At 35.7% G+C, this 140,698-nt stretch overlaps 2 protein-coding genes and 1 long non-coding RNA gene across 5 annotated transcripts; 1 reads left to right on the forward strand and 2 right to left on the reverse strand.

Moving 5' to 3' along the window:
- Positions 1-3,873: 3,873 nt before the first annotated feature.
- Positions 3,874-4,663, reverse strand: LOC141480751 (uncharacterized). The gene is made up of 2 exons (XR_012464535.1): positions 4,571-4,663; positions 3,874-4,269 (listed from the first exon to the last, which is right to left on the reverse strand). It is a non-coding gene; the product is annotated as an uncharacterized lncRNA (long non-coding RNA).
- A 10,944-nt stretch (positions 4,664-15,607) lies between these two features.
- On the forward strand, positions 15,608-96,803 carry vg (transcription factor vestigial). 3 transcript variants are annotated; one of them, XM_023168319.2, is made up of 5 exons: positions 15,608-16,039; positions 44,972-45,239; positions 59,775-59,942; positions 75,331-75,645; positions 96,547-96,803. In XM_023168319.2, the coding sequence occupies exons 1-5, from the start codon at positions 15,887-15,889 to the stop codon at positions 96,594-96,596; spliced, it is 954 nt and encodes a 317-aa protein (XP_023024087.1). In that variant the 5' UTR covers positions 15,608-15,886; the 3' UTR covers positions 96,597-96,803. The 3 variants fall into 3 exon arrangements, with proteins under 3 accessions (XP_023024087.1, XP_074027012.1, XP_023024157.2); XM_074170911.1 differs by lacking the exon at positions 15,608-16,039 and adding an exon at positions 22,032-22,174; XM_023168389.2 differs by lacking the exon at positions 15,608-16,039 and adding an exon at positions 31,614-31,900.
- Positions 96,804-133,509: 36,706 nt separating this feature from the next.
- On the reverse strand, positions 133,510-134,615 carry LOC141480672 (uncharacterized). Its single transcript, XM_074170912.1, has 2 exons — positions 134,422-134,615; positions 133,510-134,359 (listed from the first exon to the last, which is right to left on the reverse strand). Exons 1-2 carry the CDS (start codon positions 134,571-134,573, stop codon positions 134,065-134,067), a joined length of 447 nt encoding a protein of 148 aa, XP_074027013.1. The 5' UTR covers positions 134,574-134,615; the 3' UTR covers positions 133,510-134,064.
- Positions 134,616-140,698: the final 6,083 nt, after the last annotated feature.

Genomic DNA, 140,698 nt, shown 5'->3' on the forward strand with positions numbered 1-140,698 from the left:
TTTTAATTGAGATCTGAACAGTGCTGTCAACTATTGATTGCCTGCTTATGGTGGAAGCTGGAGAGAGAGACAAAAATCGATTTCCCATTCAGCAGTCGATCTCGACTTTGACTTCGCAACAGACATCAGAAAAAATCTTCATAAGAAGATCATGGTTCTTTATGAACGCCGTTTTTACTTAAATCTAAATTTTCGCATAGTTGCCGTTCTCAGAGCTGCTTATTAATTTTTCTGTATTTCGTATTGTTGTCCATAAAAAACGTTTTCACTCGTCACGGGACGAGAAAAGCTTATGAATATAGAAATACACAATCATATATAAGTCAGTGCCTGTAAATAACTTTTTGAAAAACTGTAATAAAAATTGCGATTTCGAGACAAATCTGACAGATTTACTTTTTGAAAGAGAAAAAATATAGAGAGTATTACAAAATCTAAAATAAAAGCAATTTGTCTCATCGCACAAGCCTCAGAGGTGACTTTCCTTACCAATAGTCCAGGGCAGTGGTATTCACAATGAACACAAAAATAGTTCTATTTGTTATTGACATTTCGGTTCGGCATCCGAAGATAAACATACGCGGAATTTATATTTTCGTTGAGTATGAATAGCAGTGTCAAAATATTTGGCGTTCGCTCATCATATAGAAATGTTATATGGCTGAAGCATGATAGGTTACATTTGCCGGAGATATGCTGCTTGCTGAACTATTTTTGGAAAATGAGGGTCACTTCAGTGTCGAAGAAATGTATGAATCGTCACGCTCAAGGCCGCCTGAAAAACATTGTTGTCAATTATTTATTGTCCGTATGAATTACGTTATTGGAAAATTTTATTGTGATACGTTCTTTCTTTGACATGTATCTACATGTAAACGCAAATTTCCGCAGGCTGTATGATTTTGTGATAATTTATTGCGTTACAAATCTGAATTTTAATGATAACAACTTCCAAAAATTTCGTAGACTTGTTCCATCAGTTCTAGAAACCTGAACAAAGTTACATACTAGTAAAATGGGGAGCCATTTGTAGATACCAATCGTCTGCTCTCTGAAAATTCAGAACAACAATAATCGACAGATATGTGTTTTTGTTATAATTTGAAATACCGTCAAGTCATATAGGTTTATGAGAAGTCACAAAAGTTATTTCAAAATATTCGTCTTGAAATTAACATTATAAATGTTACCTAATCGGTGAAGAACGAAAAAATTTTTCGACTCTCCTCTCCATCAAAGGAGTAAAATCTACTTTCAATTTCATTGTTGGAGTGAAAAATAAGAAAATATACTGTATTATAGGTACTCATTCCTTTATGATATGGTTGAGGAGGATTTCTTAACCCTCCAGTGGTTTCAAGAAACATGAGTGGTGACGTCGGTCTGAGTGAAAAAATTTTTTCTATCAAACTACCCTCATTTGAGTTGATTCTGATCGAAACAAACATCATTGGGAATCAAATTTTATTTAAAAATATAAATTCAAATATTATCTTGCTCATGAACTGAATACATTTTAATGAATTCTAAAAATATAAATAATTTTGTAACAAAACCCTCAAATCCTGAGAAAAAATTCCCGTGTTTATATATCAATCATAATTCAATGATTGTTGACAATATTTCTCTCGAAACAATCTTCACAAATCATTGTACAGTGCTCCAGGCACAGAAACCGCTTACAGCTTTTACAAGAATATCGGGTTTTTCTGTTCTTTTTAGAAGTGCAGGTTGCACATCGACCTTTATCTCTCCTTTCTAAACCTGAAGGTTCAGAATCAAGATTACAAATTTCAAGAATTCTACTGCGCATTGAACGTGGTATGTATTCTGAATAAGCTCGTGATTTCGGATGGTTGCTTATCAGGGCAAAAGACAAATTTTCAAGGAAGTGCCGGCGCAACGTTTATTTGCGTGAAAAATCATTTCCGCATTGATAGCAGACACATTCAACAAGCTATAGAAGACAACCATTTGCAATCTTCTTGAGTTGCGGGCACAATTATAATTCGAACACAATTGATCTACAGTATTAACACCACCTTTGGTAGAATTATAATCAATGATGATCTGTGGCTCTCCTGTTGCTTCATCAATTGAATCATCGTCATACATAGTGGAGATGAGAAGAACATTTTTATTTTTTCTTGGAATATGTGATACTAGGGTGCAGTTATCTCTGTATCCAAACATGCTAGTACCAATCGGTCGATTTCCGTCGACAAACTCTCGCGGGACCATACGCTTGTTTTTACGAATAGTACCCACAGTGGTGATCTTGTACTGAAGAAGAAGTTCAGAAAATTCGAGGCTGGTGAAGAAGTTGTCCGTTGTCAAATTCCTACCTTTGCCTAGGATAGGCTCACAAAATCTATCTACAATTGCAAGGGCACTGTTATAAGCTGAAAATGGTCCCTTTGGTTGAGTTCCAACGTACACTTCCATGTTTAATGTGTAAAACATTCTTGCATCGCACAGCGCATATATTTTGATGCCATATTTATTGGGCTTGCTCGGGATGTACTGTCGAAATTGACAACGGCCTCTGAAACCCTCTAGTTTTTCATTAATTGTTACGGTATGAGATGAACTGAAACTCTTTTTGAAATTGTCCACAATGATTTGAAATAGCTCCCTGATAGGAGCCAATTTATCCGCAAGTTTTCTTTCCTCACAAGTATGTATATCGTCAAACCTCAGATATCTCAAAAGAGTTCGAAACCTCTGGCAAGACATGGTTAACCTAAATATTTCAGGAACTGTGCCATTGGTCTTGAATAAGTCTTCAGCGTTCAAGTAATTACATTTTTTGACTCCACTCAATGATAAAATGTCCAATAAAGCTTGAATCTCCACATTTGTTGATCGAGTATATGTTGCTCGAGCATAATTAGTTGCAATACTGGCTAAATATTCATTTGTGTTTTCGACTATTATGCCTAATACTCTCTGATCAAAGAAATGGCCGAAAAAAAATCTCTGAGGCATTTTTGATTTCACACACTGGTCCAATAGGACCAGGCAACTGAGTTACAATATTTTTTTTACTCGTTTCCGCCCACAATGTTTTCTCCAGACAGTTCCATCCTTTCCAGTAAAAACTAAACATTCTGCATCTGATTCTAACTCAGCATCGGTGAAATCCAACTCCTGTTCCGTATCTGTGCTTTCTCCCCGTTGTTCAAAGCAATCCTCGCTAATTTCAACATCAATCTCCTCATCGTCGTCATAAGCAAGATCCTCTTCATCGGTCACACATGTTTCCATGAGATGAAGAAGTCTTCGTTGTTCTGCTTCAAAACTCATATTCGTATATAGATAATTTTTGTTACAAACATTATTTTATTTATACCCACATAGCAATAGATATTCCAGGTATATTTCATGAATATATATTTAAGGATATTGTATTATGCTATGAATATGCCATGGATATATATTTATATCTTCTGGAGAATATTCCCTGGAAGTGCTCCTGGCGAACCTTTGATATATTTTAAGAATATTCCTTGGGAATATTCTTGGAATATCTTATAATATTCTTAGAATATGTAAGGTATATTCTATTAAGAATATTCCAGGAATAAAACCCGAGGAATATTCATAAAATATTCAGGATATTCTTAGTTTATTGTAGGAATATACAATAGGTAATCACCATAGAATATTCTTTAAATACATTTCATGAATATTCTAGGAATATTTCGAATATTCCAAGAATGTGACGAGTAAACGCTATTAGGCATGTATATATTGCATTTTGATGCAAGATTCACACAAGTAATAAAACACATAATATTCATAAACAAATATATTTTAAAAACAATATACACTGGAATATTTGACGTTTCAACCAATATTAAAAATAAAAAATCTAATTCAAAATATTTATTCACTGAATAAAATATTCCTGAATACTGTCATATTACAAATATTAGAAATGTATTCAAATTAGGATGTTCCTACTCTCAAACAAATGTATACTAAAAAATATACTGAAATAACAACTCTGTGAATTCATCAGCACTAATTAAAAAATAATAAATATATCATTTCATTGAAAAAGAAAAAATGAATTACATCAAGAAATAGGTTAGGTTAGGTTTCTCACTTAAAAAAATAAACCCACAAATGAAGTATTTAAAATGAGTGGTATGATACGTTCTTCAATGAATTTCACTTACTTAAAGTTATCCAAACTTTGCTCACCAGAATAGTTTTCCTTATATTTGTCCAACAATGCATCAGCCAGTGTTTCAATAGTAATACCTGGAACAAAATGTACATTAACGTTCATTATCACTATTTGAAAGTGGCACAATAAAACTGGAATAAAAATCAAATAGATATTTTTCGCATAGGTTACTCATGAACATTTACAACATTTTATGACTTGGAGAGCAACTTGCATTGTCTTGTTGAAAAGTACTCATTACGTTTTCAGTTCCTTGGCGCACCTGCCTGTACCAGGTACCACTCTGTTTCCTTTTGGGCAAATTGATACTATCTTGAAAACGAGTGATAAAAATTTTGAAAACAAATGATACAAAAGAATGTGTCATTCACTTACTTTTCTCTATTGAAGATACACAACTGAAATCACTCTAGTTCAAACATGTACTTAGTCAAACCAACAAATCCCACACACCAACTCTCCTCGAACCCAAAATGAGGTATAGTAGGTTAATCACCATGAATTTACTATCGATACTATTGCATTTCACTTACTTTTCTTGAAGACTGAATATATTCAACTCTCCTGTTTGAAGATCCAAAATCAAACTATTCGCTGTACTGTAAATTGGACAACCCCAAATTATAAATGGTACACTGAACGTGACAGAATTATACTTTGATAAAAGCACCAACACACCATGCATTACACACGCGAACCTGCCACGTCAACCGCCATGTTGAATCAAATGTCGAATTTAATGCAAAGGTACCAAGCATTAAGGGACAGCCGCTTTCACAGAGCTTATTCGACTGTCGCGCGCTACACTTCAATTGACCAATGAGAAACGTTTACTCCAATTCTTCACTTCCCCATTTCTCTGTTTCCAGGATTTTTCGCTTTGTAATTAAATAATTTCAAATACAAAAAGACAAATAGGATGAGAATTACCCAATTTATTGATGCAATTGGTTCATTTATTGGCCCATTCAAATTTTTTTGTCGTTTCCAACAGTTGCTGTTGGAGCAATTCATCCAGAATCTTTGCGTTGAGTTCAAAAACTGGTTAACACTATCAGGGTTATATACATTAGGTTATGCATTCGATTAAGATCTTCAAATATTTTTGTTTATAATAATATTGAATTATTTGAATACGTTATTATAAGATAATTCAAAATTCCATTGTATAGAATATTCCAAAATATACCGTGGGGATATATTCTAAGAATATACCATATGGTATATTCGATCGACAATATTCTTAGAATATTCAAGGGAGAATAATCCATTTATAGACATTCTATGCACATTCTTTCGGGAATAATCCTGCCATATTCATTCAAGCATGTTCTATGAATATTCTAAAGGCATGTATATATTCCAAGAATATTCTATGAATATTTGGAATATATACGTTCATGAATATCTGGTGCTCTGTGGGTATACGAACATATACCTTTGATTGGATACGCTCTACTTCACACAAAATGAATTAAATTGAAAAATGTATGTACAGCTGATTTGTACCTTCATAGGTGACGTCGGTTTGACAGTCCGAAAACAATTACAACTGGCTTCTTACTACTGCTAACGCGTTCTGGTTTACAGTGCGTGAAGCGACTCGAAAAAGGTTAGGCTAGAAGGAAGCAGTAGGGGTAACATCGTGCGATGGCGCCAAAATTAAAAAACGCATTACTGGGTGGTCTGAGAGACCGCAGGTCACCACTGCAGGGTTAATGAAAAAGAAAAATTTGGCAGTTTAAAAAATTTCATTGCAGAAACGAATAAATTTGTTGAAAATCGGTTGAAAACTGTTTTTCCGTTAACCAGCTGTCCCCCCTACGAACGACAACTCTCAATAGTCGTGACTTGTACGAGCTAATGACTAACGAGGTCTTACCTTTTCAAGTATGATTCCTAACACGGAGAATTATTTATTACTAGAAAAAACTGGTTCGAAAACAAAAAAATCCTCTGAATATATGATGGAATTGTCCGATACTTGATGAATATCCATAACTAACGATAGGTTAGGTCCAAAGTGAGGTCCACCGCAACTCGCAAGGGTTTATTGTGGCTCACACCTATTCACACTCAACCAAATAAACTCAGCTTCTTAGCGATGCCGATTAGTTTGTATGGTGAATGGTATTTCAGGTCATAAATGGTAGGAGTACGGCTCTGCCGAACTCTAAAAACCTGATTCGGTCTCAAGCGGGGCAGGCACAAAGTATATGTTCTGCTGTTTCATCGTTAATGAGGTAGTTGGATAGTCAAGGTTCAAGATTCCCACCTTAATACTCGCGACAACCTTCCCATATGAGGGCTTTTGCACGTCAGATACACCTGACGATGCCTTGGATTCAATCGTGTAGGGCTTTTTCGCCTCTGGTTTTGGTTAATCATCACTTGAGCGCAAAGGTTTGCTAACCTGCTCATGGGGGGTTTGTTCCTCCACCTGAAACAGATTCTGCGTACGCCGCTCAAGAATTTGACGCAAGGCGGTTTCATAAGGTACCCCGCTCTTGAGGAGACGACTCAGTCGTTTCCTGGCTGCACCACCAAACTTTTTTTCGAGTTCAGTTATTGGATCAGGAGTTGAAGAGCTGAGAAGCTTTCGCTCCTGATCTAAATTTACAAAGAGGTCAGTTGGAGTCGTAAGCTCGACATCCGTCTCCTCTGTAGACTCAGCGTCAGAAAGAATTTTTAAGTTTACTCTGTCCATAAAAGTCCCACGAGTAGCTAGGGAAAGAAGGTCAATCACGACAGAGCCCCGCATTACCGTGATAAGGCGATGCTACGACGAGAGAGCCTCCACAAGTGATTCTGTCATTCCCGTATCCAGCGGGGCCACGTGGAAGCAGGCATCCGATGGCCGTTTTGCTCAACCCCCATATCCCAATCCAATGCACTTGCCAAAACAGCAGGCACAGTGGTTCAGCCAGTGTCCAGCCAAGGACAGCCAAACCGCCATAACTGACGTATTCAAAAAACACTTTATTGTGAGATTTTCACTAAACAGTTTTACAAAACGCAACACGTGTTTCGCTGAATTTCACTAGTTCGGACTTCCATTGTCTACTATAAAATGATTTGAAATCCCTGAAACAACTGAAAAAAAAAAAGAATTGATGGAAAAAAAAGGATTTCAAATCATTTTATAGTCGACAATGGAAGTGCGAACTAGTGAAATTCATCATGAAACATTGTCAATCACCTTCAAACAAACGTGTTTCTCCATACAATGGCTTCTTTGGGCGTATCTGAGTAAAAACACAACCGAAGAAGCGAATTCTCTTTTAGGGTTGTATCAATACATTGATAGTTGTGACAGGAAGGACTGAAACCTCAGGAAGTAGTCTACTTCATATCCTGAAGATGTCAACTTGGTTGATGAAATGTACGTCAAAAAGAGTGTTGCAGTTCTGGTGTTTGGGAACGGTGCTTGTTTTGGATTTTGTGGTAAGTCTCTGAATCTTTCAATTAATTCCAGGTTTTCTATCCTCAAATGAAAAATCCTGGAAATTCTTTCAATTACTTTCATCTCATCCATGATATAAAATGTGTTTATGTCATGGTTTCCATTGACTTATTTTGAACAGCCAAAAAAATGTGAAACTCAGTATATTAACTACTAGTCTATAGGTATGACTAACTGACGAAATCATCTTTGTTTTCCATTTACTAAAAATAACCATTTCTTTCCTGGGAGTCAGGAATGTAGTGACTTCAGTGACATTTATTTTTACTTTTTTTCGTTTGTTTACTACCTCATAAATCCGAATAGTTCTTTACAATCTCAACGATTTATTTGAGAGGGGAATGGCAAATAAAATGAAAAGTTGGCACGGATTTTTAAACTGCGATTAGCCGTGGTAGAATTACATAATGCCCCTTGATGGTTTTTCACCTTTCTTTCATCTTTAGAATTTGCGAAAATAAACTGTGAGTATTTCTGTAATAAGCGATATGAAATTGAACATATATTTACGTCCCAGAACTTATGCAGATTATTATATGAACGGTAGTGAGGTTTTTTCATGTCCAACCAATAATGTTTATGCTAGTTTAGAGTAGAAGTGATTTTGACAATATAGTTTCTGATTTGACTTCCCCCACTAGTTCATTTTAAAGATTTCCTCTATTGAGACGAAATGAAAAGTTGCAAGTGAACGAAGACTTGAAGTCTATAAAAAACGGTGATCGTCATTCCGGTATCGGAATATGCTTAATGTTACTTATTTTCTTTCAAAAATGAAATGGGTACCCAATTTGAAGAATATTGGCCAAAAAAAGTCAACGTATATCTCATGTTTCAGAAAATAGCATCAAAGAGACGGTTCAGCGAAACGGGGCATGACGTCAGGTGATATATGAACCGGTTACGAATCGCCATTAGTTACAGACGTTTCTGTGTAAGCGGTGTGAAAATTCAATAATTTTTTAATAGTTTGTATTGTTGTAAATCATGCCCTAAAGTAAATAACGCCGTCCGCCACTGGTAGCCATAAATCTTGACGTGACCAAGACAACACCTAACTCTTTCTGCGCTCGCGGACTTTCTAGACGTGGCGAGAATAATGCTACCGGTTTCGATGGAGTTCCGGCGAATTTTCTACCTCCTTCGATTGCCAAATATAAACACGCCTATCGATATAGTCAAGTTGAAGTGACAGTGCGGTTCACAGCGATTTAATAATGCGATATACATTTGAATACAGTTGATATACAGTTGAAGTTTTAGTTGAAGTGTTTTTTTTGAATTAACAGTGAAATTAAGTTGAATTTGAATGAAAGTTGGAGTTGAATGAATGAAAGGGAGTAATTTTTTTCGTTGTAGGTATATCACATAATGATAATAATAAAATAAATGCATCCTAATGATGAATAGAATGGACAAAACTTCACCTAAACATACCGTTACACTAAAATAGATATATCGCTTCACTTTCATTTCTCATTGCTCTGAAACAATTAAATTTGGATAATTGAACTTCAGACAATATTTTCATATATATATTCCATGATCATGAATGAAACTAACATATTTTCATTCAAAGCTGAAACAATGAATCTGTTCTGTTTTAAAAAACGAATGCCCTCCAAACGATTTCCTGGAGTCTTTGAAGTCCACTAGATACTCGTTAGGACAACAAGAGGATTGTTCCGAATTTTTGGGGTCTTGTTGAATACTCTTCTTGAGCAAAACAATAGCAAAATCAATACTCTGACCGCTCTGGATTGAATGATTCCGTACAGTCCATCTCGTCTTGTGTTTGTAAATATTTTGCTGGAAAAATCCTCACTTGTTTACTTTACAGTAAATGTTCAAGAGGTAGTGAAAACTTATGTGAATTTCTGGAACTTCATCTAGCGTTTCCTAATATGAATATGACTAATAACCAGTCCGTGCAAAGTTTATTGTTAAATCATCTGATGAATTTTCAACAGGTGATGATCAACTGTATTGCCAAACATGCGGCAAACTAACTGACTGTTATAAGGAAACAAGTATAGCTGAGGCACCAGTCAATCTAATAATAATCAGATGTTAATGCTAATATTGCATCTTGGGTAGATTCTTAATCCAAACTGATGATCAGATATTAAATTGTATCTTGAGATGTATGATGTTAGTCCTTTTTTGAGTAATTTCTCGAAAACTTTAGTTAGATGTGTTATCAGCGATATGGGGCGATAATTTGTCACAATATCTGTATTCCCCTTTTTAAACAAAGAAGTACCAATCGATTTTTTGAATGCTGTTGGCTAGTAGCCTTTGTCCACACACAAATTTAACAAATATGCTAATGGCTCCACAATATGCTGAGATATTGATTTTAATATATCAGCATTAATACCATCAATACCTGTGGACTTTTTCGATTTTAAGTGTGCAATCACTTTTTTTATTTCACTTGTATCGGTTGGTAAGAGGACGAATGAATTTGAGACCGTTTTTTTATGTGGGTAATTGAGATTTCTCTGTATTTTTTCAGCCATTTTCTTCCCTATGTTTGAATATTTTGATGTTTAGTGCACTTAGTGCATGTTATTCATTAGTTTCAAACAGATTTCACAAACTGTCATTCTAATAGAACGAGAAATGAGGAAATAGAATTTCCTACATTTATTCAGCAAAAAAAGAATAATTTTGGTAATGTATCCATCTTCCGAGTAATATACCTACAGATAAAATACAATTTAGTATATTCAATTTTCGGCTAAAGACATCTGTAATAAAACTAGTGCAAAAGCAGTTAAAGCTACCAACCGCCAGACTTCGCTACATGCCTGTCTGTAAAACTCGACCGAATGATGTTGCTTGACTATGACTACTTATCGGCAGATGGTGAGGTTTTCAATTACCAATACAAGTGTTATATTTCACTTTTGTAGAGTAAGATCCGAACGTAAATTAATTCTTGGAACTAATTATTGTATTTCTCGGTTGTGATTGTGAACTAATCCCAATTGTTATGTTAATGACCACTAGTTATGATTTTAATGTGAAAAAGTAAACAAAGTACTTTTGTCACTATTCATGAAACTCATTTCACATTTTTCAATTTCCATACTTTCAGAGGCGTCTAAGAGATTGCTAATTTCAAGCATTTCGTCTTCATTCTACGACCTTTTTCCAAGACATGTTGTGCGACTTGTTGCCTATAAAACTGAATAGCCTGAATGCACCAGTGAATAACCGATTCTGAATCTGTTAGAATCTATTTTTCCTTCAACCAGTTGTCATCCCCTACGAACAACAACCCTCAAAAGTCGAAACTTGTGCCAGCTGAGAATTAACGAGGTCGCCTTTCAATGTGTAATCCATAAAATCCCACTTACTTTAAACCATCTTTGCGAACTCTTATCCTGCTCTTTACAAATGGTATCTGAAATAATGCACTGTGTCTCTGTATTTAGGGAGTAAAGTAATGTGTGTGATGAAATGTGAACAATTAGCTTTCATAATGTGCTAGGAAATACACCTAGTTTAATTAATTTTTTTAAGGTAATATGATTTGATTCCCGTGTAAAAAATATGAAACTGTTAATTCTAGTTTAATTAATTTTTTTAAGGTAATATGATTTGATTCCCGTGTAAAAAATATGAAACTGTTAATTCTATCTTGAATGATCATTTACAGAATCGAAACAAAATTTCACAATTTATTATTAAAATTCACATATTGAGTGTAGTAAATGAGCATAAATTGTTCTTATTTCAAAATCATATTGAAATGTGTAAAAGCTCTAAACTAACTTCTTAGCTCTTAGCTGGAATTGGCCGATACATCATGAAAATCCATATTTACATATTCAGAAAACACTTTATTGCGAGATTTTCACTAAACAATTTTACAAAAACACAACACGTGTTTCGCCATACAATGGCTTCTTGGAGCGTGTCTTTACTAACTATATTCTACATATTCCGTGCTTAATATACCTAATTTTACAATTTGAAGTACCTACATTTTAAGTACCTGATTTTCACCTAAGTTTGTAATGAATTAAATTACCTGAGCTCATGTCCCAGTTTCCACATTTGAAAAAATATTTAGTAACGAGGTTTTTCAATTTTAACGTTTTAATACCCCTCTCTTGTGTTGTGGCTAGTGGTTAGAGTTTTTGTTCAGGTACCTTCCAATCCGGTTTGGTCTAGGTCGTCTAGCCCGCTCGAATTCTCCTACGCTGTACCCATTAACTTCGAAGGAATTTATTTGTAGGTGATTGAGTTCCTCAGGAAGACTCTCAGATTCACAGATACGTTCAGGTACCCCCCAATGCGGTTTGGCCTGGGTCTGGGTCGTATGGCCCGGTCGAATTATCCTTTGTTGTACCCATTAACTTTGAAGGCATTTATTTATAGGTGATTGAGTTCCTCAGGAAGACTCTCAGGTTCACACATACGTTCAGGTACCTCCCAATCCGGTTTGTGCTGGGTCTGGGTCGTATGGCTCGCTCGAATTCTCTTTCGCTGTACCCATTAACATTGAAGGCATTTATTTTAGATGATTGAGTTCCTCAGGAAGACTGTCAGGTTCACAAATACGTCTTGCTCTCTCAACCAACGTTTCAATACCCCTCTCTTTTGTTGTAGCTGCTGGTTAGAGTTTTTGTTCAGGTACCTCCCAATTCGGTCTGGTCTAGATCTGGGTCGTATGGCCAGCTCGAATTCTCCTTCGCTGTACCCATTATATTTGAAGGCATTTATTTGTAGGTGATTAAGTTCTTCAGAAAGACTCTCAGATTCACAGATACGTCTTGCTCTCTCAATCAACGTTTTGATATCCCTCTCTTTCGTTGTGGCTGGTGGTTAGAGGTTTTTGTTCAGGTACTTCCCAATACAGTCTGGTCTGGTTCGTATGGCCAGCTCGAATTCACCTTCGCTATACCCATTATCCACGAATGCATTTATTTGAAGATGATTGAGTCCCTCAAAAAAGACTCTCAGGTTCACAGATACTTCTTGCTCTCTCAACCAACGTTTTCATACCCCTATCTTTTGTTGTGGCTGGTGGTTAGAGTTTTTGTTCAGGTACCTCCCAATCCAGACTGGTCTGAATCTGGGTCGTATGACCAGCTCGAATTCACCTTTGCTGTACCCAATAACTTCGAATGCATATATTTGTAGATGATTGGGTTCCTCAAAAAAGACTCTCAGGTTCACAGATACGTCTTGCTCTCTCAACCAACGTTTTCATACCCCTCTCTTTTTCTGTGGCTGATGGTTAGAGTTTTTGTTCAGGTACCTCCCAATCCAGTCTGGTCTGGGTCGTATGGCCAGCTCGAATTCACCTTCGCTGTACCCATTAACTTTGAATGCATTTATTTGTAGATGATTGAGTTTCTCAGAAAGACTCTCAGCTTCTCAGATACGTTTTGATACCCCTGTCTGTCTTTGTTGGTTTCCTGTACACTCTGTGAACTAATGGACCATTTTCACGTCTGTTCACAAGAACATCCAACATCCCTTGGGATTTTCGTTCCATTGTGAATTGGATTTTTGGGGCGAGTGAATTTAGATGTAATAAAAAATCGTTTAGTGTCTCTATGTTTCTTACCACTTCTATTTGTAACTAAAGTTATTGCAGTTCCATCCTCTACAGACATTTTCAAACTTATTCATTAAACTAAAACTGATTGATAACATTAGCCCTTATATAGCACCCCTGTAGGTGATAATAGAGGTGCTTGGCTTAATTGAGTACTTGAATTTTGTTCACATGTGATAAGGTGGATATGCTGATTTGAAAACCGGTGAATAAACTAAATCGATGTATGCTTATGAATTTCCAAGGATTACAATTAATTGTGTTTGCAACCTTTCCTTGCGTAGTGCAAAATTTCCGTATCGTTTAGATTCGTTTAGTTTACTCACTTGTTTTCAAATTAGTGTATCCACATTGTCACAAGTAAACAAAATTCAGTGGTGGGCTAATGCAATCAATCATTTTTAGTTTAATGTATACGTTTGAAAATGTCCTTATAGGACGAAACTGCAGTAACGTTAGTTACAAATAAAAGTTCGAATTCTATTTTCTTCATAATGAGTTCCTACCACATAGTAACGGCTACATCCATCAATTTAGTATTTGAAATTTGTCCAACTAGATGATAAGGTATTTCAACAATTATTTATTTATTCATTCCCAACTTTACGAACTTTGTGGGGGAATACTTCTTAGAAATCGAGTAAAAAATATTTTTTTTAGAGAATTGCAGAATTCGAATTATGTAGATATAAAGAACAACTAGGTATATGGGTAATAACTGAAATTTTTCAATTATTCATGAATTTAAATGAACAATAAAGTCGAAGTAGTTTGATAATAAAGCGAATCGGAGAGAAAAACAGCAAGTTATATTTGATTTTTCATAATTCTGAAAACGAAGAAAGATTTTAGCGGTAAAATAACGGTAAAATAAGTATCTACACAATTTATTAGATCTTTTCTTACAGAAAAAATCATTGAATAAAAGTTACTGAGGAATCATAATTTTTTTGTGGAAATTTGCGTAGTAACTTATCGGGGTGAAATGAAGAGTTTTTTTCTTCAAGGACAAAGCACTACAGGAAAATCCATAAGGCACAAGAGAGGTTCCTGTGCGAAAGTGGCGATTCACGTTAGATTTGAATTGCTGAAAATTAAATCTGTTTGGAAAAACGTTCTCAGGAAGTTTATTCTACATAAACGCAGTTCTCCAGATGAAAGAGTTCTTGAACAGTGAACTTCGAGGTGTACCTCAAAACGATGAGCAGCCACAATGAGCAGCCACCAATGTCAGACATTGGTCTGATTGGAGACGCTTCAGGATATGCTTAGAGGCGGAGTTTCAAATATGGGAACAACAATACTCCAAAGAAGGTTTGATCTGAGTTTCATAAAGTATCAAAAGTTGCTGAAGTGTCTACAGTTTTCTAGTTCGGAACAGTGTTCCAAGCTTTTGAGAAGCAGCCTTTGCAACTCCAGCGACATGATTGTGACAAGACATACCCATTGGTGTCCATTCTAACCCCCAACAAACTGTCTGTCTGCCTTGACATCTTTCTGGAGAAAACCGATGCCTGGGTTTTCGTGGCATTGAATTGAAACTGGTTACTTTCACTCCATTTTGAAATTACTTCTAGATCCTCATTAAGATATGCAATCTGCTGCTGCCGGTGAAGATGTGCATCCGCAGTCGATGTCCTGGTATCGAAATGGAATGACAAGTGTGCTGTCGTCAGCAAAGCAAGTTTGCCCCTTTTTGGGTACATATGTGAAATGTTTTTCATGATAATTTTTATTATCTCCAGATTGTGGAAGATGGAAATCGCCAGAAAAGTCAATACAAAATAATACATACTTTTCCAAACTATACCAAAATAGGAATCTATTCTATGTTCTTATTGAAAAATAGGTAAAAGTCTGATTCTGAAAGAACACTTGAGGGTAGGAACTCTTTCTCAGATTGATTCAACATGAATGTCTCATAGGTATGAAAATTAGTAATTCATCCACTAATATTTATATCCCTTTATATTCCTCAAATAACCCTATTTGATTTTTATCTATCTCAATGATTTTTATTCGATCTACACAATATGAGTTATTCACCGAACGAAAACAAACGACACTAACTGAAAGTGTGTTCAAAATAATGAAGAGCCGAAGTGGAAATCGCTCAACTAAAATGATTCGTATGGCTTCCATACCCCCCTGGTTACTATTATTTGATATGAAACCAGCTTACGCGGTCAACATACCAAGCTAAATGCTGCTAAAACATTGGCCTGAACAGCTTTCAGCTGAAAGCGCATTGGCTCCTTTTCATGGAATGTTATAATCACTCAAAAGGGGCGTGACATATCCCAGCATTGGGGGGGATAAAGAGAGGCGGAGCCTAGCCATCGCAGGGGTGAGGAATTTTTGCTCCTGACGGCAAGTTAGTATGATACCGGTTTGAATGTTGGAGAGTGTGCTGTGATTATATTACTGTGACGTAATGTAGCGACAAATGTTTGGAATAGATACATTTTTCAACACTTCCAGGTCTACGTTTAGAATGTGTTGAACGATTCGGTGTTTCCGCAACACAATTTCCATGTGACAATGATTTTTGATCGGTTCGTCTAGTGTCTGTCTGTGATCTTACCGTCGGATAATATTCCTCTAGTGGATTGGAGTCTGTAGTGCGTGAAGACTGTTTAGCGATGTGTTTATGTATATAATGAGTTGTTCTGAAGTTATGTACCAAGCATATTATCCGTATTTATATCAAAGGGCTGGAGCAGCGCCTCCAGTATCAGCTCATCCAGTACCTAGAACTGGACCCTTCACATCCCCTTTCGGCGCTGCTCATCAGTATGACAGGGTAAGCTATCCACTGTTCGAACTCATAAGCGGTAGTTCAATCAAAACACCATACCGATTGTGAAAATGAAAAGTAACATACGATAATCCGCTAAAAAGAAAAGAATGACCATTCGTTCATAGTTAGTTTATGCTGTTAGACTTAAGTGTATAGATTTGCACATACCACATCCTTCAAGTGGATGGGACAAAGTTGAAAAATTGGGCAGCTACTAAAAGTTTGAATTCCACTGCAATGGAATGTAAAAAAATTAGGAAAATGTCCCAAAATACACAATTCATATGAAAGTAGTTGTTTCGGGAGGATTTTTTCTTCCAGTTTGTAACTGAAACCAACTTCTATGCATGATTCAAACACATCTTTGTAAAGAGTTTATTTTGAACTTAGTTGTTTTCTTCCTTCCTTTGGAAGTTTCCCATAATTCATTATATGAAGATGGAGAAGTAAAAGCAAACATTTTTGGTAATTACGAAGTTTTCAGATATTTTACAAGTTTCTGATAATATTAAAAATTCATATAATTATTTCATTATGGAATCTCGAACACTCGATGAACTGCCTCTCGTTACAATAATCAGCAAAAGCAAATACTTCAAGGTGATTTATATGAAAATATTGATGCTTTTACAGTCTAAACAAGCAGATCTACAATCAAAATTTCGTATATCTATATAGATACACTTAGACATGAATAAAATCAAAGTAAAAGAGCTAGCTCATTTACTACCAATTCAAAAACCCATATCAACACTCTGTTCTATGAATCTACTAGTTTCTATAGGACATTCGATAGAAATAGTTTGGGTTGTCCATAGATTAGTTGCCTCCGCGTATAACGGGCTGTCTTCTTCACTTTGTTGTTCAAGATCACACTTAGTTCAGGGCCAAAATATGGAGCTTATGATCCGTGTCTGTATAGCAAATTCATCAACTTTTCCGTCAGCTGTCATTCCTCAGAATCTAGCCACCTGTCAGATAAGAAGCAATCTATTTCAATCAAAAAATTTTTCTGTTTTTCACGGTAGTCCTAGGCTAGTTCGACGTTCGATGACACTTTTGGGATTATCAGTGGGTTTAGTTTACCCTGCTTATCTGCAAAAATATTGATTTCAATTTTTATTTAGACTGTGAAGACGAAAATTTCCAAAAAAGTACCTACCAGAATTCTTCAAAAAAATGTCTTTTTTCGTTAACCAGCTGCCGGCCACCTTCGCACGATATGCCTCAAAAGGGTTGTGTGAGCTAAGGATTCACGAGGTCAACGTGCGATTCTTAGCTTCTAGAACATGTTTGGATTCTGAAAACAAAAGTAAATATGTATTTACAAAAAATTAAACAGAATTCATTTAGGTAGGTACACGTTTATTATTAGTTGGAGAATATGAATTGAACGATATCTTACATATATGAATTTTGAGGTGATATTTTAATTAAAATTCTATATTTGTTCAATCAGAATAAAATGGAAGAGAAGTCACGTTTTCAAGATCTCGTTTCTCAAGTAATGGAATTAAAATTACAAGCTGAACCACGTTTCGCATATTTATACATCTATGTTAATTTTTACGAACCAAGTGAATGTATGGAAGCAATAAAATATATATTTTGTTTACTATACTAGACCGCATTCCGCCATCTTGGATGACGTCCATTACTCAAAAAAATCTTAGACATTTGTAATTTTTTTTATAAATATCACATCAAGTATTTGATAAATATAGTAATATATTTGCTATACTTTGAAAATGCCGTTGATAATTCCGTTCTGACAAGATGAAGGATTGTGTTTGAACTGATAAGTGCAAAACCAAACCATGTATGCTATTTCGGGCACTACATATTATTGTAGTAATTAATATCTGGTAGATATAAAAAACAGATTGTTGAACTGGGATAAACAAAACAAATAACTCATGGACACACATAATAGGAATCTTCACGTTTCATGATTTAGTATTTACAATAGTAGAACATATGTCTATAGAGAGCAATTTTCCGTGTCATCCTGTAACTTTCTGTTTCGGCTACATCAGACTCGACATCAGATGTTTAGGTACCTATATACCAGACAAAAACCATTCGTTAATTAATAGAACATTTGATTATCACTCAAAGTCGGAGATACCTTGCATCTGATAACTTGCATCGGGTAGGAGTTAAGTCTGGAGAATGGTCTGGTCAAATGCCGAAATTTATGGAGAAATGTCATTATCCGCAATAAGTAGTTTCAGTATTGTAGCTGAAAAATTTCTCAATTCACCAATATGAACCTTTGATTTCATCATCAATACTTTTTAATATTATCACGCGGACTTCAAATATTTCGTTATCAAAAAGATAGTGAAAAACAATTTTTCCTGAACAAGACATTTTGCAAATTTCTCCTCTCTATTTTCTCACAGAATTCGCTTGTATCAGGATTAGATTCGTTTAGTTCGTAGACTAGTTTGGAATTTCTAGGACGGTACCATTTGAATACTTTTTTCAGATAACGCAGTACTGATTTTTTACTGATGAGGTTTCCATGGATTTTTTCCGTTGGTTTGTAAGGATTTTTTTACTTCCAAGTAAGATTTCTATTTATGTTTTGATCTGGTAAAAAGAGTCCTACCTCTGCTTTGATAATATATTTGATGTATCTATCCAGCGTCATGAAATTTGTCTTCTAGCTATTCAAGGTGCTTACATCATTATAATTCAAATTGCTATTATGTAGTTGCTGTATGGTAATAGTTTTAGAAAAAAATCTCACGATAAAATATTATTTGAATTTCATGGATTTTCATCAAGTCGATCAATATCATCAAATAACTGAAAGTCACGTATATTTGCTTGTTTCAATAACTTGATAAATATATGGGTAGTACAGTCGGGCCGACGAAGGAATAGACATGCGTCATCAATAAAATTAGCGATAAAACACATCTTTTTCCTCTTCAAGTGGAAAAGGACGACAAAATTGTTAACGTTTGAGTTTTTTCAGCGACATCTCTTGTTTAAATTATATGATAATTTACACTTAGTACGTCGAAGAGGGATATCTATACAAACATTTTCCACGAAAATTTCTTAGATTTTGAAACTGATTGGCATTGTTCACATAGCCTTTATGAAAAAGTTTATATGCGGTTTCAATTCTTGTATACCTATTATACACATAGTAATTTGGTTTCACAGGTATACTTAGGTCATTTCTATAAAAGTGATGAAGTAATGATTGATGGAATTGGCCCGAAATTGTAATATGGGGTTTTCATTATTATATATTAAATTCCAAAAATAAAAATATTCTTAATAAAAGAATTCCTTGTTCAGAGCAGCAGTTTCGTTTATATCAGTTTGTCGACTTGTCGAGTGACTGATGCTTAAATTGATGACACATGTATATTTTTTCATTGACCCAACTGTAAAATATATTGTATTTCATCAGTTCGGACTTCCATTGTCTAATATAATATAAATTGATTTGAAATGTCTGGAAAAAATAGAAAAAAAAACTGAAATTACAATTACATACAAGCAACAACCAAAAAATAAAAAATTGAAATATTAATAAAAGCTGGAAATTAAAAAATTAAATAAAAAATATTATTAACAAAAAATGAAAAATAAAAAGATTCCAAACCAAGTTACGTCACGACGTTTTGGTGTTATCGGCTAGATTGAGATACAGCTAATTGTTGTTCACTCTCAACGAATTGTTTCACAAAGATATTATGGACGGCGACTATAGTTCTTCATAAAATTCTTTTTAACGTCAATATTTACATTTTGGAAATGAAAATTTAAAAAAGTAACGTCCCCTTCTCATTGCTATATTACCGCTATCATTAATTCATAATCACAAAAATTTGTATATTGCACAAAATTCAGTTCAAAATACGGTATATAGGTTAGTTAGGTATTTCGTTAGTGCTATATTTCCTGTTTTCTAGACTGTGTTTTCCAGATCCATCATAATTGCCCATCATTTGGCATGTTCATATTATGACAGATAATATAATTAGTACAAAAGTCAAATTACATTGAAGGACTTTTCAGTTCTCTCCTCCTAGGTTTGGACACATTAGGTCCGTCGGAAGTTTTCATTCAAATGAATAAAAAAACCTGATGGGGAGGGACGCTTTTGCTCAGAGGAATAATTGCATTCAGCGACAATAATGGAAATTAAAAAGAATTATAATGAACAGCAAGAAAATAGAGGCTAGTTGGCTTGATAAGATTACCTAAACTAGTGAAATTTTTCAATAAACAAAGAGTGAAATTCGACTTTTTTCAAGGTAATTGTTTTATGATGTTCTATCGCATTGAACAATCAATGAATTTCAAAAATTGGTTGTTTTCCTGAAACTATTTTCTTTCAAATAGTTTTCTCACTATTTCTCTAGCTTTATTTTCCAATGAATTCATTCCAAAATCCGTATTTATTTTGTGAAGTGTATTCAAAAATATTTGCTTGACTATTACCAATTTTCAATCTGTTCTGGTAACTGTAGCGGTACTGATCATGAGAGAAGAAGCATTAGCTTCGAATGGGGTCTTTGTCTCTTGTTAAGCTAGATGAATCATTTTAGATTCCTGTATTTACTTTTAGGCCATGATTTTATGCTAATTTTGTACTTTTTTCCAGAATTTTTTGCTCTTCAATGATCGGAGTGGGTTCTGCTAGCTCCACCATCAAACTGTTAGAAACAATTTGATTTTCGAGTTGAACTCCTTCACTTTTTGAAAATTTCGAACTTGCAATAATTTTAGACTCATTTGGGAAAATTTTGGAACAATGGTTTGCCCCTTGTTGGAATTCAAAACTTGGGTGCCTATATCTCAAGTACTCATGGTAGTTCGAGAATTTTGAACAGTTTTGAGCTAATTTAAGTACCTACTCGTGACGTATATTGTAAAAGAGGAACACATTTTTTGGCAATTTCCTTGAAGTAGCTATGGGATAAATCTCAACCTACTTACAATTTATTGCAAAAGTTGAAAATTTCCAGAAAATGAAGGATTTCGATTTGGATCTGTCATCTTGATGTGAAGCTAGTTAGCAGAACCTAGAGATTGGAAAATAAACAAGAAAAATCGGTGATAGGAAGGAATAAGAGCCTAACATGAACCTAAAATTATACGAAGTCTGATTCACCAAATGTATTTTTTGGGTTTGGGTTCTACAAGCTTAACGGTGAGAACCCACGATATGAAATAATAAAGTACAAAATTAGCCTGAAAATAATCATATAGAAGAGAATAAAATGTGTTCTTCGTTTGGGTTCTACTAGCTTACAGTTTGGCTAGCATAGATTATGAAATTAGCCTAAAATTATGACCAGAAAATTAATATGAAAATCTGAAATGGTTCTGCTAGTTTACCTTGCGTAGGTATTTGAAAAATTAAATTTATATAATTAAATCAGCATCTCCAGAAGATTTGTAACAAAACATTATCAAGGAGAGCCGACGAATTACTCCAGAAATACTCCGGAAAGGGCGGAAACGTTTCGAAAAGAGTGCATTATTGTCTATAGTCATCAGTTTCAACAATTGAGCAGCAATGAAGCACTCTAATGTAATTTTTTTATAAAATTTCATTGAATTTTGAAATCCAAAGATTGCATAAAAAAGATTTCGAGAGCATTGAAACGGCATCTCACTATATAGTGAGATATCATTCAAAAATTCTGGTATAATTGTCACCCTTGCTTGGGGATGAAAGCGACTGCAAAAGCGCGTGTATGAAGGGAGAGAATAAATATAATAAATAATGAAGAAGCGATAATATAATAATGATAATATAACAATTGGTCAATGTATAATCTAAACAAAGCGATAAAAGTATGCATACGAGAATTCTAATACAAAAACAAACACCTGTGTAGATTGATTCATTGTTCTTATCTTCAGCAAACCTATATCAATATATATAACAGTTGAGAACCGCGTCATCACTTGGCAGTGACAAAATACTGGTCAAGTTAGGAATACATCAGTGAAACGCTCTGTTATTATAATTTTTTTTTCACCGAGTATTGTGCTCTGGTGCATTCAACAGATTTGTAATCAATTGTATCTTCAAAGCAGAAGAGAAAAGTGATATCTCCAATTACCAAAAAAATCTAGAAGACAATGAAAATAAAAGTGGTGAGTATTTTGGACAGTTATTTTATGTTAGGGTTTGAAAATATCGTCGAATAATCATATATCATATATCATCTATAGAATCGTCGAGGGAACCATCACGTATAATTGTTGACTAAAAATTATCATATTTTTTTAGTTCTTTACAAAACTCGAATTCATGTACTTTAGGAAACGTACAGAAATAAATTGTTCAATGTATTTTTGTTAGATTTGTGCTCATTCTCACCGTTTCTTTAAAACCTCAGAGATGGGACATAAGAAAGATATCTGATTTATACATCTGCAGGCCCACATTTACATTCTCAGAAATACAAATACACTTGGGGCAACGAAAGATTACACGTACGTTATCATTGTTACATATTTTCATACAGCATATTTCTCTTCTATTGTAAAAACGAAGACATAAACTATTATCAAGTCTGTTTCATCAGAGCCAGCTCTTGTTTGAATGGTAGTTTGCACTCGGAAAGAGATAGCCATACAAACGGGAGTTGTTGGCAATTTCTTCGATTTCCAGACCACTTGTTTGAAAATGGAATATAACAGAAAAATTAATAATGTCGTTATGCATTTCAGCAAATTGCCACAAAATCATACTTTGTGGTTAGTTTCTGATGAATTTCAAAAAAAGTAATTTTCCATGAATGTGTTAGGTGTTCAGAGCAGTAGCCCATGTCTTTTACTTTTCATTACTCTGTCGACATTTAAATGTTAGAAACACCAATTGATGACGTACCTGTTATCTTCTGATGCACCAACCGTAATATTAATCTTTTGCCTTGAGAAAACACGGGAAGAAGTGATTTTTAGAAGAATATTGACAAGCTGGTTTTGCAAAACGTCGAAATAAGTTGAAAAGAGAAATTCTTTGGGTATCGCTTCAATATTATTTTTTCCTCCATTTCATTTCTCTTATTTTTCTTTCTTATTGAATATCAGGCAATGTTTTGCTGGAATAAAAGTACCTGATCACGAGGTCGAATTATTCAATGAGATGAATATGAATATTAAACCCACAATGTCTTTTGGAGTACGTTCGTTGAAAATGCGAAATTTCAATATGTCCAGAGATTGTACACTTTGATGGCTGGAGGTAATGGCGTCGAAGCTATTTTCTGGGTTTATTGGCGTGACCTACTGGTTTTTATGCCGACGTTTCGTCTACGACTGCGGCAAACATTATTGAAGACATTAATTACAAAGATATCATCAAAATATCATTTCTGCTGTGAAATTAATATATATTGAAAACATTTTCCCACACCAGAACACAAATGCTGTCTCTTGACGCGCAACGTCCAATCTTTACGACTGTTTATTAGTACAACCAAGAAGGAAATAGTTCCTTTGGTTTCCTACTCCAGTGTGAATCATATTTTTGGATTGAGGGTATGATAGAAACTCGTTTAGTTTCTCCTCACCGTGCTTCATCATAAACAGTTCATCAACGTAATGTTGCCAACAATACGGTTTCTGAATCCCACTGGAAATACGTCGATGATGAACAATTAGCGAACAGATCAGTTATGTCTGCTGGAAATATTTCACCATTTGGCCTCATAGTGTTGTTGACCAAAACCATCGTGTATAAGGAGACCACGTTGAAGCTCAGTAGGACGTCTCCTGGATCTAACCTCATATTTTTAATCTGTTCAATGAAATATACCGAGTCCTTAATAAATGCCTGTTTTTCCCCTCGGAAGGATCGTTAAGTGTCTGGCCAGCTCATAAGTTGGAGAACCTATCTCATTTACTATAGGTCTTGGTGACACATTCCTTCTCTTTATGAATTTTTGATAGGCCATATATAGGCCATAGGTGGTAATTAAACATGCGGCAAAAATTTAAGGGGCTATTCCTTGGACTATTCTAAGGATGTGTGGAAAGGCTTCGCGTTATCTTCAAGATGGTAGTGTACTCTTTGTCCTTTCATTACTGAGACTTGTCAGCCTCTCTCTTTCCGTCCAGGTTGTGTTGATCTTGGTTGGTTTTGCGCGCTTTAAAGAATCCTCAATGTTTCGATACGGATTACTTCAGTTATGTCGTTGGTCTAAGTACGTGTCTTTGGTTCGACAGAAACACAGAAATAATTTTAATCGCAAGAAAGAGTGAATTAAAATAAATACAATCTGGTTACCTGTTCCAAATTGCACACAAATCAGGTCCTTCAATACAAACAATAGAAATGAAGTCACACTCATCACTGATGGTATAAAACCGGATAAACAAACTAATAATGTAGTGTCTTTGTGATAATAACTAGAGCACTTCGTTTGTTGCTTCAAATTCTTCGATCGGTCGGTAGCCGGTCGGTTCGACGTGGGTGCTTTGTTCGCTCACTCAAATCGATCGCCGTGTTGGTCGGTGCTTCAAGCCCCAGGATAAATGATCGATTTTCACTTGCTATCGTCCAACCCGTGTTAGGAATCACTTTCTGTAGACTGAATAGCCCAATAATATGTTTGTTTGAAGGTGATTGACAATGTTTCTGAATTTCATTAGTTCGGACTTCCACTGTCTAATATTATATAAAATTATTTAAAATCCCTGAATTTTGTTACAATGAGTGTTATTCCTGTACAAACCGACAAAGAACTGAGTCTATATCTAAAATGAGGAGCTATCTATTCACCTCTCTATTTAACTCTTGCATCTAACATTGTTATCATGCATACCTACCATTCATGTAAAAAACAATTTTTCTATATTTTTCTGATATGAACGATACCTACATTAATCTAATTTTGAACCATACTGTATACTGAACTGCTCTCTCCAAAAATGAAACAAGTGCTCAGATTACCTATCATTGGAGTCATAATAATACTAATCAACAATAAAAATAAATAATGTTTAATGATCGTGTATCTGTGCATGATAGCGACGAAGAACAACAATATTTAGAAATGTTAATTGACCATTGAAATTACATTTTTATTATTGTTGAAGCTATTATAACGTCCGAATCTAATTCTGATTGTGATATCTATCGGAATTGGTAATACTCAATTTATCGTTCTAACAACAATATACAATATATAATTTTTTGACATTCGAGCTTTATCAAGTGCCGCAATAAATAATAATAATGATAATAGCTGCCACAAGGTGGCGGAAAGAGAGTCTAGTGATCAGCCTTCTGTAGATGAATATCCAACACTACAGAAACAACAGAACAATAGAGAATTCAACACCTCGAAAATTCTGCTACTAACCATTTGGTAGCCGATTGGTTAACGTGAGTTGTTCGTTCTACTCATTCAATCAACCGCCTTCTGAAACGGTGATTCTAGCCCAACGATCGATTTTCACTGCGTTTCGTCCAATCTGTACCTCGTTAATCCTCAGCTCGTACAAGTTTTGGCTTCTGAGGCAAAAAAGATGTCACTGGTTGAAACTCTTCTGTTGAAACTCTACTGTACTCTTTATTTTCATTACTCAGTCAAAGGATTTTATACAAGAAAATGTTCTAAGTAAAAGCTCTAGCACTGCTGAATTTCAGAGGCTTGAGCTTTCGAATTTTCTCTTCGAATTCAAATTGAACTAAAGCAATAATAGTTTTAATGAACGCGTTCGACATTGGTTTGCGAAATTTCGATTCGGAGATTTTTGCCTCGAAGATGAGGCCCGAAGTGGTTGACCTACAGTTATCTAGGACGAGGATTTGAGGAACCTGATGGAGACTGAGCTATCACAAACGGTGCGTGGGATGGCGGAAGAAATGGTCGTCAGCTCCCTTGTGATTTTTGATCATTTAAAACGTATTGGAAAGGTCAAAAAGCTCTGAAAGTAGGTGCCTCACGATTTGAACGATTGACACGTTTCGAGGTCTATTCCTCTTTGCTTCAGCGCAACCAAAACGATACTTTTTGGATCGGATCGCCACGTGGTATGAAAAGTGGATCCTCTTCGACAACAGGCGACTTTCAGGACAGTGGTTGAACAGCGATGCGAAAACCCACAAAAAAAAAACATGGATACCGAATGGTGGTCAGCGCCTGGTGTGATTCATTATAACTTTCTGCAACCGGTGCTGTGATGTCACCGAAAATTGCATCAGCAATGGTCAACAGAAGAGGTCCGATCCTGGTCCACGACAACGCCCGTCCGCATGCTTCACAAGTCACCGTCCGAAAATCAAACGAATTAAGACCTCTCCCCAACCGACTACCATATTTTCAAGCACTTCGATGAATATCTCACCGGAAGAACGTTTGCCAATCTGGACCAGGCAAAAACGGCCTGTCTGGCTATAATTGACAGTTCAATTATAGATCATGTTTTTCGTGAAGCTTAGTTACAAGCTGAAGCGGAGAGCGGAGAGATTGGAAAAAACCAACCTCATACGTAAGTCAATAAAATATTCTCGGGCAGTCAAGCGGCGTTGGAAGCTCTTGGCACCTATCGAGCAACGTCTTGATTGGTAGCAAATTGCCAAATTGCCAAATTGCTCTCCTCGATAGAAAGACTTAACAGATTGTCTCTGGTCTGAATTTCTAGCCATACTGGCTAGAAATGATGTGGAATATTCACGACTGTTCCAGAATGTTCTATTGAAAATTCGTCAACATTCCACAATGTTTCAGTTTGTTCTGAAATATTTTGAAATGTATTCGAATTCACGTAAAAATACGAACCGTCTTCGTGGGTATGAGATCGAGGGTTACACAACATCACCCCATGTGACTCTCTTGATCGTTTCACAATTATCGATTATGATTCAGGATGTTTCTGAATATTTCACATAGTTTTCGAACATTTCAGGATATTCTACGATGTTCTGGAATATTATGGAATGCTCTAGAGTTGCCTCGAATGTTCTAGAGTTGTCTCGAATGTTCTGGGCTGCTGTAGAAAACTTTAGGAGGCAAAAATTCTACTCCTTAGATCTTTAAAAGCACGACCTTCATGTTGAAACATGAACCCTCTGCAGCATTCAAGAATATTCCTGGATGTTCTGGAATGTTGTGAGATTATTTCGAATACTTTCGAATGTTTCGGATTGTTCTAGTTTGTAAGTATCGGCCAATCCAATCATCACACAACATACAGAAGCGTTAGGTCACTCCGGTTTGACTGTCCAAAAGAAAATCTTCCCACAATAGAAATAGATACAAGATGCACAGACAAGCGTTTTTCCCAGAGGATTCACTCGAAAGGACAAATGTGGGAAAATCGCAGTAGGCGCTTTTGCTGACCCGGCCGCCGAAGAAATTCTTGTGATAATATGCAGGGCATTCGGGACCTGTCGAATGGTTTATGCGAGGATAATCGCGATCGGCGATTGTTTTTCAATACGCGCCGGTCCAGCTGTGCGTCTTGATGAATAGACTGGGAACAAAAACAAGTCACTTGCTGAAATTAGAAGTCCGGGAAGAGAGTTTTGTCCGGCGCCGCGGAATGCTTTGACAAGGCCGACTCTATCGTGCCACTTTGACGACAGTCAATTCAACTCGCCGACCGTCAGACTGAAATCAAAGATTTTTATATGGACAGGGACGGACCGAGCACTCATGGCGACATGTGAAAGAGTTCAATCGAAGTCTTATTCTAGACCAACGGTCAGCAACAGGCGAACCGCGTTCCATTTGCGGACCGCGAAAAGTCGAACATCGAACCGCCAAATATTGTAATGTGTTATATACCAAGTGCATGAAACATGCGCGAGCGAGTATCAAAATCGGGGGTGCGGGCGTGTGGGCGGGGAAACAGATTGTCAGTCGTAGCGTAAACCGCGGAGCAACCATTCATTTGTTTTGTGATTTTTCGCGTTTTCATAATATTTCCGAACCTATGCTAATAAGGATTCTAAAAAGCGGACACTGAAAATAGGAGGTTTCTGGCAGAATGGACTGAACAATATTGTTTTACGCTCCCTAAGAGGCCTCAAGCAGTTCCAGTGCGCCTCATCTAAAATATAAAAATGGATGTTTGTTGGTTGATAAACTTCTACATCGCTCAACCGATCGTGATGAAACTTGACATGTATAAGTAATTTTTCATAGGGAAGGTTTTTAGGCTATCAATTTTTCTGTAACTCGCCACTAGATGGCGCTGTAGAACAATTTTTTTTGAAAGCACTGTTCTATAACACTGCGCACGCCTAAGTTCGTTGATTCTCATTCTGTCAAAACATTGGAACACCAGCGATTCCGCAACATAGTAGTAGTAAGCAATAAAACTATCGCTATTGTTAAGAGTGGAAATTTGAAGTGACACTACGAAACAACTCATCAACAATTTCACAGGCTCGTAAAGAAAAACTTCATGCATATCTCAGTTAGAAGTAGTCACGGTCCTTTTAAAAGAAAAAAAGATGTCGCTGCATTTCAAAGTATTCCATTATCACCGTGAACTAATACACGAAAAACGAAAATTTTTGCTGCTGATATTAAAAACACTCTTCTTGAACTTCTGTAAAAGGCACCTTTCTACGCCATAGCACTTAATGAATCATGTGACATTGTTGATGATGAACAACTGTCTATTTTCGTAAGATTTCTTGATATTGAGTGTCAGATTTTTAGGGAAGAGTTGCTAGCAATATTGCCCTTGAAAGGTTTCACTCGAGATGAAGATTTGTTCAAGGTCGTTAATTGATTTATTAAATATTACTGGAGTTTTTTCCCCAACACCGAATCGTTATTTTTAACACCTCGACCCATGTTTCGATCACCAAGTGATCGAAACACGTGTCAGTGCATAATTCACCAGGTAGTCCTTTGTGGAAAACTTAGTGCTACACTTAAAGAAGTTATGAACAGCTTGGTCAAATTGATCAATTTTATGAAATCTCATTCTCCTCTTCAGCAACGACATTTCACGACAAAATGTTAGTTGGTTAAGTAGAGGTCAAGTTATTGAAAATTTCTGGCTGATAAAAGAAGAAGTAACCCCCTTCTTGCAAAACTTAGATACGGAGAGAGCCAGAAAGCACAAACAAGCGTAATATGCTGCTCGTGGCTTTTTAAAAAGATATTTTGAAATATTCAAATGCGCTCAACACAGAATCACAAAGAAATGTAAAATTAATATGTGATCTGATACAAAACGTGTCTGCTTTTTGTCGCAAACTTGATATCTTTGAAAAAGACAAGATAAGAATTTATTCATATTCCGACAATTCTTCAATATAAAAAGAACTCGTAAGAAGATATTGCAGTGTTTGTAAAATTTCTGGGCGATCTTAGGAACGAATTTGCTACAAGATTTCAAGACTTTGCAGAGATGTAGCAGCAGAATGGACAGATGTGGCTGCCAAAGGCATCACTTCAAATAGCGATAATTGATTTGCAAGATGTGCCTGCAAATATATAAAATGGTATCCACTGAAAAATTTTGGACCAAACATGTTCCAGAAAAGTACTAAAATTGCAAGAAACTAGCTTTAAATTTGGCCACTATGTTTGGCTCGACATATATATGTGAAACATCTTTCTTTTGAAAAACGAATATCGTTCGAGATTAACGGACGCCCACCTAGAAGACACAATTCGAATTTTCTGTTCCTATCGAGAACCAAACTATAAAAAACTGGCTCAAGACCGTCGGTGTAATTTCTCACATTAATTTTAGGTCTTGGGTTTTATAATTCAGAATTTGATTTGAAACCAAAATAATACATAGGTAGCACTTAATTTTTATCAGTTGTTTTTTTCTGGACCCCATCAAAATTTTCCGATAGTTATCGGACCCCACCTAAAACTAATTGCCGACCCCTGTTCTAGACCGACCGGCTGGTCGATTCGAATATAAAGTTGGGTCTTTTTGACCCAGTATAAATCGCTAACTTTTTTCGTAGAGGTTTGTAAGTTTTGCTGTATCAACCAGAACGTTTTCCAGAGACATACTTACATAGGGAGAACGGAATAACCGATTTGAGACAACTATATTGTATTCAGAAAACACTTTAGTGAGATTTCCACTTAAAATTTACAAAACCAGAATACGTGTTTCACTACTCATACAATATCTTCTTCAGGCGTGCTCAACACGCTGAGTACTGAACATGCCTTAAGAAGCTATTGTCTAGTAAAACATGTGTTGTGGTTTTTGAATCTGTTAAGTAAAAATCTCTCAATAAAGTGTTATTTATTTTCGTAATAATTGATTTTCATCAAGTATGTTTTCACGAACTATATTGTAGGAGAAAAATTAAATACAAACGAAACTTTACGATTCGTACTAATATTATAAAACTAAAAGATTAATTTGTTTGTTATAGATAAACCCAAAAACTACTTGAACAATTTTCAAAAAGTATCTCACCTTTAGGCAGCTACATTATCAGCGAGTAACATGAGTTGTATTTTGTTTTCTAAAAAATCTGGTTGTGAATAGACATTTCTTCTGCCTCTTCGATTAAAAAATCCATTGTCTAACATTTAATTATCGAGAATATTTACCAACAGAAATTATATTTACGAATTAAAATACAGGGTGGCCATACGAAAAACAATAATGGTCGTTATCAGGAAATGCGTCTACAATTCAAAAAAATACAGAAACTCATTGATTTTTGCTTTCAGGGGTACTTACTTCCAGTATCCGAACAAATCTGAAATATCTTTTTCACAACTAATATATTGTGTAAATTTGAAATATGAATATTGTACTCTGAAGATGATTTCAAAGCATTTAAAACGACATATTGATTTCTAATAAAAGAAGGCAACATTTTCAGAAAAACTATTTTTTTTTGGAAAAAATTTCCGTCTTTATATAAAAATGTGGGAAATATACAAAGAAAGGAGGAAAGCGATTTTAATAAATCCAAAATCAGTTTCTCATTCAAACACTTGTTATGGAATGGAAAGGGATTTCATTCATAGAAACTCTACACAACTTAACATGGAAAGGTATTAAGATAAAGTTTCACTTTCAGACCAAAAACACTTGTCTGCAACTCCTTATCAGTGCCTTTTTGAATAGATAAATCAATCGTAGGCATAAGAATTTCCCTTAAATAAAAAATCTAATATTTTTTAGTACAAACGGAATAGAAAAAAGTAATTTTTTGGTTAATTTAATGTGCTTGTGTTTGAAAGTAGTTGTTATGGCAAAACTTTTTCTTGAAGCTTGTATCGTAAAGACATTCCTGTGTATGAAGAGTTTATTAAAGTTGATTACTTTCTTCCATTCGTTGGACATTCCCCACAATTTTTGTATGAAAACTGACAAGTAGAAAGACATATAACTGTTCATATCGAATAAATAATAAAATATTTTGGGGTGATTCTCGCTTTTCTCTCGTAAAATAGTCAACAAAATTTTTCTTTCCGGTTTTCAATATTGTCGTAGTTGCAGATAAGGAACTTGTTTCAGTTTGGCCACCCTGTATAATGGATTTTCTGAATACCATATAAATATTGTCAAAAGTAGTGAATGCCGTATTTTATGAACTGAAAAACGATTGAAAACAATTCTGTTTTTTGTTTTTATGGTCCGATTAGTTGACGGGAAACGTTTTTTAATAACTTTGTTCTTCGAAGACTTGTATCCATGATGATAATTATACAATTTTTATGTTGATAATTTTATTTAAGAGACGTTTCGCTAAACGGTAGCTTCATCAGTTGGACTGTTAACGGGTCAGTGCATTCATAATTTAAAGACTTGGTCATAAGAACTATAAAAAATATCAGTGCTACATGTTAATATTGGGTGTTTCTGATGTTTGGACTGAATCAACTTTCTTCTCACAAATCACAACAGAATTTAATGGTGAGCTGGACCAGTAACTAGTTTACTTTTTTTCATAGGATTCAATGCCAATCTTGCCAAAATATCAGCCAATTACGATTTGTTACTACTGAAATACTTAATTTTGAAATAGGTAATTTAAATAGGTTCCCGACTTCAATATGACAACAAAAGTAATCAATTCAACAGTGACAGCTTATATGTCAAGCAACATTTGATGGTTTGTATTGATGAAACATACCAAAATGAGATGTGTAAGAAATATAAATATAAAATATTTTATATTTGTTGAATTATTGTAAAGTTTGAAACCACTCAATACAGGGGCGTATTGAGGCTTTCAGATCGGAGGGGGTGATGTAACAAGTTTATAACTTTTTTCAATTAACGTGGACATCACTTCTTAAAATAGTGCCACGTCAATTATTTTTAATCTTTGTCAAGATTTATTTTTTATCGCTGTATAGAGAGTATAGCCACAGAAGCTGCCACTTTGATCACATTTTAAGGTAATTTCTTCACAATAAATTTTTGACAATCGAAACAAAAGTAGGAAAAAAGGAAAAATTACCATTCTTCTCCTCCAAAAAACATGAATGTTTCGAAACATAAATTAAATGAGGAGTATACATGTGAAAAATGGAAGAACTGTGTTCAAAAATACTTGAAATATTGACAGTGGCATACAGTGATTCTACCGTGAGTCAGAAAAACGTTTACAAGTGGTACAACCGACAAAAATGTTGAGAAGGTGAAAAAAATTGTTATGAAGAATCGTCCAATCACTAAAAGAGAAGTTGCTGAGGATGTTGGCATGAAGGTGGGTTCTTGCTATGGGATTTTTTCATAGCAAGGTTCGTTTCAAAATTGCTAAATTTGACCAAAAAAACCGTCGCATTGTTAAGGAATTGCAGAATAACGACAACGGCGATCTATATTTGCTCAAGAGGGTCACAACTGGTGACCAGTCATGGATATTTGGTTATGACATCGAAACCAGTCCAATCATCCTAATAGAACAGCCCAGAAAAGCGAAGACCAAAAAAGCACGCCAAGCACGGTCAAATATCAAGGTTTTGCTCACTGTTTTCTTCGATTACCGTGGCGTAGTGCATAAGAAGTTCTTGCCACATTGTCGTACGGTCAATCATGCTTCATCCATCATATTCACCAGATTTGGTGCGACTTTTTTCTGTTCCCAAGTTCGGAGAGACTCATGAAGGGACGGCGTTTTGCGACGATTGAAAAGTTGAAACCAAATCGCTGAGAGAGCTTAAGGACATACCAAAAAGTGTATGGAAATGCTTCGATGATTGAAGAAAACGCTCTATTCACGTACCAAAATACGTTTTCGTCAGTATTATAATATTTGTGCAGTACCGCTTTGAAACGAACGTGTTTTTTTCTCGTGCCAAAAACCATATGTGATGAAAAACAGGAGCAACGTATCAATCTCAAATCAAATTTCTCGTTAAATTGAGAAAACTCCGACTGAGTACTATAAATTGTTGCAAGAGGCCTATGGGGACAATTCTCTATCACGTGCGCGTGTTTTTGAGTGGTGTAAGAACTTCAGTGAGGGTGAGGGCCGAGAGAGCAAGGATGTCCAAATCAAAATTCAAGGCTACTTTTTTTTCGACATTAACGGTATCGCGATGACTGAATGGGTTCCAGAGGGTCAGACTGTCAACCAGACTTACTATTTGTCAGTTTTGACAACACTGCGAGAACGAGTTCGTAAGAAACGGCTCGAGTTGTGGAAGAACAATTCATGGATTTAGCACCAGGACAAAATACCTGCCCATAACGCGCTATCTGTGAAGCAGTATTTGGCCGATAAACGCACTCCAGTGCTCGAACACGCGCCGTACTCTCCAGATTTGGCACCGTGCGACTCCCTTTGGAAGGGACCCGATTTGAGTCGATGGAATCGGTAAAGCAAAAAACGGCAGAGATCCTAAAGGCCCTAAACAAAGAAGACTTCCAGCACTGCTTCGATCAATGGAAAAGACGTATGAAAAGGTGTGTGGTGAGGGAAGGCGAATATATTGATGGGGAGCATTTGAATGTACAACAATTTTTATAATAAAACCCCTTTTCGTATCCAGTCTCATTATTTAATAGCCGGAACTCGTGTATTGTATAAGAAACTGTGTTTAAGTTTATTCAGCATTAATATTTCTAGAAGATTTCTGTGTATGTTCCTGTAAGTAACTTAATAGTTGGTTCTGCTTCATCACTTTATTTTTTAGTGAACGAAAAAAGTACTACAGTGTCGAATGGACTGAAGAAACATGAATCTATTTCAATAAATTCTTTTATTTACAAAGATATCAAAGATATCATATCGATCTTAGATACCTATTCGTTTTCGTGTAGAATTTTTATATATTCACACTGAGATAATTTTTATATGTAGAGCTTCAGAAACTTGATAGATGATGTTGAGGATAATGACTCAGACCGTTCATGAAATTTTCAAATTATTTCTCACTTAGAAATTACGAGTAATTTGCTATAGAAATAGTTGTGCGTATTTCGACAGTGACAAACGCATCAATTTTTACAAATTCTTCACTTTCTTTAGCAAATTTTCAAATGAAACAAAATGTAGTTCCAATTTTGATGTGAATGTATATATTCAATTTCCCACCAATCAAGAACGGGCCAATGTCCAAAGCGGCAATTTCAAAGAATTATCAGTTAGAAGGAAAAATGGAAAATGGGAACGTTCTCAAAATAAATAATCAATCCCGTTCTCTGGTTGGACACGGTTCTAGGAATCATCGGCTCGCTCTCAGCAATATTAAGTATAAAATAAATTAAAGCAGGTGTAACAGTTGAACTGTCGTTTATTGGTGTAGTGCTTGACTTGTGGTTCATCGAAGAGGAAAACAAGTTTCTACGACGAGAACGACCAAGAAAGTACCAACATTAATTCAAACACAGGACCGTAACATAAAAATAGAATAGTTGAAACAACAATTACCGTTATTTGATTTAATAGAAAAATAATTCCGATGCCTTTTTTCAATGATGAAGATATCTCAACTGTTTCAGCTATTGTTTATTTTCCATTCCACCAGAGTATTCGGTGCGTCATAGTTTCGAGAAAATTATGAACAATGCAAATCAAATCAAATCAAAATGTACTTTATTGTCGAAGATGAAATCTGACAAAAGGTTACTATTCTAAGAAATATAAGATATCATAGTCAAAGTGTTATTATTTTAAAGAATATAAGTTATACAATTTAAAAGTAGTATTTGAAATTTGAACATTTGGTGATTTCAGAATTTTAGGGTGAAAAAGTAGTCATAAAGTAATAATATATATGCTACATAATGAAATAAATAATAATAATGATAATGAATATTCTCATGCAACAGATAAATGTAAGTATAAGAATATAAAAACTATAAAGCATAAAAATATAAAAGTGAGTGCATAGAAAATAAAAGTAAGTATCAACTTCGTTAACATTCTCAACTATACAGTTCAGAGCTAAATATAAATATTCAACAAAAAGTTGAAAAGTCACATAGTTTAAATACCAGTAGGTACTGAAACACAATAATGAAAATTAATTGTTTATATAATTTAAATTTCTGTCTGAATTGAATTCGTCTAAAGAATAAAAGGCCTTTGAAATCAGAAGCATGATTTATATATACAGGGTGTTTCAAGTCATGACTTGAATCAAATACCTGTTGTGTATGTTATCTGATTCAAGTAGTTAAATTGAATCGACTAGAATTGGTAGGTTTTTCAATTCAATTTAAGGGTAATCCTTATAATAAAAATTGGATAAAAATGTTTATTGGTGAAGTCGGAAAGTACATTTCCGAAAAAGTGTTGACATATTCGAAATCTATGGAAGTACAAGTTATATAAGTGTGATGAAATATTGAAAATTATTCAAAATTCTACAAATAACCGGTCCAAAATATTAGGAAGAGTTAGTTGAAACAGGGAAAAAAGCAAAGTGTATCAGCAACGAGAAAAAAATAAGAAAGGTAATTTGTAACGCAAGCTTATTATTTTGACCCCAGTTGAAAATGAATTGATAAATGGGTTAGAAATGAGTAGTATAATACTAATAAATGATTTTATTGCAGCATCAAAAACAATATGTAAATATAAACTGAGTGTACATATGTCGCAAAAGGCAGCATTCGCTTCCTTTAGTACAAGAAAGAAGTATTAATTATGATTACGTCCGGTATATAAATAAAAACCAATTAATACAGTTTACCGTATAATTTTCACTATAAAGTGAAAACCGCGACACGTGTTTTGCTATACAATAACTTCCTCAAGCGTAAACGGGCATATAAATATTATAGTAAGAGTGAACTTTTAGTACATAATTCACTACGAAAAAGCTACTGTGTTAGCAAAAAATGTCGTGATATTTTACAAAAATAAAGTTTGCGGAAAACAAATCGTAAGGTATAGTTTATGAAAAAAAGGGAGATTGATAAAGTGAGGTATGTTGTTTGGGTAAAATCTCAAATGTGTACAAACATCTGAAAATGAAATAGAATAATCAAGATAAGTGACGAGAAATGCAAAAAAAGTAAAAAATAATAAAAAGCGGAGCATTTTGGAATCATCAGCATAATTTCAAGTGATCAAAACTGACACGTTACAGATTAATAATCTCGAATGTTCATCACTCGAAGTCGGTTGTGGATATTAACATTCGAAACGTCGTAGCTTTGCATTTCTAACATTTATTACATTTTCGGATGTACAAATATTGTGAAACAATTTACTGATTCGTTTTCTTTTTAGGTCACAATAATTTGTTTCCTTCGCAGATTAGCGTTTTTTTATCTTGGAATTTTTCACTCATTTTTTTTCAATTAACACCTGAAACTATTTTTGTTCTGTTATTTTCGGTATTTTCAATTTTTCCCAATATTCCATTTATTTATTGTTTTAAATAATTCTTCCACAGACTTTGAATAATTTATTCTTTTCATCACCTTATCAGACCTGTGAGACTCACCAAGAAACGTTGTCAACCACATTCAATCAATCAACCAATCATTTATTCAATCCTGTGAAAGTTACAACGTTATAGGATAGGTCAATTTGGAAAAAAAAATTACAAATAAAACACGAGTGTTGAGAGTATCAACACTAAACATGGAGAGTATACATATAGACATATAACTAGAATTAAACTGAATACGACAATCTGTAAGTCAAATGGCATGAAATTTAAACTGAATCAATCAAAACATAGTTATTATGAATGTGTTTTTGACTCATGAAATGAATATAATATCATAAATGCAAGTTTCGAAAATAAAAAATTAATTAATTTAAGAATAGGCAGAGTTGAACTTACTTCAAATTCAATAAGGTATTAATTTGTATTAATTTTTACGATTGCAACAATAATTTACAATAAAATTTGCACATATAGGCAGTGGGCATACTTAGATTAGGTTAGGTCCAAAGTGAGTAGGTCTATTCGACCCTTAACCGCAAACCGCAAGGGTTTATTGTGGTATACTTAAAGACTGGCTATAAATCAAATCATATGAATGGACAATAACGTTCAGGCCAGTCTCAACTCCCTACACTGACTATAAATCAAAATAATGCCGATGATTTTCGATAATTGAAAATCGAATTCCTTCAGAGTATCATTTCTCGAACTAGGCTGAAGCAGACAACAAACAACAGGTTTCTCATCGCTCTATCTGCCTGTGAACGAGATAACCAACCTCATATCTGAAATTTGCCCAACCTACAGTGTGGGGAGTTGAGACGAATTGTTGTTTTAGATGATTTGATTTATAGCCAGTCTTCCAGTATGCCCACTGACTATATGTGAAAAGTTTTTTTTGCTTATACGAGGAATTGGGCAAATTTCGGATGTGCGGTTGGTTACCTCGTTCACAAGCAAATGGGGCGTTGACAAACGTGTTGTTTATCGTCCGCTTGAGCCTAGTTCGAGGAATGATACTCTGAAGGAATTCGATTTTCAATTATCTCAAATCATCGATTTTATGCTGATGATAGACACTACCTTGCACTGACGAGTGGTCAAACAGCCCGAAATCGGTCTGCAAGTGTGTTCCAATAAATGAGAATTTATTGCGGCAGTTGTATGGCCAACAGCATCAGGAATAACTTGAGTGAAGAATCCTGCACTGACACCTGTCGGATATAATCCAACGCCCTTCGTGGTGTTATCCAGGGGAGTAGTTGTTCAAACAGTGTACGGAGTTGAGAGTGGTCTAAACGAATCATTCCTTTAGATGATTTGAATAAAATTTTGGGTTTTGATATCCTTCGTTATCTTATTAGAATTAGTTCAGATACTGATATTTTTATCAATTTCCTATCTATCTTCAAAACAAAAAAACTAACACATTATAACACATTAGTGCGTTCGTAAATCTATTATGGAATTAGATTTATTGCAATTTTCAAAATTACCTAGGAGCTGAAGATTCTTTTTTAGACTTTGGAAGAAATTGAAAGGGACATATTTTTGGGAAAGAAAGGTTTTCGCTTTCCACTTCTCCATCTTTATACAAATAAAGGTGTGAATCTTCCAAAGAAAGAAAGAAAGCAATTCATTCCGAATTGAACTTTGTGCAAAGATGTGTTCTTCATGCAAAAAAATAACTTTGAAATTGAAAAATTATTTTTATGTTTTTGATGGCTTTCAACAGGATTATCAGCATATAATGATCAGATGAATAAGATTTGCCTGAGTAAAGTCCAAATTGTGTCCCGATATCACGTCAGAAATGCCCATTGTGATGTCAAGAGATGTGATTGATTATGAAACCTTTCAAACAAAGGAAATGCTTGTTAACAAGACTTTTAGGTATATACGAAACAAATAAGAAGGTGCAACATTCATGCATTTCTACGGATAATGTTGAGTGTTTGAAAATTAACCCGAATTAAATATTGAAATTGTAAACTCGACGAGGTGCAAAAATTGAAACCTGATTGAAAAAATTAAAGGACTCTTAGCGATGGAATAGGTACATCTTCTAAAAAAGGAATTATTTTTGTAAGAGACACTATATTACTAAGAAATAGCATCTATCAAATCTTATTTAATATATGGAATAAATGTGGAACACTTTGAAACAAGAGAAGGTAGTCAACTATTATTGAGTGATGCCTTTCTCAAAGATAATACTTGGATATCTTATGTGAAAATCCTCAGATGTTCGACACATCTGAGGATTTACTCTTGTACATATATTTTTAGTTGTTTTCTTTCATTAATAACGTAACATGGAAGAGTAAAGAATTAGAAGTGGAGGCATAAACTAAATTTGAGCATTATAAAAGAATGAATCAATCGCAGAATTTTCTATAGAAGTGTATCATTGTAAATTCTTATTGCAAAGCGCTTTCGACTCTCGTCATCATCAGTGCTCACCTGGAAGTAAGTACTCTAATCAAAAATAAAGTTTTGTGAAAATTGAAATTTCAATTTTGAGGTTATGAAATTTGGAAAATTGTTGATGAGTACTTACTCGTCAGGCAACAGGAAGTATCGAAGGATGAAGACATTGTACTGGTGTAAAATTTGATTTGTATAAAACTAATTAACCTAATAACCACGAAATACATGTTGGAGATTGAGACCATATTGGCTTCCCTACAAGAATTTTAAAATTCATAGTGGATCACCCCTCAAGTTGGTATTCATACATCACATATCGACCTAGCCCTATAGCCTCAATCTCCATTATACAAATCTAATTTAACAAATGTTTATATTATGTTTTTGGGAAAGAAAGTTTTTGGATTTCTACTACTCCGTCTTGATACAAAAAAATGTGGGAATCTTCCAAAGAAAGGAGGGAAGTAATTAATTTTAAAATAAGTAACTCCATACATGGATGTGTAGATCATGCAAAGAAGTAACTTTCAGACACAAGCTGGAAAAAGCCCTCCTGAAACAGCTACTTTCGTATAAACATTGAATTACACGAACGAAAAAATTCTTTCGAAACAAATACTTTTATGTGATTATTGAATTATACAGAAGACACTTTTCTCTACTCAGTTTGTATTCCAAACATTCGTTAACACCTTCAATTTATATATTGTCTTCATACTTCGATACTTCCTGTTGTCTGACGAGTAAGTACTCATCAACAATTTTCCAAATTTCATAGCCTCAAAATTAAAAATCAAATTTTCACAAAACATTCTTTCCAATTAGAGTATTTACTTCCAGGTGACCACTGATGATAACGAAAGTCGAAAGCGCTTTGCAATTAGATTTAACAATTTTACACTTCTATATAAACTTCTTCGATCCATTCATTACAATAAGTGTTTTCACCTCTCCAAATTCATTATAAAAGAATGTTCACCAAGTCATGTGGTGAACTACTTACCTTATATTGGTCAAACGGGAAAAACCTTTTCCAAAAGAATGAAAGAACATATTAGTAGCTTTTCGAATTTGAAGACCAATTCTACATATGCAAACCTTATTTTGGTAAAGGGGCATAGGTTCAACCAAGACTGAGATGTATTACATTTGGGAGTGGGGCTCTATTTTTTGTTATGCCTCAAAATTAATAGATTTCTGAATGTATAAAATCAACTGAATTACCAAAAAAATGTAATCCTTTCCCTCCGTTGAGTATTTTTTCTAATGTGGAAATTGGTAATCAGTTTATTACGTGTCCATTCAATGATATGGTGAAATTTCTTTTAATAAGTTGAACAAGCAACGTGAGTTTGAAGATGGTTGACAATGTTTCGTGGTTTATTTCATTAGTTCGGACTTCCATTGTCTAATATAATATAAAATGATCTGAAATTCCTGAAAAATATCATAAAGATTAACCGAAAATAACAAATTTTATTTGATAAAAAAAACTGAAATTAAAAAGAAATAACCTAAAAACCAAACAACAACCAAAAAATAAAAATTGAAATATTAATAAAAGCTGAAAATAAAAAATTATTATTAACAAAAAATGAAAAATAATAAAAGTGAAAATCAAAAGATTTCAAACCAAGTTATGTCACGACGTTTCGATTGTTAGTATCCACAATCGTCTTCGGGTGGAATCTTTTAATTTTAATTTTTATTATTTTTCATTTTTTGTTAATAATAATTTTTAATTTTCAGCTTTTATTGATAGTTCAATTTTTATATTTTGGTTGTTGTTTGGTTTTTAGGTTATTTCTTAGTAATGTCAGTTCTTTTTGTTCAAATGAAATTGTTATTTTAGGTTAATCTTTTTGATATTTTTCAGGAATTTCAAATCATTTTATAGCATATTAGACAACCGAAGTCCGAACTGATGAAATAAGCAACGTGAGTTTTGTATTCATTTTTGAACCCTACAATCAGAAACTTTCCGAAGTGAGCTAACAGCTACATTTCACAGAAAAGTTTGTTTTTCCGTTAACCACCTGTAATATGATAAAGAATATGAAAAAATTCAAATACAACAAATATATGGAAATCTGCATGTCAAAAATGTCTTCGACTAGAATATAACGACTTAATTAGATGTTTTATCCTGTCTCAAAACGAAAGTTCTAGTAATTATGTAATTTTCATAATATCAAACGAGCCACATGAGTTACCAAGATTTCTTTTGTGATGTTGGTACTCATTGTCTACCCAAGGCTACTTCCAATACTAAGAAATAAAATCTAGTAACAACTGTTGCTTTTCTTAACCGGCATTTACGTGATATCCGCGTTGATTCAAAAGTTTTTTTGGCCTCTTCTTGAAATCAAATCTGAAAAAGGAGCTCGTTGTTTATGTTAACGTTGTAAAAGACCGTTGCGAATGTCAGGATTATTGGCGATAATTTCAAACAAATGCTAATTTTGATAGTTAATTCGGAATGATTGATATTATTTTCTATGATTATTTGAAAAATCGTCAAATTATTATTCTTTATCGATGAAAGTCCAATTAGACAATCACATTACATGAATTTACTATTTCATAGTTAAGTTTCGTTTGCTTGAATTGTATTGATAGTTTAGTCCGAAAAAATATCACAATTTCAAACTGAAAACAGGAAGAAACACATGGATTTGGAAAATGAAAATAAGGGTAGCCCACCCGAAATTTGTAATGAATAATTACATTTACATTGTAAATTTAATTAATTGACAATTGATAACGGATTAACCATTCAATAACACGTGCAAGTAATAACATTGTTTAACCAAAATGGTTGTTCTGTTCGGGCACCGTACCGCGCGCTTCGTCCATTTTACGGTCGCCATAATCGTTCTACTGAGAGGACTCTTTGCAATGTGGTGAATAAATTCGAGTTGGACAACAAAGAATCCACTCTGGGTATATTCATAGATATCGAGGAAGCGTTTGATAAAATAACCTTTCCAACAATTACCCAGCAACTACACTCCAGGAATGGTGATAGGAGAATGGATACTCAAGATGCTCTCTAGTGGAGCAATAAGTATCAATGTAGAAGACATCACAGTGAAAGGACTGGTCATGAGGGGATGTCCACAGGAAGGGGTCATATCATCCCTTCTCTGGAACATAGTTCTCGATACCTTGAAGAATCACTTCAACAAAAATAGATTCTACAAATTTGTGAATACACTGTGCGATAGGATGAGCCGAAACTAATAGAAACATGGTGTAAGGAACACTCACTGTCGATCAATCCCAAGAAGACTGAGATGGTCTTTTTCACCTGGAAAAGAAGTTTACCGGGCTTAAAACCTCCCGAAATCTTCGAAAGCAAACTAAACTTCTCTGAAGTGATGAAATACCTTGGTACTATCCTCGACAGGAAGCTAACATGGAACTCTCACCTACAGAGTAGACAAAAAAGAGAATATGTGGCTTATGAGCAATGTCGGACGACAGTGCGATGCGCATGGGGTCTTTCACCCCGTGTGGTCACCTGGATTTACACTGCAATAATAAGACCTATGTTAATATACGGATCCATTGCATGTGGACCGAAAGTTGTACAAGCAACGGCCATCCAAAAATTATATCAAATACAACGACTAGCTTGTTTAAACATCACAGGAGTCATGAGAACAGCACCAACCGCGGTAATGGCTCAAAAACCAAAGAAGTCTCATGATGTGGAGTGTACATCAGATCACTAAGGCTAAGGATTAAGTGGGGAATGGGAAAAGATTTAGCCAAAGCTTCGGTAGGGCCCAGTGGCACCTCCCTAAAGAGATGGGATAGAATCAAAGGATACAGTCTTGCTAGGATCACCTTGGGCGACCCTGAGAAGCTGGCGCCGAAAAAATATCCGGCGGTGACCAGGAAAAATCTACGCTTAACAGTAGCATTTCTGACTGGCCATTGTGAATTAAGGAAACACCTCCATAATATGGGGCTAGTGGACACACCTCTATGCAGGATGTGTGAACAGGAATATGAGACTGTCAGGCATGTCCTATGCGAGTGCCCGGAGTTATTGTCAATTAGAGAGTGTGTGTTCGGCGAGTCTTGGCCTACACCTGCTGATATGAAGAAGATGTCTCTCAGTAACCTGTCCACCTTCCTGGAAAGGACAGGATGGACAATGACCTAGGAGGACAACTCCTTGGGAGGATGTACAATGAGTCACATGTGGCCTAACTGCTGTGGGCTTACACTCACCCTCCCTACTCTATACAATAAATGTGAATTCTTTTCGCTATTTTCGATCTAATCATCATGGATCTCATCAGTGGTGCTAGGCAACCACGAATAGATTTTTGAACTCTCGTCTCATTTTAACGAGTGGTGGTGTGAACAGATTCTAATGTCAAGGATGACTACAATAGACTTATTAACTTGTATTAGCCTGTTGGCTAATTTATTTTAATGCATTCAGAACTTTTCATTTCCTACAACGGAGTCAATATCCTCCGAGGTATAAAGCAACGTCGCTGCTGACTCGTGAATACCGTAGGAGTACAGAAGGGTCTGAAACGCCTTGCAGTAAGACATACACCTAATGACAGACATTTATATACCTATCACGCGGGCAATGTGGAATAGATGCTTTTATATGCCGGTGAAGTTGTTGAAGAAGACTCCGGCTCATTCTTGTATAGCCGCATAAGTAACTGTGGTTTTGATATAAACTTTTTATTGAAAAGGTTACAACTTGGTGACATGATTGTGGTCACTTTGTTTAGTTTCGAAAACTGAATCAATTTAATCCAACTCGGCAGTTATTTCAAAAAGAAATGTTCCATTCCCTGTTTTCTCATGGCCGCGAAGAAGAGAATGCGAACTTCCGGTGACTTAACAAGCTCTATCCAGTAGCTCAATCTAGTAGCAATTCGAATTACACGACCTTTTTGTTGTCGGGGGAGGTATAAGGCAAACTCATATACAGATACATCATTTTTTGGGTCTTCACTTCGAATAGATACAGATCGTTCTGAGTCAACTTCACTACTCCCAAGAAGTGCAGTTAGATCGGAACGGCAAGCATATGTGTAGCAGTAAATTTATTATTCCTCACTTCCAGTCTAATTCCGCAGCACTCTTTTCAACAATCTTGTTTCCCATACTAGTTTGTTACAGGTTTCTTGTTAAATGTTTATAAAATGCTTCTGGATATAATGTATGTTGTCCAAAAATTTCTTGGCTCCTGTGATCCAGTCCCTCACATTTGTCCTTTTGTTGAATTGTCTGCAGCTAAAGTTACCATTATGTAACCTTAAAATTATGTTCACGTGTCCTTTTAATGGGCAATGTCCAGTGTGTAGTCCTGTAATTGTTCTAAGCCATATGCGTGTCTGTTACCGTTTTCCCGGATTTATCTTTCCAGCTTTTTGTATATCTTATTGATCCACTTTCTGACCAGGTCCCATATCTCCACAGCTGGTTCAGGGCCTAACTATAGAGTTATTGATCAGTGTCTGGCACATTCGAAAGCTTACTTGTTGCCTGTAATTCCTGAGTATCCTGACAAAAAAAAATTGATTATCTACTTGTTCATTTTTTTCGTTTTTCGTTTTTTTGTTTTAGCGAATTAAGAATACTTTCAGACAATGGAAGTCCCAAAATGAACATACCATTCGACAAAAAACCTGCAAACAAACACTTTTTTTGTTTCCAGTTTAACGTTCAAAGACTGCAGGATGCGCATACGCTGTCGCAGGCGGCAGCGGCGGCAGGATCGAGCAACGGCGTTGTCGGAGGCGGTCTCTCCGGAAGCATGGACAGCCACGTCGCAGCTTCTGGACATACGCACCCCCTTTACCTGCAGGGCTCCGCGCATAGTTCGGGAGGGTCGGTCAGTTCGACGGGAGGCGCCTCACCAACTAGTCCCCTCAGGCCCGGCAAGGAAGAAGACTGCAGTTTGCATGGCAGGAGTAGCACGGAAGGTGAGTGCTCGGTGTATACAGGGTGGGTCAATAACACTTTTTATGTGTACGCGAAACTTTCACATATGTTTTTTTTATTTGGTAGGCAAACGAGTTGATTGACATGTACTACCATGGCCTAATTTTTTATTTCTTCGTAGCTGTATTAATGAAAAATCATCGTATGATAACAAGCACAACTTAGAGCTTAGAAGTTTCGAATTGAGTGATTTTTGACATGTAAATACTACGAACAAATGTAGACCAATTAGCATTCTTCCAAATAAGCATTGGAAAGCAATTATGTGGATACGATGACCGAACTTATGTTAGGTAAGGTCTAAAGTGAGTGGGTCTATTCGACCCTCCACTGCAACCCACGAGGGTTTATTGTGGCTCACACCTGCCGAACTCTAAAAACCTGATTCGGTCCCCAGCGGGGCAGGCACAAAGTATATGCTCTGCTGTTTCATTATTTTCCAAACAGTGTCGACACACACTGTCTTTCGACAGTCCGAGTCTCTGCATATGATGATTCAAATGACAGTGACCTGTAAGAAAACTTGTTAGACATCGTATTTCATCCCTACTATAGTTCAACAACTGTTTGGTATCAAGCTTCGAAGGGTGAATAAACGCCTTGGAGTGAGCCAATCCTGGAAAATTCTGCCAGAGGTCCATAAATCTTCTTGCCGTCCAGGTGTTCAATGTTTGTTTGGCAAAGCCTGAAGCGATGCCAATAACAGGTTATGGTCCGATGAAGCTGCTTGCAGCACCCTCCTTTGCAAAGGATTCAACAGCCTCATTGCCTTTCAGGCCAGTATGACCAGGAATCCAGAGACCAAAGACAATCTATTAAGTCTTCCTATCGAGGACAGTCGTTTTTGACAATTGGATACCAATTTAGACGTGCTCGTAAGAGCCAAGAGCGTCCAACGCCGCATGACTGTCCGAGAATATTTTTGTTGACTCGTGTATGAGGTTGGATTGTTCCAATATCTCCGCACACAATTCAATAGCGTAAATTTCCACTTGAAATACAGTCGCATATGTTACTAGGCAGGTAGATATCTCTGTCCTGGGTCTGCGACTAAATACACCTGCACCAGAACCGGAAGGGGTTTTTGATCGTTTTGATAACCAACAACTATCTGCTCTTAATATTTCCTTCTCCCGGAGGATCCAGTCCTCTCTACTCAAGAACAGTACTTTATAAGGCAGTTCGTAGTTGACAGTTGGAGGCATAAAGTCAGAGGTTATTTCCAGAATGCTGTGACTTCCAGAGTCAACCAACAGTCTGTTGCACTCTGCATTGAATTGATTTGTGCAATTGACAATGTGCACAAGTTTGTATGCAGTCCATCTAGCCTCTAGAAGGATCTCCATGGCCGCTGACGGTGTGGTACTGATAGCTATACAAGCCTGTCTCTGTAAGCCAGATAGCTTCACCTGGACCATTTTCTGTAAAGCCTTCGACCACCAGGCAATTGCACTATAAGTGATAATTGGTCTGACAATCATCACATAAATCCAATAGATTTGTTCGGGACCTAAACCACCTCCGTTCCAAATGGAATGACCTCATCATTGATCTAACGATCATCCAATTTTCTCCTTCTGGTGAAGGGGATTCTCACAGTTTTGCTGGGGTTGACAGACATCTGCTCCCTCAGGCACCAACTGTCAACAACGTCCAACATGCTTTGGAGGATATTCCAAGCGACTCTTCCTGGTGTGGATCTTGCCAGATAACAAGGTCGCCTGCATAAACTTGCAGATCTACTTTTTTTCTGTCGAGGGCACCAAGCAGACTATCCATCAGGAGCGACCACAGAAGGGGGAATAATACCCCACCTTGAGGGCAGCGCCTGGTGACCTTGAACCTAATGGCCTCGCCTTGAAGAGTCGTAGTTGTAGTTCTGTTTACCAGCATGGCATAGATTCAGCCAGTAATGGTCAAATGCTTCTTCAATATCAAGAAATAAAGCGACCGCAATGACCGAACTTAGACCGGACAGTAATTTCAATGAACGATTTTTTAAAATTTCAGTTGAATACTTATAGTATGAATACTACGACGAAACTCCCATATTCAGAAAGTCCATTGCTAGATACTCTAATATTTTTCAAATGATTTTCTGGTTATTTCAAAATTTTTCCCGTTTTCCGTTAACGAAATTCAAGTTCAATACTTTGTGACAATTTGTTACTCTTAACTATTAATTCCATGAAAATATCTCATATAATCTTTTCAAGGGGACTCATTGAGAAATAAATTGAAATTTGGACATAAATTGAAACTTTCCCATGTTCTGACTACACATAGTTCAGATGAGACATGGCGTATGTCTTCTTAAGGAGCAACAAAAAAGGTCATATGGGTTTTTTAAAATAAATTTCCAGTTTTCAGTTCTCCAACGTAGCTCCCGTCTTGTGACCAAGTTTAAAAAAAATCGTCGATTAAAATATAATTCACGAATCGTGAGAAGCTTTTACTTATAGAAACCGACGTCATATCCATATCCGCAATGATTATCATATGTTCTAGAATGTCAAATCACGTCATCTTGACGTCACTTCCTAGAGGAGAGAGATTTTCATAAATTCAGAATTGGGCCTCAGGGGTATTGAATTTGTGACCAAAATGATTGAAAGACCTATTGATATCATTATCTGTGGAATATAACATCGCCATGACTTCTCTGGGTGGAGCGCATCCAAAATGTCCAATTTTCCATGACTCTGGCGTGTAAATCAGGCTGAATTTGACGAAAAGTATGGGTTAGGTTGGTTCTGAGGACCGCTTTGATTTATGGCTTTTTCGCAAACACCTGCGACTTGAGAAAACCCCACATGAAAAACCCCATTGTGGGGTCAAATCGCACGATCTCGGGGGCCAGTTCACATCACCTCCACCTGAGATGTCCATGCCCTCAAATCGCTTGTGCAGAATATCCAATGTGGTATGAGACGTGTGGCACGTAGCGCCATCCTGTTGAAACCACATACGTCCAGATCATCTAATTCAGGCCAAAAGAAGTTGTGCTCACCGTTGACAGTGATTGCCTGGCCAACGTCGTTCTCAAAGAAATATGGGCCGATGATGCCGCCAGACCAAAATCCACACCAAATGTGACTTTTTCGGGATGCATAGGACGCTCTTGGATCTCGTGTGGAATGGTATCGTCCTAAATTTGACAATCTTGTTTGCTCAAGTACCTATTCATCCAGAAATGGACCTCATCGCTGAAGATAATTTTTCAGTGAAAATTAGGGTCATTCGCCAACTGCTCCAGATCCCATTAAGCGAATACACGTCGTTGTCTATGGTCGTTTATCTTCAGTTCCTGGGTCAGTTGAATTTTTTACGGGTACAGGCTCAAGTCACGACGCAAAATTTGCCAAGTTGGGGTCTGCGATAAGCCGAGTTCTTAAGAGCGACGCGAAATCGATTGCCTAGGATTCTCCTGCACACTCTCACAGATCGCGGCAGATCAAGCGTTTCGACCGTTATCAATAGTCAAAGTCTCTGTTGGAAGAAACTGTATAATTATGGATATTACTGGTACTAATAAAGTTACAAAACCATTGAGATCAGAACTAATTCATACACTTTTCTGAGAAATACAACAAAAATATATTAACCCTTATGGCACTTGAATTAGTTTACAAAACCGCTACATGTGTTAAACTATACAATAGCTTCTTTGGGCATATTCATAGTAGCATAAATACGTGTGTTATGAATACAGTTTTGTTCTTACGCCTGGCTAACTCTTGATGACTTCACAGACTCCATTCAGTCTCATTCTATCATGTAGATACTCCAAACTCAGTCCACAGTCTGCCGTTTGTTGGGGGAAGTACAACCGTGAAACGGGTGATTTTGGATGCAAACTGCTATAGAGATGCATTACTTTTCGAGTTTTTACGCCAAGTGGATACAGCTCTTCTGAATCTACTTCACCTACTCCAAACATGTATAGTGAAAATGGATCGGCAAGCGATTTCAGCAATGTTTTTTCCTCGACAGTTCCAATGACCAGATATATCGGGGTTTTTGCTGATACTTGCCGCATGGAGAGTTCTTCACCGAAGTCACCTTGTCTGAGTGGCGTTGTTCTACTCCATGTTGTATACGTCTCTGCAACATCCAGATGGCGCAGGATACTTTCATCTACGAGCTGCACATCCTCTCCGTAATCCCCACATCGACATCTTTCGAGATGGACCATTGCACCTTCATCCATCTCTACTTCCATGCCGTGTGTACTCTTCCACCATCCCCAAAGACTGATGGAGAAGTTTGAAATCATCCAGTTGGTACCCCCAGTTTCCAGGGGTACCAAAGTTGTACCTTCTTTTATTTCTGAGTGCAACAGATACCGTCAATAAAGAGATGCAGACCAGCTCTGTTCGAAATCTAGCCTGACCAAATGTTACTATCATCATCATCATTATTTATATTGCTTAAAAAATTTTAATGGGTGCAATTACTGCTCATTTGAAATGAAGGTGTCACAATCAAATCATTTCAAAATAGTCACACATCAATTTTGTGCTGTTAAAAAATTTGATATCATGGAAATCTATGCTGTATTTAATATCCGCTAGATAATTTACGACTTGCTTTCTCGAAACACCCTATAGTGTTGAAAACGGCTTGGGTACGGTATCGTATAGTTCACGAGTATCGGCCGCACAAAAAATCCTATTGTGTTCTTTATTCAGCTTGCCAAGCTTTAATTTCTCGATCAACTTTTTTGCGGAACATTTCTTCGTAACTAATTAATGGAGAGGAATTCGACGATTCGAATCTGTCCGAAATTAGTCCGATTCTAGAACATGCTAGAGGTATATAATCGATAGGGAACGGAAAAGATGCAAACTTTCATTGTTTGTGTATTAGTTTCGAATACTGAAAGTGAAAACCATGACAAATTGTTGAATTACAAAATAAATACGTCATTTCTGTACCCATAATGTAAAGGTCACTAACCATATTGGCATTGTTGAAACAACCATGTATACAATTAGACCAAAGTCGATAATTTTTGAAACAAAAATAAACAATAGTAAGATGAAACCCATTAGAATAGGAGGGGAATATGATGAAAATGAAAGAAAAAATGAATAACGTGCAATCTGAGCTCGTGAAGTGGTAGTGGGTGAGTTTTTAAGGGTAAAACAAGTAAACAGTTTATCTCGATTTCCGACAAAAATACAAGTCCTATGGAAAAAAGTTGAATAGCAAAGTTGTAGGTAATAAAAAAATTTACAACTTTTGTATTAACAAATTTTTCACATAACCTCAAAATTTATGTGAAGAATTCATATAACCAAGTTTTTGATTTTTTATTTTAATCTTATTCAAAAAAATTTTTTTACTACGTTATTTGGTGAAAACTTACCTTTTTATGTCCCAAATGAATAGTAATTTATTTGATTTAAAATATTTATTTTGTTCGTTGAAATATCTACTTTCTGAAGGTGTGAAAAAATATACATTACTATAGTAAATTACGTTTGTTTTATTAAAACAACGATAAAAATAAAAACAACAATAAAAATTAACTGGCGCTCCGGGGCGACTTCACTGATTCTAGTGGCGCATTTGCTTTTTCAGCTGCAGGAAAACCCGGAAAAACCTGCAGCACCACATCATCTGAAGATCTTGATCTACCAGTGTCCTCTCTCTTATGAAACAAAATGTAGGGTGCCTCCAGAGGCTCCAATAGTGAATGTTCTCAGAAAATGCAAGAAATTTAAAAAAAAAACTAATTCGGATTTTTTTAATCATTATGTACGATTTGGGCTGTTTATAAAAATTTACACTTCAATTACTCAAAAAACGTAAGATTCCATGTTACATTGATAAAAATTGCCAATCGAAATATATTACTATAATTAACGGACAAATAAGTTAATAAAGTTAATATTTAATGAGACATCTACAATATTTTGAGAAAGTTTTAGAATCTTCTTTAAATAATATTTGCAGATGCCAATTTATTGCTGTTTTAAAATAATTTATATACCTGAGTGACCCATGGGAAATTTTAGCCCATTGAAAGGTATTTCATAAAGAAGTGGGAAATGAGCTAGCAGGGTCTGTTGATTCGTAGCAGCTGTAAAAAGCGTAAGCCAGTATTCAAGGTACAGCAGCTGCTTCAATTAAAAGAGGAAAACGTAGTCGTAGAAAAACATCTGACAATATTCCAGAGTTTGATTATCGAAACTACAAAAATACCATTTTTGCAAGAAAAATTTTTATCTAACGAATAAAAACAAGGATAAAATATTAAAAACTTCAATTAAAAGATTAAAGTAAAAAAGATTTTTCTGTAAAGATATTAATCTTTTGTTCCTTTCAAATCAATTAAATTCAAATAATCATAACATTTGTTTTCTCAAACCAGGTTCTCCAAAGTGAAGGATCTATTTTTCACGTCTGATAGTTTCAAACATGAATCCTTCAAAAATATTGTTGCATTGTTTTTCCGGTTGCGATACAACATCTGGATTTGCCGCAAAAGAAAAGAAAAGTTTCGTAAATTCATTATTAGACAATAAAAATTTCTCAAATTTTGACAAAGTTTTTTATAAGAAAGATGAAAGTGAAGAAGATATAAAAAATGGATTACAATTGATCAAAACTATTTATAAATGTAGAAATTGAAAAATAACACAATATGTACTTGTGATGCACTGTTTGGAACCATTGGTGTGATTATTTTCAAGACGAAAAAAGTTAATAGTGCTCTATAGCCGTGTCAAGGGCGTATTCTTGAATTTGGAACGTGGTTTTTTTTAAAGAAAATTTGTCTTTTTCTGTCACGATTATTTTGTTCAAGAGTTGAACTTTTTTGCATTGCTATTTCCATAAAATATAATACTTATACAGTGCATTTCTTTAATGTCCCCCTTTTATTTTTTGAATGGGTCAACTCAAAAAATTGAAATTTGGGTTAATGAAATTAATGGGGGGTCTTATGACAAATCATTCTGAAGTTCCTAATGAATACTTCAGAACTCTAGAATATGAAGTCAATCTCTTCACCTACTACAAAATGGCGGAACATTTAATAATTCCCTGAAGACAAACACATTAATATCTATATTTCTAGAAATATTCCTTTTTATCTGCCATATGGCAATTCCAACAACCCAATGAGGTTTGTTAAGGTATTTTTTGTTTATAAAAACGATAAAAAATGTCAGTACGACAATAAACATCAGTATTTATTAAAATATTCTCATTTAGTTTTCGGTTTTACTGGTAGAAAGGTACCACGTCAACAATCTATCAATTTTGGGAAACCATATTGTAGGACTTCTATTTATTTGATCAAAATTCAGGGGAACCCTATTTGAATATGCTGGAAACTACTGTTGACCCTCTCATCACTGAAATCGTCGAAGCGAATCCTAATGAATTCGATATGGATATTGTATTCCAACAAGATGGAGCACCACCACTCCAGATAAGTAAGAAACTATTTGGATACTACTTTTCCCGATCGTTGGATTGGCCGTCGAGGTCCTACAGAATGTCCAGCCCGCTCGCCAGATTTGAAACCTTTGAACTTTTTTCAATGGGCTATTTGATGCAAAAGGTGTACGAAACTGAACCTGCTTCAATATTGGATATACCGCAGAGAATAATAAATATTTGTAGATATATTGACGTTACTGTGTTCGAAAATGTTCGACGTTCATATGTCAAGAAGTTCAAGGCAACCATTTCGAGCATCTTCTGAACTGACCTCAAGCCTATTACCTCATATTATGTAGTTAAATGTCAATGTATTCAGGCAATTAATAAAAATTCCTGAATTTTGTAGTAGTTGAAGATATTGACATTATATTCTAGGGTTACGAAGTATTCGTCGGGGGCTTCAAAATGATGTGTCACATAACCCCCCTTTCCGTTTAATTTTTTCCCAGATGGCGCCCAGTCGCCATCTTGAAAGTTTCATCTGTCAATTTCACTTCAAAATAAAGTATTGTGTTGACCTGTTCAAAAAATAAAAGGGGGGTATTAAAGAAATGCACTGTATGTACATAATTCGCTACAAGATTTTTTCCTGACTATGACTGTAATCCACAAATGCCGCAACTGATCGGGATTAGAAGAACAGGAAGTACTAATAATAGCAAACAGAAAATAGTGTCATGAATATGTAACAAACCGTCTATAGGACATTACTGTGGGCAATCAAGTCTGATACACTAATTATTTCCATCACTTTCGAAACCACCGTATCAGTAATGTGGTAAATCATCATAATAAAACGCTTTAAGTTACATTTGCGCTAGTAAGCGATAAATTATTTCCTCTTGCTTTGTTACGAATCACGCATATTTCAGCAATTTGCACAAGGAGAATAAATGAGATCTGTTTTATTTTCTTCGCTGGCCGTGGTAAAGATGACGGCGAAGTCGTTTCTGCGAAGATATCAGAACGGAGTTGGATGAATGTACGACTTCCGTCTAACTGCTTTTCGGGATACTGTTTGAGTTCAAATGTATCAGATTAGGTGATCTACTGAGGTCCACAACTTCTAAGTAAATACTGAAAAACTATTCATGACAATATAATTATAGAATTTTCACCCCAATTTTATAAAAAGACGTTACGCGGTAGCTTCATCAGTTACTGGTACATCAAACTGTTCTACAAAGTCTTTTATATACCAATAGGTAATGACAATACTCATTAGGTGAATGATCAAATGGTTAAACAGGTAGATTTTGAAAAAACAGTTACAACACAATAATACTTTTAGACAACGGTTAACAAACCGGGAAATAACTTTGATATAGTTATCTTGGCTTTTGAAGTATATTCAGTATTTATAAAATATATTTTAAAATAAGATTTGAATTATGTGCTAGCTCTTCTGAAAAATGGGATGTTATTTTGAAAACCTCTCGGGAGAGGACCTGTGAAAAAACAAGCACTCATTCCGGAAGCTGCATTAAAGAGTTTCATGAAACTGATTCGACAGTGAAAAATGATATGACGTGCATTAAACCTAATTTGGATAATATATCACCAAAATTTATGGTTCCTCTAAGAATTATGATAACATACTTAAACGTTTTATGGCTCCTGCATTCAAGACTGATCTTAGTTAGAATACGTTGAAATCAACGCTAATAAAATGGGAAGAAATATGGTGCATGTCGAATGGAGGTTTATATGTGACAACCATAAAATTTATAATATAGCTGTTGGAAAAGAGCAACTCTATTAGAAACTAATACTGATGTCAAATAAAACAGGAGATTAAATATCCAAAACATTGTGAAGTACTGAAATGTTTAATTGCTGATTATAATCGTCAACAAATTTTTGGTGAAGGAAGGATTTTTTGAACATTTTTTGGGTTGAAATAAAAGCGGCATCTGTGGAGGGGAACAAAAGTTCAAAAAACCTATACATATGTATATAGGGTTAGTCTATGTACAAGGCCTATACCTATAACTTTGTTGACAAAATTAATATTCTGCTTGAAAAACCTTAGTTAGCGACAACTTTCAATAGATTTTCACTATGGTAATGGTACCTAGTAGTAATTTTCGTGAGTATATTATTATAGCAGAATATTCGTTAAACATATCGAAAATTGAGAAAAAAAAACAAACAAATTAACGACGTTTGTTTTGTTAGATTATGCCAGTTGTTATGATGCCCAATGATCACTGAGGCCATTACAGGTGTGATTGTATGCGCATAAATAATTGATATGTCATAATAGGTAGAAGCAAAGTCAGCAACATCCATCACAGTATAATTTATAATGATGCCAGCAAGAAGATCGAATCTTTTTCAACGAAGCCTTCAACGTTATTAGAATGCGGAATATTGCGAATCAATCCACTGCAGATGAAGAAGAAATTGATAAAATGTTTTCAGCTCTTTATTAACTATAACGATCAACATAAACCAGAAACTGACGTAACGTAACGTCAAATTCCTTTTCAAAACCAACCTCACGCTAGTTTTGAATCATCGTGAAAACGTTTCAAATCATAGTTGATGTGACGTCATAGTTTCAACGCCAGAATGAATGTATTTGAATCACAGACGAATACGTTTTGAATACAAGAGCGCCAGAAAACGCATTTGATTGATATTGGAGTCATAGGTTGCATTTTTATAAAAATCATGAATATTCAATTCAAAAGTGAAAATAGTCGAAACAAAAAATTCTGTATAATAGTAGTAGTTTATCGATGGAGCATAATAATGTATTAATCATACCAATTTAATTTTCGGATGCCGTTAGTATAATTATTATAGACGAATTAATTTGTAGTATAAATTGATAATCTTATTTGTTATGTTTTTATTTACAGTAACGGAATTCTAGTCATCTGTGTGAGTACTTGACGGATTAGTAGGTTTTGTGTTCACTCCTTTTATAATCAAATTGGTTTGATTTCGTAATCAAAATCTAGTATATAACATTATTCAACTCTTCCTAAATGTTAACTGATTGGAAAACTTTCTTATATATTTAATATTCACTTTCCAGATGATCTCAGGATCTCTGATACGACACTTGGTAGGATAACAACAGTTCTCAGGTTGTTAATGAGAATTAAACCAGATACATCTGTATGACTGTATAGTAGGGAGGGTGAGTGTAAGCCCATAGCACTTAGGCAATATGTGACCCATTGTACATCCTCCCGAAGAATTGTCCTCGGGAGGATGTACGTTTGACGTCTCCTTTATATCGGTAGGTGTAGGCTAAGACTCGCCGAACACACACTCTCTCATTGACGATAACTCCGGACACTCGCATAGGACATGCCTGACAGTTTCATCTTTCTGTTCACTATCCTGCATAGAGGTGTGTTCACTAGCCCCATAATATGGAGGTGTTTCCTTAGTTGAAAGTGGCCAGTCAGAAATTCTACTGCTAAGCGTGGGTTTTTCCTGGTCATCGCCAAATATTTCTTCGGCGCCAGCTTCCCAGGATCGCCCAGGGTGATCCTGGCAAGACTGCATCCTTTGGATTCCATCCCATTTCTTTAGGGAATGAGCATGGATGTGACGTTTGGCTAGTTTCACAATTGTCGAAGTCATCAGGCCGTAGGTTTCACTGGGTCCTAAAATTCTTAGTCCAACCGCTTCCTTGGCTAAAGAGAAGACAATGCGATTACCTTGTTGAAAGTGGCCAGTCAGAAATTCTACTGCTAAGCGTGGGTTTTTCCTGGTCATCGCCAAATATTTCTTCGGCGCCAGCTTCCCAGGATCGCCCAGGGTGATCCTGGCAAGACTGCATCCTTTGGATTCCATCCCATTTCTTTAGGGAATGAGCATGGATGTGACGTTTGGCTAGTTTCACAATTGTCGAAGTCATCAGGCCGTAGGTTTCACTGGGTCCTAAAATTCTTAGTCCAACCGCTTCCTTGGCTAAAGAGAAGACAATGCGATTACCTTCACGACTGTCGTGCCCTTTAACCCACCTCATCTACCTAGGCTTTGGTTAAATCTTGGTGGCACTCTAGTACTAACCCTGAGGTAAAACCAGATACATATTTATGTTTCTGGGATGAAAACCACAATCTGTGGTGTACTTATACCTCAATTCTGAAATCTGTCTTGCATATTCCCGATATCCTTTGTAGTCCTGAGAAAAATCCATTCCAAATATCAGCATATTATTAGAAACCTTCAATTTGAACATTTTTTGCCGAATTCATCATATATTTCTTCATATTTCAGAGGAATTGCTATTAATGCAGTCCTTGCAAATTTTGGATTTGGTGACTGGACTTGGAATGATTTTACCACTGATACAATTTTGAGCGACAGGAGACAAGTTGAACTGAAAACTGAAAATATCAAAAAAACCAATAGAACATTCATTTCACAAACTACACTTAAACGATTTGATCTCCACTAACTTTATTGAAAATAATCATAACATGTTTCGCTAAAACATTAGCTTTTTCAAATCATTATCATTTGAAAAAGCTAATGTTTTAGCGAAACATGTTATGATTATTTTCAATAAAGTTAGTGGAGATCAAATCGTTTAAGTGTAGTTTGTGAAATTACTATGGATCTTCATCAAGTAACGGCCGAATCAATCAGAAAAAAAAAAAAAAAAAAAAAAAAAAAAAAAAAAAAAAAAAAAAAAAAAAAAAAAAAGAACATTCATTGTTGGCCACGAGAAGTTAAATGAAATACTTGATCACATTTTGTCATTATTGTTATAGATCAGGAAAAGTTAGTCCAAATTTGGAAAACTGAAAGATTGGAACTAAAATTTGAAAATATAGAGAAGACTCGTAAAACGGTTTTTGTTCTATTCACGAGTTCAACAAAGCACTTCTTTTCAGTTTTCTGGTAATTGCGTGACAACAGAAATATTTCAGGAATAAAGTTTTTATTGGATTTTGAAAATTTTTTGGCATCGGGAAACTGAAAACAAAATATATTGAAAACATTTCTTAGATCTTTTTTGTTCCTATTGGGAAAATACTTGATTACTGTTTTTTCAATTGCTATAGTTTAAGAATTATTTCAGAAATCAAAATTCAATAAGACATGCAAATGTTTTCGACGATGACGGGCATGTTGGAATTGAAAACCTTTTTTGTTCATATCGTACTTCATTACAGAATTCCCATGAACAGGGTTGAAACTGAAAATATGGGAAAAACTCATAGAACCTATTTTGTTGGTCACAAGACGGGTTAGGTTAGGTTAGGTTGGGTCCAAAGTGAGTGGGCCCATTCGACCCTCCACCACAACCCGCAAGGATTTATTGTAGTTCACACCTATTGACACTCGGCCAAGTAAAGCCAGCTTCTTAACGAAGCCAATTAGTTAGTATGGTGAGTTGTCTTTCAGGTCAGATGGTAAGAGTACGGCTTTGCCGAACTCTTAAAACCTGATTCGATCTCCAGCGGGGCAAACACAAAGTATTTGCTCTGCTGTTTCATCATTTCCCAAACAGAGGTGACACACACTGTCTTCCGACAGTCCGAGTCGATGTATATAATCATTCAGTTGGTCAGTCGGTAGCCAAGCGGTTCGGCGTGGGTGCTTTGTTCACTCACTCGAATTGACTGCCGTGTTGGTCGGTGGTTCAAGCCCTAGTCTGAACGATCGATTTTCACTTGCTACCGTCCAACCCGTGTTAGGAATCACACGTTAAAAGGTAAGACCTCGTTAATCCTTAGCTCGCACAAGTTTCGACTTCTGAGGGTTGTCGTTCGTAGGGGTGCGACAGCTGGTTAACGGAAAAACAGATTTTAAACAGATTTTTTTTTAAACAGATTCAAATGACATTGACCTGTAAGAAGGCCTGTTAGACATCGTAGTTCATTCCTACTGTAGTCCAACAAATGTTTGGTATCAAGCTTCGAAGGGTAAATAAACGCCTTGGAGTGAGCCAATCCTGGAATATTCTGCCAGAAGTTCATAAATATTTCTGCCATCCAGATGTTCAGTCTTTGTTTGGCGAAGCCTAAAGCGATACCAATGACAGGTTCTGGTCCGATGAAGCTGCTTGCAGCACCCTCCTTTGCAAGGGAGTCAGCAACCTCATTACCTTTCAAGGTAGTATGGCCAGGAATCCAGACCAGGGACAATCTGTTAAGTCTTCCTATCGAGGAGAGTCTTTTCTGGTAATTTGCTACCAATTGAGAAGTTGCTCGGTAGGAGCCAACAGCTTCCAACGCCACTTGACTGTCCGAGAATATTTTTATTGACTTGTGTATGAGGTTGGATTCTTCCAATATATCTGCACACAATTCAATAGCGTAAATTTCCATTTGAAATACAGTCGCATAGCTTCCTAGGCAGGTTGATATCTCTGTCCTGACTCTGTGACTGAAAACACCTGCACTAGAAACGGAAGGTATTTTCGATACATCTGCTCTTGATATTTCCTTCTCCCGAAGGATTCAGTCTTTTCTACTAGGGAATAGTACTTTATAAGGCAGTTCGTAGTTGACAGTTGGATGCATAATCCAAGGCAGGTAATATAATTTTACAATTTTACCACATTTGTTATCGCTTAGGAAATGTTAAGGTTTAAAAAATTTAATTTTCGTTCAAATCATTGAAGAATAGAACAGATTTTCGTGGAAATTTCAGTAGTCCGGCTAATATTGGTTCAAATATTAATAACATTTATAGTATCCTATTTTAGTTCAAACAATATTTTTTCAGAAATCGAATTGGAACTGTTTTCCTGTAGTTCGGTTGTAGTATTCTCATAATAGGTTTCCTGTGATGGTTTCGGAGAAGTTTAAAAAACAAAATAATGATCACTCTCAATTGGTCTATGTTTGCTCGTAGTATCAATACATGGAAAATTATCTGTTGCAAAACTCCAAAGCTCTTTACTTTCTAAGTTCTTTACCTTTAACTTCTACTTAGTGCTTGTTATGATCCCATTACTCCAACCCTTTAGTATTTGAACATAACTTGGTCACTCTTTGCGTAACGGGCATAGCTGTTTCAGTTTATAATGCGACGCCCTTTTTAGAAACATTCCATATTGAAAAGCTTCAATTTTTCAGATCCTCAGCAGGGGGTTGACGACGACGACTCCCAAGAAGCAGGAAGCTCGCGTGCACAGTACGTCTCTGCAAATTGCGTGGTATTCACCCATTACCAAGGTGACGCGGCCTCCGTAGTCGACGAACACTTTTCTAGAGCCCTAGACAAGACGTCTGCTCACACGAAAGGTAAGAGTCATTACTGTTTTCGTTTATGGAAAGCCCGAATAAATTTAACTAAAATTGTGTATGTGCATTTTGTTGATAAATCAGACTCAGTTTGAATGTAAACCTGGACTCCAATAAGCTCATAAATATTGTATACTGAATGAAACTATACTCTTGTGGTTCAAGGTTCACACAAATTTTTGCTACAAATGAAAATAACATTTTTTGTTAACTGGTGAATATTTTCATAAAAAGCTCAATATTCGAACATTGAAGTTGAACGAGGCTCCCTAAAGCGGTCAGTTGCAAAGCAAAGCCAAACTATCAGCAATAGCTGATAGTTTTCTGAATGTGAATGTGAAAAATAATGTACCCAATCTGAGACACGTGGACACGTGTTTCTGGCTATTGGCCTCATCAGCCCCACTTTTGGAGTGTTGTGTCCACTAGTTGTTTAATTTTTATATCATACCCACTCGATAAAATGTCTCTTTGTATATAAAAACAAACTAGAGCAGTCGTTCCCAAACTATGGGTCGCAACTCACTAGTGAGTCGCGGGAGCAATTTGGGTGGGTCACGGAAATCGATCAAAAACACCTAATACTTTAGAATTGTGTTTCCTATTTTGGATAAAGGCTAGGGAAGAGTATCCAGTTCTTTCGAACATAGCCTTAAAAGAGCTGATGGTTTTTTAAACCATAATTTGTGTAAGCATTCTCTACTTTGGTGTATTTAAAAAATAAATGTACAAATTGGTTTGTGTGAAAAGTGACCTGCGTTTAAAGCTTTCAACTTTCGACCCAGATATAGAATATCTCGTAAATCGTAAGCGCCAGCACCATAAGTTACATTAATTATATAAGTCTCATTTTTTCATTTTTTCTATTTTTTCAGCTCTAAGTTTCTGAATTAAAAGTCTTTTTTCGTACTAAATTTTATTTTCATTTATATCATCTTTAGACTTTTTGCTTTCAGAGGTGAATTCCGCAATAGTGAATTTTTACGATAATAATAATAAAAATATCATTGGTATTAATAATCATACTTGATAATATTTAATATGTGAGTCGCGAAAAAAAATTCACAATGATGGTGGGTCCCCAGGCAAAAATTTTGGAAAACGCTGAGCTAGAGCATTTGCTACATAATGACAAAAGACATATAATAATAATAACTTTATTCGTCTTTTCGATCATTAAATGATATAAGACATGTCATAAATAAAAATATGAAAATTATATAAAACAATAATAACGGTCCACAGTATAATATAGATCGGACACTTAAGACAGGTACTCAACTATATACATATAAAGAGAATAAAACAAACACACATGCACATACAACTATATATATCCGGGTCCAAGATTAATCAAAAAAGATAGAGGGATTTATCTTGGACCCGGATGTCACGCAGGTTGCTATAGCTGCACCCGTGACGGAGTTGGGAGTTAGTCCTTGTGATCACATGGTCTTCCAACGATGACACGAAATGGCAGTTGGCCCCTGATGATGAATCCGCTTGCTTGTTTGAACCCTTTCTTGCAACCAAGTGTTGTCTATCCTTCACACTTGGCTATACCGTACTGACGAAGGCGAAATAGCCAGAAACACGTGTCTGCGGTTTGCCCACCTTCCTATGAGTGCTTTGTCCAATAACCTTTTTTCCATCGGTAATACCATCTCACTCAATATTCCTCTATCTTTATATATATATATATATATATATATATATATATATATATATATATATATATATATATATATATATATATATATATATATATATATGCGATTTCGTGTCATCGTTGGAAGACCATGTGATCACAAGGACTAACTCCCAACTCCGTCACGGGTGCAGCTATAGCAACCTGCGTGACATCCGGGTCCAAGATAAATCCCTCTATCTTTTTTGATTAATCTTGGACCCGGATATATATAGTTGTATGTGCATGTGTGTTTGTTTTATTCTCTTTATATGTATATAGTTGAGTACCTGTCTTAAGTGTCCGATCTATATTATACTGTGGACCGTTATTATTGTTTTATATAATTTTCATATTTTTATTTATGACATGTCTTATATCATTTAATGATCGAAAAGACGAATAAAGTTATTAGTATTATATGTCTTTTGTCATTATGTAGCAAATGCTCTAGCTCAGCGTTTTCCAAAATTTTTGCCTGGGGACCCACCATCATTGTGAAATTTTTTTCGCGACTCACATATTAAATATTATCAAGTATGATTATTAATACCAATGATATTTTTATTATTATTATCGTAAAAATTCACTATTGCGGAATACACCTCTGAAAGCAAAAAGTCTAAAGATGATAAAATGAAAATAAAATTTAGTACGAAAAAAGACTTTTAATTCAGAAACTTAGAGCTGAAAAAATACAAAAAATTAAAAAATGAGACTTATATAATTAATGTAACTTGTGGTGCTGGCGCTTACGATTTACGAGAGATTCTATATCTGGGTCGAAAGTTGAAAGCTTTAAACGCAGGTCACTTTTCACACAAACCAATTTGTACATTTATTTTTTAAATACACCAAAGTAGAGAATGCTTACACAAATTATGGTTTAAAAAAACCATCAGCTCTTTTAAGGCTATGTTCGAAAGAACTGGATACTCTTCCCTAGCCTTTATCCAAAATAGGAAACACAATTCTAAAGTATTAGGTGTTTTTGATCGATTTCCGTGACCCACCCAAATTGCTCCCGCGACTCACTAGTGAGTTGCGACCCATAGTTTGGGAACGACTGCTCTAGTTTGTTTTACTTCCATTCAGTATACAGGGTGTAACTAAATAAGTGTAAAACATTTAAGGAGGTGATTCCTCATCGAAAAAAAGATAAGATCTTTCATATAAAGAAAGCATTGGAGCATCTCTTGTTAAAATACAGCCTCTTAAAGGGGGTACATAAAATTTGTATAACAATTTTTTTCACAAGCACTAAAAAAGTTACAATATTGAAATTAACCTGACATTTTGTAGTACCAAAAAGACACTTATTCAGTTACACCCTGTATTTATACAACTATCGAATTCTATGCCATTCATCATTTAAGTATGAGTCGAATATCAAAAGAATTTTTAATGCAGAAGTTAACAACAAATAATCAAAGAATTTCTCAGCTGTAATAGTTTAATTCACTGCCTATGAGTAATCGCAGACCGAAGTGTCGTAATGTCGACCACAGAAAATTCAAAGCGCGCCGTTGACATTGACTAAATTCCCGAAAAGCAACAAATTTGGCCCAATTAAAGCGAGTGTGGATTCCTGAGAAGCGGTAAGGCATCGATAAAAGAATCTTATCTGCGACGGCAGGACATTATTCGTTGATCGAGCCTAGGTGAGCAAACGACATAAACTTGTTTGCGGCGCAGACAGGATAGAAGAAGATAGAAGATGCCTCTCTTCGACGACGCGGTGATTTATATAAAATGATATCTGATTATTTTTTATTTCTGAATGTTAACTTCAGTTTTATATTGTCGATTATCCTTTGAGTTCGCCGATTCCCACACTCGGCCAACTTCTGGTGATAAATGTCCTCACTCCTCATCCTTGTTGGTCGCATACCTGCAACCGTACCTCACTAAATTGCTAGCTCAACCTGTTCAACCCGTTTTTCTATTTATCGGCGATTTTAGTCCTTCGCAAAAATTCTGTCGCGTTGGGCGGAATTTATTTTTTCTCGAGTTCCGAACCGGCATGAGAATAAACTCGAGAGACGATAACCATTCGACATGCGATTAATAGAACCATGGATGCTAATTGGAGGTGAACTGATTGTCCGCCAATTAATTTACATCGACATTCTCGAATGGAAAAAAGAAGTTAAGAGATATATGTAATCGATCGGTTAACTAGAGATTTGTTGTTCATTATTTTTTATTAACCTCACTTTTTCAGATAAATTCGACATTTGTTGTAAATAGATTATAGAATGAAATTGTTACATACAATACTATTGATAGAGTTAACAGGATCATCAGGAAATGATTGTTTTAGTTACCACCAGATGATGCTAACTTGGTCAGTGAAAGGTGCTTATAGAAAAGCTATTTTTGTTCTTGTATGGTTTTTTTTTTCAAAAGGTACATTTTATACCAGAGGTTTTCATTTTATCTATTAATAGTGAATAGTGGCGATGGCAACTATCCTTATGTAGACCCCTATCTATGGGATCGACAGAATACTCGAATCACGAATATCGGTGTACTGGAGCAAAAAATGATTGAACTTCACCAAGAAGAAGACAACAATTATCAACGTACAATATTTGGTCGCCTTTTAGGTCAGCAGTTATGGGTAAAAAAAATTGTTTTTCATGCTGTTCTAATAAAGACATATTATTATTATTATTATTATTATATACGGGATGCCTAATGAGTATACTAAACAATTAACGAATAATGTTCTGCAGCTCATAAAATCAAAAATATAGATCATAAAATATATATTTATGTTGTCTTCCAAATTCTAATTTTTTGCTTTTTTTTCAACAATGATTGCTTACTGTTACTGCCAAATATGAGTTTTTGTTGCCATTTTCACGCATTCTCCGGGAAAATACTGGATATTTCTTATTTTTACCTAATTATGATGTTTTCCTCATTTCCATTTTTTTAAATATAAATAATTTTGTAACATAACTATGAATAATAATGAGGATTATGAAGAAATAGAAACAATATAAATTCTATCAATGATAATGATATAGGCATTATGATTTTATCAGAAACTTAGTCAATTGAAGATATCTAAATATACTCGATACCTGGCTTCAATATACTCCAGTTTCATTCAAAATGACGGTTTGATTTTGTATATTAAAGAAGATATCAATCACGCGAGTGAAATAAAACAGTTGAGTGAAACTAACATACTTGAATTGAGTTTGGTCTATACAAAAAATATTTTATAATAATTGCTTCTCATCGCTTCCCTGCATCCAATATGGAAATATACATATCAGAAATTGAATCCTATCTCTCAACTTTTACAAGGCCCGAATCGATAGTGTTTATGGGAGATATAAATATCAATACAGCAAACGGTACTGATACATTTGTTAACAAATATTTATGCACAATGGCTGAACAAGGTTTTATTTCATGTATCAAAAAACCAACTAGTGAAACCACTATCACTAAAAATTTCCATTTACTAGTGTAGTCGACTTCAGCATAGATTTCAACATCGATAATGAACCGCTGGCTCCAACGATTTTCTTTACCTTTCTCCATTCATCGAAAGCTTCATATACTTTTTCATAAATAAGCCTTGATCTTTGAGGCATCAGTTTTTTTACCGCCTCAGCAACTTACTTCTCATAGACTCATACACTTCAACATTTCCATTTACTAGTATAGTCGACTTCAGCGTAGATTTCAACATCGATAATGAACCACTGGGTCCAACGATTTTCTTTACCTTTCTCCATTCTTCGAAAGGTTCATATACTTTTTCGTAAATTATCCTTGATCTTTGAGGCAGCAGTTTTTATAACGCCTCAGCAATCTGCTTCTCATAGACTAATAGATGTCAACATCGATAAGGAACCGCTTGCATCCATCGATTTTCTTTACCTTTCTCCATTCATCGAAAGCTTCATATACTCTTTCATAAATGAGCCTTGATATTTGAGGCAGCAGTTTTTATACCGCCTCAGCAACCTGCTTCTTATAGACTTACAGACTTCAACATCGATAATAAACCACTGGGTCCATCGATTTTCTTTACCTTTTTCCATTCATCGAAAGCTTCATATACTTTTCCGTGAATTATCCTTGATCTTTGAGGCAGCAGTTTTTATACCGCCTCAGCAATCTGCTTTTCATAGACTAATAGATGTCAACATCGATAAGGAACCGCTTGCATCCATCGATTTTCTTCACCTTTCTCCATTCATCGAAAGCTTCATATACTCTTTCATAAATAATCCTTGATATTTGAGGTAGCAGTTTTTATACCGCCTCAGCAACCTGCTTCTCATAGACTCATAGACTTCAACATCGATAATAAACCACTGGGTCCAACGATTTTCTTTACCTTTCTCCATTCATCGAAAGCTTCATATACTTTTTCATTAATAAGCCTTGATCTATGAGTTTTTTTACCGCCTCAGCAACCTGCTTCTCATAGACTTACAGACTTCAACATCGATAATAAACCACTGGATCCATTGATTTTCTTTACATTTTCCCATTCATCGAAAGCTTCATATACTTTTCCGTGAATTATCCTTGATCTTTGAGGCAGCAGTTTTTATACCGCCTCAGCAATCTGCTTCTCATAGACTAATAGATGTCAACATCGATAAGGAACCGCTTGCATCCATCGATTTTCTTTACCTTTCTCCATTCATCGAAAGCTTCATATACTCTTTCATAAATGAGCTTTGATATTTGAGGCAGCAGTTTTTATACCGCCTCAGCAACCTGCTTCTTATAGACTTACAGACTTCAACATCGATAATAAACCACTGGGTCCATCGATTTTCTTTACCTTTTTCCATTCATCGAAAGCTTCATATACTTTTCCGTGAATTATCCTTGATCTTTGAGGCAGCAGTTTTTATACCGCCTCAGCAATCTGCTTTTCATAGACTAATAGATGTCAACATCGATAAGGAACCGCTTGCATCCATCGATTTTCTTCACCTTTCTCCATTCATCGAAAGCTTCATATACTCTTTCATAAATAATCCTTGATATTTGAGGTAGCAGTTTTTATACCGCCTCAGCAACCTGCTTCTCATAGACTCATAGACTTCAACATCGATAATAAACCACTGGGTCCAACGATTTTCTTTACCTTTCTCCATTCATCGAAAGCTTCATATACTTTTTCATTAATAAGCCTTGATCTATGAGTTTTTTTACCGCCTCAGCAACCTGCTTCTCATAGACTTACAGACTTCAACATCGATAATAAACCACTGGATCCATTGATTTTCTTTACATTTTCCCATTCATCGAAAGCTTCATATACTTTTCCGTAAATTATCCTTGATCTTTGAGGCAGCAGTTTTTATACCGCCTCAGCAACCTGCTTCTCATAGACTCATAGATGTCAACATCAATAAGGAACCGCGTGCATCCATCGATTTTCTTTACCTTTCTCCATTCATCGAAAGCTTCATATACTCTTCCATAAATAAGCCTTGTTATTTGAGGCAGCAGTTTTTATACCGCCTCAGCAACCTGCTTCTCATAGACTCATAGATGTCAACATCAATAAGGAACCGCGTGCATCCATCGATTTTCTTTACCTTTCTCCATTCATCGAAAGCTTCATATACTCTTTCATAAATAAGCCTTGATATTTGAGGCAGCAGTTTTTATACCGCCTCAGCAACCTGCTTCTCATAGACTTCAACAACGATAGTAAACCACTGGGTCCATCGATTTTCTTTACCTCTCCTCATTCATCGAAAGCTTCATATACTTTCTCGTAAATTATCCTTGATCTTTGAGGCAGCAGTTTTTATACCGCCTCAGCAACCTGCTTCTCATAGATTCATACACTTCAACATCGATAATGAACCACTGGCTCCATCGATTTTCTTTACTTTCCTTCATTTATCGAAAGCTTCATTTCCTTTTTCGTAAATTAGCCTGGACCTTTGAGGCAGCAGTTTTTATACCACCTCAGCAATCTGTTTCTCATAGCTTCATAGACTTCAACATCGATAATGAATCATTAGCTCCATCGATTTTCTTTACCTTTCTCCATTTATCGAAAGCTTCATTTCCTTTTTCGTTAATAAGTGTTGAACTTCGAGGCGGCCGTTTTTATACCACTTCAGCAACCTGCTTTTCACTCTTGATGGCAGTTCCATTTTTTGCTACACGTCCTCCACATCTTTGTCGCTCATCATTTCTTGAGTGTTATCCAGTGTTTTCCACGAGGAAATAAAAAAAATTGGAGTCAAACAAATTCTACAAAAGTATATTGTAGAAAAAAAAATTATAGATGCTGGATGCTTCATCCATTTGTTTAATAAATGACTATTTATTATTGAAATTTCAAACTGGAGCATTGTGTTTTATTAATTGCGAAACTAAGTCATTTTTATCTAATTAAACACTTTGTTTATTCAATCAAATCAATGGCACAATTAAAAACACCCCGTACATATTTTGCCTTTTCCATACCAGTTGAGAAAGGAATACACGTTCTCTCATAGATTTTTTCCCGACTTCATCCACTTTATTCGTTGACTAGCGTATGCCGCGGACAGCAAAACATTACAAGAAATAATGTCTTGAAAGAAACCAAAAGAACCGAAGGACGAGGAAGAAGTAGCCGCGGCATTGTACAACCGCAGCCTGCTCGATAGCCATCTCGGCCGAGCAGCGACCAAATATTTTTACATTCTGATGGATTTATGAAAGTAATTACGGTAGTGAAATGACATAAATAACAAATGATTTATCTGAAAAGAGGTTTGGACATGTGCTGCTTGCTCTTGGGGACCTTTAGAACTTTTTTAATTAATGATCGTTTTAAAATGTCTCAAATGGTGACACAACATAAATATTTACCATAATGAATAGATTCGAATTTCTGAAGATGAAAACGATATGGGACCTTTTATCTTTTTATGAATTTTTACCACATGCGGATATATATACTCTGCGATTTGTTAAGTAGCGACAACATTAAAATACGTTTGAAGAATGTCGCTACAACTGAGTTTCAAGGTGGAAGACTTATATGCAGATACTATTTGGATGGTTGTAGTGATAGTTGATGAGTCAATGACCTTGCAAAATATTTCAGAATGTTTTTACATCAGTTCTGTAGACAAAAAATAAATAAATGGAATCTTGTCGTTTCTTGATGTTCTAGAAGAGGAAACTAGATCAATCAGATTTTTATAAAAGCATTGAAGCACTATAGAAAAGTCCTTAGAGGGATTTGATGAGCCTGTACAAATATTTACATTGGATTTACCTAAATCGCATCACTTTGGTTCATTTTCCACCAACTAGTAGAAAAATTCTCAACATTACAATTGTTGTAAATTTGACCTGAAAATCTATAAAAGAGAGCAAATCCTTATCTCAGTTTCGACATTTATCTCAGTCAAAGTTGCTTGTGCTGTTTGGATTTCCACATTGGGTAATAACTCTCTTCTGGATACAATCCAGTAGTTGCGGAGTATATACATGAAAGCGAAGCTCTGTGTATTCCAAAAAATATCTAATTTCAGCTTTATAAAACTGTTGTTTAGCTGAGCAAAATTTAAAAATATTATTCCATGTTTCAATGTTATTTACGAATCTGGTGACATTTAACATTATTATGTTGGGTTTACCTACCACATTCATCTATTTGAAAAAACTGACTTCTGGATTTTCATAGTACTAACTTGTACATTATTACTGTCACTTCTAGCTGAAATTTTATCAGGCTTGGAATTGAAGGAATAGAAACTGAAGCTATACTTGAAAATATCAAGTATAGCAGCTCTCTATTGAATATATATTTCCTAGCAACTTATATTTTCCAATATTGACAGTAAAGAAACTAACCTTTTGGTATTTAGAAGAGTTGTCTATTTCAAAAAAAAGGAAAATCGATAGAATCATCAGAAGATGACTAGTCGATAGTCATCTCCTCTTCGCTAGTAAAGCGTGCGTAGAGAGACGTTCTGGTGTGGGAAAAGTGTTTTTGATAGATTCATTTCAGGTCTGAGTTTTCAATTTACCTATCCTTTACAAGATTATAGAGAAAAACCCAACATTTCATTATTCTATTTTTTTGCTGCAAATTCTTTATTTGCAGAGATATTGAAAAACTGTTCGCATTTTGCCATTGGAACTTTTATTGCACTATGATCTTGGAATGTTTTTATAGTCATCAACTTTTTGATCTGTGATACTCATACTTTTCCATTGGAGTGAATTTACATGCATTAAACTTCTAGAGAATGAAAAATCACACCTTTTCCAATATTTAATGCATATCTTTATAACAATTGTTTATAGTTCCAATGTTACATTTGTGAGTTTCAAAAAATGAACATTTCTTGTTATTTCTATCAAGTACAAAATTACTGTAGTTTTTCAAAAATTATTTGAATTTTATTTATTTCTTTTCTGAATAAATATTTTTCCAATTAGCCTTGTTGGGTATCTTAACTTTATTTTTGAAACGATAACTTTTTTCACAGTAAATATCGATATCATACATGAATATTTTCAAACATATCGTCCTTTTCCGTTCACAGTTTTAGAAATGCAGACAGAAACTGAGAACATTTTTATGTTGGAGATCGATATGACTAGTTGAAGTAGTCCATTATTTCACTGTTATGCATTATTTAATTGAATATAATTTGCATTTAGCTTTCACGATTGAATAATACTTGTTGTGTGAACATCTGTATCTTTGTTTTAGTTAGGCAATGGAAAAGCCATTATTATTCTATTTTGAGAATGGAACATATTTAAATAGCTGTGTACTATCTTACCGATGTCTGTTTTTTCTCCACTATGTATTCTCCAATGAATCAGTAAAGGTTCCTTATGTTATAAGAGCAGCAGTCTGATTTTTTCCGGTCGACTGCAAAAAAAGACTCCTGACTTTTTCCAAATCAAGTTACCAATCATTTTCGAAAGCCTCCCGCTATGATCAATTCATGGAAGATGCTCCTTGAAATTTGTGTCGAAACTATTACATTTTTGCGTCAATGTTTAATCCTACGGAAACCTTGGGAAACTCACTTTTCCACTGAAAATCTAAATGCTCTTACAATGTTTCACGCAAATCAGATGTAAAGAAATTGTTATTGTATAACTGAATTTTTATATACTCACTAAAAATACAAAAACCATCCATAAAAGGGTTATATCCCGAGTGCAAATTTTTTCAATTATTTTTTCAAATTTCAAGTTACTTATTAACCATAGATCACGAAAGTGATATAAGAATCATCAATTAAACGAATACACTGCATATACCTTATTAAAATACATTTCAAATATAAGATATACATATTGACATATAAGTATACTTATATTCATATCACACCATATTTATACTCGTACACAAAAACTAAATAAATTCGGAAATATAACACCTACCACTTCTTTTCTGAATATTCTGAGACTGAATAAAAACTATTTAGAACTAAAAGTTATTTCAGGTTTTTCTTAAATTTGGAGAAGTTTGTCTGTGTTTTGACACAGAAAGGTATACAATTGAAAAACTTTGATCCAGCAAATGAAGGAGTTCTTTCATATAAACTAGTTTTATATTGTTTGAGCCTTGTTAATTCACCTTTAATTTTCATTTTCCTTTACATATATTAGATAATTGTATATGTAAAGTTCTGAAACTGTTAATATACCACTTTTTATAGAAGTTCACCTGCAGGATTCATTCCACTTCAGGTCGAAAATCAAACGTATCATTCGTTTTTGTAAAACAAAAATTCGATTGATATCGCTATTACTTCTCCATAAAGATATATTGAATAATAAGGTAGAGTTAGGAATCACCCGTTAAAAGGTAAGATCTCGTTAATCCTGAGCTCGCACAAGTTTCGACTTCTTTTCGACATATTTTTTTAAACAGTTGATCAAGGCATGATATATGTCAATTAGCGAATTTATGTCTAGAGTTCCTTTAAGTTGTAGCATAACATAAAAATTTGTTTTTATTTTTTCATACGTATGCTCAGTATATTTCTTCCAGTTGAGGTTCGGGTCGACTTAAGTTCCCTGAAATTTTTTAAATTCTGATGGTTTCATGTACTGATCATTAACAAAAACATTCAAAGAATAGTTTTGTGACTTTTTTCCAAAAAAACTGAATTGATACTGTTTTACTTGCATTTACAATAATTTTGTTGGAATTACACCACGCTATGAAAAGGTCTGCAACACTATTCAGTTTCATTTGGAGTTTATTCAGCGATATATGTGTCATTTGCATATAAAATCATCATTTCAGTCCTAACGTGTTTAGGAAGGTCATTAATGAAAAAAAAAACAGTGACCCTAAAATCAAACCCTGCGAAACTCCAAGTTCAACATCATTACATTCAGGCCTGCATGGTGTCATGAGAATTACAGATATTTTTTTGAAACTGAGGAAAGACATCAACTAAGTGTGAAAAGTTTTTTCTGGATCCAAGAGTATGTCGCTAATAAATTCCAAATCTATATCTATGCAAATCTATGCATAAAGTGCAATCGGTTGAAAGTGTATAAATCCATAATTTTAAAAATTTTGCTAAGCAACTGACTTGATTGAATAATATAATTTGATAAATTTCCAAGACCGGAGGTCGAGTAACTTTGTCTTAAAAATACACGAAAACATTTTCTTACAAGTGAAATTTTGATGATTGAGTTTGTTGTACGAAAGATATATGTTGAGATGCTTTTCAGAAAATGAAAACGATAATATAGGCTCTGAAAATTCAGTTTCAAAAACTAAGTTTTAATTATAAGAATATTTAGGATTTTTGTGAAATATACGGATACCGATTCATGCCCAGTGAATTTATTCACAATAAAACTCTTTGAACTGTGCATCGCCTTCAATTATTCTATAGTTTTTATACATAGAAGGAAATAATCGAGCGAATAACCTTCCTCCAATGACGGAATTTCTCTCATCTCAGGTGCTGGCTACTCCAAAGTCGGCTCCATTTCGTACTCTCACTCATAAATACAATAATTTCACAGTCGTATTTGTTGTTGGTACTAGTTTTTTGGATTTGAAATCAATACTTTTGTGAAATAACTTGTGTATCTTCATTTTTACCGTGAAGATTGCCAACGGCCATCTATTATCATATTGTATAAATAAGATAGAGTTAGGGACATTCAAATGAGATACTGTTTTCTATATATCAAATCGTCATTTGTAATGGGATTTAAGGGTTATCAGAGCATCAAAGGGTATCTTTCCGCTGTAACCTAAGTCTAGTTGTACTTAGTTGTAAGTTATATACCTTTTACTGTCCAACGAAAACAACACTTCTTGAAAATAAAGAACAAAAGCATATTAAGGAGTTTTTTACACCTTGACATTATCAATAACCACGTCATTCTAATGATAATGACAATTATTCATCTATGAGCTAATCAATTGAAATTATCCCAATTGTTTTCATGTTATTGCAATTTTTTTCTATCATTCCACTCGATCATATAGGCTGTGACAATGACAATTTTCAATAACTGTCTATTGATGGAGAATTCTTGAAATGTGTTCAATAATCAGCAAAGAATTTATAAGAATGAGGAATTCTTGAAATATTTGATGAGGTGCCAACATTTTATTTTATTCAAAACACATCAATTACCGGAAATGTTTATATAGTCGAGCAAATTCATTCACAGAAACTTGTAACTATTTCTATATTCCATCAGAACCAGTCTGAAAAACGAATAACTTTTTTCTCAGAATGATCCATTCCTTGCGATCCATATTCCATCAAAACAATTTTATCATCTTAGCATTGGATTAGTTCCAATCAGACTCCAATAGAACACTTCTCAATAGTGATAATTGGGTTCGAGAATCGAGTGTAATCGAGAATATACATACTGAACAGAAAATGACGAACCATTTCCAGAGTTGTAGGCACTTCGTTCAGTGCCGAAAATATCACCATATTCTCCAGTCATGCTACCTTTGAAGTTTTTTGATTGACTGATTATTGAAAAGACTTGATGTCTTTATTGATCCTTTAGTTTGAATTTAATTCAGTTTCTCACGCGGGGATCGATATCAAAGTTTGACTTCGCAATGAACCGCCTTTGGAACCGTCGTCTATATCTTTGATATTCGTGTTTTTTGTTGATTCGAAGAATGGTGTTTTCATAAAGAGAGCTGTAAACACCATTTCGTGATCTCGATCAGTTCAAGTTCCATTCGAACTCTCCAGCCATTTCTGTTCAATTGCTTGAGGTTCTGACTTCCTTCAACTCAAAGCCAGAAGTAGAACCTATGGCGTAGAATGAATGCATGAAATAAGCACGGATGCCAAACACCAGAGCTGCAACACTACCTCATCTCCTGAAGACGCCAACTTTGTTGGTGGAACCCACATCGAGAAGAGGTTCATACTTCCATGGTCTGGTGGTACTCATACATTCGAAAACTAAATTCGTTTTTTGGTCATTAGTGGCCCATTGATGTTGCAAGATATAGTTAATTTTGAGGGAGGAGGCTTCTGATTCAGCAAAATGCAGCCGGTTCTCACGAATTTCTGTCCACGACCTTCAGTACATAACTTCTTTGAACTTCCGTTTGAACTAGTGCTCCTTTCTATGTTTTCTGCAACCACTCAATGGTTGAAGATGAGCTATGCTACTGCTCACTAGCTGATTATGCTATTTTGGCTATTTTGCCGATCTGTACGCTTAATAGTATTTTACCATCACCGTCATATTTACAAGAAATAAGAGGATCCAATTCGTAGAGTCAGAAGAAATAAGGGGATTCAATTCTTAGAGTCCCTGTTTACATTTGGTGATTTGGTCTCCGTAAGGTTGCTACATGTAGCAGTATACGAAGTTTAATATAGAGAAGAAAAAACAGCAGCATTGGTCTATCCTCTTCCTCTGCCTCTGTAGTCTTCTGGCCAATGTTCGATCTACCAGTTCCTTGGAATATCGATTCTGCCGGAGATGTAGTCCAGTTTTATAATGAAGCTTTGGTATTGTTACCAAAACTAAATGCTTGATCAAACAATATTATAACTCAGGTACTCTCCCATGTGAGTTGTTAGCGTTGATTACCACTGGTTATTGGTTATCCTTATTTTCACATCTACTCTAACTCATTCTTTGGTTTCCTCTCTGCTTCGTATTCTACAGATGGCATTTAGTTCAGATGCAGCAAAAACGAATCGAGTTCCACTTCTCCAAGGTTCCACATCATAAATGTTTCTGCAAGATGCAAGATCTTCATTCTACAACTTCTACTGGAGAACCTGAAGTGAAGTGATTGCCTGAAAGGAATATTGATTTAACGGCTTCGAAACCGAAATAGGTGATCTGTTCAATAGTAGTAATGTCGAGAGCCACTGATGAACAGAGTCATAAAAAGTTGTGCTAATTACTCACTTCTTCGTGAAAATTGAAAAACCTCTTATTCATTACAAGTCATTTGATGAAGAATGAAGCCTAGTGTACATACTCAATGGTTTGGAATAATATTTTAACTGACAATTCAGGACAGTTATTTTACTTGCAAAAGTGAAACGTCTTCAAAAGTACCCTTCTAAGTGGGAAAACATTTAACGATTACAGGAAGAATGCAATATTCTCATACTCGTAACATTTTATATCATTCAAACCATGCTACTACGTGATATATCAATTATATTGAAGTTTTAATTTTTCGTATTTCAGAAAGTTCACCGATGTCTACCCGAAATTTCCCCCCCTCATTCTGGAACAGTCAGCATTACACTGGTGCAACAGGAAGCGCCCATCATGCTGCAGATCTCTATTCCGAGCATTACCATCCCGGTGACGCTTGGTACCAGTATAGTCAGCACCATAGGGCAGTCCATGACTACCATCATCACAACATGGCCGCACAGTATGGTGGTCTTCTCTTGCCAGGATCGAGGTTGCACATGGGATCGCATGCTCCTTGTAAAGCGATGGATTGGCAACATCCTTCTATCGATTCACCGTATTCTTCCTATCCCACTATGTCAGGTGAGTCAATAAAATACTTAAGATTCCATTCGTATTATTCGAAATATTTACTCGAAAGTGGAATAGAAGTCAGTTTATAGTGAGTAAAAAAATAGATTCATTCAATATTTAGAATATCCAGTTACCTAGTTCAGTAATTACAGTATAGTATTGAAACTCAGTCATTAGCTCAGATTCAAACTATTTTTCAAATATGTCATATAGGGAATTCATTTTCTTAGGAATTTTCAAATTGCGTCGTATTTGGCCCTAAAAAATATATGCAATTTCTGAAGAACAAGGTTTGATGGAATTACACTATATATTGGCCGCCCCCCTATTCTACCCGTAATATGAATATGGTACTTTTATGCACGAACCAATAGAAAAATTTGATATAGATTCAGTCTCTGATACCTCACTATACCATACTGATACCTCTGATACCTCACTAGATGATGTGAAGAATAGTCTCGTGGAGACTTACAAAATGATGATTTTCTATAGTTTTCAATCTGAATCGTTTTATAGTTATCTCTACCCTATCAGCTGGGAGATCGTAGACATTTGAGACCGAAATATATTTGTGCAGTCGAAGAATATGGAAAAGAAAGAAAAAAGCAGAGTATGAACTTCTTCATAGAATTGTGACCTTTTTGTCTTTTAGAGATCAGGTTGAAACCCTGTTTCGATCAAAGAGTCGACTGTGTTGGGAATAATTCTCTCCATTATCAGGAAAAACCAAGTTGATAAGCCTGTTATACTTCCTCTCGAAAATATAATAATGCAAGATAAGTTAAGACCAAGTCGGCGAGGTTACACGAGTCTCGAATACAACATGCGATGAACTTCTGGAAGGTCAACAGGCTTTTCACAGACGCTTCATTACACTTCAAGTCAAATCTTGCTGCTGACCAACCAACAGCACTCCTTCGATAGAATACGAGTGGTAGTGTCTGATAAGAAGTCATTAGAAGAGATATCGTGTGAAACCTCGAGTTTCGCCTATTCCAAAAAGTTTCACTTAAGCTAGCCACTTCAGCTGTACCAAACATCTGGTCGGCTGTTGAACTTGGTTTAGTTTTCATCACTGAACTAGGTGTTAACAACTCTGTAACCCAGTCAGGACAGACAATTCCGCTTTCTGCTTCGATACGTTTGTTGGGGGTTGAAATGGACACCGATATGTCTTGGCACAATCATGACACTGGAATTGCAAAATCTGCTTCTCAAAAGCTTAGAACACTGTTCAGGACCAGAAAACAAACTGTACACACCTCAGCAACCATTGATGCTTTATAAAGCTCTGATCAGACCTTCTTTGGAGTATTGTTCTCATCTATGGAACTCCGCCCCTGAGCATACCCTGAAGCTGCTGGATTCCATCCAGCAATAAGCCATCTGCCTGATTGGAGACACTAAAATCACTTGCAACCTTGAAAGTCTGGAACATCGAAGAAAGATTGAAGATTTGTCTCTCTTCTCTAGATACTTTCACATGAAGTTTTCAAGTGACTTGGCACATTTGATTCCACCAAGAGTGGTATATATCAGAAATACGCGACGGACTGTGACTGTTCATCATTTTGAGGTTTAACTTAGTACACCTTGAACTTCACTATTCAAGAACTCTTTCATTTGGAGAACTGCATACATGTGGAATAAACTTCTTGACAACGTTTCTCCAAATGAATTTGGACCTGAACGTAAATCGTTACTTCCGCATAGGCACGGCTCTTAGAGTGGCCTAAGGATTTTCCTGTAGTTTTGTCCTTTGAAAAAACATGAAAAGATTATAAGGGCAACTTCATATTTCTTCTTCCTTCGGTAGGCCAGTGTGTTAAAAAAGTTTGTTCTGATTATTGGAGTGCTTAATAAAATGATGCCCTTTTTGGTCTCAAAGTTTATTGGTTTATTGCTTCTGTTCAGGACACACGATACCCGGGTCCAGTGATCACCCACCTCACGGCGTGGGGAGAACTATTTCTATAATTTTTCACAGAAACTTCTACTTCTGGAATCAGTCTGTATTTTGAAAGTTTAATTTTTAGAAACAGTTACAAAAAGAACCAATAATTAATGATCTGAAATGCAATATATCTTGCTAGGTAACTATATCTGGCAGGAAGGGCCAGTGTGAGAAATGGGAGATTAGGAAAATATTAAAGAAATAAATAATTTTTGAAAAAGTAAACATCGAACTACTGACTTGACAGTGTCGCCTAATAAAAGTATTAAATATGAGATACTCCCTGAAACAGAGAACAAATAAAAGTAGATGAATTGAAATTAAAACTGTAGAAAAGAATAAGCGTATTCAAATAATATTTTATTGTGAGATTTCCTGTGAATAGTTTACAAAACTATGCAATGACTTCTTTAGGTCTGTTTAGTACTAACTGATAATTTCTACATCGTTATTTTTGATGGTGTGGTAATATGAATTAACCCAAAAAATTTCTATCATAATTTCACTACATCATAAATATTCACTATTCTAGAAAAAAACTCATTGAAGTGGACGAATACCTGATACCTCATATTATTTCAATTAGGATCTACCCTGAATACCAATCTCGTCGTTACAAATTATATTCGAAACAAAATCAAACCTATTTGGTCATTGAATTTATTGATTTAAAAAAAATTTAGTTGTGTATGTTGAATTGCTCTTCTCATTCAAAAAACTATTTTTATGTTCTTGAATTCTTCAACTGAAAGTTTTCCCGGTTTAGCCAATATAAATTTTGGGACAAGTATTACAAATCACCTCATATACTCTATCTGACACTGAAGTTCAACTTGATTCCAAGGAATTTGCCCAAATTATCATTTCATTTCTAGGCTAGTTCCAAATTATTGTTTTTTATAGAACGAACGATATTATTAGTGGGTTCACCAAAGTAGATTAATGTTACATATTGCTATCATTTTTCGAGATTGGATGGATCTGGCCCAAGGCTTCTTTCTGTATTTTTTCAGAAAGAATTGTGTCAACTATATTCCAGCTCGTAACCGATTCTCAGTTTCAGTCTAACATACTCTGATTCAACTCAATTGTTTCAATTAGCGAAATACCAGGAAATAAATTGTGTACAAATGATATTAATTAAGCGTTATCAGAAAAAGCTATGTTTTAATATTTTCCACTAACTGGTACGTATTATTTAAACTAAATTGCGGCTTGGAAATATTACAAGCTTCAATTAATTTTTTTAGCATTTTTGAGCCATGACAGACGACATAATCATCCATACATATCCTTATCAGCATAAAATAACATAATTCAATAGTATACTTCATATTCTCTTGAATTTTCCAATTTTGGAAAGAGAGAACGGAGTTTCATTAAACAAATTGTTGTCAACAACGGTTATGAGGTGGATATTATCGACTCAATTCTTCCTAAAAAACTGCAGAACTTTGAGCTGAGTCTATGCATTTTGTAACATCCACCTACTCTATAAAATCTACTAATAACATCGATCGTTATTTGAAAAACGATTTGGAGGTAGCCTACAAATTATACTAGTATTATCATTAAAAACTATAAAGAAAAGAATTTCGTGTCTGATAAATCTTGAGTATTTGTATAAGTTGAGGTTCTTGTTCCAAAATTTATATTTGTCAAACTGGAAGGACTTTCAGCAAATGAATAACGGGCCATATAACAAGAACCATCTTCTGATAGAGGTGCACGAGTTCAGTCATGATTACGACGTAGCGACTTACTACATTCGGAAGAGAAAGGTTCATAACTCAACTGCCTGGAATACTTATTAATCAACAGATTTGACAAATCGAAATTATTGCTCGATGATCAAATCGATTTGAATAACTCGTTTTTTAAAAATGTGTTCCGTAACGATGAATTTGGTAATCAGGGTATATCCTGATTAAGTTCAGGTTTCAGGTAGATTTGCATTTATTATGAGTTCAATTTAACGAGTTCAGTCCTAGATTGGTGAAAATATATTATTAAATGAATTCATTATATATAAATTTGGCAGGTAGTCATTAACATATAAGTTACTATTTCATCAGTTCAGACTTCCATGGTCTAATATGATATAAACTGATGTGAAATCCCTAAGAGAGTTTGTGAAAAAATTTAAAAGATTAGCTGAAAAAACAATTTTATTAAGCAAAAAATTGCAGATCTTACCTGCAGATAAGGGAAACGCTACTGTTGTGATGGATACTGATCTCTACGAACAGAAGATCGAAGAGGTGTTTCAGAAAGGAAAATACAGGAAGATCGTAAGAGACCCTACTGCATCAATTGAAAGGAAGTTGTACCAGACTTTGAAAAAACACCAAGTCAATTTTTCGGAAAAAGAGATATCATCGCTAACACCGCACCACAGTAAGCCCTTTGTCTTGTATGGTCTACCCAAAATCCATGAGAAGGATGTTCCGCTCAGACCGATGATTAGCTCCAGAGAATCAGCCACTCAGAATTTGTCCAGATTTTTACTAATAATAATTGAACCACTGCAAGGAAAAACATCATTTTTTTGTGCGTCTGATCAGTTTCAACGTGGAAGGCCTCTACATAAATGTTCCTGTCGAAGAAGCACTTCAAATCATACAGACGAAGCTATCCGAAGAAGATAGAACAAACTTACCGATACAAGTAATCATGGAATTACTAGAATGCTGTGTACGAAACTTCTACTTCCAACTGAAGGACGAATTCTTTACGCAAGATGAGGGACTGCCAATGGGATCGCCACTTTCACCGGTTATATGAAATTCTGGCCATTGAACAAGCCCACAAGAAGCCCCGAGTCTGGTTGAGATACGTGAACGACGCCTTCATGATATGGAACCATGGGAATGCAGAACTAGACACTTTCCTGAAGCACATCAACAATGGAGAAGGAAGTCCACAATGAATTGCCATTCTTAGACGTATTGGTGAAGAGGGTCGACACTAAATGGGAAACATCTGTATATCGAAAACCCACACACACGGGACAGTATCTGAACCAGGAATCCAACCACCATCAATCGACTGAGAAAGGAATCATCAAGACTCTACTAGACCGTGCTTTCGGGCTCTACAATACAAAGGAAGGTCTCGAAAAGGAACTAGGCATAATCAAAAATGACCTTCAACGAAATGACCTCCAAAGTGATGGTATAACAGGCTTTAGCTGGAAGACAAGAGCTCCACAAGGAAGAGAAGCCGCCACAACCAGTACTTGTACTTTCCTACATCAGAGAATTGTCGGAAGGGATAAAAAGGATTGGGTCCAAGTCTAATATCCGAACCTGTTCCAATTCTAGCAACACTATCCGTAGTAGTCTCACGAAAACCAGGCCACCAAATGCGGACTGCAATTCCAAGAATTGCATTTACCGGATACCCTGCGAGTGCGGAGAATCATACATCGGTGAAACTAAGAGACCATTGAAAGTTCGCATTGCTGAGCACAAGAAACACACACAGCGAGGAGAAATCAGCAAATCCGGAATAGCAACATAACATCAAGTGGGATCAGGCTGAAATAATCCACAAGGAGGAACACTGGAGAAACTTCAAAGAAGCCGCATATATATTGTCCAACAACGTATTTAGCCAAGCTAGCGTAGAGATACGTAACATATGGAAACCTCTAATCAAGCAGAACACGACCAACTCCCGCCAAACGGTCAGTTCCCGCTAAAAACCAATGAAGCGGTGAGAGGGGTTAGATGAAAGCAGTCGAATGACCTATAAATAGTTAGATCTCGAAGGAATAAGTGCAGTGTGAAAATATTTCTATACGCTAATGACACGGCTCTCCTCTCATCTTCCATGGGTCGGGAGCTCGGGATCGTCTACATGCAACGTGCATTGGACGACCTCGAGCGCTGGTACCTTGAATGGAAGATCCGAGTGAACCCGGAAAAGACTCAGGCGATAACCATGGGGAAATCGATATCTTCTCCGGCCAGAAAAGTGAGGATCTCTGGAAGGGAGATCGACTGGCAGGCGCGGGTAAAGTACCTCGGTCTTCTAATAGACCGTAGGCTCACCTGGAACCCGCACATTATGTGCGTTTAATCAAAGATCGAGGGTCGGATAGCTAGTCTGTACCCTCTGATCAACAGGAAATCAAAATTGAGTCTTGAAAACAAAATCACCATCTACAACACAATGTTCAAGCCTGTCATCATGTATGCTTCAGGCGTCTGGGGACAAGCGGCTCCGTCTAACATCTCCACCCTGGAGAGATTACAAAATAATGTGATATGAATGATTATGAATGCTCCGTGGTTGGTGCGGAATGAAGCCATCCGCAGTGATTTGCAGCTGCCTTCCATTCACCAGTCCATTCAGTCGAGGAATCGGCGAGTTTTTGATAGCGCGGAACTTCACGAAAATCTGTTAGTTAGGGAAGCTATAGATTATGCTGTAGACGGACCCTCCCGATATAGAAGGCCCAGACACTCTGTCGAATAAGGCCTTCATGTCCCCCGTTAACAGACGAATAGCTTTTTCATCCATCCCACCCTAGCCAGTACCCCGTGAAGGGCGGTACTGATGCCTGAGGACTTTCATACCGCCAACATCTCTTTAGTCTTTCTGACGAAAATCAGCTGAAAGGGTAAGGGAGCTGGGCTCCAACCTGAATGAACTGAAGACGTTTGCTTAGTAATAAGTCCAGTTATTACCCGAAGACGATTGTGGATAATAACAAAATCGAAATGTCGTGAAGTAACTTGGTTTGGAATCTTTTAATTTTATATTTTTCATTTCTTGTTAATTATTTTTTTAATTTTTCAGTTCGTGTTAATAGTTCAATTTTTTTTGGTTTTTTTGGTTGTTGCTTGTATGTTAATTCATTGTAATTTCAGTTTTTTGCTGAATAAAATTATTTTTTCAGCTAATCTTTTTAATTTTTTCAACAGATTCTCTCAGGAATTTCAAATCAATTTATATTATATTAGACAATGGAAATCCGAACTGATGAAATGCACCACGAAACATTGTCAACCACCTTCAAACAATCATTAAAGTTACTATATTATACGGTTTTGTAAACTGTTTAGTGAAAATCTCTCAGTGAAGTGTTATTTGCGTTAATTATGAAAGAATTTCATCAAGCATCGGCCAGTTCCGACTCATTTCAGAAGAAGCAAAGAATCTATGAGAGTCGGAAATATCGCCCAGTCAGAGTAATCGGCACAAAGAAAACGAATCTCGTGCCTGTCCACTTTCAATAACTACTTTCATGAAGTTCCACACTCACTCAATTTGATGTACGTATCACGCCCAGTTCTTATCGAATACCAACCAAATCATCACGAAATATCTTCCGTAATCATATACGTTAATGAAATCAACCGAATGGACAATATCATCATGTCGCCCGACATTCGTTGATCCGCCGTTTAATTTGCATTGATTATCATATTAACGATGCATGTTATGACATATTAATTATGGCTGAGTCGTACTCCACCTACAAAAGCAAGACTTGAACACGAGGCACGTAACAAACGTCTATCAGCAAGAAATATGGACTCCGATTGTCAACTCATAAAACAGCGTTATTATTCGTAAAAGGTCCGGTGTTCGGGGGTTGAGGGGTAGGATATAAGGCACGCGAACCTAATTACACCCCGTTGCGATTTCCTAGAAATGGTCTTATCCACTTGGTCGATCTGAATTCATTCATATCACGGTAAATTTCAGTCGGTGATAAACAGTTGTTTTCGAACAGTCTTTATTTTATTACTTTATAAGGGTTGGCCCTACTTTATTTGTAGTATAGGGTCAATTTTTTTCACTCCAGTGGAGAAGATGATACGCTGAAAAGTTGAATATTCTAAAATAGGTTTTTCAGAGGATTGGAAGTCTAGTTGCTCACACAATTAATCGACCTCTACCTGTATTTGTTCTACTAAAAACAGTCTTCAAACAGCAATATTTTTTAAATTATCTGAAAGTTGAAGTTTCTCACCAACACCACAGCCCCTTTTTCATCATTTCCAAATAGACAAATATGTAGATTGAAACGTTATTTTCCACAGAACAGTAAATGAAGTAAAGAAATTGATTATTATATCTGAACCTGTGTATAACAACCAATTGTTTATTTATTTATTCATTCCATACACTATTCTACAGGATGAACCCGATTACAGAATAGGGAGAAACAGTGGCATTTACAAATATGTACTTACATAATCTGTATAAAAAAATTGAACATAGAACAGTCAGTTAGCAAAGAAATATCTTTTTATTTGTATAATCTGGCAGTTAAATATATCTAGGACACGACTAACAGAATTAGAGGTATCGCACATTGTATAAATTGGGGATTTTTTCATTATATTTGTTCGCGGAGTGTTGAGATAGAAGGTGACTTTTAAATATTCAACGAAAGTCATTTTTTGTGGAGGAAAAAATCAGTTTTTTATCGACCTTTTTTTGGGTAATTGTTACCTTCCACAATCTGAAAAAATATAAAAATTATAATGGAGAACTTTATACAAGTGTAGAAGGGCAAACGTTTTAGTTTACCCCGATAAATTACTGCGTAAAATCAAAATATTTTTCACAAAGAAAAATCTTCTATTTATCAGTAACTTGTCGTATTTCACAATTTTGCCTATCAAAAAAATTATTAAGAAATTATACTTATCTTTTACGTTTCGGAGGCCAAAATCTGCCTCCGTCTTCAGAAATGGATAAAAATTCGAATATATACGCAGTTATTCCTTTTTTTGAGAGCTTATTTCTTTACTTCTTCGACAGATGTCAAAGAAGTTTTGAAATATGAAATTATGTCAATGTTGTTGATTGACAACTGAAATATACGATGTAATACAAGGTACTCTCCGATATCAGTTTGTTGCCATTTCGCCACTATCCAAAGTTTTCTTCAAGATGGGTAGCCAAGTACGGTCTATTTCTAAGGAGCTATTCGAGATACAATTCTCTCCAGACATGAGAATATACGCTGATTCTTTTAGCTTACGTCTCTTAGAATGAGGCTCATTGGTAATCTTTCTTGTCATATTCCATTCCACCCGATGTTCACCGTCTGATTTTAAAATGTGTTCTGATAATTTTGATCCTGTCAATTGTCTATTTTTTATATAATCTCGATGTTCATTCTCACGCACTTTCAATGGTCTTGAGGTTTCACCAATGTAACTTTTACCACAAGAACAAGGTATTTTATAAATACAATTTTTTGTTTTTTTTTCAGTGTTGTTGGGTTTTGTATGTGTGAGTATAGATCTCAGTGTATTTTTTGTTCTGAAAGTAGTTCTAACATCATATCTATTTCCAATTCGTCTTATTTTTTCAGATAGTCTTGGAATGTAAGGTATAACGTTAGTTGTAAAAGGTGTCGTTGGATGTTGAGTCGGTAATTGTTGAGTTGGATGTTGTTGAATTTGTGAAGCTGTTTGTATGTTCGTTTGGTTTTTAATTGACTCTTTATTTTCTATTGAATTTATCGTTGAATTTATAAAAGAATTTGGATAAGCGTTATCTTTCAAAACAGATTTAATTAATGATATTTCTTTATTGAGATTTTCAGTTGAATTGCATATCATTTTAGCTCTTTTGTAAAGGCAATTTATTATACCTTTTTTAACAGTCGCATGATGATTTGATGTATAGTGGAGATATCTATTTGTATGTGTTTTCTTCCGATAAACATTTGTATCAAGTTGATCTTGATGACTTCTCCAACATTACATCAAGGAAAGGGAGTCGACCGTCTTGTTCAATCTCTATTGTGAATTTTATTTTCGGCTCGTTGATATAATTCAAAAAAGTATTCAGGTCATCGTTGTTTCTATTCCAAATATCAAAAATATCGTCAACGTATCTCCACCAAACTTTGGGACCATTCTGATAAGTTTCAACAAAAGATTCTTCAAAATACTCCATATATATGTTACTTGAGATGGGAGATAGCCATGCCAAATTCTTGTTGATAGAAATCATCTCTATATTGAAAATAGGTTTTGTCTATACATAATTTTAAAAATTCCAATATAGAATTAACATCCAACTTCGTTCGATGTTTTAAAGTTGAGTCATTTTCCAACCTGGATTTGACAATTTGAAGAGTTTTATCAACAGGAACATTCGTGAAAAGACTTTCAACATCAAAGCTCATCAGAACATCACCATCACTGAGTGTTATGTCTTTAAGTTTATCTATGAAATGGGTTGTATTTTTAGGAAACTATTACTGTTTCCTGAAATTGGTTTCAAAATTTCCAAAAGGTATCTTGCTAATTTCTGACAGGGAGATGCAATGGAACTTACAATTGGTCTTAAAGGAACATTAGGTTCATGTATTTTTGGTAAACCATAGAAATGAGGAGGTTTACTAAAATGAGAAATTAGTTGAGTGCGTTCTGTTTTGGTTAGCATGTCTTTATATTTAGCCAATGTTCTATAAATTTTTTGTTCAATTGATTTTGTTGGATCATCCTTTAGTTTTTTGTAAAAGTTTTTTGTTATTGTGAAATACGACAAGTTACTGATAAATAGAAGATTTTTCTTTGTGAAAAATACTTTGATTTTTACGCAGTAACTTATCGGGGTAAACCAAAAAGTTTGCCCTTCTACACTTGTATAAAGTTCTCCATTATAATTTTTAAATTTTTCAGATTGTGGAAGGTAACAATTACCCAAAAAAAGGTCGATAAAAAAGGTGACTTTATTCCTAGATGACCGCCTAGGAACCTAAACATTCAATATATGTAATAATTGAGAGCGGGTAATGATATTGTATATGATTTTGAATAAAAAAAGAGATGAATAATATTTACGCCTTACCTTGAAACTACAAAAATTGTGAGTTTCAAGCAATTCATAATAGGGTATTCCTACAGTAGGATACGTGCCTTCAAGTTTAAAAGACATATATTTTAGGAAGCGCCTCTGTAGGGCTTCTAGCTGATTTATATGAACCTGATAGTAGGGACTCCACACAACAGATGCATATTCCAACCTAGATCGAGCAAAAGTGAAATAAAGTAATTTCAATGTTAGAGCTTTTTCGAAGTCTTTTGTATTTCTAACCAAGAATCCATACATGCGATAAGCAGCTGTCAGAGTAGTGTCAATATGTTTATTGGAAGAGAGAAATGAATCAAAAGTAACACCTAGATCAGTGAGTGTGTCAGGACGCTCCAGAACTAGATTGTTTATGACGTAGTTGTGTAATGACAGATTCGTTTTAAGTGAGTAGGACATTACATTACAGTTGGATATGTTGAGAGATAGATTATCCTTCTGACACCATGTAGCAACACAATTTAAATTCAGGGCGTTCCCAATCGTTAGAACATGTTATATTGTAATAGAGTTTCAAGTCATCTGTGTATAGAAGAAAATTGACATCAAACTCAGCTCCGATATCATTCTTGAACATATTGAACAGTGGGGGTCCTAGGTTCGACCCTTGTGGTACACCAGATGTGGCTACATATAGGACAGACTTGAGGCCATTGAGTTGGACATACTGCTTACGGTTGCGAAAATATGATTTGAAGAGAGTAATTTAGTCGTTGGATAACACAAAAGTCGAAAACTTGTTGAGAAGGATACTATGGTCAAGTCTATCGAACGCTTTGATTGGGGCTAATAATGTTGCCAACATGACAGTGGATTGTCTTCTCAAGAAGCATGTCAAACACTTTACAAAAGTTGCATATGATAGAAATTGGTCTTTTCGACGTTTTCCGTATTGATGGTACAGTTGATGTTTTCAGGCATATATTGATTAGAGTTGTTAGTGGTTCAACCAGAGCTGAGACACAATATTTAATGATGAATGCTGGAATATGATCAGGTCCTGCAGTAAATTTGGGCTTTAATTTTTTTAGGGTATGATAAACATCTTCAATACTAAAGTTTTTGATTAATAGGCTGGAAATATCACTACTGTTGTTCGCATGGTCACTTGATGTTGACACCATATAAGAACCACTGGAGAAATCTGCAAAACCATCGAGAATATCTGAGGGATTATCGAGTAGCTTGCCTTCATGTAACCTTTCATCTTCGATTCCATTCGTACATTTTGACTTGTTAATGAATGACCAAAACTTATTGGGGTGATGAATAATCCTGCTCTCAGTTTTCTGAATGAATTTTTTATAAGCTATTCCAATGGCTCTTTTGATTTCTGCCCGAAGACGTTTGAATTATCAACAAAATACAATTAACTGAATATATAACAATAAATAGATAGAATAAAAGACAAAAATAATATAATGACTGTAAAAAAATAACAACCACCATAAAAACTATTGTAATAAAATTAGTCGAGTGTATAATAGGCCGTTTTCCGGATTTCTTTGTGAATAGATGTAGTGCGAATATGAAATGGCAGATTGAACAGTTTTTGGCATTATATGAAATATAATAGATATTTTTTTATAGGTATTGGCAATTATTTCATGTGGTTATCCCGTCTTATGATCAGATGTGGAAACAGATACACTTTCTTAAATAAAGTTGCTATGTCAATAATTTTTGGGATATAGATAACTATGCAAAGCATTATCTGGATTTTGCATTACAAATATATCCATAGACTGGCTTTCTGTTTCTGTACTCAAAAATGAAATAAATGTGGTAACTATGGTGGTGACTGACAAACAATGAAGGCGAAGCGCGGAGAGGTACCATTCTGTTTCAAACTTCAGATGACTTACATGATACTGTTTATTTAGATCAAAATTTTAATTGGGAGATGAGGCAGCGTTCGAATGGCCTTTCCGGTCACCAGATTTGTGACCCTTTGATTTTATTTCATCTATAATATGAAATCTACAGGACTCAACCAGCGTTGTCAGATGAGTTGCATAAAAACATGTCGAGTGACTCCAGAAATGAGTTGAAATGTGTTATATAGAACGTTTCCAACAGAATATTTATTATTTTATGGATGCAGGTCGTAATCAAGTTGAAATATGGTCAACTGAGTGATTAATGAGCATCTTAAGTACATTCAAACAACCGAAGGCGGAATTTCAAAATTTAAAAGTACTATCAGGAGATTTTCAAGTATTTTACAAACGACATCATACTGGATTTTCAATGCAATTTAAAATTTTGAAGTGATAGTAACCTACGCGTCGCTTGGAAGTGGACATGTTTGTATCAAAAAAATATAGAACAGAACATTTATTTTCGTGAAATGCTACTTACATGAATATATACACATTTATAATAAATACACTGTTTGCATTTGTTGCCGTATTTCGGCCTAGATAGGCTTGAGGAAACTATTACCAATTGATATAATTTCTTCAACCTAGAGGGTACAAGATATATAACAGTAGTAAAAATAAAGACTAAAATGTATCTGGTCCCGATGATAATCATAGAATATTATAATGAATGTGAATACTATCAAATAATGAGTGCTATCAAAATTCAACAGGTTTCGCATGCGTAACACATTTTTATTGGTTTATTGGTTGAAATATTCATCCAGACTGTAATAGGTATACCGTTTCAGGTATTTTTTAACTCCGCATTTGACTTTTTTTAGGAAAGTGATTTGAAGTTGCAAGGAATTTTTATTGTACACCTTGATGCCCGTGTCAAGTGGCCCTTTTCTTGATCTGTCGTACCTGTATGTGGGTAGTATAAAATCTTGATTTCCTGTTGGGTAGAAATGCACGTTTGCAGGTCTCGTCAGTCTGATTCTTCTCTCATGAATAGTGAGAGCTACTTTGAGTATATGTTTATGTATTATGAAATGTTGGGATATTTAATTTTTGGAAACGGTTTCTGCACGAGTCTTTTTGTGTAAAGTTACTTAAAATTCGAATTGCCCTTTTTTTAAATGAAAATATTTTTTATATCTTTAGAATTACTCCAAAATTAGGAATTATGAAAAGTGTATCCCCCTTCAATCAAAAATAGACGGATCCTAGTATTTTCATGAAATGTTTATGCAATGTTTGAAAATATAACTATGTTTTGTTTCCATTCGGCTAACCTGTATGTGAAAATTGCTTTATGTACGTTTTTTAAGCGCATATTTCATCTGCGCATTGTATCGAAAAGATGACAAATGTCACCTTGATTTTTGTTATTCAAAAAGTATCATCCATATGGCATAATTTGAAAGAAGGCTGAATTGATAGGTTGTATTCATTCGGGAGATTGAATAGACATTTTGAATGACAAAAAAGTGAAATTTTCTGTCTTTTCTATAACGATATAAATTTGATAACAGTGTATCCATTTCATTTATTAATTCAGTAACATTTTTTTTTATTGACTCGGCCGTTACTTGATGAAGATCTATAGTAGTTTCACAAACTACACCAGAGACTATTTGATTTTCACAAATTTCATTTCCAAAAATATGACGTTTTGCTAGCACAGTAGCTTTTTCGTAGCGAATAACTACTGAAACGTAATTCTTCACTCTAACTTGTACAGGTATACCCATGTAATCACTAATGACATATATCCGCTCAGGTACAAACTCAATCATAATTACCTAGAGCAAATACCATTTCTATATCTGCTAAAATTAGATATAGGTATATAAAAGTTGAATATATATAGAAATGATATTATGCTCTAGCTAGATTATTATGATTGAGCATGTAGGTAGTTCTCACTAGGGATCACGTGGGGTATATAAAGGTAAGACTGAAGAATTAGTCCTCAGTATGATATTCAGTACAAAAAAAGCTATTATGATAGCGAAACATGTGACATTTTCGATAAGACAGTTTGTGAAGTTCGTTTTCGGTGTAGTTTGTGAAAAATTCTGTAACACTTCCAACATAACCAATTAAAGAGTCTCTTGTCAAAGTATCGTATACTTTCATAAATATTTATGATCTAGATTGTTAAAAAAACACAAGTTTCAAAACATGGAAAGTTTTATATGGTTGAAAATGAAAGAAGCAAGTGAATGAAGGTCCGCAGTCCGAGTTTTTATTAACAGCATATAGTTCCTGAAATTGTCAATATTTCGACTTATGGATGACTGTATCTCGGAAAGTAGACTGGAGCGCTACGTTTCTACTATAGTTTCGCGATAAAACTACGTGACTTTATTTTTTTAAAGCACGAGTCATGTATACGAATATTACCGAATGTGATTTAGTATTCCATAAAAAATTTGAAAATATGAGTACCTACGTCTTCAAAGCTTGAATTTGCGACTGACCGCCTTGCGGAGCCCCGTTCATCTTATTCGTAAATGGAGATGTCATCGCTCTTCATATTTTATAAAGATCATCGTAATGTGTCTTCATTTCCAAAATTCAGAAAGCAGAATGAAATTCCACTTCAAATAAAGGAGTCTCAGTGGCGTATCCGTGAAATAGTTTCAAATTGCATGGAAACCAAAACAACTTATTTCCTGCCAAATGACCCAGATCGCTTCATCAGCATTCCCAATACCGCTTGCGAGTACATTTCCGAGAATATTATTCTCCGCAGAGGCCGGCGGACGGTCGGCAATCCTTCTGCACGCCGCAATTATCTTCCTCTTCGTCCTCGGGCGGAATCCTGCCGTCCGCAGCACCAAGAAATCGATAACTCGTTTGGCCGAAGGTGGCCAATGGAGAGCGGCCGTTTGACCAACCCACGGAGTCCGTCTCGTCCCCCTCGCGGCCGCCTCCCTCCCCCCGGTGGTGCGGCGCGGATTCCGCCGACGCTTCTAATTGCCATTCTCAACATGGCAGCATCGCGATATATCCCCCTGTGTTGTACGGAGTGTCTCGATGAGATGACGCCGAGGGTGTGTCGGGGTCGAGAAATGATCCTTGTTGGGAACGAAACGGACCCTTCTAGATTCAATGTGATGGTACAATATAGGCATATCATTATTTTTTCACTTGCCAAAATGCAATACAGTCAACTGTACATTTTTATTGGTGATCATAACAGTGGTCCTTCGAGCCGGATATCAGCAGTCAGTTGTTAGTAAAATTAGAAAAAAAAAACAACCATCACAAAATTTAGGGTAGACAGGTTTTAGAAGAAAAAATGACAGTTCACACTCATTCATACAAAATACAGACGTACTTATAATTTCTGAAACATTTTCCCTATCTTTTTTTTACAAATTTGGAAAACAAATAATATGGTCTAGCAGAAATCCCTAAAGCTGGTTTTCAATGAGAAATGTCTTTCGACATGAAGTATTCCATTCATTCAAAAGAAACACTTTCCCAAACATCAGAGCTGCACGTTTCACCAAACAAGTTAACCTCTTCAGGATTCCTATGTGATAGCTAGACATTCAGAAGGATCCACAGTTTCAGACAATTTTCATTTATTCTATGGACGTTCGTTTAGGCGTGTTGAGCGGTACTAGATTTTTATGATCTCAAAAATCGGATATGTGCTGCGTGACTCTAAAACAAATTTTAAAGACCAAGGTATTTTTTTACAATGCACATTTTAGAATATCTAAAATTCTTATGAAACATTGGTACAATTGTCGTTTTAAGCATTTAATATAGATAAAGTTTGTCTTTTACACTAATTAATATTTGGACTCATTATTTAAAAGTTATCACGATAAAATTAACTTAACGCAACGCAGTAAACCATTATACGTCGCGTCTACTGCAAGACAACGGGGGACGATGCGCGGTGGTAGAGGGGCGGTCTAAGCAATGAAGCGCCATCGCCGAAAACGCGACACGAACGAGGGCAGACGCGTGAGGGCAGACATCTTTGACGGTTGTATTACTTTTACAAAAGTCTTTATAGGTAACATAATTCGATTCTCGAAGCTATTCATTACTTACGGCCAATTTCATGAAGAAACATAAAGGTTACTTCACCTTTAGAGGATACTTCAATAAATATTTTTGATTTCATAACTAACTTAAAGTATTCTTTAAGCCAAAAACGTCCTTCAAGGTTAAATGTCGATTTCTCTACTTTAACTCGCTAAAGTATCATTTAACTACTACAATATAACCTCAATTTTTATAATTGTGATTTTTGTGCTACTTGCTATGTTTGCTAGTTTTGTGTTCGTTTAGTCGTTGATCATAACAATATGAATAATTTTGAAACGTCTAGCTCAAGTTCATCTGATGAAGAATTCATTCATACTAGAAGACCAAAAATGTATAGGAAAAGAACAGACTGTTTTGAAAAATATGATGAGCTTGACTTTTACCAACGTTTTCGCTTGAAAAAGGAAACTGTTTTGTATCCACTAGATGAAATAAAAGAGCAAAATTTTTATTAATAATAGAATTATCAAAAATTTTTATTTAATTTTCAGAGGTGGGTGCATTACACCTTCACAACAATTATTGTTAACTTTAAAATTCTACGCATTAGCTAGCAGGATTATCAAAAAAGTGGATATTGCTATTGCCTCACTAGCCCGACAACACATTCGCATGTATGAAAATAATTGAGAAATGGAAGAAGCAGTTGAAAAATTTTATGAAATAGCTTCATTTCCCAAGACCATTGGAGCAATTGATTGCACATTCATTTCTTCCTCTCGAGAAACATTTGACGAGCGAACTTTCTTATTATTTTACAAAATTTCCATTTTGTCCAAATAAATCGTCCTAACAAATAATAAAAACACCAAACACCACAACTTTTAACCTCATTTATTCAAACACGGAACGGAAAAACTCGCCAAATATGACAAATCTTATCATAGTCCATGAATTCCAGGTTAACCGACATCTTAAAAATTACTTAAAAGATACTTTATGGAAAGGGCACTTCTAGTCCAGTCATTATAGTAAGTTCACCTCGAAATTCGAGATACCCAGCTGTAAGTCTGTAAATACTTGACACCCTAAAAGTTGTCTCAAAACCTACATATGGTAGGGTGTAAGCAATTATTAAATTTCAAGGTCAAAGGTCACAAAAATCGGTTTTTTGCGCTTTTTTTGGAAATATCTCATTTCCTATGGGTTTTTTGCTATTTGTATTCATTATCAATATTGTAGAATACAAAATTCTCTACAAATTTTGTTTGAAAAATTTTTTTATACGGTGAACCGTTTTCGAGATAGAGGGCGGAGAGCACGCGGTCACAGCATCACTTCAGGTCAACCGGTGCCTCCGGTCGAAAACGCGCCATATATAGTTGATGAAATATCGATAAATCAATGATTATAAATATTTGTATTCTACAATATTGATAATGAATACAAATAGCAAAAAACCCATAGGAAATGAGATATTTTCAAAAAAAGCGCAAAAAACCGATTTTTGTGATCTTTGACCTTGAAATTTAATAGTTGCTTACACCCTACCATATGTAGGTTTTGAGACAACTTTTAGGGTGTCAATATACAAGTATTTACAGACTTACAGCTGGGTATCTCGAATTCCGAGATTCTTACCTAATTTAAGCTTAAATCACTGGATTATTCGATATCTATTATGAAACCAAATGATGGCAACAGCTACTTTAAAGGGGACTTTAGTGTAAAGCCGTTAATGCAGTTGGCATATTTTTTTAGTTACTGTATTTTTAAAGTAAAAATATAAATTTGTTCAAAATGGCCTGTCACGTCTTTTGCTTTAAATTCTAATCTGCTCATGAACAGGGGACAATGGGTTTCCTATTGCCATGACTTCGTGCTGTCTGTAGAAACAGTTGAATTGGGAACCATTCTGTTCCATGTTCCATTCAATAGTTTTTGATAAAGTGACACTTAGGAACATCAAATGATACTGAAATAGCTTCATGTCACAGCTTTACTTGGTTAGTCATTTAGCAATTTTATAAGTAGGGGTGACAATTGGTCGCACCGACTTGCCAGGCTTGTGAATTATGGCGTCCTCATCTTATATTTCGCGCATTTTAGATAATATACGATATGACAAATGATCCCTTTCATAAACAAGCATTCAAACTGATCAACAGTAAATATCAGAGCCATTGCTGAATCGAAACAAAAGGCGTACGATAAATTCATCAAGGAATCCGACAATAAAATCAGGGATTTTCTGATTGATTCGGCCGTTACTTGATGAAGACCCATAGTAATTTCAAAGTTTGTGGAGATCAAATCGTGAGGTGTAGTTTTTGAAAAAAAATCAGGGATAGCTGGAGGCTGATTAATTTTGAAAAAGGCAAAGCACCATCTCATGTAGCAACTGATGTGATCTCTCCCCACGAATTCAATTCATATTTTACTACCATTGCCGAAACCATAGTGATTTACCACAAAAAGTCTTTGAAATCACTTGATAATGGACTTAAACCTACTTTATCCGGATCTTTTTTTCGAACCCATCACTTCATCTGAAGTTTTCAATGCTATAAATCTAACCTGTGATTTTTTTATGGATCATCCTGGGAATTCTCCCATAATCTGAAAAAATAAAAGTTATGATATTGACATATTTCATATTTCAAAACTCCTTCAACCTTTATCGAATTATAGTTGATTATTTTTAGTAATGAGAACGAAGACAGATTTTGGGTTCCAAAATGTTGCGATTCGTGTCTACAACTAGAAGTTAGCTATTCAATTCCTGTAGAAAGTTTTCCATTATATTTTTTCCAGATTGTGGAAGTGGTGAGACGTCCCAGAAATGTCTTTCAACCACAGAAATAACTTTTGTTCAATTCTTTTTTGATGTGGTTTTTCTGAACTTGAACTTTTATTTTGTGCTGTCAATATGCTTTTATTATATGATTAATAGCTGTTTCATATACCTTGAGTTTTGAGGAGTTGTAATTTCTCATACCATTTATATCATTGTTTGGCGTTGAAAGGTAGATTTTCAACATTACAATGGTTCAATGTTCACTTGGGATTAGCGCGTCACTTCAAATATTCGATTTTGTATCAACTATAAAGAAAGTGAGACTTTGCATATAGTCAGTGGGACAAATCTGTTGTTTGTTGTCCGCTTCAGCCTAGTTTGAGGAATGATACTCTGATGGAATTCGATTTTTAATTATCGGAAATCATCGACTTTATGTTGATGATTGACACTACCTTGCACTGATGAGTGGCTAAACAGCCCGAAACCGGTCTGCATCAAGTGTGTTTCAATAATTGAACATCTATTGCAGCAGTTGTATCGCCAACAGCATATGCAAAAATATCTTCTGGGAAGAATCCTGCACTGACACCTGTTGGATATAATCCAACGCCCTTCGTGGTATTAGCCAGGGGAGTAGTTATTTTCTGATATGTGTTAGTACATCAACTTACAGTGTAGGTAATTTCAGACTGACCTGAACATATTGTTCCTTTAGATGATTCGAGAAAGTGAGACGACCGTTCAGAGAAAATTTCTATTGATTCATTAACCTCTAGATTTAATTCAATAATTGATTCATTTGGACGGTTACGAAATATACTCGAACTACATCAAATAGTTTTGGTCTTAGATATCAATAAGATATATCCTTGAACAATTTTAAAGGTAATTAATATTTCTGTGGCGCTTAAACCCGAGATCCACAACAGCATTTGAGTTCAAAAATATTTGGAATCGGCGAACGTGTGTCAACATGCAGGTGATTTTATTATCTAACTCGTTAACACACCTGACCATTGAGTGAATCATGGGATGATGATTTTTTATCTGACCAAACTGCTGTTGGTGATAAAAAGGTCAAACAGATTAAATTATTATGTTTTTTAGTTTCCTTGAAACTGTTGTTTTGTCCGTGTCTGAGAATTAAAATAATGAATAAATAAAACTATCGATTTATTTATTGATCACTGCAGAATTTAATGAAAGAATGGAGAGAAAGAAAAGTAAATATAGAGAGCGCTGACAAACAATTGTCAAAACTTACAAATATGTAGAGCATTCAGAAATATTTCTTTCAGAAACAAATCGAAAGAAACAATTTAAATCCGACCTGTATTACTTACTGGATATACAAATATTGAATGAAATAATTCTCCATTATTTCTAAGATTTTTCTAAAAAACTTTTTTTCGTTACAGGTTTGGAGGCCCAAGTCCAGGACTCCTCCAAGGATCTCTACTGGTTCTGAAAGCACTGGACATTGTATAGTTTCTTTAAAAAAAGTGAGACGTGATCTAAGTGTAATATAAAAAGTACAAACTCTTATTTAAACATAAGTTTCCCATGAAGACTTGAAACGTTTATTTCAAAAATAAATGTTTCATATTATATATCAGACGATTGTGTAAATATATTGGAATCTGATACTAAGTATTAAAAAACTACAATATTTCAACTTTTTTTATTTCGAATTTTGCGGGATATCACAACATAATAAATTATTCGTAATAAGATACGTGATTCTATGCACTTTCAGCAATGTACCATTTGCTGTTTACATATAGGTGGGTAAATGACATCTAGAGGCTATTATTATTATTTATTGCCACTTGCCGTAAATTGCATTAGTTGTAAATCACTTATTATACATATATAAAGTTACGCAAAGGTTTTTTTCGATAGAACCGGCGATTAAAATCCTAGCATTACGAAAAAGCTGAAAAAGAAAAACCAGCAACTGAATATTATTGCAAACCAAGTATTATGGGTGCCGCCTTGAGATTACCGAATATGTCAGGATCGGACTGGTCCACTCGCCAAACACAAAGATGGGAATCAACAGAGTTGAAAAAGAGAAATGGCGCATAAGAAAAACACGACGTGGATTAGAATACTGTTGTTGTGAGTTGTTCTGTTGTTGTGAGTTGTTCAACTAATAAATCATGTTCTGTATGAATTATTCAGTTCGTAAACTGTTTCAAAACTATTTTCCGGGTTTTGTGGCCGTGATCTGTAGGCTTTAATTCCTGACGTTTCGTCTACTACTGCGGTAGACCTTGTCAAAGGCGATGTGGCTGCGGGTCGGTGTACATCGGAACCCTGAAAAGAAGTAAAGATACCCGTCTCTCTAAAGACAAGAGAAATTGTAGCCTCGGACAAACCGACAAATTAGGTGTAACATGCTCTGAAGGAGAGTAATCAAATTATCTCATTCGAAGATACACAATTACTATCCACCAATATAGAAATTTAGATACACAAGTATATTAGAAAGGAAGAGGCAATGAACATTAATAAAATCTGACTACCTGTTCTTAATTGTAGAGAAGCAAGGTTAGGTAATCCAATCAAGAGAAATAAAGCCACGCTCACCTATGATAATATAAAACCGGAGACAAATTCCAGCGTTTCAGTTTCTGCGTTGCAACTCGAGCACTTCGTCCGTTACAACATCGCTTTTGATTATATTTACCGCAGTTGTGGACAAAACGTCAGGCATAAAAACTGGCAGACCACTGCCAAAAAACCCGAAAAGTAGCTTTGAAACAGTAGGTATTCCCTGGTCGTAAAAGTTTACATTTTTTAAACAATTTTAAAATGAATTTTCGAATTTGAATTGAATGCTTGTGGGTGCCTTGTTCACTCACTCGAATTGACCGCCGTGTTGGTCGGTGGTTCAAGCCTCAGTCTGAACGATCGATTTTCACTTGCTATCGTCCAACCCGTGTTAGGAATCACACGTTAAAAGGTAAGACCTCGTTAATCCTTAGCTTGCACAAGTTTCGACTTCTGAGGGTTGTCCAACCGACAATAATAATAATTATCATTATAGAATACGATTCAACGATTTGAAATTAAAGCTCATACCATAAGATCAGAATAAATATTGGAAATGATCGGCAGTAAATGTATACTTCTGTGCCTAATCAAACAAATTACTATGTTGTCCAAATACTCCAATAATATATTTTTAATGATTTTCAAAACATCAGGTGAATTATAAAGTAAAAGATATGGGTCAATATTTTATTTGGCTTGATTGTAACTATCTTGAAACAATTAAAAACTTTACCATAGCCAAATTGAAAATATAGCAAAGTGAATCAGTTATATAGTCAAGAGAAAGATAAATGATTTCATTTATTTTTTGCTCTGGTTCAGGTGCGTTGCACATTTTCAAATTCTGATAAATGGTTTTCAGTCGAAAATCAAACTTCAGCTTTCTGAATTGGTTTATTATTTGCCAAATGCTGCCTTATATTAGAGATTATAGTACAACTTTCTATAAAAAAATATGCGTTCACGGCCGGCATCAATATTTTGGTTGGAATTCTTTGGTTACGAACGTTTCAACTGCAACTGCGGCAGTCATCTTCACTGGCGTTGTCGAAGTACCCTTTTTGACGTATCGACCGAAATATTTGTGTAGTACTTTTCCAGCAATAATTCGTTTAGTAATTGGGAAAGAAAGGTTTTGGCTTTCGATTTGTCCATCTTCATAGAAAAAATGTGGGGATTTTACAAAAATATTAAGAAAGCAATTTACATAAACATTGAACTACACGAAATGAAAAATACTTTCGGAACATTGAGTTATAATAGGCTAGGAAAGTTATAGAATCGACCATAACTGACTCGATCTATACCATGCTAGTAAACAGAACTGCAACTGCAAGGACATTAGGTTCAGGGTCACCAGAGGCTGCCCTCAAGGTGGGGTACTATCTCCCCTTCTGTGGTCGCTCCTGTTGGATAGTCTGCTTGATGCCTTCGGCAGAAGAAAAGTACATCTGCAAGCTTATGCAGATAACCTTGTCATCCTGGTAAGGTTCATGTCGAGAAGGATAGCTTGTAATATCCTCCAAAGCACGTTGAACGTTGTTCACATTTGGTGCCTGAAGGAGCAGATGTCTATCAACCTCAGCAAAATTGTGATAATCCCTTCACAAGGTGGTGAAAGTTGGACGATCTAACGCCACTCTCCCTCAATGGTGAAGTCACTCCATCTGAAACGGAGGTAAAATATTTTGGCATTTTGTTTAATAAAAAAACTCACCTGGAACGTTCACTTGGAAAAAGTTCTACACAAAGCCAGACTGTCCCTATGGACATGTCGAAGGAATTGTGGTGAAACTTGGTGTTCAGGTCCCAAACAAATCCAATGGATTTATGTGATGATTGTCAGACCAATGATCACTTACATTGCAATTGCCTATTGCCCGAAGGCTTAAACGAAAACGGTTCAGGCCAAGCTCTCTGGCTTACAGATACAGGCTTGTCTGGCCACCAGTGCTGTCATCAGTACCACACCATCAACGGCCATGGAGATCCTTTTAGATCTACCTCCTCTCCTCATTTTTCTGGAGAGAAGCTAAATGTTCGGCATATAGACTTGTGCACATTGCCAAATTGCCAATTGCACAAATCAATTTAATACAGAGTACAATAGACTGTTGGTTGACACTGGAAGTCACAGCACTCTAGAAATCACCCCTGACTTTATGCTTCCAACTCTCAACTACGAACGGAAGGCAAGACTGGACCCACCGGTAGAAGGAAATATTAAGAGCATATATATATATATATATATATATATATATATATATATATATATATATATATATATATATATACAATACACAAGACAATTCGGAAATTCATAATTAAATCTTAAATATCAATATACAAAGTAGTAACACGATTGATTCGAAAATGCTGTGGCAACATAAACTCCCGTTTAATGCCAGGGGGTTCACAGGTGGATCAAAAATACCTTCCGGTTCTGGTGCAGGTGTTTTCAGTCGCAGACCCAGGACAGAGATATCAACCTGCCTAGGAACCTATGCGACTGTATTTCAAGCGGAAATTTACGCTATTCAATTGTGACATGAGTCAATAAAAGTATTCTCGGACAGTCAAGCGGAGTTGGAAGCTCTTGGCTCCTACCAAGCAACGTCTAAATAAGTAGCAAATTGCCAAAAACGACTCTCCCTGATAGGAAGACTTAACAGATTGTCTCTGGTCTGGAATCCTGGCCATACTGGCTTGGAAGGCAATGAGGCGGATGCCATCCTTGCAAAGGAGGATGCAGCTTCATCGGACCAGAACCTGTCATTGGCATCGCTTCGGGATTTGCCAAACAAAGATTGAACACCTGGATGACTTCTGGTAGAATCTTCTAGGATTCGCTCACTCCAGGGCATTTATTCACCCTTCGAAACTTCATACCAAACAGTTGTTGAACTACAGTAGGGATGAACCACAACATGCCTTCTGACAGGTCACTGTAATTTGAATCATCATATGCAGAGACTCGGATTGTCGGAAGACAGTGTGTGTCGCCTCTGTTTCAAAAAAATTATGTAATAGCATAGCACGTACTTTGTGCCTGCCCCGCTGGAGACCGTATCAGGTTATTAGAGATCGGCAGAGCCGTACTATTACCATTTGACCTGAAAGATCACTTACTATACAAACTAATTGGCTTCGTTAAGAAGCTGGGTTTATTTGGTCGAGTTTGAATAGGTGTGAGCCACAATAAACCCTGGCAGGTTGCGGTGGAGCGTTGAATAGACCCACTCACTTTGGACCTATCCTAACCAAACCCATTCTATTCAGTTTGTACTCCAGACAGTCGTTTCAGGCATTTCTATATAACATCATACATGAAAGAAGTTATATTTCACTCACATGAAACACTGTCTTCCTCAGTGGCGGACATCGATGTTTCGGAATGAGACACTTATCTTATTGCATCTTCAGCACCAATCTGGATAACATTACAAGCAATCCAAAGCACTCAATCCATTTTGCGAAAAAAGGTTTTGGCTTTCTACTTCTTTCTCGCTCTTTATAAACAAAAATGTGGGAACTTTATGACATTCCACAACCGTTATGGGTTTCTTCGTTGCCGAAATGATGTTCTTGGTATTTTTCAACAACTTAATGAGATATATTTACTCTCCGTGATTGCATTGTTCCAAAGGTAAGTGACATATTTTGTAAGAAGGTCGGTTGAATTTGATGTTTTGGATTCGTTAATTTCATCTCAACATTGATTTCTCAATAAATTTATTGAATTTTTTCGATCAAATTTTTCTGCATCACTCAGCGATTTGATGAATTCCGCCTAGAAGCAAAGTTAACCCAATGAAAATGTATTGCTTGTAAATTAAAAGAGTCCGTAGTTTAATAAATTTCAGAATACACGACAAAGGCGATTTGGATATTGCAGAAATTCCCATAATCATATCGTTAGGGAGTTTCCGACAAATCGATTTCGTAAATTGACTCCGTTCCCATAAACTCATTAGTCCACATATGGCTGCGCGTGTTAATTAGGTCCTCAAGTCTCCGATGGTCCATCCGACCGTTGATTTACCTTCCGAGCCGCATGTGGCACACACTTGATCGCTGCGAAGGCGTTCTTTTCAAGCATTAATCAAACATCTCCTACCTAACATCCAAAGGGCACTTTCTTCAGCAGAAATGATGGATGGAGGTTATTACGATAACACGTATACTCTTAGCGGTAACACTGGTAATATTAGACGCAAAATTAACGGAGTTTCAGAAGTTCAGACTGCGTAATTGGAACGAATGCTTTTTATAATTTGCTTGGGCAGTTCTATTGGCCGCTGCTATCGGTTTTTGGTCCATATTTTTTGGGGTGTCAAGAATTACCCTGAAACCGAACTGGAAAGAAAAAACACTCTTCACAAGAATATTGAAAGTGACTTCATAAAAAAACTCTCTTTAGCTTTTGTAACGATAAAGTGACTGAGGATTGTGCAAAAATTTATCTCGATTTATGAAAATTAGTACCTTACTTCATTTGAGGTGAAGTAGCAAAAGAGTTATTCAGGTTGAAAAAGACTCCTTCAAATGGGGCGGAAATAATAAAACCTTGGATGACCGCTGACATACTTACATCAATGAGGATAAGGCACAACTCGAAACTGAACATAGTAAAGACAAAACAAGTGATGATCTCAAACAACCGGATATAATAATATCAGGCCTGACAATTCCACTTTATATTTCGATTAGTTTGTTGGGGGTTAAAATAGACACCAATATGTCTTGGCACCATCATGTCGTACATATCAGAATTACGCAACGGACTGTGGCTGCTCATCGTTTTGAGGTTCAACTCAGTACACATCGAACTTCACTGTACAAGAAGTCTTTTATTTGGAGATCGGCGTTTATGTGGAATAAACTTCCTGAGAATGTTTTTCCAAATGGATTTAATCTCCAACGATTCAAATCCAATGTGAATCACTATTTTCTCACAGGCACCGCTCTGAGAGCGCCTTAAGGATTTTCCTGTAGTGCTTGTGTTTTCTCCTCAACAGAAGAAAAAGGAAAATCCACAAAAATTCTATGAAACTCATAAAAACTAAGTACTACGAACACAATTTTGAATATTCTCTTGAACGAACTAAGAAATGTCTCAAAAAATATAATAATACAGACGAACAAGGAAATTGACAAAAAATTATCAAGGCAGGATATTTCGATGACTTTTTTCTCAATATGTCGAAGAAAATTGTTACTCTAGAAGTTGAGAATAAATTTTCTATTTCCTGAAGATCAGTTGATGAGAAAGGATTAGAGAACCTAATTATAGAATTCAAAACCAATACATCACCAGTAAAAGACATAATAACAATTAAAATCTTGAAATCAGTAAGGATATATATATAGGCGCCCCATCATCTCATACAATTCAAGGATAGCGCATTCAATCCCGTTTACAAAGACTGAAAAAAAAAACTAAACTGTCTTGAACCGACGCGAATCGTTTTTGCCCTCGACGCTAAACTGTTGAGAACTGTTTTCTCATGCGCATTCATGTGGAAATTTGTTTGGGCTATTTTCTAGGATGTTTTTTTATTTATTTGATTTAAACAATTGATGATTGAGGTAAGATAACATTTGAACTGACTACAAGGATACGCTATATAACAAAATGGGCATGATCAACAGTATTTTCTCGTCTTCATTTCTTCATATATATGATAGGTGGCACAGTGGTCTCCTCAAAATGCGTTCTGGTTTAACCAAGTGTCCAAGACTATTTCGGACTGTTTGAGAATTTTTGTTTGTACGCATCATGTCTTGCGTACCTAGTTTTCAAACAGTTTCAGATGTTAGAACCAGAACAAACATGTTATATAATAGGTTTTTTCTGATTCTAACATCCGAAACTGTTTGGAAACAGCGCAAGACATGGTGCGTATAAGAAAAAAAACCTCAAACAGTCCGAAATAGTCTCGGACACTTGTTTAAACCAGAACGCTTTTGAGGAGACCGCTGTGCCACCTATCGTATATATGAAGAGATGAAGATGAGAAAATACTATTGATCATGTCCATTTTGTTATGTAGCGTATCCTTCTAGTCAGTTCAAATGTTATCTACCCTCAATCATGAATTATTCAAATCAAATAAATAAAAAAACATCCTAGCAAATACCCCAAACAAATTTCCACATGAATATGCATGACCAACGGGAACAGTTCTCAACACTTCAGCCTCGAGAGCAATAACGATTCGGGATGGTTCAAAACAGTTTAGGATCATTTCGCAGTCGAAACCAGAACAGAGGATTCATCTGTCTGAAATTATATCCTCAATAAACGAGAACGCTCTATATCAACTGTGCATGATCCTGACGTCTTAGAACCTGAATTTCGTAGAACCAGAACAAACCTAATTTCACATAAACAATTTGGACTTCAGAGAACAATAGGAACAGAACGACCTTTATATCTCCTTATATACCGAAAACAAAACAATCGTTATTTTCTTACACCTATAAAAAGCGTTCAACACTTTGTCGCAAAATAAAAAGAAAACTAGAGCAGTTAGGCATTAGGAGACATGTAAAGTCGTTATTTGAAAAATATTTATGATGAAAAATGTGAAATGAAACTTTCTATGTTTTTTTACCCCTTGTACCCTCACGTCCTAGACGGACGTGAGTATAGGACGAAACTGATAAAGTGCCCGTCATCGATTCAAAAAGCCCGCAAATGAACTCGCACCAGTATTTTGCAGACTTTCCGATCTGTCTTACAAGAAAGTGGTTTTTCCTTCTTGTTGGAAGATTGCTCGCGTTCAGCCTATTCCTAAAAAGGGCAAGAAAAATCTTCCAAATAACTATAGAAGAGGCGCTTTGCTATCAGTGATATCAAAAATCATGGAGAAAATCGTAAAACGCCATATCCTCAAATATTTGGAAGGCTTCAACATATTGAGTGGTCATTAATATGGATTTCGAAAACAAAGATCAACAGACGACCTCCTATTCTATGTCACCCATATTTGGAATAACGCAATCGAGAAACATGGAGAGGCAAGAGCTGTTGCATTCGATATATCTAAGGGCTTTGACCGTTTGTGGCATGAGGGTTTGCTGGCCAAACTTCGATGCTATGACACATCTTCACCGGCAGCAGGAGGTTGCCTATCTTAATGAGAATCTAGAAGTGATTTCGAATTGAGGTAAAAGTCACCAGGTTCAATTCAATGCCACAAAAACCCAGGCATCGATTTTCTCCAAGAAAAAAATGTCTCCGAACCGGATATAATAAGTCTGTTGGGAGTTGAAATGGACAGAGTAACTGCTTTGTTTCTCAGGAAGAGTTGTCTTGAAGAGAGAGTCGACATTTGAAACCACCATCCAACGTTGCCTATTTTGAATTACTATTTAATTGACAAAATTGTGAAAACCTCAGCCGTGAAAGTCTAAACCACGGCTTTCGAGTTTGAAAGCCGTGGATTTTTGGAATTTCTTCCTGACGTTTCGCTGGCGCGAATGGCTAGCTTCTTTAGAGGTTTAACCATCATGGCTTGCTGTCCGATGACTACCTTTTTGGCTTCGTGAAGCGTATTTATGCCATGTCAGGTAATCAGTTGTATTTGTACCTGCATTTATACCCGTACTCGTACCTGCACACAGAACTAATTGCTCCCAACCAGGGATACCATAGCCGACTGGTAAAGGAGACAATAGAGATCCACAAACACACAAATATGACAAACATCCAACAGAAAACCTGTATAAATTTTACGAATGAGTCTCATGAGAATACGAAAGAAAAAACAATGTTAGCTCATGAGGCTGAAAAGTCTCGGGTCTAACACATAGATGGCGCTAGTCATATGGCATTCACCGCTTTTTCAGTTAGTACTAACCTCCAAAAGAAAGCTGTTGATATTCTACTCATGAGTTTGTGAATTATTGTGCCAAAAGTGATACTATTTTTGTTATTTTCAAAACTATGAATCGAAAACAATAACGTGTTTTAATTTCATAACATAAAACATGAAAGAAAACCCAAAATCGTTTTGAATGATCGATAAGTGAAGTTGCGTGAGTTCATTGATATTGTAAGGATATCAAAAGAACGTGTTGGTTTTATATTGCATGATCATTTGACTATGAGAAAGCTCTGTTCAACGTGGGTGCCGTACGAGCTCAATGTTGACCAAAAACAAGAACATCTTGATGATTCTGAGCAGTGTTTGGCCATGTTTAAACATTACAAACCGATATTTTCACGTCGATATGTAACAACGGATGAAACATGGATCCATCACTTCAATCCGGAATCAAAACGATCGTCATCTGAGTGGAGACCAACTGTGAGGAGATTTTATCTTTAATTAATTTGAATGTCAACAGACAGACCAAAGTCAGTACCGAATCATTTAAAATACCGTTCAACTCCACAAATCATGGTTTTTTCTCTCCTGTCACTCGAATGCTCAGAAATGGGAATATGTATCAACAGGTTGATATCTTTAGGAGCTCCACAAATACCACCAAAATTGAACTGAGTCGCATTATTTCCTGAAACATTTCCTTTGATTATTCTATACTATTTCATCATTATATTGTTTTCTTTTTTATACTACATATATATATACTACTATATCGTACCACTATTGTTTTGTACTGTGATTTTACTACCATAAGGTATTTCGTTTTATATCATTATTATTGTGCTATGTATTCATTATCTTTAGTTCAGTTTGAGATTTTACAAACTTTTTTTTTCTCCATGACAAAATTGTGACTGTGATTTTATCACTATATAATTTTATTGCGTTTTATATTGTATTATGTATTTATTATTATCTTTAGTTTAGTTAAGATTTTACAATTTTTTTATAACAAATTGTAATTGAGACTACCCGTTGAATTAATAAATGAATAAAAATATATAGCGTTATTGGGAGCATTTAAAGGCCGATATTGCGAAAAAACTAACCCATTTGAAGTACTTCATCAACACAATGCACAGTGTCACAAATCGATGAAAACGATGGCAAAATTGCAAGAAGTGAACTTCGAATTCATCATCGTTTATTTACACAAAAAGAAAAACAGCATGCATAACAAGGCTATACATTTTGCAAATAAACATTGGGAAACCCACAGAAGCAACAGGTGTTGCTTGTGTAAATGAATTTTTATAACTTAAGATACTAAAATTAATAATGAGTATAAGGTTAACAAAAGGGTGAAATATATACATACACAACATTCAAAAACTTTGTAGACGTGTAAGTATATATAAAATTAATCATATGTGGTATAAATAAAATAGAATAGAATAACCATTATAACAATCATAAGAACATCGGAGACTTTTATATATAAAACGAATCACATGTATAAGAAAAATCACTCGAATCACAAAACAATTGGAGACGTGTAAGGATGAAATAGATCACATGGGAGGTGTAAATAAAATTTCTTACAAGTTGGAAATTGTCTTATGAGAGCGTAACGGTGAGTAATTTTTTTTTTATTTAAATAGAACATTTCTAATGGCATCATCAAATATTTGACCAATTTTCTCACGAGGTTGACTTCTAATTAATTTATCGACCGTTTTTTTTTTTAGATTTGAAAATGATTCTAGGGAATGTATGCTATCTGGTAGGGAGTTGAATACAGTTGGTCCCAGAAAATTATGGGACCTCTGACCTACAATCTTGGATGCATATGGTATGATATATTTATTTTTGTGGCGTGTGATATACTCATGGCTCGGCCAACTTAGTTTTCTCTTTTCCTTGAATTGATTTAGCACAAGTGTCTTATAAAATAATTGTCTTAGGTCGAACATCCCAGATTCCTCATACAACTTGTCACTAATATAGTGGAGAGACTTGTTCAACATTAGTTTTAAGAATTTTCTCTGTATTACGTTTAATGAATACAGGTAAGTTTTGGATACTCCTCCCCATCCTATTAGGCAGTACCTATGTCAAATGACTTTGTACAAGACTATAATAAACAATTTTTTTTGTTTCAAGTCCAATCTGTTGTTAAGTTGGCCGAACTTATAAAGAATAGTTCTTAATTTTTTCCCTAAATAATTTATATGGAAGTTCCATCTCAAATGAGAATCTATTAAAACTCCTAAGTATTTTATATTTGTCGTTGAAGATATTCTGAATGTATTTTGAATAGTTATGATATTGTGGCAAGGAAGATTTATAATTACAGAAAGGTAAGAAAAATGTCTTGTTGAAATTTAAGGAAAGTTGTTTGTAATCAAACCAATCTTCAATCATATCCAGGTCCTTTTCTGCTTGTACTTTGACCTCAAGCCAGGTTTCCCCAGAGTAGAAAACCGCTGCCGCATATACCATATTCGCCAGATTTGACTCCCACCGACTACTAGCTGTTCGCAGACCTCAAAAAAAAAATGCTCACCGATGAGAAATTTCGCTATAATGAAACTGAAACTGAGGCCAATTTTGAAGCAAAAAATAAATCGTTAAACAGAAGTGGTATTGAAATTTTAAAGCAGCGATGAAATGATTGTGTGGCTCATGAGGAAGATTTTGTTGATGATTAAAGCCAATTTTGAGGAAAGAAAACGCTTTTTCTTTTTTAGGCCCGGGACATTTCAGCCCAGGTGTTATTTTTGAGGACTGAAAGAAAACTTCAGATTTGCGGTTGGAACATTTTAGAGGGCAAATAGCATCATATCTGACAACTTCATTTCATTTCAATTAAAAAAACTCCTATTCAATAAAAAATACTCTGGGCTCCAGCTATGTTCCCCTAAGGACGTTATGTACCGGATCAGACTATTTTCTCGGTAATCACCTTCTGTTCGGAGTTCTAAAATCAATCGAATCGGTATCAATTAGTAATTGTAACAACGCGGGGACATTATCGGCAGGAAAAAGTAGTCCGTTAATACGACTCTTAAAATTCAGCTGGTGTCGGTATTTGTTTTATCTTTATTAGTCCGTTCAAGTTGCCGCCTTATTTAATCTTTTCTGTCAATTATTCCACACTAATGTGCATGCTGTTGGTTTCTTATTAATACTTACAAATCGTTATGGTTTCCCCACCAGGAGATATGAATATTCATTTCTAACATAATAGCGTAAGACATTTTTCATGGAAATGAAAGTCGAAATCGTAGGTATTCAAAGATATTTCAGCGATTGCTGACATCTTGGTGAAAAGATATGGTCGAAGTTTTGACAGACTCAATATCCTACAGGGTGGAATTAGAAATAAAAATGTTTGATTCATGAACACTCAGAATTAAACAAACGTTAAAACATATTCGGGAAACTCTTTAATGCTTTCAAATTTTTATGTCACATGTTCTCACAAGTAAGAATGTGAATATTTACAAGTATAAATGGAAATGATTTCACAATTCATGTTCTATACCAGCTTTATACGTACATTTGAACTTTTATTCATATGTTTTAATTCACATGTATGTCATTATTGTTCACCATATTCTGTAGTGTTCCACTCTTTCTTAACAAGGACTCACCTTATAGAATAGACAGCAACTCTACAAATGTGCAGTCATCAAGGACCATATTAACAATAGAACATTGAATGAAATATAAAAAATATGACTTTCAATTATTCTCTGTAAATAGTGTATGAATGATGATAGTTTAGTTTGTGTCTAATGATGTTTGTTCACTGGTTAATGTTCATGATATTTTTATTTATTTTCCCATTTCGACTGAAATCACACACAAAACGTCCTAATTTAGTTTATTGTTTGTTTTTTTTTGTCATACACAAGCTCTATGAGCTTCAATGGCTTGTCATGTTTATTTCTGCATTTCTTCTTGTTTATATGTATGTGTATTCAATATTATGAAATAAACATTATTATTATTATCATTATCATTATCGAGCTTTCATAAGAAGTTCGAGATGAAGCTGTGGAGTTAGCTGTGGAATCAAACTTAGGTTTTTTGAATAAGATTCTGCCAGAAAAAAACTTTCAAAAAATATTGAATTGTATGACTATATATGAAGCAATTCAAAAAAGTTGATTTATTCAACCGTTTTGTAGTGAAAATGGTAAAAAAAAAATTAGTCCTTCCATTTCGAATGACAATTTTACAATACATTTTTTGAAACACCGGTTGAACCAATAATTAATTGATTCAAATACCTAGCAGTTCGAAAGCAATTAAAAACAGTATGAAAAATATTTTATTTCCAACATTGAACTCCTCCAGCAAAAGCTTCGGAACGGAAAAGAAGTTAAATACATTCGAGAAACTTCCATACATCGTCAGGTTGTCAACCATCCCGAATTAAACAAAAAAAACATTGAAAAGTATTAACAACTTTCAGAGGAAAATAATCTGCGAAAGAATGCATATCGTCGACTATAGATATATTCGTGATCTATAATAGGTAAAAATGAAATGAATTTAATTTAACATTTGAGAAGGATAACTTTGACAATACAACGTATTCGAAAAACACGTTTCAATGTGTTTTTTGAATACGACACAGCGAGACTAGTGTCTCGCTGTGTAATAGCATCACAGTATTGTGACGCCTGAAGATAATATTGCATAGTCGAAACACGTGTCGCGGTTTTGTAAACTTTCAAGTTGAAATCTGACATTGAAGTTTGTTTTTTACGTTGAAATGTCTTTTTATTCGTCTTTCGTGAACTTCGACATCACTAACGACTGCAAAAGCGACAAATTCATGTACTGATTTTGTAAAATTTGTTTTGTATGTAAAAAACGGTCATTTAGTTCATGACGTATAAACTCGTGGTTTCATGGAACATTACCATAAGGTAAACCCCGTACCCCAGAGTTAGAGGTACGAGATTGATTTCCCATACCTCTAATTCTGGAGTACTCCATCTTTTACGTTAAATAATAGGTTCACTGTCCGATAAACCAACTAATGTGTACGGCATGACCGAATAAATTACTTCGTTTGTGTAAAAAACTAATTTCACGAAAGCCGTATATGAATTTATAACCTTTGCAGAAAATGGTCACTTTATCGAAAATGAAAATATTTCCTATTTTCCTAACCATTTTTTGTACGGCGTTGGGCTGGGGAAGAACCCATTCATAATCAGTATAAAAATTTATGAAAGGCCTAATTTTGACAAATGCACCCCGACACAGGGTTGGAATTCATTTTTTACTTCAGGACCCTCAAAAATTCTGCATGAATTTGGGTTTACTTCTTAGTATTTTTCCTCCCGCTAAATAAAATGAAACGGTAGAACATTTCTTGTAATAAATGAATGATTATTTTGAATAACCCGTAAATTGTCCCATGAAAAATTGCCCTAGTTGAAGAATAATTAATCTCTCCGTTTCTTGCAGTGAGGAGTCAATAGTTTCATTAAAAATAGCTTAGACAGCCGAGAGTGAGCGTGCAGCATACCTCTTTTTCGATGTTATCGTTTATGACATTAATATTTCACGTTTGAAGAATGAGAAGTTGTAATTACGTCGACACGAACGTATAAATCACGTCTTCTAATCAGCATCGGAAAGACAATTGTGGATTGTACCGACCGAAAATAGCACACCCCAAGCGTTAATATTTTTTGTGTCGTCTACAGTCTCTAGGAATAACACAACTGTTACCACTACACAACCATTTCAGGTCGTTTATATTGTTTGTTGATGTTCCTCAGAGGCATCGTCGTGTTTTGTTTTTCGTACGAAATACCCGGCTTTTACAGAATCGGGCCGTAAAACACCCATTTATTTTCCAAACGTGTAATAATTTTCATTTGATTTGGTGCGATTCGGAGCGTTCGTGAAATGTTTGGGATGGGAAGTGTTCTCTTGTTTTATGTCCCAGCCAACTATTATTCTAATTTGCAGACACCGCTGGGTTCTTTGATGAATTATTGTGCAATCGGGGTTCTCTACTCTATTGCTTTTAAACTAATGTGCTGTGAAAATGTTTTTAAAAGTGAAACAGAAATATTTGATTATAATTGGTTACTTGATGATATGAGTTTATTTAGGTACCAGCAGTAAATCATACATTGATAAAGCGAAATAACACATTACAAACTATATTTGCTCAAATTCGTTCTTCAGATTTTTCAGGCTAAGCAACTGTAAAGCTGTTGGCAGTTAGCTGCTCCTGAGTTGCCTCTAGCAAATATGGTGCAGATATTGTCATTAATTTCACATTTTCATATTTCCAGAACTTCCACAATTGTTTGACATTCATTTTTTCCGAAATATCATGTAACGTTGCATTTTTTCTCGTTGGTTCGACAATAATAAATCATTCTGTTGATTCCACTTTATTTCACTACTACACTGACAATACAGCACAAAATCTTCAGAATAATGCTCAAATATATATTACCCTATTAGCTCAATTCACACTGCTTTTTCCGAACTAGACTGCCGGGGCTACATCGCGGTAATGCTCATATGAGCAGATGGAACTCTTATGAAGCTGGTGGAGCAACACAGCAAAGAAGTTCAACAAACATCTCACATTTAGTGCAACATTTTTGGACAGAGATTTGTGCAACTTGGGGACGGGCGTTGCCGTGGAGCAGCATCGCATCTCTCCTGTACTGGCTGCTGCAATTTTTGGTACATTTTATCGATTTCCTTACAAAATAACGCTGGTGTGATGGTTTGGTCCGGTTGCAGAAAGTTATAGCTGACCAGCCGCTGACCACCATACAGTTACCATGATCCTTTTTTGGTGGGTTTTCGCCTTTGGGAAGTGTCTGGGTGGCTCATCGGTGTCCAACTACCGTCCCGAACGTCTTCTGTTGTAGAGGATCCACTCTTCGTCACACGTGACGATCCCATCCAAACAATTTTCGTTTTAGTTGACCAAAAGCAAAGAAGAAGGGACATCGAAACATGCAAATTTCTGTAAATAGTTTAAATCGAGGGGCACCCATTTTTCAAACATTTTGACCATTTCAATACACATCAAACTATCAGAAACACACCTATTCACACTCGACCAAATAATCCCAGCTTCTTAACGAAGCCGATTAGTTTGTATGGTGAGTAGTCTTTCAGATCAGATGGTAAGAGTACGGCTCTGCCGAACTCTAAAAACGTTATTCGGTTCCCAGCGGGACAGGCTGCTGTTTCATCATTTTCCAAACAGAGGCGACACACACTGACTTCCGACATTACGAGTCTCTGCATATGATGATTCGAATGACAGTGACCTGTGAGAAAGCCTGTTAGACATCGTAGTTCATCCCTACTGTAGTCCAACAACTGTTTGTTATCATGCTTCGAAGGGCGAATAAACGCCTTGGAGTCAGCCAATCCTAGAAGATTCTTCCAGATGTTCATAAATCTTATTGCCATCCAGGTATTCAATCTTTGTTTGGCAAAAAAATTTGTGTTTGATATATGTTTTTCCGTTAATCAGCCTTAAGCGATGCCAATGACAGGTTCTAGTCCAATGAAGCTGCTTGCAACACTCTTCTTTGCAAGGGAGTCAGCAGGCTCATTGCCTTCCACGCCAGTATGGCCAGGAATCCAGACCAGAGACAATCTGTTGAGTCTTCCTATCGAGGAGAGTCGTTTTTGGAATTTGCTACCAATTTAGACGTTGCTCGGTAGGAGTCAAGAGCTTCCAACGCCAATAGACTGTCTGATAATATTTTTATTGACTTGTGTATGAGGTTGGATTCTTCCAATCTCTCCGCACACAATTCAATAGCGTAAATTTCTGCTTAAAATACAGTCGCATAGGTTCCTAGGTAGGTTGATATCTCTGTACTGGGTCTGCGACTGAAAACAACTGCACCAGAACCGGAAGGTGTTTTGAACTATCTGCTCTTAATATTTCCTTCTCCCCGAGGATCCCGTCCTCTCTACTCGGGAACAGTTCTTTATAAGGCAGTTCGTAGTTCACAGTTGGAGGTATAAAATCATAGGTCATTTCCAGAATGCTGTGACTTCCATTATCGACCAACAGTCTGTTGCACTCTGCATTGAATGGATTTGTGCAATTGACAATGTGCACAAGTTTATATTCAGTCCGTCTAGCCTCTCTCTCCAGAAAAATGTGAAGGGGAGGTAGATCTAGAAGGATCTCCATGGACACTGACGGTGTGGTACTGGTGGCGCCACTGATGGTCAGACAAGCCTATCTCTGTGAGCCAGAGAGCTTCGCCTGTAAAGCCTTCGGCCACCAGGCAATTTCACCATAAGTGATCATTGGTCTGACAATCATCATATAAATCCAATGGATTTGTTTGGGACTTAAACCCCAAGTTTTACCACCAAATCCTTCGACATGTTCATAGGGACAGTCTGGCTTTGTGTGGTCGAGTGAGTGTTCCCGGTTGAGTTTTTTATCGAGGAAAATGCCATTGAGGGAAAGTGACGTTAGATCTTCAAATGTTCTCCTACTGGTGAAGGGGATTGTCACAGTTTTGCTGGGGGTGACAGACATCTGTTTCCTCAGTCATCAACTGTGAACAACGTCCATCGTACTTTGGAGGATATTACAAGCAACCCTTTACAACGTCGACCTTGTAAGCATAATAAGGTCATCTGCATAAGCTTGCAGATCTACTTTTCTTCCGTCGAGGGCATCTAGCAAACTATCCACCAGGAGTGACCACAGAAGGGGAGATAGTACCCAAACTTGAGGGCAGCGTCTGGTGACACTGAACCTAATGGCCTCGCCTTGAAGAGCCCTAGTTGCAGTTCTGTTTACCAGCATAGCATAGATCCAGTCAGTTATGGTCGATTCTATACCTTTCCTAACCAGAGATGATCCTATAGATTTAGGTAGTGCATTATCAGCTACCACAATCTCCTTGTTATCACTGGAATGGGAGATTTTCTCTACAAGGTTGTTTAATGCCAAATCTGTCGTTTTGATAAGTATACTGGTTGTTATTTAGGGGTTATGCATATAATGCCACCCTTCTGATGTGTCCGTCCAGTATCCTGGACCAGTCCTTTCAACAGGAAGGACGTAAGGACGTACCGATTTAGAGTGTGGTTCTTTCTGAACCACTTTAGGTATATGTACGACCCTTGCCGCCAATCAACTGGTTGGTATAGGTATAAATTCACGCCAGACAAGCTCTATACAATTTTATGAGAATAGATAAAATTATTTTTAGTCCGTTTTGAAGAAGAGTTGGAAATATACCATCCTCTTCTGGAAATTTGAAGAGCTGAATTGATTTGGATTACCGACCACTTCGGGGCTTCTCTTCTAGGGCGCTTTGGTTCAATTTGAAATCGTAGAGAATGATAAGCCAAAAATCTCTCAACAACGTCATATAGTTATAGGCTGAAAAAAGGCAAAAAATTAAAAGTTGGAAAAAAAATGAACAGCATTCTCTATCGATCAGTATGACATTAAAACGGAAAAAACTAATTTAATATTATGTTTAAAAAATCTGTTTAAAATCTGTTCAAAATCTGTTTTTCCGTTAACCAGCTGTCGCACCCCTACGAACGACAACCCTCAGAAGTAGAAACTTGTGTGAGCTAAGGATTAACGAGGTCTTACCTTTTAACGTGTGATTCCTAACACGGTAATAACATAATACCAACAGATATGCTATAAGCCGTACAAATCACTCATGAAATTTATTATTCCTATTACCTAATTATCCAATTTTATAAATTTCACACTTCTACTGGATTCCTACACAACCATCTACGAAATTCGGAATTGAGTTAAATTTCAGTACTCTGAACTCCAAGCAACCGATATGAAGTGTCCTGGTTTCAGTACATAAGATATTTGCTTCATCAAGAATCTTCCGGATTAATTAAATTAAGTGAGTGTTTCTAAGACGCATTATACGAGCGATAATAATCAATACCGACCGAGAAGGCACAAAGCGAACAAACGCCCCATCCCAGTTGGCTTTGTTCTCTGAACTTCCAACTCCGGATGCTGAGAATTCAGCAAAGCGAGTCGCTCCTTATCAAGTCAATATTTCAGCGGGACTTATCTGTTTCTGACGTACATTATGCGAAAAAGTATTATCGTTCTGCTGTTACTTTACCAGAAGTGGAAATTTATTCATTTGATTGCGGAAGTATTTCAAATTGTATACCAGGTGTCCGTGAAAAGCATCGTCATCAGTTATATTATTTCACCAAGCATGTTACAATGTGATCTAATACATTATTAGTATACATACCAGTATTCATTATGTTTCCTATTGACCCATTTTCTGCCATATATAAAGTTGATGATCTATTTCTGGCACACTCGCCAGCTTCTTCGTTTTTCATGATCCTCAATTGTCTTGGCATAGAGTCGATTTCTGTCCGTCAGCTCTTTCAGAGAATCTTTTTCTTGAGTCGAAATCATCAATCAAATTTTTATGCCCCCTTTGTTCTCAGAAATGTTGTTCTCCATATATGATGAATGAAGTAAATTCTTCATTGTCCGGTGAAACGAAAAAAAAAGATAGATATAATCCATTGGGAACTTTTCTGTAAACCTGTTCGAGAAGACTAATATCTAGTGAATTTTTTTTTTATTCCAAAGGAATCAGACAATGTTTTTGATGAGTTTCCCAATTTCTCATAGGTAATATAACGCCCTGCCTCCGTAAAAATTTATATAATATGTATAAACAGTGGTGAAAATCATAAGATAATCGGTTGGGTTATTTTTAATTTTGCCGTATTAAGACAGACTGGCAGATGAGACGGGAGTCTTTGTTATATAATATGTAGGAATTTTTTCCCAACACCAAATCGTTATTTTTAACACTTCGACACGTGTTTCGATAACCAAATGATCATCTTCAAGAAGAAGATTAAACTAAAAACTACCCCGAAGCTAACGCTATTTATTCTATATAGGTATAAACCCTACAGGTTGTACCACCCATACAGGTATACCACCCTAAATTAATTTTACAATTTTGCCTATCTAAATTTATTTTTTGCAATGTGTCCTTATGTAGTAATTAGTAAACCCAACAATATTATTTTAACTTTAAGCTATACAGTATGCTATTTGATATAGGTCCATCATCGTTATTCATAATATTATTGTGTTTACTTATTCCCACACTCTCATAGGCATCTAGTTGCCTGTTGTTGTTAACTTGTCTAACTAATCTTAATGAACTGAAGTCTATGGAATGGTTTTGTTGGGCGACTGCTGATTTTTCAGGTCTTCCTTATATCTTACTTTCATAGATATTTTTGTCTGTCCATAATATTTTGCATCGCAGTCCTTACGTTCAATTTCGTAAATTCCAGACTTTTCAGAGTTCTCGACTTTGTCTTTTGGACTTCCCAAAAGGCTCTGTAGTGTATGACATGTTTCGAAAACCACCTTCATACCTAGTTCCTTGAAAATCTTTCCAAAGTTCTTCGTATATTGGTGGTATGGAACTGAGATGTATTCATCTTGGTTTTTGTCCTTTCTGAAAGTCGAGATTTCGTTCATTCTTAACCTAAACTTCTTCTTCCTTATTATGTTATCTACAATATCCCTCGAGAAACCGTTAGTGGCGAGGGATGGTAATATGTAGGGATGGTGATGGAGATGATTACAATTTCGTGAAAGTAACTTCAACCTTGACCTGAGAATAATATAAAATTATATTCTAGGAACGGTCGGTAGGCAGGCGGTTTGACGTGGTTGCTTTGTTCACTCACTCGAATTGACTGCCGTGTTGGTCGGTGGTTCAAGCCCTAGTCTGAACGATCTATTTTCACTTGCTATCGCCCAACCCGTATATCCTTAGCTTCTACAAGTTTCGACATCTGAGAGTTGTCATTCGTAGGGGTGCGAAAACTGGTTAACGGAAAAACATATATTTTTTTTTAACAGAATTACAAGTAAGACCTTCCTAATCCTCAATTCGCACGATCGACCAATAGATACCTGGATTTAATAATTAGTTATTGTTCCATCAGTATAGAAAAATGTGATATGCCACTTGTGGTAGCGAACGAACACCACACATCATTATTTTTTAACTTGAAAGTAAACCCTAGAAGTGAAAATAACCAACCAAATAAGAATTTTACCTATAACTTCAATTTTAAAAAAGCTGATTACAGAAAACTGCATTACATTTTGAAGGAAACATGTTGGGATGAATTGGAAAGTAATAATATGGATATAAATTCTACGGTGGAAAAGTTTTATGATATTTTGTATGGAGTCTTACAGGAGTGCGTCCCTTTGGCCAGAAAAATCAAAAAATTCTATCCACCATGGTTTTCAAGAGGAATAATCAAGAATTTGAAAAGAAAAGATGAATTTTGTAGGAAATATAAAAAATTGGATGGATTATCAAGATTTCATATATTTAAGAACAAAAACAAAAAAGGAAAAAAAATTGCTCATTGCGACAAATTGAAAATAACATATCTAGTGATTTGTCGTATGTTGCAAAAATAAATCAATCTCAAATTTCTTGACTGAAACCATGGTGTACAGGGGGGAAACAATAAAGGATCATCAAAATATTGCAGGAGCTTTCGCAGATAATTTCTTGAGCGTATATATTCAAAAGATCAAGCGGAGTATAACATAGAAAATCTTAATATATTTTTTTTAACGAACTCTTGTTTAGATATAGATTCTGTAAATGATGAAGATCTAAGAGCCGCAGAACACTCAATCCCAAAAAATCTTGTGGTCCGGATATGATTCCCTCTTATATAGTTAAAGGGTGCATACATCTTTTGATTAAACCCCTAAAAATAATATATAACTTAATCTTGCAAACTAGCACTTACCCTACACCAGGGGTCTCCAAACTACGGCCCGCGGGCCAAATCCGGCCCGCCAGTGTCATAAATCCGGCCCGCGACAGCCAATGATTTACTGTTATCAATCTGGCCCGCGACAGCCAATGATTACCTAATTGTTGTTACTATTGCTGTGATGAGTTGAAGAAGAAAACACAGAATGATAACTACTCGGTTTTATTTACTTGCAAGGTGAAACTTAACGACAGAAATGATGACAAAGAAAACTTAACTTAAGTATCTAAGTTTAAGCATATTAATAACTAACAAATAATTGAAATGAATCACAGTAAAACAAAAACACTAATGAGATTTATGTAATTGTGATTTTCCACCGACAATACTTTGTAGTTGTGGATCAATTTTACTTGTACCAATTATCAAAAAAGATTTAAGATGCTCATCGGTTAATTGAAATCTGTAAACATTCTTTGTGTACTTCATCTTGGAAAACGTTTTCTCACACAAGTGCGTAGTACCAAAAACAGAAAACAACCCACGAGCAAATTTATGCAAATCATCAAATTGTTCCAGTGGAAGACTCTTATAAAATTCCAACAAAGATGAATTTTGATATTTGTTCTAAAGCATATCACTGCACCGTAAATCAATAATTTCCATTTGGACTTCCGGAGCCAGGGTTTCAATGTCAGAATCAAAAGGATTTTGAAAAAGCTTAATTTCATTCGCAATGACATCAAAATCTGAAAAACGAATATCAAAATTTATCTTCAAAGCACTCAAAGTTTCGATTACAAAATTGACAGGAAATTCAGTCTCTGTAGTGTTGCTGAATATTTCACATGTTTCAAATTATGTGAAACATTTTTTACGTAATTGCGATTGAAATAGTATCATTTTCTGCCTGAAGGATTTGATATTGGTGTATAAATCAGGAAGAAGCTGATTTTCTCCTTGCAATCTCAAATTCAGTTCGTTCATATGATTTGTCAAATCGACATAGAAGGCTAACTTCCACATCCATTCACTATTTTCCAAATCGGCAAAAGGGCGCTGCTTCTCATTTAAAAAAATTTCGATCTCTGCTCGAAGTTCAAAAAAGCGCTTAAGGACTTTTCCGCAACTAAGCCAGCGTACGGCAGTATGATATGGTAAATCATTTTCTCCAATATGTTGAATAAACTCGCGGAATTGTCGGTGATTCAGCCCGGTGGATCTGATGAAGTTAACAACTGATATGACTGGTTTTAGAACTTCAGACATATCCAAACATTTTCCGCACAAGGACTGTTGATGAATGATACAATGTAAGACTAATGGTTTTGAACCACCATCATTTCCTACAGAGAAAACCACATTTTTGTCAGACAGTTGAGATGATATATTTTCTGCGATGTCTTGCTCCCTCCGAGCCACGGTGTTTGCTGACAAACTGACACTTTTAAATAAATTTACCTTTTCGGGGCATATTTCTTCGGCTACTGCAATCAAGCATTCTTTTATCATTTCTCCATCGGTGAATTGTTTGCCACGTTTTCCGATTTCAAGAGCCACACGAAAGCTGGCGCGAGTTGCAGACTCTTGTTCAGTATTCGCTTTGGTGAACAAAGATTGCTGCGAAGTAGTTGTTTACAGCTGATTCTCGGCCTCCCCCCACCACTATGACGTATTAATTGCTTTTTTTATTGGTTGTTGTTTGGTGAAGTTTTTTTGTTGTGCAGTGAAGTCAAGGCGTTGTGACCTTGAAGTGTCTGGTGCATGGATCGTTCAGATTTTTTTTTCATATGAGATTTTGTGTGTTTATGTGTGTGTGTAGGAGAATGCACGGTACAGGGTTTCATCATGTGCTTGTTTGTCTATGTACAAACATACGTCTGCATACTTCGAAGATCCTCCAAGTAATAAATGCTCCATCGGTGTTAGGGCACCAAGTTAGTAGTGGAGTGACGTCACAGCAATAACCGTTCAACGGCTAGAGAGCGACATGTTCACTCCACGACGTGTGGCAGAGTAATGCGTATTCATCGGTCTGCCCTCACCTCTCCTGAAGCGATGAAGGTTCGCTCTAGCCCCGCTATCCATGGTGACACAACGGCAGCCGAGGACTGTTTGCCTAGCGTCTACCCTCTCCGAGACCGCAACGACCACTGCTTGCTCGTACCGGCAACTGTTATCGCATCAAGTTGGGAGATGGGCTTGGCTGTGACGTCAGGCATCTCTAGTGGATAGCAACTAGCAATGTGAATCTTTCACGGTTTCATGGTGGGGGTGACTCACACTGTTTAATATAAAAGAAATGCCTGGCACACTATGAAATCAGTAGACGAATATATCTGCAGCAGTTAGCAATTGGTAGAGTGTTATTCAGTTCGTAATAGAAGGAAGACGGTGAGTGTATTTGTCTGTTGGAAATTGTTTATATTTTCATATATATTTTCATCATGTCCGTTTCAAAAGTAGACTTGAATAAAATTAATAATTTGATTGTACAGGAGGTTGAAATACTAGAGCAAAAGGCCTTATCATCATTGCCAATTGATGAAGTGTACATAATTAAAAATATGTCAACTTATTCTACACGATTTGGTAAATCAATTTTATTAACTTTGCAAGATGTGAGCAATGATAAATTATTTAAAACATGGCTACCAAAACGTATTTCGTTGCAATTCAGTGATGACGATATATCTTGTATCAACTCATCAGGTGGTAAATATACGATGATGTATTTAGGACAGAGCCAACAAAGTTTTGCTGGCATGAAAACGCGATCTCTAGTCAAATTCAATATGATTGAATAATAGTAATAATTTATAGTGAATTTCTTTAGGTCATAGCTTACAAAGTTTTTTTTGGTGTGAAAACGATAACTCTAGTCAAATTCAATATGATTGAATAATAATAGTAATTATAATGAATTTCTTATTGTTTTATTAATATTCATATATTAGATGATAATTATATGGAAATATAAACATTACTAACTTAGTTGAATACACTCACTTTGTAACTACAAGTAAAATGGGAATGTGAGTATTATATCACTGAAAAATTGGAGGTTGCTTATTGTTTTTTTTTTTTTGTTCGATTTCAGTTCCACCATTTAAAGATGTGGATGCAGTACGCAAGTCAAGATTGGGTCGATATTGTAGATCTCAAATCATCGGTTCAACATTTGTCGTCTAAATTGAAGGTGTTGGGTGATGGAGCCGAACATGCAAGCGTTTATGATATGAGTGTATGCTATGATGAAAAACAAATCGAATTATGCCTTCGTGATGCTGAGAACTATTGGAGTGGTGCAGAAGTTTGCAACAAATTTTTGGATAATGAATTGGAATTGTGGCAACTTTGTGAGGTTATGATTGAACTGAACCTAAGAAGATTCCTGTATAGCCTCCAACCATACTTGCCAGAATGGATTATTCATCACTTTGAATTGAATGATGAAAATCGAGAGGAAATTGAAGATGGTCGCGAAAATGATGATTATGAGGAAGAAGTTATTTTAGATAGTCTGTATGTTCCTGTGAATCATAAATAATGTCAAATAAAAAACTTTGTATTATTTTCATGTTTTATTTATTTAAATCTGATGAAATACAATAGAAAATGATTACAAAACAATAAATATGATATAAAATACAATACATGATATAAGTCAGTTACAAATAAAAAAAAAAAAAGATCATAAAACAGTACATGATAGAGTGAAAAAAAAGTGTCAATATCTGCTATGAACTGAACCATCCAATGCATTGTATGTTAAAACTGTATCATGCAAAATTAATGCATATACTTTAGTGTTGTCTGGAAACTTGGTCTTCCTCGTCTCAAACTCAATCTTTATATCAATAGTTGATGATTTTGTTGCATTCGGTTGATGGGAACAATCGATGACGAATAGTGGATTCTCTCTAAATTGTCCAATGTCCATCAGAGGTTCACTCATATCTTTATCATAATAACTTCGCTGGAAACTCTCAAAAGCATAATAAGCAGGAGCATCAAGTTTTTTATCGAAATTCAAATTCCAACGCTCATATGGATAAACTTCAGAATTCAAGTATACTCGAATACTATTGATATCAGCAGTTGTGAATTTTGTAATATCTTGTGTTCTATCTTCAGATGTGGTAGTACTTTGGAATGCGATGATGACAAAACGAGGAGTTTCCAATGCGTTAGTTGTTTTGATGGCCCATATGTCTGAAGAAGTCCCACGTAATGATGGTAGTTCATAGAGGTCCCACATACGATACGCCAACTTGATTTTGGCATTCAGACCGCTTTTGTTTATTCTACTCAAAAGTTTGAGCTTGTGTTTATCATCTGGTACAATATGCCTTATTTTCCATTCGATTTTATTTATTTCCAAATCAGCATCAACCTCACCTATATATGAGTTTTTGAATGATCGAGCGATAATCAAAATCAATTCCTGTTTGGCATTCAAGATACTTTTGTTGTAATCTTCAGCAAAACCCATCAAATATTTCAGTGGTAGTTTTCCACTAAAAACATGACTGTTTGTATCCAAGATATCTTGCTTCAATTGTGAAAGTCCCCAACCAGATGTCAATAATGTGTTAGCATGAGATTGTCCAAATGATATCATGGTTTTCATTGTAGATGTTATCCCAGGTTTTCTAACAACAGCCACTTGTTCACCTCCCATTTCATAACGAATTTCGTCAAAGAGAAATGCAATTGCATTATTCGAGAGATAGCATGTTTTCGCTACATCTTTGGGGGTGAATTTACCTTCTATGTAAATGAAGCTCTCGGCAATATCTAGTATAACATCTTGATTATTGATTGCAATTCTGATTTCATCCGAATTCCTGAATAGCGGTGATCCATAGGGCTTATATGTGTGCTCATGTAAACTTATGAGAGAATGATCGAGCACTGGTTCATTGAATATATTCAACTTTTCATTGTTTGTTTCGAGCACCATTGTTATTTTCTCACTTTCAATCCAATCGATTTCAAAAATTTAAGATCACTCACAGACAGAGCGTTATGTGCTAACTGTTTAGCATACACTTGTGGAATGAGCTTCTTTTTATGCACACCTTTCTTTTTGATAGTGCAACTCGTTTGGGATTGTTCAATGCGATTTTGTCTATTATAAATGAAACCCATAACAACAGTTATTCGATTTTCTTCAATTCCAAAATAATGAAAATCTCTTCTTCACTTCCAAAATCGATAAGGTTATTTTTTTCATCCAAAATACGCACTGTAATGTTGTGAATCAATTGACGACCTTCTGGACTGACAGGCATATATATAATACTGTGTGGTTCTTTAGTAAGATTGTAGCCAGGTTCAACATCAATATCGAATGAGAAAAGAATGTGGGATTCTTCACCATTTATATATGAACCAGATATTATATTGCAATCTAAGCGGATAAGTCTCACAGTTGTAATGTTTATTGGTAATGATGATTCATGTATCTGATTTGGTGGAAATATTTCATGAGCGAACCCCATCATTTCTGCTATTGAATTTGGATGTGTCAGATCAATTTCATATTTGGATCGCATTTCACATTTGAATGTATTATTATTGGCGTGTAGATAGAAAATATCATCTGCAACGACATCATTTGGTTTTTTATCATGAAACAATCTGAACATGATATGTTTCTGTATGACGGCATTGATCTCTTCTATTTCATAAGCACCACATGGAATTTCAATTGTCAACTTTTGGGGTATCGATGAGTTGTCATTACTGATTCTAAAACTAACTAAGTTATTAGCTTCAGTTATATTATTGATTGTATTGCATCCATAGAATCCCAAAAGTCCTAATCCATAACGACTGTTCCTATCCAATTCAATTGGTGGAAAAAAATCCGCACTCAAGACACTTGTCCCGACAGCTTGTAGCTCGAACTTTCGTGACATGACTGATGAATATTTTGAAACACATTTCAATTTATTATTGTACACAGCAACAGCACATTTGAGACAATTTACACTTTTTGGAAGGTGTTGTATTGTAATAAGTATCATTTTTATTGATACCAATATTCACATCCTCTATATTACAAATACAACACATAGATTTCCGAGGTATAGGACCGTCATTAACATCCGATTCTGAATTTTGATCGTGGTGGTGGTGCTCATAACAATATCTATGTTTCATTATATCGATGTCATCTTGCAGATGCTTAGGCAACTTTTCCCAAACATATGCAATCTCATGTGCAACACATGCAAGTATCACTTCCTTAGGCATATTTGCAAGCATCACTTTATCCATTTTTTTCAAGGTACCATATTTTGAAAACATTCTAAGTGAAAACCCCATTCCCTTGATAGCCTCCCGATCCAGTTTTGGTGTTGAATCCATTTTTATTTGGAAAATTATTTAGAGAGAAACTGCAAGCACAAGTGACCACAGAGAACTGTATTAAATTTCTGTTGTCGATCATAGTTATATTTGATTTTTACATTCGAACATTTTCGAAAGAATCGAGTCAATTCCAATGGTGGGGGTAGATCTCCAAAACTATCGAAATATGTGACTTCTTTCCCACATTTTTTATATGCCACCCAATGTGTTCCTGGTCCACTTATTCCATCTAAATTAACAATAGCTGTCTCGTTTTGTTTTGGACCTGAAGATGGTAATCTATCACGCATAAAAACACCACGAAAATGTGGAATTTTCATTTTTTGTGCATAATAACTGAGATCGAGATCAGTAAGAGGCCTCTGAGGTAGGGGTTCAATTAGTTTTTTGTTTTGTTTGTGGCTTTGTATGGTTTTAAATATAGTCCTAAACCTTTACGGTATGGTTTGAGATATATTCCACTTCCGCGTTTGCCTAATGCTACAGCCTCCATGGTTTTATTGTGACGATTGGCTTCCATTAAAGCCGCTCTGCTGGCTTTTGCCGAATTCACGGCCTTGGTAATACCAGCAGCAGCTCCCGCCAAACTTCCTAGTGCGGATAGTCCAGCAAAAATTGGTATCAATGGTAAAAGTCCACCGATCTTGGGAACAGGAATTATGCGTGGTGTGCGGATTTTCTTCTTTCCACCGGCAGCTTTAAGGTATTTACGTGCCGCCTGCAATGCCACAGTGATAGCTTTTTTGCTATTATTCGTCACAAATTGATTCCCACCAGCTTTCTTCAATACATTTCGCACTTTATGGACTATCCCAGCACCAAATGCAACTTTTTTAATTTTATTTTTCTTCGTTTGTTTCCTCTTACATTTTTTCTTATTGGTACTACAACCCATGCCCATATGTCTTTTCGCTTTCATAATGTTGGTGACAAGTAATGCAGCTGCTCTTTCCCCAATACTCGCGTCCTTCGATTTAACCCTATCCCAAGCGCTGTATTCAAGTTCTTTGTCGGCTAAATGTCTTGCTGCAAGATCGGATGGATGCTTAGAATATTGAATATCGTGTTTTTTGCATTCAATATCTAATTTATTGATTCCAGGGTCGTTACGAGCTAAACGTTGTTTCAATTTTGTACCCGGTCCACAGTATTGATAACCTCCGGTAGATGTAATTCGAAAGGAAGTTTGTTTATTAAATCATTAACAAAACCACAACCTCTTTTAATTTTACGATCACTTTCAATACGTCCGTATCGTTTGATGGTACACATTGAAATGAATAAGCTAATAACATTTATATAGTCTCCAACCACGGCACGATGCGCATTGTAAAACAGAAAGAAAAGTTTGCTGTAGATAATCTAGATGAGAAATTTGGTTGTGGATTGAATGGACAAAGGGTATTCAGACATGGTCCACTACTTCCATCATCAGTTCGAGGACTCATTATAGGACCTTCAAATTGTGGAAAGACGAATGCAATGATATCACTATTAACACATCCACAAGGACTGAGATTTAGAAATGTGTATCTCTATTCGAAATCACTCAATCAACCTAAATATCAGTACTTGCGAAGTGTTTTGGAACCTATAAAAGGATTAGGTTTTTATACATTCAGCAATAATGCAGAAATAGTGGAACCCTCCGACGCTAAGCCTAATTCTGTTTTCATTTTCGATGATGTAATATGTGAAAAGCAAGATATTATTAGATCATATTTCTGTATGGGACGTCATAAGGATGTTGATTGTTTTTATCTAGCACAGACATATTCACGGGTACCCAAACAGTTAGTGCGTGACAATACCAATTTCATTATAATGTTCAAACAAGATGAGACGAATTTACATCACATTTATTCAGATCATGTTTCACCCGATGTAACATTCAAACAATTCCAATTGATGTGTGTTAAATGCTGGGAGGACCAATATGGATTTCTAGTCATTGATAAGGATAGAAAAATAGATGAAGGTAGATATCGCAAAGGATTCGATAGTTTTATATACCCATGATCTTGTTTTTGGAACTTATTCGATCACTGAATATTGTAGTGGTCACTTCACCAACGAATTAAGCTTTAATTCAAAAAAAAGGGCATTATGAATACAAAAAAAGATCCTGAAAATAAAAACAATGAAATAAATTTGAAACGTCAACTAGTAGAGACAACAGAAGCTGTCAGGCAGAAATTCAACTCTATCAAGAATGATAATATTGAAAATCGTACGACACTTGAAAGATTGTATGAGCCCATAATGAAACCATTGAATGTTTTATCATCAAACGCTACTTCTAAATCACCAGTGTTATCACCAAATCATGGAACTGTTCAATCTACTTCAAATTATCCCATGAGTACTCCAATAGGAAGAAAACAATCTTTTGGTAGTGTATCATCTGTGAATAGTGACACGAGCACACTTCAAGACGATATGAGAACAACTCTATTCGAAACACCATCATCGTCCCACATCGATTCCTCGGATCCTGACATCTCACCTGTTATGAATGAAAGTGGTGAAGATGTTTTGATGAAACATTTGAATAATATAAAATCTAGAAATCCAGCATATGATGGAACATTTGGCGTACGTATGGATCCAATTACACAAAAGCTGAAAATGGGAAGTCTAGTGGTAAATTTCAAAGATGGAAACATTTCATTTTGGGATGCTAATAAAGTGAAAAAATATGAATGCGCAGGTAGTCCAGAATTGTATGATATGATTTTTTTGAAGAATCCACAAGATGTTGATAATGAAGAAACTCGTCAAGTATATTCCAAAATATTGAAAATAACGAATGCTCCATATAAACAATATCATCTGAAGAATGGTTTTAAAAATACAAATTCTAAAAAATTTCGTGAAGTTATCAAACCTCTATTAGACTCACGACAATATCCAATAAGAAGTAGAAGTAAAATTGGTGGAGCACTCAAACGAGTGAAAATGGAGAAAATATATAATTCTAAACCTGTGAATTATGTGTACTGGAATTCACCGAAAGAGTTAGTTGCTCGCCTACGACTATTGGTAGCTTCAAAGTCAGCCGGACATACCGGACATGATAATGAAATAATTTCAATAATTGAAGAATTACGTGAAGAAGGTATAATATATTAACATATTCACATGTAATGATCACTGTCACATCATCATTCAATGCAGTAACATTATCACCTTTTCTCTTTAATCATATTGAAATAGAATGACTAATGAAATAAGTGATGTCAAACGACAAGTTGTTAATGAATTACATAAACCTGCAAGACGTAATTTTCGTAGAAGAATAACCACCATCAAAGGTTTTGCAGATCTATGGCAAATAGATTTAGCTGAACTGCAACCTTATGCAAAAAGTAATGAAGGATACCGATATATACTTGTAGTGATAGATTGTTACTCCAAATATCTGTGGACTGTAGCAGTTAAAGATAAAACAGGTAGTACAGTAACTAATGCAATGAAACATGTACTGAAAGAAGCCAAATACTCCCCCAAACACATACAAAGCGATCAAGGGAAAGAATTTTTCAATAAAAGCTTCTCATCTCTCATGCGAGAATATAATATCAATCATTATTCAACATTTAGCACAAAGAAGGCAGCTATAGCAGAAAGAGTGATTCGTACAATAAAGGCATGGCTCTACAAGGAATTTTCGATGAGAGGTCACCACAAATGGCTTGATATTCTTCCAATTATAACTAGTAGATATAATAATAAAGTTCATCGTACAATAGGTATGGCACCCATCAATGTTGATTCAACAACAAAATTAAAATTCAAGGGTATCAATGGAATTGGAGGAAGACAAAGTAAACCCAAATTCCAATTAAATGATATTGTACGTATAAGTAAATACAAACATATTTTTGAAAAGTCTTACACTGCGAATTTTACCACGGAGCTATTCAAGATTGTTAAAATTAATAAAACCATCCCAACGACTTATAATCTTGAAGATATGAATGAACAGCCGATTAGAGGATGTTTTTACGAAGAAGAGTTATTACGAACCGAGAATCCTGACGTATATCTGATTGAGAAGGTGTTGAAGAGAAGAAAAAATAAAGTATATGTAAAGTGGTTAGGCCTTCCTAGCGAACAAAATTCTTGGATTGATGAATCAAATATGGTTTAAATGTATATAATAGTGACTTTTATGAATAAAGTAATATTAAAGTTCATTATTGTTTTCATTTCAATTATAAGTATGTGAACTGAAAAATATTGCAGCGGTAAACATTGCCCCAGCCATTCGCAATGTTCTGTGTATACCAAACCAAATTAATTGTATACTCCATTCCCGCTTATATTTTTCAACTCACGATATTGAAAACACATTATCATTCCCAAAACTAATCGCCGTCACTTTGAAATGCAGTATCCAACTCTTTTTGCCAATTATCTCTCACTGATAATGCTGTCTCATAAAGCTTAGTCGACTCCTCAAGCTCAGCCTGAGCTTGCATTCTCGAACGTTGATGGAATTGCTTATCTTTACCAATTTTTGAACGGAGTTCATCAGCATCTTTAGACATTCTAGCCAATTCAACCTTCGCTAATGCAATCTTGGCATCTAATGCTTCAAGAGTTTCATTATTAGCATTAATAGCTCGCTCACTCTTTTCAAGTTCAGCAATAGTCATCTGTGCCTTTACAAGACGGCATTTTGCTTTCCTTTTCATTTCCCCAAACCGATGGAGGGGGCTGAAAGAAGATAGCGGTTCAGCTTTCAAATCACTCTTCATTTCTTTAGGAGTACCTTTTGGCTTCCTCTTCGATCTGTCACTTTTCGTTGCGGGTTTTTTCTGTCGCACAACACTTTTGGATTCTTTCTTTTCTTTAAAGTCAGTGACAATCGATGAAGATGCCTTAGTAACCTTCCTCTTGATTGTTCTAGATTTCTTATCAACACCAAGAGGAAGGGTAGATGAAGAGTGTTTGAGTGATGATAATTGCGAAACGATCGGATTTTCAATAATAATTTGCTCATTTGGTTCTGGCACATCTGCAAAGTTAACGAAGTCGTTAATATCAAAATCATTTATCGAATCTTGACTCGATAAATGTAATACTGGAATATTTTCAAAATCAGTCTGATCGATATCAACAAGTGGTGAACCATCTTCAGCAATCAATAGCGGCATAGAGCTCATGATTATTAAGGTCTGAGGAATGATATGTGATAGCAATAGAATGTGGATAGGAAAGGTGATGATGTTACTGAGACCTCACCATTTATAGAAGAAAATAAACTAGCGCATGCGCTCTTTCATCAACTGGCACATGCGCTCTCTCACTAAACTATTCACGCATGTAACAATCTTTGTCATTTAAGAGGAAAACTTTGTGTTGCATGCATGTATTTTTAAATGTTAGAAAATAATACAAATAAATTCAAAATATATATATATTTATTAATAATAGAGGACAATAACGATAATAAAAAATGAAAAATGTTAATATGTCTCTGTGGATGTGGAACGTTCTTTGACTCTATTCCTCAATAGTTGTTGCTCGTGCGTCAAACACCAACATTGAAAAAAATGGATTCTCCTATTGGGGTAGAGTTGACCAACCTTCTCACACAGATCCCAAGTACTTCTACATGCATTGCATACATGATTCCAACAATTCATGGAATATGTATCACAACGCAAACAACGTTGCAGTGGAGTTGGAACGGCAGCACAGATACCACAAATATTTCTACAGATACCTATATTGTTAAATATTATAGGTTCGGAACACTTCAGACACTGTAACTGTTGTTGACGATAATCCGATTTTGTTCGCTTCGGTGGATGAGAAGGAGGCGATAGTTGAATCCGCAACACGCAATCACTACACATACCAGTACATGGATTGATTGAATCCTTAGGTCTACTTATTTGACAAAAGTAGCACACAATAGCCCCTGCAATCATCATTGGGTAGACACACACTTTTGGTTTTTCATTCCACTCTTTTGGAAACGGCATTTTACTAATTCGATTAGAAATATAAAGAGATGACTTACAGAAACTCTGAATGCTCTCTCCTATACCTACGATCTCTATTTATACAAATCAACATCATGTGGAAGTATAGTGGGATAACTTCTCCTACTATTCCACTCTAAACGAGTCAAGTGGGAGTCGCATCACCTCCTATATAAGTTGACTTGCAAACCTAGAGTTCATTCATTCACTCTCTACAACTGTGAGCAAACAACAACAAGATGAATTCTGCAAAAATAAATGCTGCATTAAATAGAATAGCTGCTGTTGATGAAAACAATTGGATAGACGAATCAGATGATGAGGATGTCAATGTTCCGCTAGAGGAAGTAATAGTTGAAGCAGAAGATGTTGGAGTCGATGAAGATGAGATAGACGAAGTTGAAAACGAGGCCAACCAAAGCGACGAAGATGATGACGTGATGGAGTTTGAGAGGGTCATGGATGAAGAAGGAGATGATGAAGGGATAGAAGCTGACACAACTGAAGGTGATGGTGCTATGAGGATCGGTATGCGAACACTCAATGTCAGTGAGACACTGGAAGATCCCTTGGATTTGTATTGTGCATTGGATGCATACGTATTGATCAGCACAATAGATGGAGAGAACAAAAAACTATGTTGGTGCTGCTTTCGGTTTTATTCGCATAGAAACAATAATGGAGGGTGGTATGCCCATGTCAACACCCACAACACTGTCTCAATTATGGAAATGGGACAGAATTGGTGTGAAGCTTGCGAGAGGCCACTAACAAACTTCACCCGAGTATCTACATGTATTATATGTAATAATGTCCAACCTGTGGCACAATAACCGTGGACCTACTGGTCAAAAAAAAAAACAACAGCCCTTTTCAGGGCTACATTATTCACACAAACAGTAGTTAGTTGTATTAGTATTCATAGATTATGTGACAAATGAATACTTTGATTAATAAAAGTCTAAGTTGGAAATTTGTTAGTCTTTGAATATCTATACATTATATGACAAATAAATTACTACTTTGACTGAAAAGTCGAAATTTGGAATTTGATAGTCATTGAATATCTATGCATATGATGAGTACTACTTTAAATGAAAGTTGAAGTTGGCATTTGTCAATCATTCATATGCATATAATGATGAATACTTTCACATACATATATTTCGTTTGAGATTATAATGTTAACATAATGTTAACAATGGTATGAATCTGTTTCTGTTTGAAAGTATAATGGTAGCTCTGAAAAGAGCTATTTTTTTTATTGTTTCAGTCTTTAATTGTAGCCCTGAAAAGGGCTGTTATTTTTTTATTAATCCATGCAATGATATGGACTAACGCTCCTCATCATCAGAAACAATAATTATGGTATCGTCATCTGAATCAGATGATATACTAATGATATCATCCTCATAGTAGTCATCTGAATCAGATGATATACTCATGATGTCGTCGTCGTCATAATCAGCTGAATCAGATGATATACTAATCACATCATCCGCATTATTATCGTCAACAGCATCTATGTCGTCCTGAATACCTTGTTCCACTCGTTCTGCGAAATCATCAGGAAGATCATAGATTCGCTGCAGAAATTGAGCGAAGGTTGTACTCAAATGATCAGACGTTGAATCTATTTCATGTACTTGGATGGGTCCTGTACTCGACATTGTGGAAGAATGATATAGAACTGGGATTGTTGCTATATTTATATTGGAAGAAATGAAATGGAGGGGGTGAAATGTAGAACAGTGTTTGAGATTCGAAAACATCAAGAATGAAACTCTGAGCGATTATTAGGAGAAATTCTAGTGATTATTATGGAAAAAAAACTAATAAGAGGGAGAGGAAGGGAGGAAGACACTGCCCCAGCCTCGCAGTGCCTCGTGTACACCAACCAAAAAGTGTGTACTCCGTGGAAGGAAAGGAAAGGAAATGATGGACGAGTAGATGATTATATGTCATCATCGGAATTGAGGACATCATCATCGATTAGGATTGGGGATGGCGGAGGACTATCCTCGATGAGGATAGGGATGGTGGAGGACGTCTAACGTCAAGCTCGTCATCAGCATCATCACCAGAGTCGTCGTCGTCATCATCGTCGTCGTCGCTACTCATTGGGACAATGTCATCATAAGCAGGGTCCCACCATCCGTCAGGATCTGGATATTCCGAGTCATCCAAGTGTCCTTCGTCACTGCCAGTGACATGCTGAACTTGCATCCTGATGTCGTGATCCCGGTATTCGTATGGCGGACTGTGGGGTTCCGTGGTGGAAGAGACAACCTGTACCTGGCTGTTATCCCAGTAATTGAAGTTGTACCCCTGATCCGGGCAGCTATAGGGTTCGGAGGTTGAATCGGGTTCCATCTCGATGCTAGCTGATCAACTGAATGTTTCATCAGATGATTTCTACTTTTATACTTTCGAGAGGGAGTGGGAGAGGAGTGTGGAACATTGAGTAGGGGTAAATTGTAGTGTGACATAAGACATATTCAATGAGTAGGGGTAAATTGCAAAGTGACATAAGACATATTCAATGAAAGAGATACTTGAATGGATAAAATACAAATGAAATATACTTGTCGATTTCACTATGAAACATGTCTATTTTTTTATTTTTTAAATTTTCTTCACATGAAATTATTTACAAGTGATTAGAGAACACAAAAATTGATGTGAGGTATTTGTCTAGAAGAACTTGGAATTGAAATAAAAAAATAATAATGATAATAAGAGGAAGTGAAGAAAAATGCTCCAACCATCGCATTGTTCAATGTGTACCAAACCAAAAAACAGTGTACACCCTTTATTTCACTTCCTTTTCCTTTATTCAATATAAACTTAACAAATATAAACTTAAAACTACCATAATTAAATACTCCTAACTAACCTAAAACTAATCTTACATTTACACTTCATCTACAAAAAGAGTGTCCATAACTGTCACTACTTTTTTGTACAGCTCTATCGAAGAGGTCTTTGCTTTACACCTTTCCTGCAGAGATGCATAATTCCGATCTATTTCGGCCATTTCCTTTTGGAGTTCCCTCCGTCGGTTATCCATTTCAGCCATTTGTCGCTTCATGGTAACCAACTCGGCCTCGCTAGATCGGGCAGCTCGTTCTGCTTTCTTGCATCTCTGCAGAAAAACACTCATCTTTTCACTAACCTCTCCGATAGGCTGTGGCACCAACACCTCAGGATCCGCCGGTGTCGCTGGCAGCGGTGGTAGTCGCGTCACCAACGGCGACAATATCACCAACTCCGGAGAAGGACTCTCGGAATTTCCACTGCTGCTGGTGCTGCTGCTGGTGTGGAGGCCCTCTTACGAGAGGTCGAAAAAACTACCTGCATAAGGATTAGTCCTATTGCAAGTAGCTCGGTACTTTGAAATAGGACCAACCTTTGCTGCAGGTCGTTGGCAAACCTTCTTCACAGCCCTGACTTCCTCCTCCTCCTCGAATAAGTCAGGGCTAGAAGATCTGCACCTAACTCGCGAACGCGAAGTGGTTGGCTGGTCAACCGTCACCGCTCTCGAAGATGCTGCCTCCTCCTGGTCAGCGGACACCGGCAGAATAGACGCCACAGCATTATTCACCTCCTGTGTATTGGTTGCCATTCTGAAAAAGAAGAAATAATACAAAGTTAGTTGATATAAAAATAACATTCCTAATTTACTTACTCAAATATCAAGTTGGTCGTTGGAACGTACTGCCTTGTTGTGGAGTGGACTGCTCTCGATGAGATGACTTCTCGAACTGAATGTTGTGGAGTGCTCTCCGGAGGGTATCGACTTCGATGCGTGAGCGGTGGGAAAATGGTGGGAGCGCACATGCGCGATGAGGGTAGGGGTGTACATGCGCAAATGTTGGGAGTGGGGGGGGCGGGGCTTCGGGGAGGGGAGGGGCGGGGCTTCGGAAAGGGGGCGGGGCTTCGGAAAGGGGGGGGGTATCCGAAAAGTTGGTGGCGGGGGGGGGGGGGGGGGGGGGGGGGGGGGGGGGGGGGGGGGGGGGGGCCTAACGGGCCCCGCCCACTGCCTGGGCTCCGCCCAGGTGGGTGGGGCCTCCGGCCCCAGGTAGGCGGGACATCTGGAGAGACATCTACGCCCTCTTCGCGCGCGCGTTCGTAACATAATATGCAACCGAACACCTAACCTAACGTATTAACGTATTAACGTAACCTAACCTAGTACGCTAACCTACCGCTATGCAACCGAACACCTAACCTATCGTATGTATTAACGTAACCTAACCTAGTACGCTAACCTACCGCTATGCAACCGAACACCTAACCTAACCTAACCTAACCTAACCTAACCTAACTAACCTAACCTAACCTACAGTAACTATTAACCTAACCTAACGAGGGAATACTAACCTAACACCTAACCTACGTAAGTATGCAGCTAACCTAACGTAGCTATTAACCTAACCTAACGAGGGAATACATTCACCATGTTGGTTCCATTAATACATCATCAGTTGGTTTTGGTTTTGGTTGTATTATTCTATGATTTGGATTAATGTTCAGTCCTGGATATCCCAGTCCACCTGATGATGATGGCCTGACTTTATAGTTTCTCTCCAAAACTTCTTTATGGTTTTTCTCCAATACTTCAACTCTCTGTTCCAGTACATCATACTTTTTCATTGTAGTCCCTGTTATGTTTGACATAGCATCAAATTTTTTATTTGTAGACGCTGTTATGTCAGACATTTTTATGTCTACATCACTTGTAAGTTTGTCAAATTTACGAGTGAAAGTTATCCGAGCCTCTGCAATTTTATCGTTAAATGCTTGCCGGGCGTCCCGAGCAATATTGCCTATTGTGGATTGTATTGCAGCTTGTAGGGCTAGAAGTATAACTTCCTTTGCTCCATTAATTTCCCCTCAAGATATGATACAGTTACACAATCACTCTTGTCAATTGGTTCACTTGTATTTTTCAATATTTTCCTTTGCATGTCATAATGACCATCTTTTGTTAATTTAAAACCATTCCAGGAGGACCTCGAATGACATTACCACCCCATTTTCTTTTTCTACCAAACTTATCGATTGTTTTAGACATTGTGCACTCTACGATGATTCTCTTCAAACTGATATTTCTGTCATTTACATTATACTATATATTGCAGTAATTGATTAGGGAAATAGAAATAATACAAATAAAATTTTAATCATTTTATATTCATTACAGTAATACATATACATACATACATAATACATTAATATCACATTACTTCTATCATATATTATTAATTATAAATGGCTACATAAATATCAATATTGAATTTTCGGTTTTGAAGATATTGAATGATATTTCAATCATTGATCTCGGCAGATAATAAATTAATCAATTGATCCAATGGAGTCTCCTGAGATTGTGATTGTTGAATAATATTACTTATCCAACGAATGTTCTCATTTGGATCGTTTTCATAAAATTCAATATCATTATGACCCCAAGGAAGAGTGTGGGTAGTATTCGGAATGATAAATCGTTTATCGTCGTGATATGATAATGCAACTTTATTTTTTAATTCAGTATACATATCATGTAACACGCTTCTAAATGAATTCATCTTTCTGAATATCATACCACCTTGTTCGACGATTTTTTGATAATCTTCGCATGTCAATTCATTCTTTATTACAGATCGTTTAACCCCTTTGGCTTTCTTAAATTCACCATCAACAGATTTCACATAATATGCTTTAGCACCTGTACCATAAAAACTCATGATTGGATCATTTGGAAATTCATCTTTGAAGTTACCCAAGACTGAACTTGTTACTGGAATATTGAATTGGTTAACTATACTGTAATTGGATGTATCAAATCTACTTATGTTAGTTTTTATGAATTCATAAAAATTTTCTGTGTTTACTTTAAGAATGAGCGAGTCGGTATCTGTGTAAAGTAAAGAGACATTTTCATCAAAGTGTTGTTTGATGCATCCATAGAAAAAGTCATACATGACTGTTTTAGATAATTCTAATATGGAAAAATCCCAAATATAATGGTTTATCGTAATGAACCTTCACTCTACCCAATTGAATGGCAACGAAATTATCAGTGAAAATTGAACAATTTTTGAAATTTGGTTTGGCTATGAGAGTGCTGGCACCTATATTTTTCTTTATATTTTCCCAATGTGTAACGAGTCTAACATCAATTCGATTATCTACATTCTCCATTGTCTTTCCATACACCGCATTATTCATTAGTTTATAGAAATCTTTAACAGATTGTTTGTTGTTAGACCTATTACGCATTTCAGTATTAAGATCTATATAGGTTTTCATCCAGCATGATTGTTTGAATTTCAATACTCTATGTGTATTCATTACAATCAATCCATTTTTGACAGCTTGCTGTAGATTCCTATAATGAACAATATATTTTCTTTTATCATTCAAATTTGGAATTAATTTGGGAATTTTCGATTGTGTACGAGGTGGTATTATTTTTTCGACTAAAAATGGAAGGTCAGAATGTTTATCATGCAACTCTTGTGGATAATGAATGTCCACTTCAAATACATACCCATACGGACTATCAGTACTCACATCCATCACATCGAGATTAAGAATTTCATTTGGTGTCAACCATGTAAATTCACTTGTTGGTAGAGGTTGTGACATACTGTGACCGTATAGATTTGTTGCATCTAAATATGTAATGAATGTGGAAGGTTCGTTGGGATTATAATTGGGTAAAAATCTATTATTTGCTATATGTTTCCTCTCGCTACATTGACTAATTCCACCTCGTATACCTTTTTGAAAAAAGTGAATCATATCAATGTCAGTTAGTAATTCCAATTCAACATTAGTGAACTTCAACATGGCATCCCATGATAATCCAGGTGCAGTGTAATATTGTGCCGGATCTAAGTTATATATCTCTAAACTTGTGGTGCGGAAGTTTTCAAAAATATCACATAGTAGCAATACATCCGACTTCAAATACAAATCAGAGTATTCCCCAAATTCTGACACTCGAATAAATTCCAAACTTTTCTAGCCCTATCATAATCAGTTTCCGATATATGTTCACAATTGAGTGTGTCATAAAACTGATTTTTTGTCGGAAGTAATGGATAATTCAATTTGTCAATGTCATCAACAAAACTATATGGAATTACACCTTTCTGTCTCATCAAATTGAATTTCTCAATTTGTGGGAAATGTTTGTGCATCTCCAAACATTGATCGGAGGTCAAGTCAAGTTTGCACCCAACTTCTCCAACGAATTAGTCATAAATTTATAACTATCGATAAATCTCATTTTGAGATAATTCTTCCTAACCACACCATCTTTATCGGTATAGCTGTGTGTAAAGAGATGCTTCGTGAAAGATATATATTTCTCTTTAGTTTGCGGGATAACATCAACTTTCTCTTTATTCCTATACAATTCTTTTATGAATAAATGACAATCATAACCACTTAAATTATGAAAAATGATAGGTATGAAGTTTGGTATTTTGAAATTTAAATTACATTTCGAGTGAGCGGCATGTGATCTTTTCTTTCCTGTGACATGACAATGATCTCTTACTTTGACGTCACCATCAGTAAATGCTTTATTACATATACCACAAGTTCTGGCTGCAGCAAACTGTTCTTCTTCTTCGTCAGTTTGTGTATCCATCGGTTTAGGGTTTCTGAGATGATTTTCATGTATCTCTTTCAAATCATCTTCAATGCTACTCACAAATTTCTGAGCTGCATCTACACCCCTATATGTAAAAAATTTTGACAAATCATCATATATGAACACTTTATCAAATAAGCAAATGAATATGGGGCATGTTTGAATGTTTTAATCGTGTATGAACTTTCAGGATTTGGCTCATTCACATGAATCGGTTTAAGCACTGATTCAAAATCAGCATACACTACAAATGGCACCCTCATTTGCCTCTCAAAGTTTTCAAACATTAGTTTATTTTCCGCAACCATTCTACCATATTTATTGATCTTTAAATTAGTAGTTGGTGTTGTGGTACTAATGTGATTACAATCATACATATTATGACGTAAAAGCAATCTCTCATCAGAAAAATATATCAAACATCCGTCACAAAAATATTTTTTCTGTCTATGAGCTGATAGTTGATTAGAAACTAATCTTGAAAGATCTTTGATCCAACAATAGTGACCATTACCGGAGTCATCAGTTATAAACAACAAATTGACATGTCTCCGGAGTCTTCTCTGTGAGTATCGCAATGGACCAATCACTTCATACTTCATTTTACCCTTCTCAAATGTACTCTCTAAACCGTAAACATTAATTGAAATATCATTCCTATCTTCGAATATTTCGATACTCTTATTATTAACTTTAACCGGAAAATCCATACCTGTGACATCTAAAACAGTGGAAAAATGTGGATATGACGTAAGTTCGGACACTCGACTATCTGCAGGATATAATGCTGATGTTATAGCCCAAGCAAAACAATATTGATCTTCATTACGAACATTCACAACAGCTTTCTTCCATTGAATACATTGAGGCAGCTTCACATATGAACGTCCTTCCAGTGGACTGTATTTATTAATGTTGACCTCGAGAAACAATATTTTTTCACAAGTCCAACCTGAATTATAAAAAAAAAAAATATTACTATTCAATCTTATTGAAATTTTAAAAAAATAAATACCTGAGTCACGATCCTGGAACTCAGTCGTTTGAGCCACAATTACATCACGGAATCCATCAAAAACAGCATTCAAATCTGAAGATTGGTCCACTATTTTATTTTGGGAATTAAATGACTTCGTGTCCCTCGAATCATCAGTCTGAAGAATATAATTCCCAAAAACTTCCATATTCACCTTGATGCTTTTATGGATCCTGATGGCTGATTCCAGTAATTCAATGACCTTCTGCCTAATCTTATTGAAAAATGACATGTAGTCACTGGTTACAATCGAACTCTCCACCTGTATGTAGCAATGCGGCAATTGAATGCATTCGTTATAATTTGAAAACCGTCAGACAATTGAACACATGCATTATTTTTATGACTCATGGTTCTTCGGTGAGAATTCACTTGGCTCATAGGAATTGTCACATTACAACAATTGCACGTATACATAGGTGTTGCATTATCCACTCTCACCCGTTTCACTGCAGGCCCTCCTTGGCAACTCTGGAGCTGATGCCGACGAAGATTATCACTACGAGTGAAAGATTTACCACAGTCACAGGAATACATTTTATATAATAGTTCTCACTAACTCACTTGATGTAAACTGACATAGCCAACACTCGTACGCTTCTTAAATACACTCTGATAGGACCCGTCAAGACGTCATAGCCAACCCCACTTCTCAACTACATGCGCCAAGATTACCTCCCAACTGAATGCGATAACAGATGTCGATATACGAGCAAGCAGTGGTCGTTGCGGTCTCGGAGAGGGTAGACGCTAGGCAAACAGTCCTCGGCTGCCGTTGTGTCACCATCGATAGCGGGGCTAGAGCGAACCTTCATCGCTTCAGGAGAGGTGAGGGCAGACCGATGAATACGCATTACTCTGCCACACGTCGTGGAGTGAACATGTCGCTCTCTAGCCGTTGAACGGTTATTGCTGTGACGTCACTCCACTACTAACTTGGTGCCCTAACACCGATGGAGCATTTATTACTTGGAGGATCTTCGAAGTATGCAGACGTATGTTTGTACATAGACAAACAAGCACATGATGAAACCCTGTACCGTGCATTCTCCTACACACACACATAAACACACAAAATCTCATATGAAAAAAAATCTGAACGATCCATGCACCAGACACTTCAAGGTCACAATGCCTTGACTTCACTGCACAACAAAAAAAACTTCACCAAACAACAACCAATAAAAAAAGCAATTAATACGTCATAGTGGTGGGGGGAGGCCGAGAATCAGCTGTAAACAACTACTCTGCGATTTGAGT

Source organism: Leptinotarsa decemlineata, unplaced genomic scaffold, assembly GCF_025532065.1.
Source record: "Leptinotarsa decemlineata unplaced genomic scaffold, Ldec_3_MD MMD2_tig00000008_RagTag_RagTag, whole genome shotgun sequence".
In the NCBI taxonomy this organism is placed as follows: Eukaryota; Metazoa; Arthropoda; class Insecta; order Coleoptera; family Chrysomelidae; genus Leptinotarsa; species Leptinotarsa decemlineata.

Excerpts from the sequence above, each read along its gene's own strand:
- vg (XM_023168319.2), top strand. The coding sequence starts at position 15,887 with ATGTATATAATGAGTTGTTCTGAAGTTATGTACCAAGCATATTATCCG. Across the intron at positions 45,240-59,774 it reads TGGCAGGAGTAGCACGGAAG|ATCCTCAGCAGGGGGTTGAC; the intron begins GTGAGTGCTCGG and ends TCAATTTTTCAG. Across the intron at positions 59,943-75,330 it reads GACGTCTGCTCACACGAAAG|AAAGTTCACCGATGTCTACC; the intron begins GTAAGAGTCATT and ends TTCGTATTTCAG.
- LOC141480672 (XM_074170912.1), bottom strand. The coding sequence starts at position 134,573 with ATGTGCGCTCCCACCATTTTCCCACCGCTCACGCATCGAAGTCGATAC. Across the intron at positions 134,360-134,421 it reads ACGACCAACTTGATATTTGA|AATGGCAACCAATACACAGG; the intron begins GTAAGTAAATTA and ends CTTCTTTTTCAG.